The sequence below is a fragment of the Dromiciops gliroides genome, chromosome 3, assembly GCF_019393635.1.
Source record: "Dromiciops gliroides isolate mDroGli1 chromosome 3, mDroGli1.pri, whole genome shotgun sequence".
NCBI lineage: Eukaryota > Metazoa > Chordata > Mammalia > Microbiotheria > Microbiotheriidae > Dromiciops > Dromiciops gliroides.
This window is the reverse complement of record NC_057863.1, coordinates 56,228,281-56,337,880: the sequence shown is the minus strand read 5'-3', so window position 1 is coordinate 56,337,880 and position 109,600 is coordinate 56,228,281. Positions and strand designations below refer to the sequence as shown.

Below are 109,600 nucleotides of genomic sequence, written 5' to 3'. Positions count from 1 at the left end.
TACTTGGCAACACCTTGTTAAATTAATCCATATTATTTAAGGTTTTTTAAAAATTAAGGCTATATTCCTATTTTTTAAAATTATACTATTAATTCTTTTTCAATTCCAGACAATGTCATCTGAATATTTCTATATTGCACCTTTATAGAATGAATGAGTTCAATGTCCCTCTGGAGCCTCTAGCTTCAAATTGACATCATAGACACAAAATCCCAGAGAGGACACCCATGAGCAAGCAATAAGCAAAACATGAATGTGCTGAATAACATATTGACACAATTGATTGCATCATCAAAATGGATTAAATACAATTGTTTAGGTTCTCTAAAAAACAAGTAAAAGGGGAGGGGGGAGACACTAGTGAAGCAGGCAGCAAATGGGAGTTACCAATGGTTTCATGTTCGGATGAGCCAGATATAAAGGAGGTGTAATTTCAGGAGCTTCTTTGTATTACCCCACTAAGCGCCTTGTCCATTACCTTCTTTTGGTCTCCATGGTTAAAGTCAGCCTTAGAGAAAAAAGAAAAAGAAAGCAGGTGTCTTTGGATTAGTAACACTTCTAGACTATTCATTTTCTTTTCCATTTCATGTTGTTCCAGTATCACAAAGTATATCTAATTAAGGAGATCTCCTTATCTGATGAGTGGCCCAAACTACCAAGAGTCTGGGTAATGGGAAAAGTGGATAGAAGAGGTCAAAGAAACAGGATGCTAAAGATGTACATGACTTGAAAGTAGCTCTCTGTCAAAGGCCAAGTTATGTGGGCACGTGAAGAGTAACTGAATCCTACCAAGATTTCTTTGCTTTTTTTTTTTTTTTTTAGGGGGGAAAGCAAATACTGTGGGGTTTTCTGTAGAGTGGAGTATGGAACAATGAAGGGGAGAAATGTACCAGCAACACATGGTTTAGCCTCTGGGGGCCTTGGTTTTCTCATCTATAAAATGAGGGTGATAAAAATACCCGAAGTACTAGTTTCACAGGATTATTATGAGGTTCGACTCAGCTAATATACATAAAGGGCTTTTCAAACCTTGAAGTACTATCCACATTTCACTTATTGTGGCTCCTATCTGTTTTGGAATTTGTTTTGGTTGCTAGGTAAACTATAATATGTTAATATGATGGGGTATTATCTAGTTTTGAAAAACGTCAAGTATGTGGACTCTGTGAGTACCTGGAAAGGTATACAGGAAAATTTCTTAGGTAAAAATAGCAGAACACAAAGTAACAATGATGATTTCTTGTCATTCGGTCATTTCAGTTGTATCTGAGTTTTCATGACCCCATTTGTGTTTTTCTTGGCAAAGATACTAGAGTGGTTTTTCATTTCCTTCTCCAGCTCATTTGACAGGAAACTGAGGCAAACAGGGGTTAAGTGGCTTGCCCAGGGTCACACAACTAGCAGGTGTCTGAGGCTGGATTTGAACTGAGATTTTCCTGACTCCATTGTACCACCTAGGACTGATTTACAGCTCAGTAAAAACTGTGTGACTATAAAATAACAGGAGAAGAAATGGTATTGTAGATAAAGAGCTGGCAGTAGACAGGACTTGGGTCCAAATCTTGCCTGACACTTATTGACTCTGGGCAAGTCACTTAAGTTCTCCATGCCGTAGAGCAGAGTTGTCAAATTCAAATAGAAAGGATCCTCTAAGACTATACTTTGCAGAGAAGGTGTCATTCTGCTTGTCTAGAAGAATTCTAATGAATTCAGAGGTCCAGTTCCTATCTTTAGGGCCATAATGAGCTGGGAAGTGGTTGTAGTGATCAGAAGGGGTTTAATTATCAAAGGGTTGTTTTCTTTAGTAAAATAAATTTGTTTGTAATTAAAGAATAGTCAAGCCCATGAGACAGAGAGAAACAGGGAGAAAGAAGTTCATTTCAACCTACCCTTCTGTCTTTAGAGTCCTGATGACATCAGGGACAATGAAAGCCATTCCTCTGAGTAGCAACTGGCAGAATGCCCGGTGGAAAGGCAAGGTTCCTCCCTCTACTGCCATTGCAGGTGGAAAGATTGACCAATCTGAAGAGAGAGGCCCCAGGGTTCTTGGCTGGCCCCCTCACACAGGTGCAGTTGGAAATAACCTGCAGGTTACTATTCGGAAAATCACCAAAATAGCCCTGACCAAACAAGTCCTCCACTCTTCTGCCTTACAGGGCCTGAGACCATCCCTTTGCATGAGAGAGAGAGAGAGAGAGAGAGAGAGAGAGAGAGAGAGAGAGAGAGAGAGAGAGAGAGAGAGAGAGAGAGAGAGAGAGAGAGAATGAGTGTGTGTGTGTGTGTGTGTGTGTGTGTATGCGCACACAATTTGTAGGTCTATCTCAGTGCATATCTCCACAGAAAGTAAACTCTTTGAAGGCAGAGATTTTCTGTATTGGGGGCCCCCAAATGTCCAATCTGCAGTAAGAGTGACTGAGGCTGGGGGCAGCTAGGTGGCACAGTAGATAAAACCTGTGGCTGAGTAAGTGAATTTATAATCCTCAATTTATAGTCCTGGGGCTTAATCTAAGAATCTGTCTAACCTTATCCCTATATATGTAAAATATGTAGTAATACTTGAATAGAAATGCTCACTCCCCCTGTGGAAGCACACAAAACTGAATAATACTGATTGGAATAAAAGAGGGGTTAAATGAATCATTTAATATAGTATCCCTGGGAGCAGCTAGGTGGTGCAGTGGATAAAGCACTGGCCCTGGATTCAGGAGGACCTGAGTTCAAATCTGACCTCAGACACTTGACATTTACTAGCTGTGTGACCCTGGGCAAGTCACTTAACCCTCATTGCCCTGCCCCTCCCCAAAAAGAAATACAGTATCCCTACCACCTAGCAGAGTGACCAGCACATAATGGGCACATAATAGTCAGTTGGTCAGTAAGCATTTATTAAGTCCCCGTTGTACATCAGGCACTGAGTTACAAAGATAGGCAAAGCCGTCCCTGCTCACAGTCTAATGGGGGACTATATGAAAACAATTGATGTTCTTATCAACAGGATAAGCAGGAGATGATCAATAGAGGGAAAGCTCTGGCATTAAGTGAGATCAGAAAGAGTTTCTCAAGGAAGATGAGACTTTAATTGGACTTCAGGGAAGCCAGAGAAACCAGGAGATGGAGGTGACTATTCCAGGCATGGGGTGGGAGGAGCCTCAATCAGGGGATGGAGTGTCTTCTGTGAGGAATGGACAAGAGGCTAATGTCACCAGAGAGCAGAGTGCAGCCCTGGGAGTAGGGTTTAAGACTAGAAGGGGTGGGAGGGTGGGAGGGAGGGGCGGCTTGTGAAAAACCTTGAATGCCAAAGAGATGATTTTATGTTGGATCCTGGAGGTGACGGGGGCCACTGGAGTTGTTGAATGGGACACGTCTGTGTGAGATGTGGTTAGATCTACACGTCAGAAGGATCAATTCGACAGCTGTGGAGGGTAGATCAGAACTGGGAGCAGTTTGAGACAGGGAAACCAATGGCAGGCTATTGCAGTAGTTCAGGCTATAAGGTAATGAACGTGAGAGCAGTTACTGTTTATTGACTGATTTGATTAGAAAAGTCAGTTCGCTCTTTAGGAAGCCCCATTAAAAATGACTCTGTGACCTAAAAGGAGTAATATATTAATACATAAAACACCTTGCATGGAAGGTTGTCCAAGAGGATCCAACATGGGATGGACATTTTTGATGAGGGTGAGGGGGCTGAAGGTATGGGGTGATATCCCAAAAAGGCAATAACGCATATACCTAACATTTGTATAAGTTTCTTCCAACAACCCCATGAGTTAAACTGGGGATTCACCAAAAGGAGAGAAAGTATGGCGGAAGAGGGCGTGATGACTTTCCAATTGCACTCAGGAAGGCCTTACCAACCACGCTGGTCTTAGGGGCTTCCTCTCACACGCACTGCACTTAGAATGTTAGCATTTACATATAGCAGCACAGATTTATGTCTAGAAAGGATTTTGAAGGTTATTGAGTCCAGCCCCCTCGTTTTATAGATGAAGAAATGGATGTGAAGGTCACCTGATTGGTCCGGGCAGAGGCAGGATTCACACCCAAGGCCTCTGACACCAAACCCAGAAAGTAGTCTTTCCACTTCCCTTGAAGTTCCCTTAGTTCAATCACTTCATTTTACAAATGTGCTTAGCACAGCATAAGTAGGTGCTTAATAAATGTTTGACAAATGAGGAAACTGAGGAAATAGCTCTGGGGCCCAATTGGAGGTCATCTCATTCAATTCCTCCATTTTACAGATGAAGATAGTGAGGCCAGGGGAAGGGATTGACTTTCCCAAGGTCACCCAGCTCGTAACTCCAAGTTGGGATTCCAGTTTAGGTCCCCTGACTGTAAATCTCCAGGCTGAACCGCCCTCTGCCAGGCTGATCAGCACCATCCAGGGCACCCTTTCAGCCGGTGCCAAGGCAGAGGCGGGCCTCAGAGAGCCAGAAGGAATTTTCTCAGGGTATCCCGGCTCCCCACACCCCCAAGAGGACAAGGAACTGGTGGCAAGCCAAGCGTGGGGACTGGGGGGTGGGGGGTTAGGCCCTCAAAGGCCCTTTTCATCCCCTGTCCCTTAGCAGGGCAGCTTTGTAACCAAGGCTGCCGCTGCTGCTGCTGCTGCTGAGTCAGATACTGTGAGCTTCTGCCCCTGACGTCATCCGAGCTTGCTCCGTCCACCAGCCTCTCCCCAGCCGCCAGGAAATTGGACTGGGGGGGATGGGAGTAGCAGCTGCACTAAATCTCAAAGTAAGGTAAACGCCTCTTGTGCCCTCCCCTCCCCTCTGCTCTCCTCCCCTGCCCATCTCCTCCTCCTCCTCCTCTTCCTCCTCCTCCTCCTCCCCTCCCAGCTTTTTTTTAAGCCCCTGCTGGAAGACAGGCTGGGCTGTAGCGCCCCAACTTTACTGAACATGAGCAATGCAGGAAGTCAGAGTGGTGACATCAGCGGGCAAATATCTGGAGCTGGTCCGGGCAGCAGCTGAAGGAGCCCAAGAGACAGAGAGAGACAGAGAGACAGAGAGAGTGAGAGAGGTAAAAGCAGGCAGCGCTCCTGAGCCCTGAGCCTGGGGGAGCGGGCAGCAGAGGAGTCTGCACAGAGAGTAAGTCCGGCGGGGCGACCCCTTGCACCTTCCCCCTCAGCTAGCACAGGGTCCCCTCCCAGAGCCACCGGCCAGCAGCTGCACCAGGGCAAGAGAGAGAGAGAGAGAGAGAGAGAGATCTCAAGGCCTGGGGAGGCTGGGTGCCTGGCACTGACTGCCACTGGAATGCAGGCAGGGGCAGGGAGAGGCAGGAGTGCCAACAGGGCCTGGGCTGGGCACGGCCACAGAGGAAGTCACCCAGCCCACAGTGCCAGCCTAGGCTCCCATCTGGCCTGCAGAAGGGGACCGCAGCCCTCCAGGATCCAAGGTGCCAGGGCCGCAGCCCTGAGGGAGGCTGCCCAGGCTCAGGGCTCTCTTGTCCTCTCCCCTTCTCTGGTCCCCCAGCTTTGGCTCTGGCCGCTGGAGCGTTGCCTGCCTGTCTTCAGGGACTTGGGGAGAGTTTACTTCCTAGGTCATGAACTAAGAGTTCCCACTTCCAAACAAACCTTCTTGCTAGCTGGTGTCCTCAGGCTCTAACATGGCCTTTGCCCACCTGGAGCAGCGGGTAAAGGAAGACCACAGCCCAGGCATGGAACTGTCAGGGCCCAGGCCGGATCGGCAGATTGCGGAAACCTAGACCCGAGTTTGCTAACCTGATTGAGCTGCCACTGTCTAGTGCCCTATTTATAGAAGGATTATTTTTATTCCCGCCTATGCCCTGACATCTGGCATACGGGCAGATGCCAGAATCCCGCATATTGTGTCTTGTCCTTTCCGCATATTGTCGTGTTTTCTACCTAAAACTTTAGTTCCCGCCAACTTTCGGTCTTCACTTTGCCTATCATTTTGGGTTTTTTGGGGGAGCCCTGCTTATGTTGATATAATGATTTCTGGTAATAAATCACTCCCATCATCTTGCTTTAAGAGTCACACGAATGCCTGGAAGTCGGTATTCAAAGGGTTCTAATTCCCATTTTATGGATGAGGTAGATTGAGGCTGAGCTAGGCCATGTGGTATCCCAGTGGAAAAGGCTCTGAATTTGGAATCAAAAGACGAGTTCAATACTGGTTCTGCTATCTAACCACCTGTGGGAAAACTGGGGGCTTCTGTTCACCTCTCTGGGCCTCCATTTCCTCACCCCTAAGGAGGTCGGACCAGATGCCACCTCAGCTTCCCTTTATCAGAACTAAACTCCTACCATATGTTGAGGGTCACACAGCAATTCAGCGGCAGAGCCAGGCCTCAAACCCACGTCATCTGAATACAAGTCCAGAATGCCGATGGTGACAGTTTCCCTAAGCAAGGAAAAACAAAAGGAAAAAACGTGTTAACCTGTATATCCATACAGACACAAAGGGACCATCCTAAAGTCTTCTGATCAGCCTGGCTGAGCATTCTCCTCTCCCCCAAGTCGTTGTTGCCCATAAAGTGTCATTGTCTTATTGGCAGGTTTAGTGGAGGGGGAAAAAAAAAAAAAAATCTCACCGGAGTGCAGGTTTACCTCATTTTACATAACAGAAATAGTACTGAAAACAGGGGACAGGGTGTCAGCTGATTTTTTTTTTTTTGGCCAAACTGAATCCTATTTTAAGTGTAATGGTGGAGCGGACCTTTTACAGGAAATTAGTAGCAGTCCCTTGGCCGTAACCATCTTTTTTTTTTTTTTTGGTGCCCAGGGCAAGCGTCACAAAATCTGTCCTTCTGGCAAGTTGCATGAAATGTGCCCTCAAATTAACTTTGTTTTTAAAAGGTGGGTGAGAGGAAGTGAGCCGTCTGGTAGCTTCCTATGTTAACTAATTATTCGTGCTAACTTATTCTCTAAAGGAATAAGAAGTGTTGTCAGCAGCATCTTGTAAATTTCCGCTTCTCCTCAGAGCAAAGTTCTGGTTGTCTACCCTAGTTATAGTGCCAGGTGAAAATATATATATATATATTGGTAAATATATTGGTATATATATTGGTAAATATATTGGTATATATATATATTGGTAAAATATATATTGGTATATATATATATATATATATTGGTAAAATCAATCCCAAATTTTATCTGATTTGTAAGTCTGAGGCTTCATAGAGAGGAGGGATGTGTAAGGGCTGTCTTCAAATCAGTAAAACTTGCACCTCATGGTTTTTTGTGGCCATCAATGATTGAACAAAGGCCGTTTGGAATTTAAAGTCTGGTTCCAGGACTTTTAATCTTGCAGATAGTAAGATTTCAGGAAATAGACCAGAGCCTTGGAGGCCCTTGGACCCCCAGATGAGAACAGCTGTATTAAAGGACATAGGCAAGAATTCACAGGGGCTTCAGAGAGAAGAAAATGTAGAGTTCCTGGAGACTAGAAAGGCTAAACTATAAGCCCTGGAAAATGTCTACATGTAACAGCGGCCTGGGACCCAGAGACAGTCGAGGAACGTGGATGGGGATAATCTTTCAGACTGGTTCCTGCTTTCTGGATTACCAGAATTTCCTTTTCTAGCTCCTCTAATCCAGGAAAGGTTTGGGTTTTTTTAAATCATGAAACCTTTTCACAGTCTGGAGAAGCCTATAGAACTCTTCCCAGAATTATGCTTTTTTTATTTATTTGTTAATTTGTATTCATTATTTTATTTTAATTTATTTTTTGAGGTACTGGGTGGGGGGGGAGTGACTTGCCCAGGATCACACTAGAATTGTTTTTAAATGAATATAATAAAGTATGTAAGATTACAAAGGAAGCCAATTATACTGAAATACCGTTGTCAAAAATATATTTTAAAAAAAGTTCACAGACCCCAAGTTAAGAAGAACACCTGCTCTGAATTCCATCCTGATGCTACTGGGAAAAAGGGGTCATAGCTTTGGGAGTCAGAAATCCCAGGTCTTGTCATCTTGGGCAGATCATTTTGCTTGTGAACCTCAGTTTCTCCATGTTATAACATGAGATGAGGTAATTTCTGATTTTCTTCAAGCTCTAAGTTTCTTTGAAAGGAAATAAGAATAGAGCCCCATCAGATAGGAACCATAGGGCTAGCTGGTGACCCCAATTAACTTTTAAATCAGCTGCCCTATCATCTGGTAGGTTCCAACAGAAGCAAATAGGGTTACTTACTTACTGCCATTTCATATCAGGTGGCTAGGTGTCATAGAATAATAACACATTAGACATAGAGCTTTTCTCTGCCACCAACCCGTTATTAGATGACCTTATAAAAATCCACTTCACGTGACAACGCCTCCGATTCCCCATTTTACAGATGAAGAATACTTGCACTGCCTGCTTCACAGGGCTGTAAAAATGAAACAAGATAATATAGTTATCAGTTATAGTTCTGCTGAAACCGAACAAGCCTCTGCCTCCTCCCCCTCGTGTCTCCTTGACAATGTGTAAACTCACCTTGCCTGGGGCCCTGGTTGCTCCATTAACGTGGCACTGTGTTCTGGCATTGACCCAAACTCCCAACTTTGGAGTGAATGCAGCAACTAAGATCAATGAGTTGATAAACTGTATTGATAATGACATTCATCGCTAGGGAGTTGGGCACAGTGTTTGCTGGGGTGCTTTCCCCTTGTGGTGGCAGCCCAGGGTTCATCCAAAGGATTACCAATAGTTGGGAGAATTGTAAAGGTCCTGGGAAGGCGGAGGCTGGCAAAAGGGGAAAGGGGAATAGGGGTGACAGTCAATGAACTCTGATTTAAGTCCTTCCTTAGTGGTTTTGGTCTGGTTAAATAAAGCCTGTCCTCTCTTAGATGTCGTTAGCTTAAGTGCTTTCAACAGGAGTTGAGTGCCCTTTTTCCTTTTCCTTTTTTTTTTTTTTTATGGAAGCCTAGTCAAAGTCTGATGTTCCCAGGGGAAACCCTGGGTCAAAATACAACCCAAACAGATTATAGAGAAAGGCCCTAAAGATGAAACTCAGGTCTGCATGAGTCTCTCTCTCTCTCCTTCCTTCCCTCCCTCCTTCCCCTCTCTATCTCTCTCTCTCTCTCTGTCTCTGTCTCTGTCTGTCTCTCTCCCCCTCCTTCCTCCCTCTATCCTTCTCTCCCCTTCATATATATACACACACACATACATATATAACATATATGCAAAATATTTATACATGTGGAATATATATATCCTTATAAAGTACCATATAAATGTAGACAGCTATATGTGCTATCATGTAAGGGGTGGTCTCCAATGTTTTTTTCTGGTCATATACCCATCAATAAAAAATTTCTAAGCTTTCTCTCTATGTATACATATATTTATAAATTATGCGCATATAATATTAGATTAATATATTGCGTGTATTATAAAATATACATAAACCATTAAAATATGAGATAAACAGTATTAATATATTATACATATTGAAATATACATAAACTACTTAAAATATGAGATAAAGAGGAAACGATCTTTTAAAAAATTTTACCAGTACAAAAATCTTTTGCTCTTGCTAAAGTAAGAGTAATTATATTTTTAGTGAGAGTAATGTACTTGAATATCCTTCATTATTTTTGAAAATCTTGATTTATAGCATTTTGTCATACAGAGATTCTAAGGTCTAGTCCTAAGCTGTTAATTCTGATAGTTGGTTTTGATGGCTGTCATAACTGAAAACAATACGTCACAAAGATTCGTGGATTCACATGAAAAATTCATTAAATGATGATATTTCCATCTACCAATTGTGAAAAGGTTTTTGTTGAAATCCAGTCAGTAAATTTCCATCTCTCCCATGTCAATCAGTTGTTCTTACAAATTAATTTGAGGATGTTGCTTTTTTATATTTTTAAGAAATGGGATCAAATCTCACTGAAATTCTTCATTTGAAAAAAAACTTTTAGCAGTTTGGAAAAGTATTTCCAATTAAAAATATATATATATACACAGAAATGTATATATATATATATATATATAATCTAAAATAAATCTAACTGTATCTAAATCTAAATATATCTATAATCTAAAATATATATATATATACATATACATATACATATACATAAATGAATTTTCAAGGGTGACACGTGTTGTTTTCAGCCCCAAGGCTTAGCTTTTAAACATTTCATGAATTGTGATGATTTCTTACTTCCTGTTTAGTCGTTTTCAGTAATGTCCAACTCTTTGTGACCCCATTTGGGGCTTTCTTGGCAAAGATACTGGAATGGTTTGCCATTTCCTTCTCTAGCTCATGTGACAAATGAGGAAACTGAGGCAAACAGGGTTAAGTGACTGACCTAGGGTCACACAGCTAGTAATAGACTGAGGCTGGATTTGAATTCAGGAAGAGACATCTTTCTGACTCCAGGCCCGGCACTCTATCCACTGTGCCACCTAATATTTCATCGCACAAGGTTCCTAGTAAAGGAAATGGATACAAATCCATATTTCAAATAACTCCAATAATTTCTAGTGGGGTGTGGGTTGGGTGGGGAGCTTCTTGCCAGCTCTGATTAGTGTCATTGTTTTTCCTTGCAGTGGTACTGATGAAGAGCCCTTAGTCGGAGTAGCAGAAATGCCCTCCATCATTTTCCTAGCATTGGCTCGTGCTCACAATATTATTAGTGTTATGTTCAGTCTGGAGGGTTATTTTGGCAGCAATCTTTCTAAGCAATTTGTCCATTTTGTGAAGGTTGGTTTACTTAAAAGTAGATAATGTGGTCTGTAAACCTACTTAACTGTGCACACTAAACTGACTACCCTAAAAGTTAGTGGCCAGGGGGAGGTTACTACCTTCATCCCCTTCAGGATGTAGATCTTCCACTCCTCCCACAAGATACTTCCTTGCCTACCATGTGGAACATATGACCATCTGACATAAAGGCCCACTGAGGAGGCCAGTGTCAATCCTTACGTTAAATATTAGTATAGTCTAATTTTTAAAGAGAAAAACAAATGTGAATAGACCAAGAGTTCTGAGGTGTGTGTGTGTGTGTGTGTGTATATGTGAGACAGAGACAGAGACAGAGACAGACAGACAGATGCACCCCTTCAGCAGTCTGGGTAAAACTGGGAACCCTTTCTCGGGATGATGGTTTTAAATAAAGGAAGGAAATACTCAATTTCAGACTGAGGGTAGTGAAAATATTGTTGGTGTAATTGTTCCCCCCCATCAAAGCTCATGGACTTGTGAAATCATTCGGTCCTTCATCCCAGGTTAAGAACCTCTGAGATGTTCTACTATTTTGTACTTTCCCTGGGGGCCTTGCTCCTCCACTTTAGAGACTCCTCCTCTAGCAGGAGCCGCGGGAGCCTCGGATCAGGTTACAATTCACCTAGTCACCCTCCCAAGACAAACAGATTATTGTGTAGGATCAATTGACTGTGCATCTAGAAGGCAGGTATTTGGAACTGAGGTCTAATGGGCAAAAGTCAGGAGGAGTAGAAAGTCAAAAGAAAACAGGCCTTTTGTAACAAAGATTTAGAGGTTGCTAGGAAGCACAGTGGATGGAGAGCTAGGCTTAGAGTTAGATCTGTGTTCAAATTCAGACTTAAGACACTTATTAGCTGTGTGACCCTGGGCAAGTCACCTAACTTGCCTGCCTCAGTTTCTTTACCTGTAAAATGGGAATAACCTACCTTCCTCCTTCCTAGGGTTGTTGTGAGGATCCCATGCGATACTATTTGTACTGTGCTTTTGCAAACCCTAAAACATTCTATAAAATGCTTACATTTATCGTTAGCAGTAAACCTTATGTTAGCAGATATAAAAGAGAGACAGTCCCTGCCCTTATGGACTAATGGAAGAAATCCCACACATAAGAGAGAGTGGCTAGGGAAGAGCGTTTTGGTCTGGAAAATTACTGGAATGGTGAGTGGAAGTGGAGAATGATCAGTTGACACACCCTATTCAGAAGCCATGGCAGAGTTGATTTGATTGTGATTCCCAGAGTAAGAAAGAAATTAAGAGGGGGGGTTGACTTCCTTTGTGGTGCCCCACGGTGGTTCTTTCATATTTCTAAACCTTAACAGCTATTATCGATTATCAGGACCTCCTAGAGCCCTGAAGTCACTTGTCAAGGGAGCCAGGAATGCTAGTCTTTTGAACTTTCTGATGAAGATTCTTTGAAAGAAAGAAAAAAAGGAAAAAAAAGATTTTCCTGGGAGGGGTTGGTTTCCTTTTGTGCCAGAACTATTCCATTTGGAAACAGCTCTATTCATTCTCTCATACTAAAAATAGTTTCAGAGATCAACACACACACACACACACACACACACACACACATTATATTTATTCACAATTTGCATTCCCCCCCCCCCTCCAGATTTACCAGCACTTCTCCCATTCTGTCCTTACCTACGTCATTAACTCAAGTATACTTCTTAAGGGCAGGAACTGTGTCTGCAATTTATTTTTGTGTCTTCCCACAGTGCTCTCTGCACACTGTGGTGCTCAGTAAATGTTGATTTGCTGGCTGACTGACTTCCTCAATCTCTGGGTTAAAGAGTACAAACACCCTCCCAGAAGAAGCACATTCAGAATCTTTTTACCAGGAAAGAAAGCCCACCCCTCCTCTTCCCATATAGAATGAGCAGGGAGCAGGTGGAGAATAATCTACCTCTCCCAAGACTACTCAATGCATTCTGGATAATCATTTGATCTGCCATGATTTCTGTGAATGGTTTTGGCCACGTATGGTGTGGTTTGTTTTCTCTGAGGTTAGATATGATTTGGAGCTTGGCTGATCCGTATGGGTTCTCCAGGTAGTCTGTGATGGTGCCTACATTTCTGGAATGAATGAGAAGCTTAGCGATAAGAGGCTAAAAATAAAAACTAGGCACTACCTAATGGGTACACAAACTTATACCTTTTCCCCACCCATTCCAATGACCAGGGTTTTGATTTTGGTTTTGTTTTTACATGATTGTGTGTGTGTGTGTGTTGTTGTTGTTTTGTTTGGGGATTTGTTATTGTTGTTACTTTTGGCAGTAGTAAGGAGCTTGAAGCTTTCATCTGCCACTGACGTGCAATCTGACCTTGGGCAAATCCCTTAATATGTCGGAGCCTTAGATTTTCTACTTTCAGAGAGGAGGCGCTGAAGACAGATTGGAAATGAGTGAGATCATTTGTCCCCCCAAACCAAGTGGTTCCCAGGTTTTAAAAATAAAAGAAAGGGGATTGAAAAATCCTGAAACAGGACCTCTGTCTAGTTATGTAACAGCACTAAGTGCTATGTTTAACATGCCCTTTTCCTGCTGTGAATGGTCAAGATTATAGGCCAGGCAGTTTAGCCATAAGAAAAAAAGGAAACAGTAAAACTCCCTCTCTCTGGTCACCTCCGTGCAGCTCTGGCTACACAAGGATAGACACGGAATATTCTTGAATTGGCTCCCGATATTTACAGTGAAGCTGGTTCTGATCTGTGGATTTTTCTCCCCTTCTGACTTCAGGCCCGGTGATAAAACTACCCAGGTAGGGATGTTCTCTTCCTTGTTTGTTTTCAGGAGCGATATTGAGGGAAACCCTTTTTACATTTTTCAGGTCAAACAAGCCAGGGGAAGATTGATTTGTTGCTTTTGGAAATGCTAAATAAAAACTATTAATAAATTTATTGATGCACACCAGTATAGCGAAAGGAGGAAGATAAATAGTATCTGGAATTTTTACAGTGTTTAAAATATTTATTGTTTTTATAGAATATTTTATATATTTCATGTTCTACCACTGGTGTCTTTATATCATAAGCCAGGTGGAATGATTGCTTTCGGTTTCTTAGATGGAAAAACTGAGACACGGAGGAGGTGAAGTGAGTGATCTGTCCGTAGCGGATGTTGGATGAGAATCCTAGGCTGCTGTCCTGCCCTCCTAGCTTGATCTTTCTCTATGTCTTTGCACGTATAACTGGACTGTTCCCTAAACACACCCTGGGCTTCTCCTGGTTCAGGTCATTCTCCCCACCTGGCATGCCCTCCCCTTCACTCCCATCTCCACCTGTTGAAATTCTGCACATGTCTCAAAGCCCAAATTGCAGTCCTCATCTTTGCCTTTTCTGAATTCCCATAGCACACCGTAAACACCACTTCTAACAGCCTGCCTTTGGGGTGCACGCCCCACCTCCCCAGAGTGTGCATTCCTAGGGGAGAAGGGAGCACATCTTATTTTTCATATCTCCACCCCCCCCCTCCCCAACCTAGCACAGTGCTTTGCATATGCATCACCCTGGGCAGCTCAGCTCCTTTCTGTAGGCCTCAGGGGCTTAGACTAGAGGCCTTCTGAGGTCTTTTCTAATTCTAATGCTATGATCCTCCCTACAAGGGCCTCAATTTTCTCATTCACTATATTCAATATTCAGAAAACATTGAAGACATTTATGCAAGCCTCTGGGAATATGTACATACACATAAATGCATATACACATGTATATGAATGTGTATATGTGTGTATATATGTGTATTCCTGGAGGCTGGCATAAATGTCTTAAATGTTTGCCAAGTATCATTACTATGCCATTATATATACATATACATACATATATGTGTGTATACATACATGCATATAGAACTTGGTCATTTTAGTCATGTCTGACTCTTTGTGACTCCATTTGTGGGGGGGGGGTTGGCAAAAATACAGGAGTGGTTTACTATTTCCTTCTTCTACTCATTTTATAGACGAAGAAACCAAGGCAAACAGGGTTAAGTGACTTGCCCAGGGTTATAAGTGTTTGAGGCTGGATTTGAACTCAGGTCTGCCTGATTCCACTATACACAACCACATAGTGTATGTGTGTGTGTGTGTATACACACACATGTGTATATATGTATATATTCCCAGAGGCTGGCACAAATGTCTAAAATGTTTTCTGAATGTCATTACTCTGTCATTATACATACAGACATGCATGTGTGTGTAAACACATATATAGTGTTCATTCATTTTAGTTGTGTGTGACTCTTTGTGACCTCATTTGGAGTTTTCTTAGCAAAGATACTAGAGTGATTTACTATTTCCTTCTGCTTGTTTTACAGATGAGGAAACTGAATCAAACACGGTTAAGTGACTTGCCTAGGCTCACATAGCTGGTAAATGTCTGAGGCTGGATTTGAACTCAGGTCTTCCTGACTCCAGGCTAGGCACTCTATCCACTGAGCAACTATATACAAATACACACATATGTACATACAAACATATATACTACATATACACACTATATATATTTACATACACATATAGTAATCTATATTAGTACAGATAGCTATAGCTATAGATAGTCCCTACCTTCAAAGAGCTACTTTATGGGCATAATTAGATTAGCCCCAGATGATCTCAAAGTTCTGTTCCAGCTCTAGCATATTTATTTTCAGATGGTTATCATCTTTGATTGAAGCAATGCTTTATGGCTATATAAGGTGCTTAATCAATACTTGTTAATGAATGAATAAATTCATGACTCCCAGTCAGTCAATAAACATTTATTAAGCACCTACTATAGTCAGTCAGTAAACATTTATTAAGCGCATACTACATGCCAGGTATTGTGCTGACAGCACTGTCCCCAATCTTAAGGTCTAATGGGGGCGAGGGGGTGACATGCAAACAACAAACAGACATGCTCCATGCAGGATAAATTGGAAACAATCACTAGAGGGAAGGCACTAGAATGAAAGGGATTAGGAAAGGCAGCTGCCTTTCTCTCTCCCACTCTAATACAGTGTTTGAACTCCATCTCTACTCAGGACCTTGAGGCTTGACTTGGTGAGTGGTCACCATAACTAACCTGACCCAGATTCAGCACACTGCTTCTTCCCAGTGCTTGCCATGCCATCCCAGAGTGGGAGTACATCATGCCTCTCCTCTCTTGCCAATTTCCACCTTTAGCTCTGGGAACAATAATCAAATCATTGATAGAACACTACCAATCAATTGCCCTATGACCCTAGTCTCCATCCCTGTGTTTTCCATGAATAACTACCACTCACTCATGTGTGTCTTCCCCAATTGGAATGTAAACTCTTTGAACACAGAAACTAACTTGCTGTTTGTATTTAAATTTAACACAGCACTTGGCATATAGTGAGTGCTTAATAAATGCTTTTTCATCCATCCATTTATTCATAAAAGCATTATGTTGTTGTTCAGTTGTTTGGTTGTGTCCTACTCTTTCTGACCCCATTTGGGGATTTTTTGGCAAAGATATCTGAGGGAGTTGTCATTTCCTTCTCCTGTTCATTTTACAGATGAAGAAACTAAGGCAAACAGGGTTAAGTGACTTGCCCAGGGTGATACATCTAGTGAGTATCCGAGGCTAGATTAAGGAATCTCTGAAAAAGCAATCTGAAATTACCATTTAATATCTAAAGTTAAAATTCGTACTATGAAAATAATGAAAAAGGGTTAGCCTCTTTTTTTTTAAGTACAAAGATGAGACATCGGAGCTCAAAAAATGGTCATTGTAAATTCTGAAGCTAGTTAGTTAATCAAGAAAATCATGTGGAAAGAAACTTAAAACTTGGTGTCCATAGATCTCGGACAAGCAAGGCAGACACTGGGATAGTTAGTAAAAGAAACAGAATGCATATGAAAGGAGATAAAAAATGGCAAAGAGTGGGGAGATCAAGATCACCGGAGAGGTTTACTGCCTCATTCTAGACACCCTCTTTTAAGGACAGATTGCATTGGAAATTAAGGGCAGAGGGTTTGTCCCATTTTAGCGGCGCTCTGTATATTGCAGAGAACTTGTTGGCCCTTGGACATTATTTCAGAGGATCACTGGGTAATAGATTTTGTTCCTTTATCACTGGGAGACACTTCCTTAAAGATACACAGTGTACCAGTTTATTTTCAGATGGTTTACAATCTCCAATTCAACAAACAAGTATTAAATGCCTCCTAGGTTTGGGGATTCAAAGACAAAACAATCTCTGTTCTCAAAGAGTATGTTCTACTTGGGGTGGCAGTAAAAAACTACGTTCATAGATGAGCAAATACAAAGTAATTTGAGAAGAGAGTGAGCAGTAGGTCAAAGAAAGCAGAACTACGATTAAGACGAAGTAATTGGGGCTTTGGCTCAGGGTGCTGAAATTTAGAGGGCTCCTAATAGCACTTGAGCTCTTTTACCATGTAGAAACAACTGAATCAAATATTTAACTGGCAGGAACTTTAGAATTTGTTTAAAATGGGGAGCTAATAAACTTCCCCCCCCCCACAATACTCTCAGCTTCTCCTACCCTATGGTTAGAGTTTCCCCATCCCCCACCGACTGAATTTGTTTCAGACAGTTGATTTGAGGAAAGATTTGCTATCAGCCCTGTCTAGATTAGTCGGTCTTATACTGAGCATGAAAAATAAAGATATTAAATACTCTGACAGAAATATTCATACTAAAGTTTAAACCTGAGTTGTCCCTTGTGAGAAAATAATAGGGTTTTGTTAATGCCCAACCCCCCCCCCCCACACACACACACACACTAGAGGGGATTGATTGGATTGACTGAGATTGACTGACTTTGCTGATTAACTCACTTAAAGTTAATTCAACTCAAACCAAACCTTCCTGGCCCTCAAGAAGATATGTTCTCCCGGCAGCTAGATGACGCAGTGGATAGAACACTGACCCTGGAGTCAGGAGTACCTGAGTTCAAATTCAGCCTCAGACACTTAACACTTGCTAGCTGTGTGACCCTGGGCAAGTCACTTAACCCCAATTGCCTCACTAAAAAAAAATAAAATAAAAAAAAAGAAGGTATGTTTTCAGAGGGTGTGAACTCTGACCTCAATACAGGACCACCCTCAAGTCCAGTGAACCAGTGGATTTGGTTGATGCTAGCCAATGAGCTTGAAGCAGTATGTAAGGACCACCTCTCCGCCAGGCCCATAAAAAGCTTCCACATGCAGTTACTCTCAGTTTGGCTCCTGGACAGGCTAGTGGTAGAAGACTTGGAGGAAGAAGCAGGCCAGGCTGGAGCTCTGGGCTAGATAGGCCTTTTCTTAACTTTCTGATCCAGGTGTTCTCTTTTTACTAATACTTGGTATGCTTTAATAAATGCTTAATGCCCCAAACTGGTGCTAAAGTTTCTAATTTCTAAGTAACAAATATACTAGAAATCCCAACTAATTTTCCTCAAACTTGGGACAGAAATAAGGTGACCACACATTTGATTTTGCACATCACAGTTCTGGCAACCACGAAAGGAGGTGCTGAACCCCTCAATCTTCTGATCTTCTCTGCAAAACAAGTTGTGTAAGAAATTTTATGTTTTACATTTCTCCTATTTTCATTGATTTTATGTGTCTGTCCCTTTAAATTTTCAATTGGGTTTCTTCTACCTGCTAAGTACCTAAGTACCTCCTACTAAGTACCCAAGTGCCTCTTAAGTACCCCCCCTTTTTTTTTTCTAACTTTAGTCTGGGTAATCAGACAAACAAGGGATAAGATCATGTTAATGCTTTATTTTTGTGGATTTTATATTTTGATTTTTAATTCTGTTTATCTTTTTGCTTTAGTAATGTGTTGTTTTTATAGATTTCCTATTTCTATTTTTCATTTTATTTATCTTTTTGTTTTAGTGAGGCATATTTTGAATTACAATATGGGGACTAAAAATACTGAACCCTACTATATAATACAGGAGTATCCCCTAGAAAGGATACTCACAGCATGGGATTTGTATAAGCTACTGATTCAGCCAGGTATGGAAAAAAGAAAGCTTATCGAACTGTGTTTTAGGTGGCATAAAGAATTTTAGCTTATTAGAGGACCAGTGGCTGGAGTCCAGATCTTTTGATGCCCAAACAATGATAGATTTGTAATTAATCCTGTACCTTAAGGCCTCCAAAGATTTAACTTATTAGAAACTCTGGAGTAGAGAGATATTACTTTGGTATCCGGGAGGAGGGTGAATTAGAAAGGGCAGAGACTAAAACAGAGGGACTGCTTGGGAAACTGTTATAATAGTCCAAGTGGAAAGGCATGAAGGCTCAAATCAGAGAGAGAGCTTCTAGAGCAGAGACAAGTAGCATTGCTATAGAAGCAAGATCCACCATGCTTGGTTAACTAGTTGGATATGGCAGATTAGAAAGACGTAAGAGTCAAAGATACCTCTTCTTCCTTTGTGCTATAGGTAGAGGGGGTAGTACATCAGATTGAGCAGTGGGCCTCAGACTGTATAGAACTGAATTAAAATTCAATCTACAACACTTATTAGTGATGTGACATTGGGAGAGTGACTTAACCTCTGTTTACCTCAGTTTCCTCAACTGTAAAAGAGTAATAATAATAATAGCACCAACCTCCTAGGGTTGTTGTGACGATCAAAGGAGAGAATAATTGTAAAGTGCTTGGTGCAGTGGTTGTCACATAGTAGGTGCTATAGAAATGTTAGCTATTATTATTATTGTTATTGTTGTTGTTATTATTATTACCTTGATGCTTTATTGTGACATAGAGGAGACCCAGCATTCTTTTTTTTGAAAATTATGTTCCCAAGTTGTTGTTTTTTGCTTGTTTGTTCTGCTTTGTTTTTTCCTTTTTTGTTTGTTTGGTTTTGGTTTTTTGGGGTTTTTTTGCAGGGCAGTGAGGGTTAAGTAACTTGCCCAGGGTCACACAGCTAGTAAGTGTCAAGTGTCTGAGGCTGGATTTGAACTCAGATCCTCCTGACTCCAGGGCTGGTACTCTATTGTGCCACCTAGCTGCCTGAGACCCAGGATTCTTGAAGGCTGGGCTAAAATAATGCATGGGCTTCAAGCCTTAGCAGACCTTGACCAACCTGGAGAACCTTAGTAACAGACTATATTTCTCTTGCCCAAGCACCAGCCTAACTTACTAAGAAAGGCTCATTGCCAGGCTAGCTATAGGCTCACGCATTTTCAGCCATAGCAGCTCCTTCTAAGACCATATACTAAGTTAAAGTTTCTTCTTAAGTTGGAGTCTGTGAATTTTTTAAAAATTATAACCTTATTTCAACATATTTTGTTTTCTTTATAATCCTATATATTTTATTTTATGCATTTAAAAACATTATCTGAGGTGTCCATAGGTTTCAGCGGCCTGCCAATGGGATCCATGACACATAAAGGTTCAAAGCCCTTGGACTGAATCTTTAAGGGATTTTGAGCTGTGCTGCTTGAGGTAGTACCCCCACCCCCCAAGTCACTTATCCCTGATGTGCTGAAGACAAGTCTCTTAAAAAATGTTGATGGTGCAGAAGCTACTGTAGATAAGAATGACTATGGATTACTGTATATCACAGCAATAGATACATCCTGTTTTGTAAGATGAACACCATCTGACTATGATTGGTGCTGAGTGTTACAGAGGGACACCCCAGCCCCACTTCATGAGGGTCTCTCTGGACAGCAATAAACAGAAAAGGGAAGGAGGAAGAAAAAAAGCATTTAAATAGCACCTGCTATGTTCATTGCATTGTCCTAAGTGCTTTTTACAAATAAAACTTCATTTGAACCTCACAACAACCCCGTGACAAAAGTACCATTATTATTCCTATCTTATAGTTGAGGAAACTGAGGCAAACAGCAATTTAACCAGGTCACACAGCTAGTCAGTGTCTGAGGTTTGATTTGAACTCAGGGCTTCCTGACTCGGGCCCAGAGTTCTAACTACTGCAATAATACCAGCTTTCAAACAGAAATGCAAGGCTGTATATACTAGCCACGCGGAGACTAAAATATGGATTCCTTCAGTGGTATTTTCCCTAATAGCCCAAGAGTATCAAATACACTAACCCTCAAGGCCAACATTACTAATATTGTTCCCTTTTCATCACCCCAACTCCCCCAACTCTCCTCTAGAGAGGTCACAAGTTTTACAGATTCACTAGGGCCAACTATAGTGTGGGCTTTTAATTTCTCACACCCAAATTCCCCCATTTCTCCTAAAGAACAGATTTAGAAAACACCCAACTGGAATTTTTTCAAGAACCATAAAGCAGGGCTGCCTTTGGGGGTTTTGTTTTTAACCCCAATGTCTTCTCCATTTCTGTCAGAGCAATGAAGATTCCCTACCCCGACTTCATAGATGACGTTTTTAGGGAAGCTGAGTCACTGGGGAAGTAATATGTGTCTAATATTTTGAGTAATTTAGAATCTAGGCTCAGTGTCACTTCAAAGCATCCATAAAGCTGCTGTGACTATACTTATTGTTAGCAGTGACGTTCAGGCTCTGGGTATAATAGTAATTCTTCCTCTGATTTTGTTCTGTGCCTTTCTACCTGGCCATCTCTCTGAAAGTCACAAATTGTCATTTCCTAAATAATTGAAGAAGATAATGTAATTTTTTAAAAAATTGATGGGAATTTTTAGAAGAATTTTATTCCAGGAAAATAGTATAATTGATATACTTCCCCACCCACTTCTAGGCATGCCTAATTTACACATGCCTGGAATTTACTGACCTTTGTAAAGGAGGATGGATTTGAATGATCTCTGTACCTCAAGAATTGCTTCTGAGCATCCCACAGGGCACCGTGTGCTCTGTCTCTTGAAAAGTCTTCGAAGGCACTGTATGAGAACACTGGCCCTGGACAGCGTGTCCAGCACCAGAATGGAGTCATTCTAGAACAGATGATAGGACGTAGTAAAAAAAAATTGACAGACGTAGATACAGGCTGTCATTGGGAGAAAACAGAATGGTAGAATTTCAGAGTTAGAGAGACCCTTAGTACAATGTCATCCAAGCCATACCTGGACAAGAGTCTTCTTCACAAACACACCCAACAAATAGTCATCTCAGCTGTGCTTGAAGACCTTCAATGAGGGGAAAACCCACCCCCTCCTAGGGAAATTCTTGCTACTTGGGGTTAGCTTTCATTATGCAGTTTCTCCTTTTATCAAGCCTAAACTAGCCTCTTTGCTGTCACTGTCCATAGCAATTAGCTTTGCCTTCTGGGGCCAAACAGAAAAAGTCTAATATGTAGCAGCCAGGTGGTTCTGTGGCTAGAGCACCAGCCTTGGAGTCAGGAGGACCTGAGTTCAGATCTTTTTTTATTCTTTTTTTTTTTGGTTCAAATGGGAAATACAATCTATTTATTTATTTGTTAGTTCATTCATTCATTCATTTAATAATAAATTTTTTTATTTATAGTTTTGGGTTCCAAGTTTTATACCTCCTTCCCTCCCCTCCCCTCTCCCTGAGGCGGCAAACAATCAGATATGAGTTATACATGTATGATTATGTAAAACATTAGCATATTTGTCATTTTGTACAAGCAAACTTGATTAAAAGAAAAAAATGGAAGTAAAAAATAGCATGCTTCAGTCTGTTCCATCAATATCAGTTCTTTCTTTGGAGGTGGATAGTATGTTCATCAATAGTCCTTTGGGATTATCTTGAATCATTGTATTGTTGAGAATAGTTGTCATTCACAGTTCTTCATCAAACAATATTGCTGTCTCTGTGCACAATGTTCTCTTGGTTCTGCTCACTTCACAATCTGAGTTCAAATCTGACCTCAGACACTTACTAGCTGTGTGACCTTGGGCAAGTCACTTAACCCTGATTGCCTCCCCCACCCCCCCAAAAAAAAGAAGTAGAAAAAGTCTAATTCTCTCCCTGCATGGCAGCCCTTCAGATACTTGGAAGACTACTGTCATTCCCCCTAAGTCATGGTCTTGGCATCCTGATTACCTTCCTTTGGATACTCTCCAATGAAGCACTGTCCTTCCTGCCCTGAATGTTTGAAAGCTACACTCCACTTGTGGTTTGACCAGAGGATCTGATACTATGCCTCTCTTGAGGTATATTTTGGAGTTGCCATATCATACTGTTGATTCATTTTGAGTTTGTGATACACTAACCCCACCAGATCTTTTTCAGACCCATTCTAGTCAAGTTTCCTAAGTCTTGTACTTCTACATTAGTCAAATTTTTAAAACCCTACATTACTCTTATATCTTTAAAATTTCATCTTGTTAGCTTCAGCTCAACATCATAGACTACGAAGGGTTTTTTTTGTAATTGAGTTCTGCCATCAAAAATGTTACCTTATCTCTGTTCACCTTTGTGCCATCTGTTTTTCTTCCTGCTTGGTGGGACCTTCCAGACCTTGGACCCTAAAAACTCATATTGACTTCCATTCATGTCAGCTACCTAAGTAGAGTTTTAGTACATTGTTTAGCACATAGTAGGTGCTTAATAAATATTGATAAATTGATTTAATGGAGAAGGCTGCACTCTTAATCTTCCCTTTCAGTCTTGTTTAGTGAAATAACACCTTTTAGGGGTAAAACATCATTTATTTTTTTTTTTTTGCACAAAAGCATCTATTAAACAGTTTTCCCCCTGGGGTTGTCCTCAGAAAGACAGCTTTGTAGTTAAACTTTAACTTAGGTTCCCTTAGTTTCACATGTGACATTGAATAAATGTATTAGCATTGTAAGGTAGGAGAAACCCATTGCAAGGTCCACCCAACCCCCTACATTGACTTGGTAACACAGACTTCCATTTAATGACATGTTTCCCTCTTTCCCATTCATGCTTCCTTCAGAGTAATTCAGGATTTCATTACGTCTCATCTATGTTACTGTAAGAGCCTCCTACATGGTCTTCCTGTGTCCCTTCTTTTCCCTCTCTATTCTATCCTTTATAAAGCGCCAAAGTAATGTTCTTAATGCAGGATTTCATTGGTGTCACTCCCCTCTGCTCAAAAAACCTTCAATGGCTCCCAGTCACCTCAAAGGAAATACCAATCTAAGTCTGGCATTCCATCTCCCCTAAAACTTGGCTCCAGTCTGGTTTCAGACTACTTTTCAATCGATGAATCAGTAAGAATTTATTAAGCACTTATGTGTTAGGCACTACTCCAGGACTCCAGGCATAAGAAAATAAAAAGAAAACAGCCCTTGCCTTTGAAGACCTTGCATTCTGTTGGGGAAAATGACTTGTAAAAGGAAACAAAAAATATAAAAGAAAGTGATTGCAGGGGAGACCCTGACACCCTAGGGGAAATATCTCATGAAGGAAGGAGTCTTTAAGCTAATCTTTGAGGAAAATTAGCAATTCTAAGAGGTAGAGACAAGGAGGGATAGGCATGGGTGATAGCCTATGTAAAGGCATGGATGGAGTTGGGAAATGGAAGGTCATGTGTGATAAACAGCACATTCTGGCTATGTTGTGGAATGTGCAAAGGACAGTTAAGTCCTTTAAGTTGGGAAGGGTAGGCTGGAGTCAGATTGTAAAAGGTTTTAAATATCCAGTAGAGAAATCTGTATTTCATTCTAAAGGCACTAGGGAGCCTCTGGAGATATTTGAGCAGGGGAGTAACATGGTCAGACCTCTGTTTTAGAAACATCAGATTCCACATTCCTGTCCCACCACACTACTTGCTTAAGGGCATGTTTGCCTTTACAATTATGTGTGTTTGTCCATGCAATCCCTCATGCCTAAAGCGAATTCCTTCCACGTCTCTCCATCTACTGAGATCTCCTTGCTGTTTCAAGGCCAAGTTCAAATGCCTCCTCTTTCCTGAAGCCTTTCCTGATTTCCTCTCAGACAAACGTCTTCTGGGGAAGACGTTCACTTAAAAAGACCAAGGAATCCAGATGGCATCTGGGGCCATCTCCAGTCATTCCTGACCTATGACTTTGCACAGCCCTGTCTCACTCAAATCCACTTCCCTTGCAAGTCAAGACATCACCTTCCCGATGTCATTGGTCCTCTTTAAGAGTGAAGAATGAACAGCAATCTTGATTTCTCTAAATCTGCAGATAGAAGTGATTCTTCTCTCCTTTAATATTTGTGGTTATTTTACCTGATTTTTCCTATCCCCCAACCCACTCCTCCACCAGATTTTAAGGTTGGGTTTTTTTTTTTTTTGACAGATTGGGTTAAAAAAAAGTGTGTGTGTGTGTAACTAGCACCCAGTCTTAAATAGTAAATGAATAGTACAAATAGATAAAGCATTCATTAAACATTCAGCATATTCCAGGAACTCTGCTAAATGCTGGGGATACAAAATACAAGCAAATAAGACAGTCCCTGCCCTCAAGAAGTTTACATTCTTCTGAGGGAAAATAGCACCTCCAGGGGAACTGTGAGTGAGGGGGAGAATGCCCTCACAGGTACAAGGCTGTTGGCAAGGAAGTGGGAAGTTCAGACACTGGGGAGAGCTGGGCATGTGGTAGACACTGTGCTAAGCTCTGGAGAGCCCCTGGAAAGTCCAGAACAGCCCTTCCCCTCAAGGAAGTCCCATTCTAATAGGAGAGACCCCATTAAATAACTTGGTTCGTATAAGACAGAGAGAGAGTAACTTAACAGTATGCAACAAATATGATCATTATTAAATGACCTAGGATACTGATTAGTGCCCCTGAAGTGTAAGTAGATGCCACTAAGGAAGTACCAGGTGGTCTGTCGTGTAATATGGAGAGTGTATTAAAGAAAAAACAGAGAAAAGAAAGATTTATACAGAGTAGATGAAAGGTAATTTCAGAAAGGAAGGTGGCAGTAGCTGGGGAAACTGGAAACAGCCTCCTGGAGAAAGCGTTTAAGATAAAGACTGAAGAAAGCCAGAGGAGCTAAGAGGCAGTAATGAGAAGGGAGAGAATTCTAGGCATGGGGGAACCACCAGTGCCAAGTCATGTAGTCAGGAGATTGAAGTGTCATGTGCAAGAGATAATTAGGTCACTGTGGCTATATTATAGAATATCATACATTATATATTGTAGAATTATTATATTATCAATATATTATAAACATATAATTATTCTATATTATAGAATATGAGTGACATTTATTGTTGTTCAGTCGAGTCTAACTCTACATGACCCCATGGACTCTTGTCCATGGGATTTTCTTGCATAGATACTGGAGTGGTTTGCCGTTTCTTTCTCCAGTGTGCCCCCCTTTTACAGATGAGGAACTGAGGCAAATAGGGGTTAAATGACTTGTCCAGGTCACATAGTAAGTATCTGAGTCCAGATTTGAACTCTATCCAATGCTGCCCCATACATGTATAAATATATATATACATTATATATGTGTGTAAGTCATTATATATACATATATACAAACATACACACACGCCAAACCAAGGACTTTATATTGGATACTATAATTAATTAGGAGCTGTTGGAGTTTGAGTAGGGGTATGGCATGGTCAAGTCTGTACTTTAGGAAAATCTCTTTGGGGGCAGCGCTGGGGAAGATGGATTGAAAGCAGCACAGGCCGGAAAACCAACTTGAGGCTCTTGTAATAGTAGAGGCAGAAGGTGACAGAAGCCTGGGCTAAGTTAGTGGATGTATGACTGAAGAGAAGATGACACACACAAGACATGGTGTGAAGGTGGTAACAGCAGGTGGAGGGTGAGTGGGAGGGGGGACCTGAGGATGGTACCCAGGTCGTTAACCTGGGTGACTGCAAGGATGGTGGTGCCCTGCTCAGAAATAGGAAGTTTGGAAAAGGAGAGAGAGATAAAAGGGGAGAAGATAATGAGTTCTGTTTTGGACATCATGATTTTGAGACATCTCTGGGACATCCAAATTGAGATGTCTAAGAGGCAATAGGTGATTAGGGCTTATAGCTCAGGAGAGAGACTCAAGCTGAATATATAGATCTGGAAATATATCTGCTTGGAGATCGCTGAATTCACTGGAGCTGATATCACCAAGTGAAATCGTGTGAATGGAAAAGAGAAGAGGCCCCAGGACAGAGCTTTTGTGGGGTAGAGGAAAATATCCACTGGTTAGTGGTCATGACATAGATGAAGAACCAGGAAGAGATATTGAGAAGGTGTGGTCAGACAGGTAGGATGATGACAAGGAGAGACCAATGTCACAAAGGCCTAAAGAGGAAAAGCTATCCCAGAGGAGGGGGTCAACTGTGTCAGAAGCTGCTGGGAGGTCCAGAAGGAGTGAGCAGATGCTATTAGATTTGGCAACTAAGAGACCACTGGTGATTTTGAAAAGCCAACTGATGAGGTTGAAAACCAAATTGCTGAGGGCCTACCAGCCCCATCTGTGACTATTCTGGGCCTTCTCTGGAGTGGTGTATATGGTGGTGATATATCTGTGGAACGCTCTCAGGACACTGCACACCCTCGGTAATACCCTTCAGGGACTGGTTTCAGCACTGAGGTCCCAGCCCATTTATCTCCTCATTTGAGTAGAGCCTTCCTTTGGGATCAACCAAAGCTTTGGGCCTGGGGGTTCAAAGGCCGTGGCCAATGGGATTAAAGCCTGCCTTTTTAAATAGCCCTTATGACCTGGAGTTGGAGATGTGTGCCCCAAGGGTGAAAATTTGAGCACTCAAGGCTTCCTGCAGGTGTTTATGTGGCCTTTTCAGTTTTGCAATTTTTGGTTTCAAAATCTTACTAAGTATGACAGTGATGGGAAATGAAGCCTGTGATTTTTTTAAAGCTATTCAGACTAACATGATGAGCTGTTTCTTTGCAAATCAGATCGAGAGGTGGGGGGAGGTGAGTATTGTTGCAGCTCACTAAATTTAGCCAGCTCACCTTAACTTAGTAAACTACCACACTGTTGAATTTTCCTAAGGTGTCCTATGGTATCCACCCACTTTTAACCTCCTACCCCAGGGTCAATTTGCTCACAGTTGCACTCCATTCATATTTTACTAACACACTAATCAACAAGTATTTATTATGGGGTATTCAGACTCCTTTGTGAGACTCCAAGAGGTTTATCCTCAAACTTCACTATTGGCAACTTATATCAGTGAATTATAATTCAGTCTGAACTAATAGGATCATAGATGGAGATCTGGAAGGGATGTTAGAAGTCATCTCATTCATCCTTCCTTATTTTATAGTTAAGGAAACTGAGGTTCAGTGAGGTTAAGTGACTGGCCCATGGTATTGGGTATTGAGTTACTTGTATTAGGCATCAGTATTCATGGGTATTGAGTCAAAAGTAGAGTTTGAATACAAGTCCAATGATTTTCCCAAATAATGATAGCTATTATTATCAATAACAACAGAAATATAAAACTTAAATAATAATATAAAATTTTTAAATTGCCAAGTCTTTTCTGTATTTTCTTTCATTTAAACCACACAACAACTCTGCAAGGTTGATATATTATCGTATAAGGACAATTATAAAATGTTATTTATCCTTATTTTGTAAATTAGGAAGCTGAGATTCAGAAAACTTAAGTGACTCACCCACAATCACCCAGCTAGTGAGTATCAGAGTGGAATTCCAACCAAGATCTTGACTTCAAAGTCAGCACTGAAGTCAATATGCCTCATGCCCTAAGGTGTTGTATGTTGATGAACTAATACTGTGTATTGTGGGCAAGGCGCTGTGAGGGATATGAAAAAGCATCCCCAACCAGACTGAAAGATCATAGGAAGCAGGGACCTTGTTTTAAACAAAGCCTAATCCCATTAAAAGTGAGATCACAATAAAGGGTTTAAGAAACTGTTCAAGACAGTAATGGAAGTAATGGGACAAAGAATGATTAAGTACAGAGTGTATGGTACTCCAATTTGGGGACACTTTTGGGTAATGACATTACATCTTCTCCATCTTCTTCCTCACTCCTTTCCCACCATTTTTTGGTAAATGCCATAAAGAGCCAGTGTCATGGCAAACACAGCAACACAATTTACACAAACATTTATTGCCTTCACATGGATCCGGTAAGCAGCTGTAGGGAATGACTTTTCCTTCTAGATATTGGGCTTTATATTCATTAAGCCATATTGTGCTCTCCTCTGATCCCTTGATGCTCGTAGGCATCACCGCTCTCTAAATGTCACTCAATCATCTGTCTCAGATGGCCAGTTTTAGTCATTGTTTACCCTCTTAAACTACCATCAGCATATCCCTTGACCAACTCACGGGAGAAAAATTAGCTACAGCAGAAGGTCTTCATCTTTGGGTTCTCTTGTAGGTCTTCATCTCTTGTTAGCATATTTTATTTTTCCTTCTCCCTTTTCGAATCTTCCAGAGTTCTAAGGTCACCAGCCATCCATAGGAAGAACATGGCCACCTTTCCTACTAAGTGAGGAGTGGGGAGGAAAGAGAACAGAACCTTATGCTATCAGGTGCATTATCGGACTTTTTTGTCCTTAGACCCAAACTTACCTGAAACTCCTTGTTCACTAATTTAACCCCATGGCCATTGTAACAATATAGACAATTTTTTACAATGGGATTTGAAAGGAGAGAGGAGTCGCTTCACACTGATATGACTTTGGGTAAGTCTGTGGACCCTAGTTTCCCTATGAAATAGGTTAGTACATCTGCAAAATGAGGGGGCTGGGGGGCAGCTAGGTGGCTCAGTGGATAAAGCACCAGCCCTGGATTCAGGAGTACCTGAGTTCAAATCCGGCCTCAGACACTTGACACTTAACACTTACTAGCTGTGTGACCCTGGGCAAGTCACTTAACCCAGTTGCCTCACCAAAAAAAAAAGGGGGTTAGAACCATGGCATCTAATGATAATTTTGATCCCCAAATTCCAAGAGTAGGATTATAACTCGATTTTAAACTAGAGGTAGAATTTGGATAGGTAGAAAGCTAGTGGAAGGTATTCTAGGAGAGGGAAGCTATGTGAACAAAAAGTAAGGAGGGGGCAGGGAATAAGAGATAGGAAGAGTGAGTAGAACAATCTGGGGCAGAGGGTCTTCATAGGGGAGTGAAAACAAAGCTTTGTGACACTTCCATAGCAAAAGACTGGATGCTCCTTTCTCTCTTGGTTTTCATGATGCTACTTTGTCCTGGTTCTCCATTTACCTACCTGACCACTCCTCATTCTCCTTTGTTGGACCTTTATCCAAGTCATGCCTAGATGTCCCATAGGGCTCTGTATGGGCCTTCTCTTCTTCTTCAATGCTATTTCACTATATGATCTTATCAGCTCCCATGGATTTAATGGTCATTTCTATGCAGATGATTTTCAGATCTCTTTATCCAGCCTTCAACTCTCTGCCAACCCTCAGGGTCACATCTTCAACTGACTATTGTCCACCCAGAACTGGATTCCTGTAGCTATTTCAACATTTTGAAAACTAAACTCATTATCTTTCTTCCTAAAACTTCCCCCTTTTCCTAACTTCCCCATTACTTTTTAGGATGCCTCCATCTTCCCAGTCACCCAGGTTCAAAACCCTAGGTGTCATCCTTGACTCCTCTCTCTCTCTCTCTCTCTCTCTCTCTCTCTCTCTCACTCACTCACTCACTCACTTACACACACACACACACACACACACACACACACACACACACACACACACACACACACCCCTATATCAATCAGTTGTCACATCCTGTCGATTTTATTTTCATAACATCTGACATCTGTCCCCTTCTCTACTGCCACCAGTCTAGTGCAGGCCCTTATTACCTCAAGCCTGAACTGTTTGCAATAGCCCTGCCACAAATCTCTTCCCACTCTGGTCTATCCTTCATTCAGCTGTCAAAGTGATCTCCCAGAAGTACAACTCTGACCATGATGTCCTGTTACCCCTCATTGCCTAGGGTGACTCCCTATCACTTACAGAATCAAATATAAAATCCTCTGGCATCCAAATCCTTTCCTAAGAAGGTTATGACTGAGTCTTGGTTGCCAGTGTGGGATTAGTGGACCTCAGGTGTACTGATTCTTTAGGAGACAGTGAAAGATGAAAGGGGGCTTATGATCCTACAAAAGGCTGCTCTCTGGACTTGACACAACCAAGGGATACTAAGCTCTCATTATTCTTCTTAGTTCAATGAGTGGGAAGCATGGGTCCTTACTTCACGCATCAGGGCAGCTCAATGACTTAGGCAAAGGTAAGGGGTTTTAATAGTCTAGCAGAAGTTAGATGGGAGCATTTCCCATTGAGCTGGGCATGTGCTCTGGACCCTTCTGGTGTCACGTGTCTTGCTAAAGGACATGCATCTTGTTTGGTCCCTTAATCCTTGTGATGGGAGGAGAGGTGTGTGTGTGTGTGTGTGTGTGTGTGTGTGTGTGTGTGTGTGTGTGTTTTGTACTGGTAACTGAACCCAGAAGAGCAGTCCTCTAAGCAGACTATAAAAACCATAGAGAAACCCTCCTCCCTTTATCTTTAAAAATTAAACACTTTTGAATCCTCTCATAATCTACCCTTCATCCCTTTCCTTTCTTCTTCTTTATTTTTGTTTTGTTTTGGGGTTTTTGTTTTGTTTTTTTGTGGGGCAGTAGGGGTTAAGTGACTTGCCCAAGGTCACACAGCTAGTAAGTGTCAAGTGTCTGAGGTTGGATTTGAACTCAGGTCCTCCTGAATCCAGGGCCGGTGCTCTATCTACTGTGCCACCTAGCCGCCCCCCCTTTCCTTTCTTCTTACACCCTACCCCCCCACTCTGTGATTCAGTGACGCTGGCATCCTGGCTGTTCCTCGGAGAACATACTCCATCCATCTTCAGACTCCGGACGCTTTCACTGGCTGGCTGTACCCCCTGTCTAGAATAAATTCCCTTCTCATCTCCACTCCCTGGCTTCCTTCAAGGCTAAGTTAAAATCCTATAAGAAACCTATCCTGATCCCCCTTATTCCAGTGCCTTCCCTCTGTTGATCATCCTCAATTTATCATGACTAAAGCTTGTTTGTACATAATTGTTTTCATTAGATATCCGTCATTAGACTGTAAGATCCCTGAGGGCAGGGACTATTTTTGATTTTCTTTGTATCCTTAGCACTTAGCACAGTTTCTGGTACATAGTAGGTGCTTAATAAATATTTATTGGCTGACCTCATTTGATCATCAGAGTCAACCAGCTAAAGGAAAAGATGATATTTCTTAGGTTGAGCTATGGAGTAATTGTTACCCAGGGGTTAAAAAAAAAGAGAGAAGGAAGGAGCTTTGCCTAACAAGTCTCAGGGGGAGATTCTTTCAGCAAGGTTTCTCCTCCCTCCACCCCCATTCACCTACCCACTATCCCTTTCCAACATGCCCCTTCCTTGCTCCTTCTCCCATTCCACACCCACAACGAGATATTTTTTGCTCATTCAGGTGCTAGGAAATCCCATTCTTTTAACTCAGCCTGTTGGTTTGCAGGGTCCAGAGCTGGATGACAGCAGACAAAAGTCCAGTTTGGAATACAAGAATGTTCTTCTTCCCCATAAACATTCAGTCATTATGTGCTCTTGGCACTGCTGGCAAACAGAATCCTGACCAATTATAGTCACTGAAAATACTCAGCCATCATTTCACAAGGGGAAAAAGTGATGACGACGAAGGCAACGATCATGCTCTTGCTAATGTTTAAACTGAGGAGGGATGGCCTCTACTGTGTGTGTGTGTGTGTGTGTGTGTGTGTGTGTGTGTGTGTGTGTGTGTGTGTGTGTGTGTTCCAAGTTGCCCTCCTACTTCTCAAACCCTGAAAACCTTACAGGGTAACTTGCCTAGCAAGCCTGCTCCTATTAGTAACACTGTCTACAAAGTTGTCTGGGCTTGAAATCTTGGTGTGATCGTTGTCTCTGCTCTTCTTCTCTCTTTCCATAACCGATCCTGCTGATTCTACCTTCTTCAGTGTTCCTTCTATCTATTTCCTCTTTACCTTTCCTACTACCATCCCTTGTTCAGACCTTTATTACTTCTCACTGGGATTACTATAATAACATCCTTAACTGGTTTCCTTTGCCTTGGGTACCACCTATTCCATGAAGCCTTTCTTGATTCTCTCTCCTCCCAGACCTTCTATTTTTTTTCCTTTTTTCCCCCTCCCAGACATTCTAGTAGAATGTAAGTACCCTGAGAACAGGCAACAGCCTCACTTTCATATTTATATCCTTAGCTCCTAGGCAGCTAGGTGGTGCAGTGGATAGAGGTCCAGGCCTGGGTCAGGAAGACTCATCTTCTTGAGTTGAGATCTGGCTCCAGACACTTTGCAGCTATATGACCCTGGGCAAGTCACTTAACCCAGTTTGCCTCAGTTTTCTCATCTGTCAAATGAGCTGGAGAAGGAAATGGCAAATCACACCAGTATCTTTGTCAAGAAAACCCCAAATGGGGTCATGAAGAGTCAGGACAACAACAAAATTCCTAGCATTGTCATGTGGGAGGCACTTAAACATTTGTTGGCTGATTGACTGATGTCCCCACATATATCACTGTTGTTGTTCTGTCATTTCAATCATGTCCAACTCTTGATGACCCCATTTGGGGTTTTCTTGGCAAAAATACTGGTGTGATTTGCCATTTCCTTCTCCAGTTCATTTGACAGATGAGGAAACTGAGGCAAAAAGGGTTAAGTGACTTGCTCAGGGTCACACAGCTAGTAAGTGCCTGAGGCCAGATTTGAATTCAGGAAGGTGAATCTTCCTGACTCCAGGCCTGTAACTCCACCCACTGTATCACCTAGCTCTCCCCACATACATACATACCATCCCCATCTGGAAATGATCCTGAATTTCTCAAAAACCATTCTATTTTAATGTTTTCTATGCCTATAATCATTTTCTAATATATTTATTTCTAATATAATACTTCTCATCCCTTTGGGTAGCTTTATTCATATTTTACATTTATCTCTGTATATAAATTATTTGCTCCCCTCTCCTCAGGATAATGTGAGCTTCTTGAGTGCAGACTCTTTCATTTTTGTACTTGAATCCGTGGCATCTAGCAGAGTGTTGTGCTCACAGCAGGTGCTTAATAAATGTTGAATTAAATTGAATCTCACCCTCATATATACATGTTAGATTATAAACTCTCTGAGGTCAGGGACAGTGTCACCTTTCATCTTGATATCTTCCCAGCCTAGCTTTGTGTGCTTTCCACATAGCAGACACATAATACTTGTGTTTGCAGCAAAATGAATTCATCCAGGGCCTTCTTTCTGCAGGCCCAGCTTCCTGATAACTTCACCCGTGATATTTCGCCTTCAAATGTTCTGAGTTCCTCATTCCACTGGATGTGCTACGAGGCAGTCTTGATGCACCACTGGTGTCTACTCTTGACAAATAGGTAAGATGATCACCCTGGATGTGTTTATAAACAGAATCTAGCTAGTATTGCCAATTAGGGAGATTTGCAGGGTGTTTGGGGAGCCATCTGGATGATGTATAAAGTTACTCTATATCAAAAGAGATGAAAGATACCCTGACCTCCCCCCCACCCCCATCATATACCAATTTCCAGGATGCCCAGTTAATTTCCTATCGATTCTGTATTACCATGGTCAAGTTTTACAAGATTACCTCTTCTAAGATGGAAGGGAGGGACTGCAGGAGCCATGAGGTCTAACTGCTTCTTTTTACAATTGAAGGAACTGATGGACTTGCCCAAGGTTATTTGCCCTCATGACTCAGTTTCCCTTTCTATAAAATAAAGTTCATAGAATGATAGATTTAGATCTGGAAGGAACCCTAGAGATTACCTAGTCAATCCCTTCATTTTACAGCTAAGAAAAAACTGAGGCCTAGAGATGGTAAATAGCTTTCTCAAGGTTACATGAATAATAAATGGTAGAAACAGGATTTGAACCTGGGCCCTCTGATTCCAAATGAAAGACTCTTCAATTTTCCATATCAGTCCCTATTTTCGTATGGGAACAGCCTATAGAGATGACGGAAATCATCAATCCAATTTTCTCTCTCCCCTTTTAGCTTAATAGGGATCTGGGGTGCAGAGAAGAGAAAATACTCTTTCTACAACTCCTGCAGGGAAGGAATGAATTTTAAATCTGAAGGTCAAGTAACCAGGCTGAATATCTCTGAAATAGGTAATATTTTGAGTTCCTTAGAATAAAGATTCTATTTAAATACAATTGGTAGCTACATAAATACATCATAAAGGTATTATCAAGCATAGACATCTTTTCTAACAAAACTCCCATTATGGTTTGGAGTGGGATAGGTCTGGTAAGGACATCATTAGGAATCTAGCACTTCAACCTTATCTCAGCAAGCCCCTGCTTCTCCTGTTGGGACGAAGCTTTAATTGGCTGACCTGAGACACACAGAATAAAACCTCTCTGATTAAAATGGCCTTCACAGAAGGAAGGGACAGCAACCTGGGGGCTCGAGCACTAATGGGATTGTATTATCTGTTGCCGCTGTTGCTGATTGCTTCAGACACAGTTAATGCACAGATTGTGTGCTTTTTACTTGAGCCATGCAGTTTGGCTTGGGTTCACAGGCCTGAAGGCAATCCATTGAGGGCCTAAAGCAATAAGGCTGTGAGCACGTAAGGAGTTTAATACAAAAGGAAAATGGGACCTCTCATACTGAAACTTTCATGGGCACCTGGGCCTCACCACCATGATGTTAAAAACTGTCCAAGATTCTTCTGACTTGAGAACAGCAGTGCAGTATAAATAGAGGGCATGCTGCATTTGAAGTCAAGAGTAAGTATCTGGGTTTAACCCATGTCACTATTTGTTGTATTTATGACCTTCATCAAGTCACTCTGACTGAATCTTTGTTTTTTCTTCATTTGTAAAATGAGGTTGTTGAATTGATTTCCAAGGTTTTTTCCAGTTGTGGATCTATGAAACCTTATAGGATCGGTGTCTTGGGTTCCAATTCTGGCTCTCCTATTGACTAATTGTCCATGCTTCTGTTTGTCACTCCTAGAAAAAGTGTTGACTCTGGGATTAGAGAAGCCAGGTTCAAATCTTGCCTCCAATGCTTACAACCCGTGTGACTTTGGACGACTCATTTAACCCCCTCATCTCTAAAATCAGGGGGTCAGACTGAATGTCCTCTGAGGTTCCTTCCAATGGACGATCCTATGGTTCTTGGACCTTGTTTTTCTGACTATTTCTATTCTAAAAAAGCCAGGGAAGAAAGGGATTTTTGAGCTGTCACTTTTTTAAGAGGAGAAAAAAAGATACTCTGAGAAGACTGGTAGAAAGGGCTCACAAATAAAAAACTCATAAATGAAGATGAATCTTTGCCATTTGTCATCATTAGAAAGCTTAAGGAAGATGACCTTGTATGACCTTGTGTTTTATTTATTTTGATAGCTGCATTTTAATATAATTGGTTTCCTATGTAATTCTATGAATTTTATGATATCCATTTTAAAATATTATTCTGAGAAGGGTTCAATAGGTTTCATAGGACTACTCAAGGGATCCTCGATTCAAAAAAGATTAAGAATCTCTGGCATAAGGGATAAGCATATTTCTTTTCTTTTTTAAAAAGTATGCATGGTTAGATATTTCACAAAAGCCCAACTAAACTTTCCTGGTAATAATCTGAATTTGTTTAACATGACTAGGAAATGTCTTTGAGAAATGTTCCATGTTTTCAAAAAGAGAGTTTTGGAGTATTGCAAAATAAACCAATGGATGTTTTTTAGACCCTGTTTGAAAAGGGCATGATGATGAATTCCATAGGGAGATGTGGAAGCAGCTTGGCCTAGCAAACTGACTGTACATCTTGGCATCTGGCATGCTGAGTAGTAATAGAAGATCTGACCACACTCAGGCAAACTCTGTCTCTTTAAAGTGGAAATAATGGTATTCACTTACCTCAAGGGAGCCTGGTATGGATTACTCTATTGGCTATTGTTATTGTACTAGGGAAGGGGATGCAGGATTCTCTACTGTTAGTTGTATGAATTTAGCTACCATAGCAGTTATCAAAAACAGAAGGCTAAACTGGGGAAGTGGCCAAACATGCTTTGCTTATCACCAGATTTTTTACCATTAATTTGGTATCCGAAGTATTTTCCCTTATATCCTATCCAGTTCACAGCCTCTCAAGACAATGGAAGAATTGAGTGCCCTGAGAGGTTTCATTCTGATATTAACTAGCTTTTTCTTACTTACTTACTTTCTTTTTTTTTAAGGTTAAGGATGGGGGGAGGAGGGAAGAGAGAACAGGGTTCTACCAGTGGACATGAAGCCAGTACCTAATGGTTTTTGTCAGAGCTTCATTTGTTGCGGAACTAGTTAAATGTGAGAGATGTGCTCCACTGGGCAAGAAAATCTACATGGTTAAGGTATGCCTATTTGGATGACCTAATTCCTGGCTTTTTAAAGTATTAAAAAATACTCAGTGAGTATTGGTTACTTCTATATATTAAAATCATTGAAGCTTCAGGGAAGAAAAGAAGGAAGGAAGGAAGGAAAGAAAGAAAGAAGGAAAGAAGGAAGGAAGGAATCTAGTTGTGAAATCTGGCACATGAGTGTTTAATAGGTTTCTTTGAAAGATTTTTCCAATGAACTTGACTGTTTAGATAACATGATTGTTGTTATCTAGTCCTTTGAGAAGACAGAGGTTTTAAAGAAAAATGACTCTCAATTCAAGAAATTACCCATTCCTTTTCATACTTGGGCAGAATCCTATCCAATAGTGCAGTGGACAAATAAAGTCTTCTTTGGGGTGGAGTGGGGTGGGGGGAGGGAAGAGGAGCAAACAGACAAAAACAAAATAAATAGTACGTATTCAAAATCAGCTTCATAGCATTTTTTTAAATGTCCTGGCTTTTTTCCAGGTTCTAAGGATGGGGGAGGGTATTGTTTCTTTGTGGCTTAGCAAAGAGGAGGAAGAGGAGTCTGTTCTATTTCCTTAAAAATAAGACTCCTTTCTTTTTACAACATAGTAAATTAAGCGCTTTCAGTTCTTTATCTGACCATGCATAGTCTTGAGGGAGCATCTCCAGTAAGCTGGAGCTATTTCGCTCTCTTTGGGGACATGGTGACAGTGAAGATGTAGAAAACTACTATTTGATTATTAGATATGTCTTCAAAATCCTGAATAAGCAGTCCTTTCTATCTGGTAATTTTTAAGCATTTTATTGCCGTTTGAACTTGGAGGGTGTATGTGTGTATGTGTGTGCGTGTGCTTGTGTTTCTTGAAGGGAAGAAGAGATAAATAGTGGGATGTGGAAAGATCCTTGAAAATTTTATTTTATTTACAAAATTTAATTTCCTACTATTTACTTTTTTTCAATCTTCATAGAAGACAGTCCCAGTTTATTATACCTAGTCTAACCAGATCCCATTAATCTTGAAGACCAGGGGGTGTGGTAGGGTGCGGTGGGGAGGAGAGATGTCGAGAAAGATGGTGGTATGAAATTGGGTATTTGGACAGATGAGACGTAATGTTCCAAAAACATGTCAGCCCTAAAAACTCTAGCACCTTGGTGCCTGCATTGACTTCCATGATGTCACTGTCTAATCTTAGCTAAGAAAAGCCTCGGAGAAAAACAAAGAAAGATTGCATCCCAGCTTAACGTGGTTTCTTCATGTACAGTGTGTACCCTAGCCTTCTGGAATTCACAGTTGTGAGTTGGGGCTTTCAATTTAATTTTTTTTTCTGGGTGGGGGGTGGGGAGGAGAGAAAAATAATCGTTGTTGCCTTTCCTTGCTCTGACAGTCTATGGCATGCTTGTAAGTCTGTGTGTTATATGTAGGTCAATATCCTTTAGGTTAGCTTTTATAATAGCCTGCCGTAAATTGAAAGGAACCCAGCACAAAATACATTTTCCTTTACTGTGTTTTATTGGGCTCCTAAATGAAGCCAAGCCATTCATATTTCAACAAAATTCTGTCCAAGAGAGTACCTGCTTCCTCTGCATATTTAGCTGATATATTTAGCAGATACAGTTACACTGCTTGTGGTTAGCAGCATATCGCTCAGACAGAGACAGCTGATCATGCACCGAGACCCCCTCTTTCTACGGTCCTATCAGTACCATTAAGGATTCTGCAATATGATATCGAGATGCTCCACCATCCATTAAAATGAATATTTATCTAATGCCTATGCTAGCTTTAACATTTAAAAAAGAATCTAAGGTTTAACATTCACAATCTATGAAATACATCCAGGAGCAGATACATACTGTCTGAATTCTTTCTTCATGAAGAGGATATTACAGGGTGCTTGCCAGTCTTTCTTCATTAGCAAAAGGATTGTTTTATTCTCAGAAGCAGGAGGATCCAGCCGCTTGGAAAAGGGTTTGAAATGCCTACCACTGTGTGGTTGCAGAATTTCGAGTTTACCAAGCAGTGTTTAGTGATTGGACTCATCTTACATCACCAGTTGATGACATTTTTCTTTGTTCCCTCCTACCCAGTTAAACCAAGACTCTGTAGCTGATATGCAATGTCACTTACAACATTAATCAGATACTGCATTTAAGGTGAGCGGTCTCTTGCCTCCTCCTTTCCTAGAGCTATGCTGCAGTATGTATCTTCCCCCTGACAGCCGAAAAGGGCAGGCAGGATTAACATTGCTTGTGCTGTGTGCATGCTGTGTATAGAATTCATTATACGTTGCCTAGTATTTCAAATGTGAGTATGTAAATGCTCTGTGTGCCATATCATCTGGTAGGGAAGACTTGTTTTTGCTTCTGTAAGGGCTGAGATATTTAAGCATCACCTTTCAGTTCTGTTTTCATTTGCTCCTGGCTGTTTGCTTGTCATCACATTCAAAATAGAGTTTTGTCCTCCCCCCCCCTCCTCCTCCTTTAAAGCAAAATCCCCCCCAAAAAAAAAACAAAAACAAAAAAACCCAACAACCAAAAAAACTGCTTCCAGATGGTGTCACCCTTTTCTTCCTGCATTTGCTGTCATTTAAATAATGAATGTTGTATTGTTAATTAATGTGAATATCAAATTAGAGCATTTGAAACTTACATCTTTATTATGCAGGTAGGAGGCACGTCCAATCTATTTTTAACTCTTGTGCAGTGCACATCATGTGTGTGTGTGTGTGTGTGTGTCAATGGGGCTCTCGTTCTCAAATTTAGATTTTCAGCCCTGGTAGCCATAGGTTGATTTTCAGCAAATGTGACAAGTGGCCTTTGCAGTGGTCAGCTCCAGGCTTTCCAACTCTCAGAGGAACGAGGGGAAAAAAATCCAACAAACCCACCTCCTTGGTTGCAGCTTCGGAGAAATCTTGGATGAAGACATCCCCCCACCCATCCTGTTTCCCTATTGATAAATTCAGTTCTCGTGATCACAGTACATTCAAGCTGTTCTCCGTATGATTTTTGACAACTGCATCTAAAAATTGGGAGCCAGAAGACGAGGACTTCAGTTGGTCTCCATCGCTTTAGATAAAGATGGCAGAGTGTGCTGCCATGCTGGCACGGCATTGAGGGAGGTTGGAATTGCAGGTAGGTTGAAATTTGCATGTTTTATAGATTTCTGGAGCCGATATAGCAAGCATAGGAATGGGTTAGAGTATTGGCTTTTAGAACAAAAGTGAACCGGAACAATTGTGGCTTTTGTTCCCCCTAGCAACTTAAATTGGGCAGCCTTTCCTTTTGACATAGTTGTTGTTATTTTTTTAAAAAACTTATAAACAGATTCTGCTGTAAAAGTAGAAATATTCCATCCTTGAAAATAATCGCGTAGGAAAGGTGTGGCGCTATTTAGGTAACAAAGGAATTTTTGAAAAAGGTTTTTCATTCAATCCCATTTTAAACTGAATCTGAAAATTATTGGGTTTCTGGTGAAAATGTCAAAATACGCAAACAAGTTAAATAAGGGAAATGAAAAATATTTAAATTTTCCAAAACGGACTTTAAACGTACTATGTAAAAGAGGACAATAAAGGTAGTTTTGTTAAATGTGCAGAAATAAACACATTATGTGTGGGGGGGGGGGATTTCTTTAATTTGTTAGGCTATGGAGGGTAGGTTTTTCAATGGAGGAAAGAGGAAAGATATAGATGCCCTTGTCAGCTGAAACCAAGTCTCAGTGACCCCACTGTAATGGATTATTTCACAAAAAAAGTAGCTAAGGACTAGAGAATGAACAGCTATGGTTACGTAAAACCTAAATTCTAGTCCCTTCTCAGATGAATTATTACAGGCTCTTTCCTTTGAGCACAACTTCTCAAATATATTTTAGTTTCAAATTAATACTGGGCCAGAACCTGTTTCCTTGGCAACCAAACTCTGTTTAAAAATGCAATAATAAATATGCAAAAGGAGCCCATTAAATTTTTTTGATGCAAATATGAAATAGGAATTTTACAGTTCTTTTCATTCCTTTTCCAAAAGAAGGATGATGTAGTTTTGAGATTTCCACGCGGTTTCTTGACCCTAAAAACCCATGCCCTTTGCTTCAGAAACTGCATGTATGCCAAAAGCTTGAAGGCTGAAGGGTTTTTTTCCATCTCTGTACTCATTACTGTCAAAAGTGGGGTTTTCTTTATAACCTGCTTGGAGCTACTGGCCAACGTTTGTGTACAAAGGTGTAGTTTCATTATCACTGGTGCACCAGTATCTCTAGCATGAAAGGCATTTCAGAAATCCTGAGAATCAAAATATGCTTCTGCCTGAGATTCTTCCCCCTACAACCACTTTATTTACTACAAAGGGAACCTCGGAGCTCTCAGTAGATAAGACCCCAAATCAGAGCCCTAGTCCCCAAGTAAACACAGCACATGTCTTTGTTGGGAGACTTGGGAAGAGAAAGGTGAAGATGAACCTTACACCTCCCTATGAGGTGGATGGAGACCACGGAGATTCAGAGCTATCTTAGTCAAGAATGGCTTTATTCATATAGCCCAATTAACATGTCTTGGCAGTATCTGTAAAAATCAGACCTGTGTAGGCAAAATGTCCTTTTGGAAATGGGTTTCAATATTTTGTGAGGAATCTTTCAGGTTGATTGCAATTAGAACATGATTCATTTCCACATGGTTCCATTCTCCGAGCTTGAGCTTGAAATCTTTCCTGCAAAGCTTTAAAAAAAAAAAAAAAGATCTGTTCTGCTCGGTAGCCATTTTCTTTTCTTACCCTTGACTTTAAAATGACTAAGTACATTTTGTGCATTGCCGACTCAAGCAGAGGACCACAAACTGAAAGGAACTAGCAGCAGCACAATTGCAGCGACTGCCCCATTTGTTTTAGCACGAGTCACAGGACCGATTTCCCTAGTATATAGAGCATTGTAGCTTACTCTGGAACAAATAATGAGCCCTGCATTTGTAATTAAAACATCATTGCTATTCAACTAGATAACAACTACCACGTTTGCTATTTTGATAGATTAGCACTAATTAACCCTTTTGAACCTGTTTGAATCTTAATTACAGGATTAGATAAATATTTTTAAAAATGTTTCACCATTAAAAGAAAACCTGCTCAATTCCACAGTAGATTTCTCAGGGTCCATAAGGAAGGTGAACTTTTTTATTTTTAACGTGAATCCAGTGTCATAGGTTTGCCTCCTTCAAGATGTTTCTAGACTGATTACGAAGTCAATGTTCTATTGGGTTTCTGCCCAGGATGACGTTTACAAAAATTAAAAGAGATAGAAAGCCAGATGTGTGTGATGGAGAATAAACAGTACCATGACAATTCCCATAAAACAAATACTGGATGGGAAAAAAAAGGTAATTGAGTAATCACGAATGACTCTTCTTGATTTCTTTGTTGTGTTTTGGCCTTTGTGCTTGCCCCTTCTGTTTCAGATGGCTACCTACAACAAAGCCTAGAGCTTTTCTTAACCTCTCTGCTCATAATAATTGCAGCCTTTTCAGGGTGCTAGAAAAGCTTCCTGTCAATTGTAATGGGTGATAATTATCCCCAAGATGAAGATTATTTCTCTTAGAAAGTAAGCTTTTATTATTTAGAAGGTTAGACCTTACCTCTCTGCCTTCCTTCCCCGCCCTTTTTATGGCTAAGGTGTTTTGAAGGTCAAGACAGAGTAGCTATAGCTGAGAGAATATAATAAAAATAATAATTCATCCCAAATGGATGCATTTCTGATTTTCTATGAGGATAATGTATATAGTACTTTCCCCCTTTTTTTGGAGGAGGAAAAAAATTATCTTTCTAAGTTTCCTGCCTTGTAGAAAATCTGAGGCATCTGTTCTGGGGAGGGGGGGTACCTATGTGGATGCCCTTAATTGTAAGTGGAGCATTGTCTGTATGCCAAGACCACTTTAAGATCATTTCTATTGATTAGTTTTGCAGGTTGATAGTACAGTGGTGTTATCAAACAAGAGTTCACCTCCATTGCTTGGCTTGGAGAAAAGGAGCTAAGAGAGAGAGTCTAATACCTTTCTCTTAGACAGGCTTACTCCATTTCTGAAACGGTCTCCTTCCTCACCTCTATCTCATATAGTGCCTGGGTTCCTTCAAAGCACAACTCAGGTACCCTTCTTCCATGAAGCCTTCCTTGATTGGTTAGTGTTGTTCCCCTCCACCAGAAATTACTTTGTATGTACTTTTATCTATTTTCATACTTTTCTGTGCTACATGTTGTTTCCTCCCAATAGATTGTTAAACTCGTTGAGAGCAAGGACTATTGTTATATCCTCAGCACCTAGAACTGTGCCTGACTCATACTAAGCAGAAAAGAAATATTTATTGGATTGAATTTAACATTAAACCTTGCTTAGAATGGGGCATACACATTTGTGGAGGTGTCAGATTCATGATTTCCCTTTCCCCTGGGGGAAAAAAAAGCATTCTTAACAACTGTTTTTCCATATTAAAATGTGTAAAAGTGGTTTGTTTTGATGGATGCCCAAATAGGAAAGCTTTTTTTGTTTGTTTATTTGCTTAATCTTCAATATACCAAGTATAGGCCTTGGGGGCTGGGGAGGGAGGTGGGCCAAGGCTTCAGAAGGCAATTTTCTAAAGTGACTTTTTATGCAGTATGGGTTCCATTGTCCCCTGTAATCACCATCACAAGCTGAAGTAAGCACAGGTTCCACTGTAGCTGAAGACACTGCAGCCCTCATCCAGGGTGCATGTAATTCTACCTCTTTAAGAAGCCCTTCCTCTTGTTGGGGGCCAGAGAAGCAGGGGCTTTTGTGGGGGGAGCGGCGGATCACAGGAAATATCTGGGGTATTACTTTAAAATATTGTGCAAGGGAATTTAAACCTAGATTTAGAGCTGATTAGGAAATGAGACCTCATCCACTTCAGATCAGGAAACTGGTCTTGCCCTGCCCCACTCTGGTGGTAAAATGTCATGGGCGTGGCACAGTGGAAGGGGAGCTAGACTTGGGAATCACAGGCTCTCTCCAGATCCTTTGCTTTACCTTTCTGGATCTCAGTTTCCTTGCCTGTAAAATGAGGGACTTGGACAAGGTGGTTTTGAAGATCTCTTTTAGCTCTAAAATTCTATGGTTTTTTTTTTAAATGTTACTTTTCTGGTTCACCTAGAGGGAAGGTTTTTCTGAAGTGACTGTCTTTTGCCTTTCTTTGCATCCCTGGTGCCTTACGTGGATGGAGGTTAAATAAATGCCTCTCAACTGACTGACTGATTGACTAGGTTCTCTTGTTGGGTATCATTGAGGCCTCTGTGCTTTGAGACAAATACTCTTTTCTGTGAGTGGTTTTCTGGATATATTACTAATTCCTCCTAGCCTGGCTGACAGCAATGCCCTTCTTGTTTTGAGCCTTTATGCTCTCTCTTATTAATAATTGGGTCCTTTTACACACATCCAAGTTGTTCGTTCAGAATGCTTTACTGATGATGGTTGGGAGGTCAAGCGAAATTGGTTTTCTTGGGTGGTCTAAACATATAGTATCTGATTTGAGAAAAGTTAATAACTTTCAACTTCACCCAAAGTGAAATTCTCAAAGCTGGAATTCTTCAAGTACTTTATCTTTTAATTAAAAGGAAAAAAAACAACAACATTGCTATCTTTTGTTTTTGTAACACCTTAATTTCCAAATATAACTTTTCCCCTCCCCCATATTCATCAAGCCATCTCTTGTAAGAAAAAAATCTTTTTAAAGGAAAAAAATCAGATAAGTAAATCTAATCACCACATTGACTAAGTTTTACCATCTATACAAGCCTCCATACCCACAGTCCCCCCCACCTCTCCAAAGGGAAAGAAGTATATATAAATTTTTTTTTTTCATTTCTTCTTCAGGGACAAGCTTGCTCATTATAATTATACAGCTTTCAGTTTTGTTTTTCACTTCAAAGTTGGATTTATTCTTTTTCTCATTTGTCAGAGGTAAGCTGACAGTTACATTATGAGGCATCTTCTTTCAAAGTATATTGACAAAACATAGTGCTAGAATATAAATTCCCTAAGAGTAAAGACTTTCATTTTTGTCTTTGTACCCAGGGTACCTAGCGCAGTGTCTGGTCCATTAGGAGTACTTAGTAAATACTTATTGATTGATCATTTTCATGTTGAATGGTCTGAAATGGTTCTCCACATTTGGCCAAGATTGAGCTGAATATTTGAGGGAAAGTAAGCCCTATTTGTAAATAGGCATGCTTCTGCATATGGGCATAAGGATATGTATATATCCTTGTATACATAACAGTAGCTCACAATTATGTGGTGTTTTATCATTTACAAAGCATTTTCTTTACAGCAGCCTTGTGAGGTTGAGAGATATCCCCATTTTATGTCTTAGGAAACTGAGACTTAGATTACATCTAACTACCCCAATCAAACAGCTAGCAAGAAAGAGGAGCCACCATATCATAGACCTAAGTCTTCTGACTATGAAAGACTTTCCATTCTAACCGACATGTGCCCATTTTATAGGTATTTCAGGTTAGTTTTCATGATTTTTGCTAGGTCATTGGCCTCTTTGTTGAAAACTGTCCTTGGTTTTGGGGTTTTGGTTTTGTTTGTTTTTAAATTGTGTGCTTCTGAAGTCACTACCTACAGCTCTACCTCTTCCACTCCTGAGCTTCCTGAGACAGTGTGGTTCCCAACTAACCAATAGCCCCTAGTGTCATCACTGCACTCCATGCCAGTAGACCTAGCATGATGATGACCTTTATAAAATTGCTGCCATCTTGAGCAGACGGGAGCTTGAGAAGCTCAGGGTTAGAATTCATGATGCACGCAAAGGGGTTTTGCTTTTGAAACGTCAGAGGGGTGACTATGGGTCATCTCCCTTTGCTGCTGGCTGTCCCCAGAAAGTTCTGAGAGCATCAGTTAAATCAAAGCCTGTTCCCAGGGATTTGTACTTCTTGGGTTACCTTTGTACATCATTGCCTTAGCACAAGTACCTCTCAGACAAGAAGAATTGTTCTTTTGATCCCAAACTCATACATCTTTTCCCTTTGTGATCTGTTCCTTTTATGTGTCTTCTTGTTGTTAAGAGGCTTTGACACCCCAAATATCAGCTGATGTTGTCGGCCTATACAGAGCTCCCGGTAAGGCCCTGGATTCTCCCACTCCTGGCTACAAATTCAAATATAGAAAAAAAAACCCAGACTTTTCATTATTGTCTAAAATAATAAAATAAAAATGGCTCCACAGTCAGCCTGTGGATACCAAAGAAATCCTCTGTAAAGAAAAGGGTTGGACTAGATGGTCTCTGACCTTCCTGTGAGCTCCAGTATTCCAAGATTCTTAGTATTCGTCGACCTGCCCCCAAATCATGCCAGATTGAAACTCCTGCCCTATTTGAGGCCTAACGATCATGTTCACTTTTGCCAGCTCGAGAGGATGATACAGAATCCCTGCAGGAAGGCCTTCTAGGCTCATTGAGAGGGAGAAACAAAACAAAAAGCACCAGCTCAGAATATGGTGAAATCCCAGAAGGGCAATGGCTTTCCCCCCCCTTTTCTCTTCTTGGGGAGGTGAGGTGTTGTTTGGGAGGTGTGAAGAGGGTGTGTGTGTGTGTGTGTGTGTGTGTGTGTGTGTGTGTGTATTGGGGAGGGGGCAGAACCTTTATTAGGGCAAATTCGTCAACCGATTGAAAGACTTTCTGCAAGAAACTATCAGGGAAAGAATTTGAAAAAGGGAAAGGTGATCTCTTGGCAGGGAGATAAAGGGGGAAGATTGCTATTTAGGCCAAGAGAGCAGAGCAGTGTGGGGGGAAAAAGCAGAGACTGAACAATACCAACAGTCAGGGGACAGGCCTGGACGGAACAAAAGGAGATGGAGAATAGTCAGCTAGGGAGGGGGGGGGGGTAAGGGATTGTGGAGGAGGATGAGTCTTAACTTGACTCTGCAGGCTCAGGGGAGCCTTCCATAAACACAGACTGTGGGCCTGCTGGGTAGGGATGGTGTAAAACTATGTTCTTGACAGCTGCAGCCACTGTGTTGGCCTGGCTGATTCACTGTCACGTGGGGGTTATTAGCAGGGCCTGACTTATTGATTGCAGTACAGCCTTCAGCTTCTCTCCCCCCCACCCCCACCCCAGCCATGGTCTCCATAAGGAATCCCAGGAGTATCTTTCGACATGCTGGGATCCTGTCTTTTTTGTGGCATGGTCCCCTTGGGTGGTCTGGTAAATCCTTTTGCAGAATAATGTTCTTTAACACATGAAATAAAGTATGTAGAATTACCCCAAAAGACTAATAATGTTAAATACAGACACATGCTCTTGGACCTGAGGTTCAGAACCCCTGGTTGAGACAATTATTAATGAAAGGATAAAAAGATTCCTTTTTATCTTTTGGGGATCTTAGGGTCTTTCTTCAGTATAGAGATAATTCAATTTAACAAATTAATTATATTCAATTAATGTTTATCAAGTGTCCACTGTATGCAAGACACTATGCTTGCTGTTGGAAATAGGAAGAAAAGTCAAACAGTCCCTGCCCTCAGGGAGGGACTCTGTGTGAGGAAGATACCTACTGTGATAGGTTTTGGTCTGGTCTTCTGATTTCAGTCATTTCAATAGGAGAGGATATTAACAAATGGGAGACAAGTGACAATCAAAATAGGCATTCATGTCTTCCTGTTGGGAGCTTTCGTGGAAATTCAGAACCCCTTTCCCCAGGTGTATCCTACCCACTCCAAGATAAGGTTGGGGCTGGCTTTTGGAAAAGAGGAGCTGGAATGAAGCCAATGACTAAAGAGCTACAAGGGATGGAGGTGGCCCTGGGATGGATTGATGGTTCCCAGGTATGGTATAAAAGGAAGGCATTGGAAGGGACAAGCAATATTTATAGCAGCAATGGACTTTTAAATAAGGAAAAATACAGAAGCATCATGGGGTTAAAAATAACCAAAAATCTGGAGGCAGAAACTGAGAGACAGTAGCATAATCAGTGCCATAGAGAGGTAAAGAGAGATGGGAGGTAAGTGCTTTCAGTGAAATCCACTGGAAGATGACCAGATTCTATTTGATTCACTTTGAGAAAGAAAGGAAAAAAGAAAAAAAAAGAATGGAATGATTTATAGTTGTGAAGAGGTTGAAGGAAGGCTAGGAAAAAGGGGAAAAAAAATAAGAAATCATTGGCTTTAGAAGGATAGTTAAGAGGGGGAATGCTATTGGTTATGGAAAAGGAGGAAATTTTAGGAAATTGGCAAACCAAATCTGACTGTGTATATTTGAGTATTATCAGAGGCCCTGGTATCTATGTTGCTAGAATATCTGAATTATTAATAACAATGTCAGTAAACCCAGAAGTTCCTGAAGGACAAATAAATCTAAATTGGAAAAAGATGCCAACTTTTTTTAAGCTTTTCTTTTTTTCCCCCCAAAAAAATTTACATGTGAAAGTGGGAAATGTTAATTTGCTAATCATGGAAAATAGGCCTGGGGCCTATTCAGTTTAACAAGGTGTTAATAGGACTTAATGAGGCTGGTACCAGAATCAGAGGATCATAGATTTTAGAGTTTGAACGGACATCAGAGGTCGTCTAAGTCTCATTTTACAGATGAGAAAATTAGTGTCCAGAGAAGTTATGACTTGAAAGCAGCATTATAGTAAATCTTCAGGCTTTCTTGGCAGTTAGCTCTGATTAGAATAATGGTAGATAGGTTTTTTCCCCCCTTCTCATCCCCCATTTCCTGAGATTATATATTTAGAATTCCGTTTCTTTTTCCAATACTATTTTCTTCAGGCTGTAAGATCTCAGAGAGCCCAAGTAAGCAAGGGCTAGAGGACCATGAACGTCTGGGTGTACGTGCTATTTATTATAAAAACCACAGCTGCAAACATCTGAGAATCCTGCTGTTTTTTTCGCTATATTGCTGCAATCTTTTATTTTATTAGTGTGTTTTTAATTGGCTTAGATTTTATTTTACTTTCTTGACCCTCCAAAAAAAACCCCTAAAACAAAACCTTTGGTTAGTTATTTAATGTTGAATATTATTCCTTTGCTCTCTGCTTTATTATTGGAAGATTCTCCGAAGGCCTCGAATGAGACACTTGGGGCTTTTGACTGAGACTCTGGGTGGTGCAAGCTCAAAAATCCTGTTTTTGAATCTTTGGACTTTGGATTGCTGACACAACTGACTAGAACTTGGGGCCCTTGGTACACTGTGGGCCTGCCTCCTCCAGTCCTGGGAATTGTTCTCGGGGAGTTCCCGTGTCAACCAGTTTCTGTGCTGAAACCCAACCAGGATTCCTCTGCTCATTTATCATTAATTGCCTTCCTTTGTTGGCTCTTCATTCCTCAGGCCTTTGGTCACTGCAATGAAGCTGTCTGCTGCTTGTATTAGGTTTTGTGTTAGGAGTTGGTTTTGTTTTAAAAATCATTGCTTTATTACATCCAGGCACACAAATCAGAAGCTGCCTGTTTCTACTTTAAACAGAGGCCCTCATGAGGCCTTATTCTTCAGAGTCAGCAATTCTCTCTGAGCATTTGTGGACTTACAGGCCTAAGGCTGACCGGTCAGACATTTCCCTCAGTGTCTGCAAAAGTCTATACGATAACTGGGTTTGACACAGATCTGTTGCTTGCTACCTCTGTGACCCTGGCCAAGTCACTCCTCTTCGGGCCTCAGTTTTCTCATTTGTAAAAGAGGAGGTGGGAAGGGGGGAGTCAGACTAGATGACCTCTAAAGTCCCTTCAAGGTCAAGAACCATGAGGGCATCTATACCTGCCTATAAAATCAGAATGTAAGGTTTCTATTTTCTCGCTGACACGGCTGGCCTGTCTCACTTGACTTGCTCAAGCTCTATGGGATCCCATGGAAATCGATGTTCAAAGCTTAAATCTTGCAGATTTCCAGCTCTACCATCAATTTTTTTTTGACAGACCTGAAAGTGACAGATGCATCATCGGGTAACTTCATATCATTGGGAAAAAAGCCATTTTAAAAAAAGCTTTGTAAATGGATGAAATGATCTCTTTAAAACATCTATTGTACAAATTCACCAATCATAGGTGTTTGAGGCAGTTTTGTCTAGCATGGGTGGGGAATTGTTTGTTTAGCCCAAGACTTTTAGAAACAAGGGTGGATTATATTGCATTAATGAAACAATTGGACTTTTATTTGAAAAAGCAAATAAAAAATGAAAGTTTTAGCTGTTTTTACATTTTAAGGAGATGAAAAATTTAGAGAATTGGATTTGAGGGAGCTCTGAAAATGTAATTGACCATGAAAGAGAATTATGAAAACACTCTCAGTGCCCTTTCCTCCTCCACCCCCCAAGAAAAAAATCTCAACCCTACCAGTACCTTCTTATTTCTTTGGTTGGGCACCAAAAACATACTCAGTGCTATATCCTACTTGCAAGAACATGGTCTTTGCCCCAGGGGTTTACAATCTCAATTACATAGCTTATAAACAAAACTTTCTGGCCCAAACTCTTGACTAGCTAGGTTTGCTCTGTTGATAGAAAACAACTGCACAGAGGTAGCATTATTTTTTTCTAGAGCATAATAAATCATCCGACTTGTGATTTCCTGTACATGATTCCACTTTATGACTATTTCCTGGCTATAGGTAAGTGAATAATTTCTTTCTGGACTATGGCCCTAACAGAATATCCACTTTAAATATCTATTATACATGATGTCTATATGGGGTCTTATACATATTTTAAGTACTAAAGATTTCTTTCCCAGTAATGAGCAACGACTTTAATGTGATGTTATCTTAGTCAAAAACCATAGGAGAGACTTTTTCATATTTTCAAATAAACTTTTTAGCAAAAAAAATCTAAGACCCAAGAGTTTTTCCTTGTCACAGTAAGTCACGAGTTTCGTCATGGGAAGTAATTCAGAATCTAAATATAGCATTTGGGATGAAGTATTTTCCAGATCCTAATTTGGAAGAGGTAGGGAACTCAGGACCAGAAACTTCTAAGTAATTTTTCCCCATCAGAAACATTAACCCTATCAGGGCCAATGTCTTTCTAACTCTACCAAATATATTCAAATCCCTCCCCATTTTCCATAAGGTTGTGTAAGGAGTTATTTTTTCTTCTTCATACTTCATGGCTTCTTAAAAGGGTGATATCAGGAGAAAGCAGAGAAAGTCTCTATCTTGGGGTTATCCCCTGTGGCAAATTTTGAGGGGGAAGACTTGGATAAAAGTCACACAAGATGAGCAGGCATATAGATAGGCCGTGATCTGCATTGATGGAGGGAATGATCACAGCATAGTCCTATTTGAATATGTAAATAATACTTTGCTTTAAGTAGAGTTGAGCAAGTGTCTTTGTTTTAGTATATGTTTTATAAAAATGATCTGGGGTCATTATAATTGATGAATGACCTTGAAATATTAGATGAAGTATTTCTCCTATGAGGCAAATCATGGGAAAAAGTATAGGACTTTGAATCTAGATGGAGCAGTGTGATGAACAGAGCACTGGGACAAATTACTTAATATCTATGTCACAACTATACTGCACCCCCATTTCCTCAAATGTAAAACAAATGGGTTGGACAAGATTATCACTGAGGTTCCTTCTAGCTTTAAATCTGTGATCTTGTTTGAATTCCTGTCCTCCTGCCACAAATTGCCCTGGGGAAGGCAGGGTGGTGTAATGTATTTAGAGTCTGAGAACCTGAGTTCATATCATGACTCTGTGACCTTACTATTTATGGATCCTATAAATCATTTAATTTACATGAATCTCTATTTCTTCATCTATAGGATGAGGTGGGGTTTATGGGTCCTTTCCTTTGCTAAAATTCCATAAGCCAATATCTTTGACCTTGAATAGATCATTTACTGACCTTGTATTGGCCTTTATTTTGTTGGCCTTTAATGGCCTTGAATTCAATATATAAATAGTCCAGGTGGGAGTTAATGAGAGCCTGATCTAGGATTGTGCCAGACTTTGAAAGGGATCATGAAGGAAGAACTGTTATGACTTGAAGACGTGAGAGAAGAGTTGAAAATGAATCTGAAGTTTAAAGTGTTGATTACTGGAAGAACTGGGATATGACATACGGAAATAGAGAGATCAGAAGGAGAATGTGAAAGCAATTGGACCTATAGGTTAAGCTGTCCAACATGCAGTTAAAAATGTGAGACCGGGGGTCAGCTAGGTGGCTCAGTGGATAACACACCGGCCCTGGAGTCAGGAGTACCTGAGTTCAAATCCGGCCTCAGACACTTAACACTTACTAGCTGTGTGACCCTGGGCAAGTCACTTAACCCCAATTGCCTCACTGAAAAAAAAAAATGTAAGACCAGAGCTTGGAAAGAGGCCAGAGCTATTACTATGGATCAGGGTTCATTCACATGTGGCTCATTCAGATGAGAGTTGAAATTGAAGAATTAAGTGATCTTTTCTAGGGCTGAAAGTATTGAGAGAAAAGACAGTAAAGAACGGGACTTTGGGGACCATTTACATTTAGGGAGCAGAAGGACAAGAAACTTTCAGATGAAATGGAGAATCTAACTGTTCATCAGAGAAGGAGAATGGGCATAAATCAGGATCATGGAAGCCAAGGGAAGTAAGATGCTCAAAAGAGAAATGGTGGCTAGGAGTGTCCAAAGGAGGCTGGAGACTTGGAATAAGGCAATTGAGTTAATAGGGATGGAATGATACTTCTGTTGTAATTGATCTTGCTTCAGAACTGGTTTGTTCCCTTGGCAACAGAATACTAATAAAAGATATAAAAACAAAGAGGTGCACCTGAACTAGTGAAGGAATATTAATAGGAGAATTGTTAGAATAAACTCCTAACTAGAACATAATCTAAATCATGCTATTAAAAAATTAGCCTATGGGGGCAGGTAGGTGGTACAGTGGATAGAGCACCGACCCCAGAAGTCAGGAGGACCTGAGTTCAAATCCTGCCTCAGACACTTGCCACTTCCTAGTTATGTGACCCTGGGCAAGTCATTTAACCCCAATTGCCTCACTAAAAAAAAAAAAAAAGCAAATAAATAGACAAACAGATAAATAAATAATTAGCCTAGCATGCAACAAGACTGATTTATTTTTAATTACTTCATGCTTCAATATGACCCAAACTTTTAATTTCTCCAGTTGATGGCAAGGTATGTGAAAGTAGGGACTATGCTTGAAAACCATCTCTTTGGGCTTCAATTAAAAGCTGGATAATATCTACAATTTCTTCCAGTCTTAAAAGTTAATGCTTTCAGGGCACCTAGGTGCCGCAGTGGATAGAGCACCGGCCCTGGAGTCAGGAGGACCTGAGTTCAAATGCGGCCTCAGACACTTAACACTTACTAGCTGTGTGACCATGGGCAAGTCACTTAACCCCAATTGCCTTGAAAAAAAAAGTTAATGCTTTCTCCTCACATGCCTACCACCCCAATTGAGGCCTCCATTACCTCTCATCTAGATTATTATAATAGTAACCTAATTGGGCTCCCTCCCTCAAATCTGTCCTTTTCCACATAGCTGCTAAAAGTGATTTTTCCAGGACACAGTTATGACCAAATCACCCTGCTTTTCATTAAACGCCAACAGCTCTCTATGGTCTCTAGAATCAAATTTAAACTTTTCTGTTTGGCCTTTATTAAAGCCCTTCACAACATGCCCCCAGTTTACCTTTTCAGTCTTGTTATAGACCACTCCCCTTTATGTATTCTGGAGTCCATCCAGAATGTACTCGATTTTCCTCAAACACAACATCTCCACTACCCATCTCTGTGTCTTTGTATTGGCTCTCCCCCTACACCTGGAATGCACTTGCTCCTCACCTATGCCTCCCCAGACCCCTTGTTTCCTTCAAAACTCAGTTTAAGAGTCACTTTCTATATGAAGCTTTCTAGGTTCCCGCTTCACAACCCAGCTGTTAATGAATTTCTTTCAAAAATTGAGGGGGCAGCTAGGTGGCACAGTGGATAAAGCACTGGCCCCGGATTCAGGAAGACCTGAGTTCAAATCTAGCCTCAGACACTTGACACTTACTAGCTGTGTGACCCTGGGCAAGTCACTTAACCCTCATTGCCCTGCAAAAATAAAATGTGCTGCGTTTATGTTGTCAATATTTTACTTATATTTTCCTATCATAGTTCATAAACATTTATTAATTGCCTACTATGTACCAAGCACCATATTAAGCACTGGGAATGCAAAGAAAAGTAAAAGGCTGTCTCTGTCCTTGAAGGGTTCCCAACCTAATAAAAATATTTTTTATAATTATGTAGGCTATCTCCCCTGATAGAATTAAGTTCTCTGAATGCAGAGACTAATTCAATTTTGACTATCTATCTATCTATCTATCTATCTATCTATCTATCTATCTATCTATCTATCTATCTATCTATCTATCTATCTATCTATATGATTTCCAGTGCCTAGCACACAGTAGGGTCTTGACAAATGCTTGTCAATCAACAGATTCTTCATCTTTGTCTCCCCCAAAGCCTCAAACACAACAGATTCTCAGTAAGTATTGAATAGAAAAGGAACTTGATGGAATGACAAAAAAGTTAAAGGAGAGACCCTTTCTTCCTCCCCCAGTTTAAAAGATACATTGCTTGGAAGGAAAAGAGGAGTATCTTGAGAAAATTGGGGCAGGGGCCACAGATCACCTGAAACATAACAAAATGAGGAACCACCAAATTTTAGAGATCATTCTAGCTCTGCCCCCACATTTTCTAACTGAGGAAAATGAGGCTCAGTGACCTGTCCAAGGTCCCACAGTTAGAGGCAGAATCAGGCCGCATCTCACTCAGGCCTCACCACTCCTGCTTGGACAGGCTAAGATAGTTTATGAACAGGACTGGAGTATACCAGAGTCAGCAAGGCAAGCTTGAAGTGATATTGATCCCCTTCCAAGTGAGACCATCATCTATTTTCTCTGCTATATTTCTAGAAACTACACGGCAGGATAACGTGGTGTGTTGTGTTTTTTTTTGGGGGGGGTGTTGGTTTATTTTTATTTTTTGTCTTTTTGCAGGGCACTGAGGGTTAAGTGACTTGCCCAGGGTCACACAGCTAGTAAGTGTCAAGTGTCTGAGGCTGGATTTGAACTCAGGTCCTCCTGAATCCAGGGCTGGTGCTTTATCCACTGTGCCACCTACCTGCCCCAACAATGTGGTTTTTAATTTTTCATCTTGTGGAAGATTTGGATTCATGCCAATTAATGGCATTGGTAGAATTTCTTTTTTTTCCTAACTTCAATAGGAGTTACCAAGGTATATATTAATTAAGTTGTGAAAAGCATTAAGTATCTGTTGGACAATCTGAAGGATACAATAATAATACATTTCTTAATAATATAATGCAATAGTAACCGATACAACAATAATTGATGACATTTATAAGCCCTCTCTTCACAGCAGTCCTGTGGAGTAGACTAGAGCACAGTTATTCCCATTTTATAGCTTGCACTCCGAGGGGAAGTGCCTTGTTCTACTGAGACCACAATGGGCAGTGAGTGTCAGAGCTGGAACTTGAACTCGGGCCTCCAAGGCTCCAGGCCAAGGGCTCTCTCTCCCCCTTAATCCGCCTTCTGGGCCGGCTCAGGGCACACGATGCCAAATTTCAGGCTTGGCCTCTTCCTGGGCTGCGTGTACCTTGCCTAGGGAACCTCCCGGTGGCCCAAGTCCGGGGATACAACCGGCCCCACCCTTTGCCCTACACAAACAGGAGGCGCCCAGGGATTCGTCCGTATGACTCCCCTCCGTCACTTCCTTCTCTTTGAACTTGACCCTGGCCCCATTTTATGATTGTTGTTTTTCCTGTGTGCGTTAGATGGGTATCTGACCATTTGTAACCAAAGGCATTTCTAAATTCCTCTGCGAACGTTGTGCAAACGCATTCCATAGTCAGCCTAGGCCTTTCCCTCTTGGCTCCCTGAAGCCTGCTCCGGCTTTCATCTCCTGCTGGGGAGGAGCCTCTCCAGGGTGAGCCGAGCTCAGCGACTCGTGCAACGATGCCTGCCTGAAAGGAAAAAAATGGAGGGGAGAGAGCACCGTGGAGAGACAGCGAGGAGGGGCCTTTCTCTTTGGAAAAGGAAAGCGATCTGTGACAAGTCACTGCACTCTTGAACATCATGGCTCCTGACACGTTTGGGGTGCAACCACTTTTCGTTCCTGGCAAGCAACAATCCGGGAGCTGACTTAGAAAAACAATGTGTTCTATAGGGCAACTTGAATGGTGTGCAAAGGCCTGAAGCACTGGACGGTTTGCCCAACTGGACAGAAATACAGGAGGCAGCTTGGTACAGTGGGAGAAGCGCCGGAATTGGAGTCCTAGGACCTGGGTTCGAATCTCAGATCTGTCACTCACTGTGTGACCTTGGGCAAGTCATTTAACTACTATGGGACTCAGCTTCCTATCTATATAGCACGAGGTGGGGGTTGAACTAGTCGATGCTAAAGTGCCTTACAGTTTCAAATCAATGGTCCTGGAGTTGCAAACATATTAAATCACTAAATATTAGAGCTTCGGGGAAACTTTTTAAAGCCATCTAGTCCAACATTTTACAGATGAACTTTTGACAGGACTATTTTTTTCCTTCTTGATATGTTCTCCTCACAGACATGACCCTCTCTTAAAGGCTGCTTCTCACCATCTCTGACCAACCGTTCACTGTCTCCTTCTACGGATCCCTTTTCTCCTCCTGTTTCCTTGCTGTAAGGTTCCCCTGTCTATATGCTCAGTAAGCTTCTTGGTGTGCATCTGTGGTATACTTAATGCAGTTTTCTGTTTCCTTTTAAATGTTTCCAAGAAATGTATCAAGAGCTTTAATCGCATCTGACTAATCTATTTTGAGTTTTTCTGTTCTTTTGTGGGGCTGGAGAGTTTCTGATAAGGTGCTTCTAGTTTCTTCCTAGTTTGTTGTTATTGTCTTTTTAAAAAATAAAACAAAATTCTATTGAGGTTTCCCCTGAAAATTGGCTCTGAAACAAATTCTTCAATATTTTTTCCTCAGTTTTCTCAAAATTCTCACATTTTCTCTCAAATTCTTGCTGCCACCTGCATTGTTTCTGTGATTCGTTTTCACGAGGCTTTGCCTGCTCACGGAGAAAAACCAAACTTGCAGCACTTAGTCATCCTTTGTGGTATTCAGCAAACACATATTTTGGCCCTGGTGTGAGATCAGCCTGGTCCCTAGACTCTTGGCCTTCTGAATGTTAAATGCCTGTGATTCCCCAGTGGCTCCTCTGGGTACCCCCACTGGCTGTGCTGATGTTTCCAACATGTTGTGGCCATTTTTTGTGCGGCTGGATTCTTGTGCAATCAAACACCATGGGCCTTTGTTCTGAAATTAAAACAGACAGAAACTAGACGTTGTCCTGTGGAAAAGTGTGTACCCCAGTTTTAAAAGTTAGTGTATCGGGACAGCTAGATGGCGCAGTGGATAGAGCACTGGCCCTGGATTCAAGAGGACCTGAGTTCAAATCTGACCTCAGACACTTAACACTTATTAGCTGTGTGACCCTGGGCAAGTCGCTTAACCCTAATTGCCACACACACACACACACACACACACACACAAGTTAGTGTATCAGAAACGGGGTATATACAAGGGTAGGGGAGTAGGGTGGTTTCCGAATAATGATATTCTGTAGACTTTTTTGGTGAGTATTCACTAACTTTCACCTCTAGGTAACTTAATTTTCATTCTAAAAGAATGGAGAATTGGGGGGAGTGATTTGGCTACTACTGATATTCCATTTTAATCTTTATCAAATGTCTAGTTCAAAAATAGAAAACTAAATGATTGGAACAAATTAAACCCAAACCATCAGGTTATAGTCAATAGGTCACTCAACTTGGAAGTATGAAAGACCTGAGTTCAAAGCTCACCCCGGACAGTGACAAGCTATGCCTTAGTTCCCTTGTCTGTAAAATGAGGTATGGGGGGTGTGGGGGGGTGGACTTTACAGCCTCTAAGGTCCCTCCCAGTTCTAAATCTGTAATCTTAATAAAAGCAAGTAACAATCCAACTGCATGTCTATTTGATAAACCCAAGAAAGTAAACCATGTGGAGAAGGCCTCTCTGTTCAGTGTGGATTTGGGGGAATATGGGAAACAGGGTTTGAGTGAATAAGTTGTTCTGTTGAAAATAGTTACTGGGGCAGCTAGGTGGTGCAATAGATAAAGCACCGGCCCTGGATTCAGGAGGACCTGAATTCAAATCCAACCCCAGACACTTGACATTTACTAGCTGTTTGACCCTGGGCATGTCACTTAACCCTCATTGCCCTGCAAAAAAAAAAGAAAGAAAATGGTTACCATTATTCTAAAAGAAAAACAAAAACTTGTAGCAAATGGATTTTAGGTCTTTCAATGCCTTTTTTCTCTTTCTTTCCTTTTCTTTTTTGCTTTCTTTTCTTCCTCTTTAGATCACTATATCCCCAGCTGTGACACTGAGATGTTTTTATAAGATTTCTTTGTGAGACGCCATTGCAAAGTGAAAAGAGAGCTGGCCTCAGACTCAGAAAGACCTCGGTTCAAGTGCTGCCTCTAACACAACGTTGGCTGTATCACCCTAAGCAAGTCATTTAACTTCTCAGTACCCCAGGTAACTCTTTAAAATACAAGGTGCAGAACAATTGTCCATCTCCCTCATCAGAAGGAGTTTCCATTCAACAGTAGGGGGAAAAAAGGGATTTCTGTAGAACACATAAAAAAGATATTTGGCCTTTTCATCGCGACCGTCTTTTAGAAATTGGTTTTCTGAGAATGAGGCATGCGTGGTGCTTCCTTTGAATCCTAGGAAGAGATGGTTTTTGTTTTCACAGTGACATCTGGGGGGCTTGCTCTGTGACCCTTTATTTCTGGGTGGCTCAGTTTCCTCGTATGTACAGATGGGAGGGTGGCACCAAAGGGTCTCTAAAACTCTTGACTGATGATGTTTGGATCCTGTGATTCACTGCTGGTGACACTATGATCTTTCTGAAGGTTGCGGGGCTTTGGAAGTTAACACTTTCAAAGCAGCAAAAACTGGAGATTAAATGGGGAATTATGGGGGGGGGCGCCAGAATGTTTCATGATATTCTTCAAGATGAAGTGGTGAGTGAAAGTGAGCAGAGGTGGGGGCAGCTAGGTAGCACAGTGGATAAAGCACCGACTTTGGATTCAGGAGAACCTGAGTTCAAATTTGGCCTCAGACACTTGACACTAGCTGTGTGACTCTGGGCAAGTCACTTAACCCTCATTGCGCCCCCCCCCCAAAGTGAGCAGAGTAAAAAATAATAACATAGCAACTCATGTTTATATTAGTGTTTGGAGGTTTGTAACTTGCTTTTCCCACAATTCAGCAAGATAGAGAGTGAACTTTTTATTATCTTCATTTTACAGATGAGGATACTGAGGCTCAAAGAGATTAAGTTGACTAAAGTTCCATGGCTAGAAAATTTCAGAGCTGAGATTTAAATCCAAGCCCCCTGATTCTAAATCCGGTGTTATTTCTATTAAATTAGGCTATGTCTTATCAGAAGCCACCAGGCACATTACATGTGAAAATATTTTTTTTATTATTTTTTTCTGTCTGGGAGAATAAAGAAATGGGAAACACTGAGAAATATAAGTGATATAAAACCAAATTATATCAGTACAAATTTCTTTTTTTAAATTTAAAAAAATGATCTCTTCATAGGGATACATTCTGTCACCAAAAAATATGCCACCCCCTGGCAAAAGTATATTCAGTGAAAACATAAATGGAAAAATTTCCTCTTATACTGATTGCAATTGACAGTATCTGTAACATTCTACTTCTGTAGCCTTGTTGAAAAAAAAAAAGTATGTAACGATTTGATGACATCATTTATTGTATTGACCCTAATATAATTACCTTTCAACCTCTTCTTCATTTATACTATAGTAGTTGTTGAGTTTGTTGGGTTTTTGGCTCTCCTTTCTTCACTCTGTATCATTTCATATGCTTTCTCATGTTTCTTCAGAATACTTACAGCACAAGTCTAATCTGTTACATCCACAAGCCATAATTTGTTCAGCCATGCCATCATCTTTGGACATTAAGTTAGTTTATAGATTTTTGTTGCCAGCACTGGCATTGTTATATTCTTTTACGGTTGCATCTTTCCTTATCATTAAACCCACTGGGGTAGATGCAGAGCAGTGGAATTTCCATCTCAAGTAGCACAAACAATTTAGCCACTTGTTTTGCAGGATTTGAGGCTGTTTTTCAGAGCAGTTGGATTAATTCACAGTTTCTGGAACAATGACTTAGCCTGGTTATCTTCCCACAGTCCTTCCTATATTTCATCCCTCTTCAATTTAGGGATGAGGTGGTACCTCAAAGTTGATTTTATTTAAATTTCCCTGTTAGTGATTTTTGAACAATTTATCATATGGTTGTTGATAGTTATTATTTGATTTGAAAAGTATTGATCAACATCCTTCAATCCTTGTATATCAATTGGGGAATACCTCTTAATCTTAAAGACTTGAGCTAATTCCCTATGAATTTTGGATGTCAGACTTTCATTAAAGATGTATAAAGAAAGAATTTTTTCCCCAGGTTTGTATTTTTTTTTCTTTTACCTATGTAGATTTTGTTTGTACAAAAGCTTTAAATTTTTATATAATCAAAATGGTCTGCTTTTGTAATTTTGTTATTTTGTAATTCCTTTTTCTATTCCATCTCAGGTTATGAATTTTTCCCCTATCTGTAGGAGAGAAAGAGGGAAGGGAAGGCAGAGGAAAACTGGGAGAGAGGGGGAAAAGAGGCACAGGGGGAGAGAGGATATAAGTCCTTTATTCTCCTTTAACTTTTTAATGATATGATTTTTAAAGTTCAAGTTTTTTATCCATTTAGTTTTTGTTTTGTTTTGTTTTGTTTTGCAGGGCAATGAGGGTTAAGTGACTTACACACAGCTAGTAAGTGTCAAGTGTCTGAGGCCAAATTTGAACTCAGGTCCTCCTGAATCCAGGGCCGGTGCTCTATCCACTGTGCCATATCCATTTAGTTTTTATTCTAGTGTATGACACAAGATGGTGGTCTAAATCTACATTCAACAAAACTGCTACCTAGTTTTTCCAACAGCTCTTACTGAATATGGGGCCCTTCCTGGCTAGTTTTTGGAAGTCTAGATTCCTGGTTATGTTTGCTTATCATGTCTTGCCCACTCATGTATTTTCTATTTTTTTAAAATCTAGAACCAGATACTTTTATAAGTGTGATATTATAATATTCTTTAAGATCTAGTAGAGTCAAGCATCCTTCATTTCTTCTGTGTAAGAAAAGATATTTTTACTTCTGGGCCCGTTATTATTTTTTAACATAAATATACTATCTCATTGGTCTTTTTCTTCATCCATTGATGCAGTGATACTTCTTTTGGTTATAAAATGTCTTATATTATAATAAAATGTATTGTAGAACATAGACTGGTTCTAGAGTCAGAGGATCTGGGTTCAAATCTTGTCTCTTATGCTTGCTACCCGTATAATCCTGGGCAAGTTACTTAAACCTTATGGTTTTCAGTTTCATGTATAAAATCTAGGTACTGGATTAAGTGACCTCTGAGTTCCCTTCTAACCCTGAGATGTATAGTTAATTATGCTTAGTTTCCCAAATGGTGAATTATTCTGGCATTAAAAAATGGATAGTTTTTGGATGTATTGATATTGTTTCTTTACCAATATTTTATTTTAAAATTTTGTATCAATATTTGCTAGTGAGATTAGTCTGTGTGTGTTTTTTTTCTTTATCTCATCTTGGTGTGGATATCAAGATAATATTTGTCTAGTAGAAGTGGTCAGATAAAGTACTTTATTTCTCTGGTTTTTAGATTTATATAGCATCAGGAATATTTTTTTTGTTTTCTATTGAGTTATATACCCCATTCACTTATGTAGTGAATTCTTCTTATAGAAAAGAGAGAAGCAAATTCTGTCAATCTCGACAAGGAAGGTGTTTGTTTATTTTTTATTTCCTACTAGTTAATTTATGGTTTATTCCATATTTCTCTCTGAGAATGGGTTGTTTAGATTTGTTAATTTGCTCATTTTATATTTTTGTAGCTATTCATCCATTTCATTTAAGTTCTCAGTTTTGTTGGTGTCTATTTTGGTATAATAATATCTGGGTCTATTTTTTATGCTTCATTGTGAATCTCTTATTTTTCATTTATGATAAGAGAAAACAATTTACCTCTTCTGGAGACAGATAAAATTGGCATATTCATTTTGTTGGTCTTTAAAAAAATCTGTGTTTTGTTTATCATTTTCTTTCTTCTCAGTTTTATTATTTCTTTTGAGAATTTACTCTATGTAGCATGTTATAGGATAATCAATTTCTTGGTTTTCTAGCTTTTTAAGTCACATGCTTAATCACCTCTCATTTTGTTTTTTGGGGTTTTTTGGTTTTGTTCTCATTTTTCTTTTAAAGAAAAAAGAGAGGGCAGCTAGATGGAGCAGTGGATAGAGTACCGGCCCTGGAGTCAGGAGTACTTGAGTTCAAATCTGGCCTCAGACACTTAATACTTACTAGCTATGTGACCCTGGGCAAGTCATTTAACCCCAACTGCCTCACTAAAAGAAAGAAAGAAAGAAAGAAAGAAAGAAAGAAAGAAAGAAAGAAAGAAAGAAAGAAAGAAAGAAAGAAAGAAAGAAAGAAAGAAAGAAAGAAAGAAAGAAAGAAAGAAAGGGAGGGAGGGAGGGAGGGAGGGAGGGAGGAGGAAGGAAGGAAGGAAGGAAGGAAGGAAGGAAGGAAGGAAGGAAGGAAGAAAGAAAGAAAGAAAGAAAGAAAGAAAGAAAGAAAGAAAGAAAGAAAGAAAGAAAAAAGAGGGGGCAGCTAGGTGGCGCAGTGGATAAAGCACTAGCCCTGGATTCAGGAGTACCTGAGTTCAAATCCGAGCTCAGACACTTGACACTTACTAGCTGTGTGACCCTGGGCAAGTCACTTAACCAGCATTGCCCCGCAAAAAAGAAAGAAAGAAGGAAAGAAAGGAAGGAAGAAAGAAAGAAAGAGAAAGAAAAAAGAAAAGAAAAAGAAGCCATGTTTCCTTTATCTTGACATGAAAGTGTTCATGGGTTCTCACTGGTTATACTAGTTGAGTACAAACTCTGGTTCTAGGCTGCTGAAAAGGCTTCAAATATGGTCTTAGCAATAGATTGTTTTCTTTTCTGGAGACCATCTTGCTAAATGTGGAGAGATTCATCACCAGCAGGCTGGTCACTTACAAGGCACTGGGTTATATACTGGGCATAGAATGACAAAAACAAGAGTCTCTGCTCCCAAAGAGCTTACATTTCACTGGTGGGATATGACATGCACACAAAGCTGTGCTTGGAAGGTAGCTAAGAACTCTCTTGTCTTTCTTATGCCATGAATTTATGTGATATCAAGCTAAACAGTAGGTTCTGTGCTATTCCATTTTTCCAAGAAAATGAGATTGGCAAATCATATTGCTCAGGCATCTCAGAACTTATGAGGGAAGGTACTTCAAAGCTTACCCATCAATCAACAACAAAACAATTAAACCCCTCCTGTGTGTCAGGTACTTGGCTAAGTCTTGGAAATACAAATACAAAGATGAAGCAATCTCCACCCTCAGTGAACCTCAGGGAGGATAATATGTGTGTATGTCTGTATATATGTATAGAATATACAAAACAGATATAAAGTACAAGTAGCTGGTGGCAGGGAAGAGCAGGGAAGATTTTAAGCTCTTTTGGTCTCTTAGCTATGGCAACCAGGGATTCCAAGTGGCAGAAAGGTCAGGAGAGAGAACCTTTAAGGCCTGGTAGACAAAGGCATGGAGAGAGGAAATGGTCAGTGCACTATATTGGGTGTGAGTGGAAATAATGCATAGCAAGGCTAGAAAAGTTAAGTTGGGACCAGGTAGTAAAGAACTTTAAATGGAACAATTCACTTACTACAATTCATTGGTTTTGTTTTTTGTGTTTTTTGGTTTTTTTACAGGGCAGTGAGGGTTAAGTGACTTGCCCAGGGTCACACAGCTAGTAAGTGTCAAGTGTCTGAATCCGGATTTGAACTCAGGTCTTCCTGAATCCAGGGCCAGTGCTCTATCCACTGTGCCACCTAGCTGCCCCCTACAATTCATTGTTAACAGTAAATGGGACATCTACATTTTGACAGCCAAAATCATTCAGAAATAGACTAAGCCCAAGTCAAGATGCTTAAAAAGTTATGGGTGGGGGGCGGCTAGGTGGCGCAGTGGATAAAGCACCGGCCCTGGATTCAGGAGTTCCTGAGTTCAAATCTGGCCTCAGACACTTGACACTTACTGGCTGTGTGACCCTGGGCAAGTCACTTAACCCCATTGCCCCATAAAAAAAAAAAAAGAAAAGAAAAAGTTATGGGTGTTTCTTCCCAAAGAAGACATTAGTTTACTAAGTCTGTATTTCTTTAAACATGTAAGAAAATTAAACTGGTTCAAACCTACCCACTGTTTCCTTTTACTTTTTAACTGATAAAAATGTTTTTAAAAGGCAACCTAGAAATAGAAGAAAAATACTTGAATGCACTAAATAATGTCACCAAAAATGAAATTTATTCTACTTTAACAGATAAGAAAAAAACTCGCAGTTCATGTTGGCATTAGCCCCAAATAAACCCAGTAATTTGTTAGAACAAAGATAAAAATTAATCACGAATTTTAAAATGAGAAAACTATTACATCCAATTTTTAAAATTATTATCTGACCTATTTGAACATGTAATTGGGGGCAGCTAGGTGGCACAGTGGATAGAGCACCGGCCTTGGATTCAGGAGGACCTGAGTTCAAATGCGGCCTCAGACACTTAACACTTACTAGCTGTGTGACCTTGGGCAAGTCACTTAACCCCGATTTCCTCACCAAAAAACAAAAACAAAGAAACAAAAACAAGAACATGTAATTGATGATAAAGATAGAAATGGATTGAAGAAAGAATATTAGCACTTAAAAAAAAAGTTTGGGTTAAACAGAAGATTAATCTATGTGAAATACCTGCCTTATCAAGGAGACCAAAAGAATCTAGAAACTGCCTCAGTCCACAAGCACTTGATCTATTTGTCAAGTGGAAAGCTATGCCAACCAGGATAATGCTAGTTTACGATATAAACTTGCTCATTAAATATTATAGAGAAGGATGGTCAACTATTATAAGCGGTAAAATATCACAATGCAGAGAGAAACAAGGAAATGAAAATCCAGTTTAACAGAAAATTTGGTGGAAGATCCAACAAAGACAGATAATTCTGAGAGTGTTTAAGGATGAAACAAGGAAGATAACACCCAGAAGAAGGATGTAGATGTATGTGTGTATGTATGTATATGTGTGTAGATATGTACGTATATATAAGTTGAACTCTTTTTACTGTTGAGTACAGCAGAACCACCACATTTGAACTCTACCATCCCAGTCCCAGATATGTTTCTTGAGGACTTGGAAGGTATTAAAGAGAACAAAAATGGGAGGAGCAACTGAATCAGACCAATAGAGTGAGGCTCGATGCTGAAGGTGAAACAATTTAAAAGTCATTGAGGATTGCATTTTGAGGGTATCTGAAGGAATGGAATAGGCCAGAAGTCTAGAGATTATCTCTCCCCGCATTGTAACTGAGACAATATCAATAACCTTACTTTATCATCCTGATGACAAGTCCTTTCTACCTCTAAATCTCTACTTCAGTGATCTACAATGTTTTGATGCATCATTTATGAGAAATTAGGTAGTGATAGGCAACCCTTCACAAATGATGTGGTGCAGCAGATCCCATCTTTACCATCACACAGTTGACTTGACACATAAAGAGAATGCACGATGCTGAAATTGTTGTTTTACTATTTTAAAAAGCTTCTGATTAAGTAAAGCAAAATACTGCCTTAACCCCCCAAAATGTCACCTGTGGACATATCTAACTATGCAAGATTTCTTCTAAGGTATAACGAAGATAATCTTGCTCTCAGCCCTCTTTGCTCAGGCATTTAAGTTGTGTCCAACTCTTCATGACCCCATTTTGGTTTTCTTGGCAGAGATACTGGAGGGGTTTTCCATTTGCTTTTCCAACTCATTTGACATATGAAGAAACTGAGGCAAACAGGGTTAAGTGACTTGCTCAAGGTCACACAGCTAGTAAGTGTTTGAGGCCAGATTTAAACTTAGGAAGATGAGTCTTCCTGACTCCATTCCTGGCACTCTATCCACTGTGCCACCTACCTGCCCAATCCTTTAATCTTTCATTAATATTAGAAAAAGTAGAAAAGAACTCTTTGCCAAAGATATTTGTATTTCCATAGATGATATCCAGTGCCAAGTCCAAGTTAAGCAGGGGAATTTGTGGTAAATGTACCTATTTACAGATGACATTAGGCTGAGTGCATTTTCTTGGGGCTAGATGACATCTATAAACAAATTAGTCTTACTGGAATATCCAAGCTTATGAAAAATATCTGTTGTCCATCCTAATCACACGTCATAGTCTGGACAACACATAGACCTCTCCTATCAAGGCAGCTAGGTGGTACAGTGGACAGAGCGTTAGACCTGAAGTCAGGAAGATCTGAGTTCAAATCTAGAATTTACTAACTGTGTGACCCTGGGCAAATTATTTAACCCCTGGATATCTCAGTTTCCTCATCTATAAAATGGAGATAATAATAGCACCTACTTTCCAGGGTTGTCAGGAAGATACAATGAGATAATTGCAAAGAGCTTTGCAAACCTTGAGGCACTCTTTAAATACTAATTATTATCATTATTATGAATTTATAAGTATGTGTGTATATATGCATACAAACCAAAAAAATCATTTCTTGAACATATAAAATAATGTCTTAAAATATGGGCTATGAGGGGCAGCTGCTGGCACAGTGGATAGAGCACTGGTCCTGGATTCTGGAGGACCTGAGTTCAAATCCAGCTTCAGACACTTGATACTTACTAGCTGTGTGACCCTGGGCAAGTCACTTAACCCCCAACTGCCTCACACACAAAAAAAAAAAAACCAAAAATATGGGCTATGATCTATGCTTAGAACTGAACAAGAGGAGAAAAGATAGATTGCCTTCAAAAAATTTACAAAATTCTTTTTAATAACTTCAAGTTTATCTTTGGCACTAAGGCCTATATATTTAAAACTAGTGTTCTTCTGCTAATGTTTTATGACTTCAAATCATTGAACATTTCAGTGTCTCAAGATCAAAATCAAAAATCACCTAAAATGCAATGAAAGGGTGCATGTGAGGAGGCTGTCATACATACACAGAATGAATTAAAAGGTGCAAGTGTGTAAAAGACATCACCAGACATGAATGATTGAAAATAAATAGGCTTCATCAATTGGGGAATGGCTACACAAATTCTGGTACAAGAATGTAATGGAATACAATAGTACCATGAGAAAATATGAATATAAAGAATTCAGAAAAGCACAGGAAGGTTTATATGAACTAAGGCAGAATAAACAGAACCAGGGAAAAAGCATACACAGTGACTATAATGATATAAATTCAGTGGCTACAAAACCACAGCTAAACACTGGGTCATTATAATGTCCCAACTTGTCCACAAAAAAATAAAAGGGTCATGGATCCAGCACTAAAAGGTACCATAGGGGTCATCTTAAGAGATGATAAGATGTACCTTCCTCTTTAAATTTTTGGTTTTGTCAGAGGCTTGGGACTACAGGTTTAGAATACTGCATAAACTATCAGACTCATCTAATGTGTTAGTTTTTATTAACTGCTTTATAATAACTCTGAACTGCTTTTAAATGTCTTTTTTAAATTCTTTGTTTACAAGGATTGACTTACTGGGTAAGGAAGGAGGAACAGGTATCCAGAAATGAAGGTGAGGTAAAAATGAAATTTCAATAAAAAATATAAATTTTAAAATGTGGACAGGGTATATAGTGAGAATGATGGATAGTTACAATATGAACAGAATGAAATCAGGGCTCCCAGCATGTTGGGTGAGCATGTTGTGACAAACTTATATAAGGACACACACAAGAGTTAGTTAGAACAGGCAGGTTCTCTGAGAGCTTGAGTAATGGCTTAGAGGTAGAGAGACTGGAGCTAGAACAATGAGCCATCTTATTAGTGAATTTATACCATTGACATTCAAGGTTATAACTGTTAAGTATATATAATTTTTGTTGTTTGGCCCTAGAAGGACATAACTTGGAACAATGGGTAGGAATTGCAAAGAGGTTAATTTAGTCCTGATGTAAGGATGAAATGTCTAACAATTAGACTTATATAAAAGTAGAATAGGCTACCTTGGGATACCACTGGTTTCCTTTCATTTGAAGTCTTTAAGCAAAGACTGGATAATCACTTGTCAAGTATGTTGTATAGGTATGTTTTACAGCCATGAATAGAATTAGATGGCTTCCGATTCAGTGATTCTGTATTCCTTATCAGGGCTTGGCAAGGGAAGTATTTAGAAAGATCACTTTAGTAAAAATAAAATGTAGGAATCTGGGTCTACTAGGAAGAGAGGTATATATTTATATGTGAAGGCATAGTTTCTTTTAAGCAAGATGAACCATATGGTACCTTGTGGTGATTAAAAAAAAAAGAAAAGAAACCAGTGGTATCCCAAGGTAGCCTATTCTACTTTTATATAAGTCTAATTGTTAGACATTTCATCCTTACATCAAGACTAAATTAACCTCTTTGCAATTCCTACCCATTGTTCCAAGTTATGTCCTTCTAGGGCCAAATAACAAAAATTATATATATTTTTTCTCATAGTGTAGTACATTCAGTTTTATAGGCTGTGTAATTGTGGATGATTTGTATGTATGTGTGTGTGTATGTGTGTTTTGGTATATAATTTCTATCCTTTTTTCATTATTTGGTGGGTAATCCTGCGTAATTTGAGCCAATGGTTTTTAATATGTGAAATGCTTCCTCCTGGTGGCTTTTAAGATATTATCTTTGATGTTTAGTCTCTAGAACTGGGTAGCAACACTTCTTAATGAGTTAAACTTAGGTTCCTCTCTGATAATATCCTATGGATTTTAGCTATCTGTATTTTGCCATTTACAATATAGGACCTTTTGCAAGGGGTAGGGAAGAGGGTATGATTTCCTAGAATATTACACTTTCAATCTTTGTTATAATATTTTGTGAAAAGCCCAAAATTCTTAGATTATTATCTTAAGTGCTATATGGAAGTTCAGTTGCTCTGTGTTATAGAGAACTCAGGTACCAGGAAGACTTCAATTTGAAACCTGCTTCAAATACTGTATATGTGACCCTAGGTAAGTCATTTAAACTCTAATATAATTTATAAAATGGGGATCATAACAGTACTTAGCACATGTCATTGTTAAGATTGAATGAGATAACATATATAAAGTGTTTTGCAAACCTTAGAATGCTATATAAATGCTGTTATATTATTATTTTTCTCTTTTTCATCTCTTTTTCTGTCTTTTAATATGCTTTAGTATTTTCTCTTGGTTCATTTTTCTGTTCTCTCTGTCTTTTTAAGAGCATTGACAAGTTTATTAAAATCTTACAACATATGTTCTAAGCAGATAATTCCCTTATTTATCTTCTTGCATTCTCCTTTAAGGGTTCTAATTTTCCTTATTATCTCTTCCAGTGTGGTTAATGAGCTCACTAAAAGAATTTAAAGGGGGTACTTTTCCATTTGGGGGAGTTGAGTTGAGTTATTCCTGTATTATAATAGTTGTCCTTGGGGCAGCTAGATGGAGCAGTTGATAGAGCACCGGCCCTGGAGTCAGGAGTACCTGAGTTCAAATCCGACCTCAGACACTTAACACACACTTACTAGCTGTGTGACCCTGGGCAAGTCACTTAACCCCAATTGCCTCACTAAAAAAAAAAAAACAAAAAAAACCAAATGCATAATAGTTGTCCTTCTTTCTGAAGATTTCTTCTCATTTTTAATTTCTCCATTGTATTTATTTATCAAGTTGGAGTTTTCCTGTGCCATTTGTATACATATACACATATACATACAAACAACACATACATAAACATATATATGTATACGTATACATGTATATTCTCTCTTTTGCTCTTTTGTGGAGATGATGAAGAGGAACTGGCTTAGACACAATTACTCACTCAGCTGTCTTGCTGAGAGACCTCCAGTACAATAAACCTTTATTAACTGCTTCTTATGAATAAGGTACTGTTTTGGGCACTGGGAATATAAGCAAATATAGGAATGATATGCAAAAGATCTGCGACAATCAGCATGGGAAGCTTTTACCAAGGCAAATAGCAACATATCTATAACTTAGTAAATAAATCTTAGGGAATTATCTGATGCATTTACAGGTCAAATGACTTGCCCAGTATTACACAGCTAATGCCAGGGGTAGGATTTAAATCAAAGTATTTCTGAATCCAAATCCAGGACTTTATTATGTATACCTCATGGTCTCTCTTCTGGTAATAGAAAGATTTTTTAAAATTCGTTCACCCCTGCCTCAAGGAAGGTATAGTCTACAGGGCAGTATAGGACATGTACAAAGATAAATACAATTAAAGGAAAGAAGTGTAACGATTGGAATGACGCCACCTGCTGGAGACTTACTGTAGAAGAGTTCCGCCCATGAAGCGAAGGTCTTTGAGGGCAAGACCAGGAGTCTTTTCTTTGGCATCAGGAAGTGATGCGGACTAGTGGGAGGAGGAAGGAAGAGACCGGCGCTCGCGCTCGCAGTCTTTCCTTTGGACTCTGGTGGAGAGCGGAGCTAGAAATGTGCTCTCCCTTTAATAGATAGGAATCTAGGCCTTTCTCTCTCTTTACCAAATTCTTATTCTCCTTAATAAATGCTTAAAAGTCTAACTCTTGCTAAAGCTTATAATTTATTGGCGACCACTCATTAGATATTTTAGACAGTTTAGCTAGAATTTTAGCCCTTAACAGAAGTTATAATATAGCATGACACAGATCTAGACAATGTGCCTTGGGAAAATATTAGGATGGAAAGACCCTTTTAGATGAGTAATCTAGGAAGACTTCATGGATAAAGCAGAACCTCAGATAAACCTTGAAGAAAGAGAAGAATACTGAGACACATTAAATTGTCAGAGATGATATCTCAAGTTTGGAAAATAACCAGCAGTACAACTTGACTGGCACATAGGCCACATAGAAAAGATTGATGTTAATTAAGGCCAGATAACAGCCTGAGTCTAGATTGTGCAGGGTCTTAAAGGCCTGCTTAGTAAGTTTTTATTTTAGCCTGAAGAGAAGTAGCTACTAAAACTTTTTGAACAGAGAAGTGTCAGACCAGAGCCATCATCATCATCATTCATTTACATAGTTCTTTAAGCTCGGTAAAGTACTTTACACATGCTACCTCATTTAATCCTCACAACAACTCTGTAAAGTAGGTACTATTATCATCCTCAGAGGAAACTGAGACTGAGAGATTGTGACCTGCCTAAGGTAGCATAGTTAAGTAAATATGTACATGAAGATTTGAACTCAGATCTTCATGACTCCAAGTATTATACTCTATCCACTATGCCACCTTAGAAGATTGCTTTGGAATCTGTGTGAAGGATAGATTAAAGAGAAGGGAGACTAATTAGAAGAATATTACAGTAATCCAGGTAAAAAGTGATGAGAGTATCTTTCCACCAGGGTAGAAAGAAGGGGAGAGCTGTGAGAGATATTGTGAAGATAGAATTGACAGGGCTTGACAGTAGAATAGATATTAGGGTGGGGGGGTCAGAGTGAAAGAGAAGGAAGAGTCAAAGACTACTTCGAGGTTTCTAGCAGAGATAGAGAGAATGGCAGGATTGGTGATGTCATCTACATAAATAGGAAAATTAGGAAACCGCAAATTTATAAGGAAAGAGGATGGATTGAGTTTGAGGTACTGGTGGGATATCTAGCAGGCATCTGGAGATGTGGGATTGAAGTTCATAGAAGAGATGAGTGCTGGATATATAAAACGTGTACAATCACATGCCCAGAGGTGACAACTGGTTTGTGGCAGCTAAGCATCCCTAGTGACATTGTTCTTCCATGGGACCAGATGTGGTCACCTAGGAGGAGAGCGATGAGATGAAGAGAGGGCTCATGAAGACGATACTCATAGGATACCCTCCTTTAGAAAGTGGGAGGAGGACAATAAACCATGGAAGAAAACCAAGAAGGATCTTTCAGACTGGTAGAAGAAATAAAAGACCTAGTTTTACAAACTTATAAAGCTAGTATAAGAGCCAATATCTAGGAAGAATGGGTATTCAAGGACCAAATGCTGCAGGAAGACAAGTAAAGATGGAGAGTGAGAAAAAGAAACTAAGTGTAGCAATTTAAATGGTCATTGAATGTTGCTAGATGGCATGGAGATGGAGTGCTGGACCTAGAGTCAGAAAGACTTGAGTTCCAATCTAGCTTCTGACACTTGGTAGCGGTGTAACCCTTTTAAGAGGTTTCTCTGTTTCTGTTCTTGTGTTGGTGAGAATGGCTGAAGACAGTCACAAAATCTAGCTGTTGCACTTCACATGACACTTTGTTATTATATAATTCTCTGATATGTTGTCATGTAACATGAGAACAGGTGCTGACTCTTCTATCTGATGATGTAGCTAGGACCCTGCATGGTGAAATGCAAAGAGTCCTGGATATGGAACCAGAGGATCTGAGTTCAAATTTTGGTTCTTTAATTTACTATCTGTGTAACCTTAAGAAATTCATTTCATTTCTCCAAGTTTTCATTCCCTCACCTGTAGGGGGCAGGGCTTGGATTGGGCCCACTAAGATTTCCTTCTACCTCTGAATCTGTGTTCCCATGTTATTGTATGTTTTTGCTGCCTGTAATTCTTATCCCCCTACTGGACTGGCCATAAATTGTGTGAAAGCAGACAGACCTGATTATTAAATTTTCAGTGTGAAAATTTACACCTTGGAAATTGGCAAATACTATGAATCAAAGCATGATTTATTGTTTGGTTTATTGTCTAGACTTAGTAAAGTGATGAAAAAATATAACTATAAAGAATATCATCCCTACTTTTTTTTTTCTGGAGAGCCAGTTGTTAAACATTTACCAGAACATTACTAGTAAAAGCTGTCTTATCACAAATTCATATCTATCACTCCTAGGTTATTCTAAAATGCAAATGAGATTCTGTTATCACTTATTTCTGAGCATTCCTGTTCTACATGATGTAATTTATGATTTAAAGATAATACAGATTATCTCTAGAACACAATATGTAAAACTTTTAAATGGTGGTCTATTTTTAACACTGCTAGCATCAACAAATATTAGGTGACTATTGTGTGTAGAGCAGAGAAGAGGGGATGCTAAGATATGTCTCTGCTCAAGAAGTTTTCAATCTAAGGGGCAGCTAGGTGAAGCAGTGAATAGAGCACGGGCTCTGGATTCAGGAGGACCTGAGTTCAAATCTGTTCTCAGACACTTAACACTTACTAGCTGTGTGAACCTGGGCAAGTCACTTAACCCCACTTGCTTCACACACACGCAAAAAAGTTTTCAACCTAACAGGGAACATCTGTCATCTCTACTACCATCTCCTTTATGATGGAGTTCTTAGTGTTTGTGTTACAGGTTTACCTCAGAGATGAGACTACAGGTTTGCTATATTAAGGTTCCTTTGATACATTTGGCAACCATATCCTCCTTGAAAAGAGTTAAAGTGAACGTGTCTATCACAAACCTGTATATCATCGCTACACCTGAGACAGGATAACTTTCCAACTCCTTCTGACCAAAGATTTGGTTTTCAATGAGGTGGAGAAGAAGGCATTCACATACCATCTTTGCTAGAACTCTTTGGGAAAAGGGTACAGAGACTTTTTGTAAGGAGCAGCAAGTAAGCCAGTATGGCTGAATCATAAATATGTTGCAGGGAGTCTAGAAGGGCAGAAAGGTAGCTAGAAAGAGACCTGGTTGTAAAGAGTCTTAAATGCCAAACAAAGAACTGTATATATGATCCTGGAAGTAATAGGGAGCCATTGGATATCACTGGTGAGACCTAAGCATTAGGAAAATCATTTAAGCAGCTTTTTAGAGTCTAGAACAGAGTGAAGAGACACAAGGTAGGAAAACCAATTAGGTTATTGCAAGAATTTAGGCAGGAAATGATGAGGATGTGAGCTAAGAGAGGCAACTCTTATGAGTATGAGTAGAGAGAAGGGGATATATACATGAGATGGTGAAATAGTAGAAATAAGAAAATTTGGCAACAGATTAGATATGTAGAGTTAGTGAAAGTTGAGAATGATGCCAAGGTTGAGAACCTAGGTTAATGGAAGGATGGTGATGCCATCAACTATAACAGGAACATTTGAAAGAGGAGAGAAAGAGGGGGAAAGATAACAAGATCTGCTTTGGACATGTTGAGATTGAGATGCCCACAGGAAATCTGGCTAGACATGTCCACTAGACAGTTGGGAATGTGGGATTGGTGCTCTGGACAGACTAGGGTCGGATATGTAGACTTGAGAATCATGTGCTGAGAGATTATAAGGGAATCTATGGGAGTTGATGAAATCACTTAGCAAATATATACCGTAGATGACCTCTAAGGTCACTATCCACCTCTAAATCTATAATCCCATGGTTTTTGAGAATTCAGCACCACCTTGTGGACATTAGAGGTACCCAAAGAATAGCCACTATTTTTTCACAGTGTCATCATAAATTAAGGTATTTGGAAAGTACTTTGTTAACCTTTAAGGTCTATATGGGGATTAAACTTGTTCAACAGAGACTGAGGCAGAGCTCTGAGCCAATGGCACTTCATTAAAGGGTTTGCGGTCTCCTCTAATGTAGTAGACTTCAGATCTTCCTCAAAATTTGAAATGCCCCCTTATTCCAGAGCCTTATATTTATAAGGTTTGATACCAGATCTGTTACCTGGACATTCTAAAGCAGCCATACAAAGGACAGAATCCCATTGGTCGGCATATGACGCATAAGCTAAAGTAAGCAAAAATGGTATGTCAGTAATATCTCCACTGACTAAACAGCGATGAGATGAACATGTGCTCATGATGGACAAGAAAGAGTAGTCTGGAGGTACAGACATAAGTTGGAGGACTTTCCACATAATTCAGTCGCCTCCACCAAACTGGGTTGGTCACCGCGGCAAGAAGAACAAAAGTGGAGGGCTTCTAGTTAGTTTCCTATGATTAAGCAAGTGAACTTACAACCTGTGGTTTACAGCTCTGGGGCCTAATATACAGAACCTATAATCACTACCCCTATGGAAGCATATCAAACTGATTAATACTGATTAGAATAGATCAGGGGTCCAAATGAATTATTTCTCCCCAATAAGTAAAGGTGAGCTGTTATCCTTCTTAAAAACAACCAAAACTAACATGAGTTAAAGAAGAGCTAATTTTTTCATGTTGGGAGGTTTTCGGTTTCTTTTTTTGATCCATCAAAGTACCATATTTTCACATCACTCTTGTGAAGCAGGCCAGCAAATATCATTCCTGTTTTCACACAAGAAAACCAGAGTTTTTGTGGACTTTGTGTCTAACAGGATTTTGAGAACATCAGGGTGGTCTTTTGTTTTTTCTTTTTTATATGAAAACAGAAAGAGTGGTCTATGAATTTGTAATAATCAGGGTGACTGAGGTCAGTGTTTAGATGCCATTCATAAGGTTGAAAGTACCATTTGGTCTCCCTCCGTCCCATTCTTCTTTTCCAAGAATAACAGTACATTCTTTCCCAATTCAGCTAGCGTAGGGACTGTCACAAGGTTAATCTTTAAGGTATAAGGTTCCCCCTTTGAAAAAAGAAGACTCACATTTTTATACTCATAAACTACCAACTTTGCATATACTGTGTATGCTTATTGGTTATTTTATCTTTCTGTTTCCATGAATTTATAAAGTGCACAATAATGGGTAGTTCTAATCAAAGACAACCAGTTATAACTTTGCCTGGGACACACTGAATTTGGAGGGGGGTGCCTGAGCAGCAGGTGACACAATGAATAGGCCTATAGTCAGGAAGATTAAGTTCAAATTTGGCCTCAGACACTTATTAGCAGTTGTAAGAAAATAATGGGTTTTGGAACACCCAAAGGCCCCAGCTCAAGGAAATTGATTGGATTGACTGAGATTGACTGACTTTGCTGATTAACTCACTTAAAGTTAATTCAATTAAAACCACACCTGCCTGGTCCTCAAGAGGGTATGTTTTCAGAGGCTGTGGACTCTGACTCTAACATGGGACCACCCTCAAGTCCAGTGACGCAATGGATTTGGGTGACTTTAGCTAATTAGCTTGAAGCAGTGTGTAAGGACTACCTCTCCTCCAGATGTAGAGTAAGCTTCCACTCTCATTTTGGTGCTGAAACAGGCTCATGGTGGAGGGCTTGAAAGAAGAAACAGGCCAGGCTGCAGTTCTAGGCTAGATAGGCCTTTTCTTAACTTTCTGACCCAGGTGTTCTCTTTTTACTAATACTTGGTATAGTTTAATAAATGCTTAATGCCCCAAAACTGGTGTTAAAGCTTCTAATTTTGGGGCAGGTAGGTGGCGCAGTGGATAGAGCACTGGCCCTGGAGTCAGGAGGACCTGAGTTCAAATCCGACCTCAGACACTTAACACTTACTAGCTGTGTGACCCTAGGCAACTACTTAACCCCAATTGCCTCACTAAAAAAAAAAAAGCTTCTAATTTTTAAGTAACAAATATATTAGAAACCCCAGCCAATTTTCCCTAAACTTGGGACAGAAATAGGGCGACCACATATAGTTTTACATGCCACAGTTTTGGCTCACCACAAAGGGTGTGTTGAACCCTTCAGTCTTCTGATCTTCTCTGCAAAACAAGTTGGGAAAGAAATTTTCACTGATTTTATGTGTGTGTCCCCTTTAAATTTTCAAAGTACCTAAGTACCTCTTAAGTACCCTTTTTTTTCTAACTTTAGTCTGGTTAATCAGACAAAAGGGGGGATAAGATCATGTTAATGCTTTATTTTTATGGATTTTCTATTTTGATTTTTAATTCTATTTATATTTTCATTTTAGTAAGACATATTTTGAATTATAATATGGGTACTAGAAATACCAAACCCTACTATATAATACAGGGGTGTCCCCTAGAAAGGATACTCACAGCATGGGATTAGTATAAGCTACTGATTCAACCAGGCTTAGAAAAAAGAAAGCTTATTGAACTGTGTTTTAGGTGGCATAAAGAATATTTTAGCTTATTAGAGGACAAATGGCCAGAGTCCAGATCTTTTGATCCCGAACATTGAGAGATTTGCAATTAATCCTGTACCTTAAGTCCCTCAAAGATTTAACTTATTGGGAACTCTAGATTGGAGTAAGCAAGGAACTGACACAAGGGTATACAAGAGAAGGGGGATCCACAGCCTCTGAGAACATACATTTTTGAGGGTCAGTTGGGTGTGGTTTTAATTGAATTAACTTTAAGTGAGTTAATCAGCAAAATCAGTCAATCCAATAAATCCCCTCAGCTAGGGCCTTTGGGTGTTACAAAACCCATTATTTTCTCACAAACCCCACTGTGCTTCTTAAGAAACATAGTTTCCTTAAATGAAGCAGTAACATTACAGATACTTATAAAGGGTTCTATGATGACTAACAATGTAAAGGGAATGAAAAGAGAGAAAAGAAATTGAGGGCATTGACAAAAACTAAAGGGGGCAGTCCCCTTTAGGAGGTGGATATTTCAAATAGTGTAGTAGTAGTAGTAGGCCTCCACCAGTCGAAGACGACCATGGATCAGCGCCCCGAAGAGCCACAGGCCACAGTGTGGCTGTGCAGTCTGACATGGGAGCCTCAGCTGCTGAGTGACTTATAACTGGTAACTGCCACATCCCGTGCTGTATCTACTCCATGAGGAGTAGCTGGAGTATCCTCTCCAGGGCGCTGACCAGGGCAGATCAGTATGGAAAACAAGCTGTTGCCCATGCAGCAGGTTTTCCCTCTCTGCAACATTGGTGGATCCAAAGGAGAGGCAGAGCCAATACAGTTTGGCACCAGTGCCACTGCAGGAGTTGCCAGAGGGACGCAATGTCCAACATCCAACTGCCTAAGGGACTCCGACTCCTGATTTTTCCTCAGGTTAACTCAGGAAGCCTTTCTCACATATGGATATAGCCACAAGGCAGCAGAGGTTTAAAATCAGGATTCCTTCCCCTAGGCGGGTTGCCTGCCAAGGCTAATGAGCCCCAGCGACTGGTTTTAAGGCACCAGTGACTTGACTTTGCCTCTTCTCCTGTTAGTGGAAACAGTTCCTCCATGAGAAGGCCAGGAGTTGGGCTTCGGTTGTCAGAGGCTATTTGAGACGCACACCATTGGAGCATTTTATAGAGAGTGGGAGCTTATCCCCACTCCCACCCTGGTATGACAAACCTTTTGGAACCTACAAATAGTGTATATAATGGGAAAAGGAAAATGTCCATTTAAGGCTTTGGAAGTCTTTTCTCAGACGATTCTTGGGATATCATCTGGGTGTAGCTCTGGATTCTGGCTCTAGATTCTGGGCATGGTCTCAGGTGTGGTTGTAGAGTTGAAGTCTCTCAGGTGTGGTTGTAGAGTTGAAGTCTCTCAGGTGTGGATGCTGATGATCACTTAGAAAGTCTCAGCGGGAGAGTTTTGGGTGTGGGTGTAGAGAAGTCCTTCAGGTGTTTCAGATGCTGATGATTAGCTAGAAAGTCTCCTCAGCTGGAAAATTTCCTACAAAATTGATCTTAACACAACTTTAAATAGCTTTGCCAATAACCAAATCAAACAATGAGAATTCTCAAAAACATATGTCTAAGGAAATTCAGAATCTTTTATGTATTGTCCAGTTGTTACATATGAAACATATAATAAAGACAAAAATTGAAACTTTTTAAAAAAACTTAATATTACTGCAAATGGCAAGAAGAAGCAGGCCAGGCTGCAGCTCTGGGCTAGATAGGCCTTTTTTAACTTTCTGACCCAGGTGTTCTCTTTTTACTAATACTTGGTATGCTTTAATAAATGCTTAATGCCCCAAAACTGGTGCTAAAGCTTCTAATTTATAGGTAACAAATATATTAGAAGCTCCAGCTAATTATTCCTAAACTGGGGACAGAAATAGGACAACCACATATAGTTTTACATGCCACACATTGTGACCCCGGGCAAGTCACTTCACCCTGTTTGCCTCAGTCTCCTCATTTGTAAAAATGAGCTGGAGAAGGAGATGGCAAAACACTCCAGTATCTTTGCCAAGAAAATTTTAAATAAGATCATGAAGATTTAACCCAAGTGAACAACTGAACCTGAGCACAGGTACAGATAGATACTCAGGGATAACGTATGTCTCCTCCCTCATGAGAGTTAGGAGAAAGTCACCATTGCAATGGGATCTTGGTGCTTGCAGCCCAGTGCAATTGTGTCATGCATAGGGATGGTAGCTACTATGAGAAAGAAGACTGCCCTCTCCCACAGGGAAAAACTATCCCTTCCCCAAAATAGTCTTGCTTATAAACATTTACTCTGAGTCATCACTTGCTTTCTTACCCACAATTCCTCATTTATCTGATATTTTGCATTGACTTGTATATACATATTTTCTTGCTGATTTCCCCTCTTAAAAGGTCAGAATGAACAGAATTTAGCTTCTCTGAACATATTCTGTTTAGTTCTAATTTAATCTGGCCTCACTAGATGTCCAAAAGTATCCTCCAATCAATCTTAACCCTGGATTTTCTGTTTCTACTGCTGGGAAATCTCCAATTTCTTACTCAATCCTGCCATATTTCTAACATTTACTTATGCACCAGATTACTGATAATGATATTTGGAGGGGGAGGAAAACAGAAGGTTGGAAGAATTTGGATGGGACTTTTTGATGAACTTTTTTTTTTGGTGAGGCAATTAGGGTTAAGTGACTTGCCCAAGGTCACACAGCTAGTAAGTGTCAAGTGTCTGAGGCTGGATTTGAACTCAGGTCCTCCTGAATCCAGAGCCAGTGCTTTATCCACTGTGCCACCTAGCCGCCCCAAGATGGGACTTTTTAAGAGTTTTTATTTGTTACTAACATTCATACAACATTATCACCATGGAAAGGAACAAAACCAAATCAAAAGAACAAGGATGCCTTGAATTCAAAGATAAAAGAATTACAGTTAAATGATATAGCGACTGTAACAATTTTAGGACAAGGACAAAAAAAACTTCAGAGTAAATAGGACAAATTTGCAGGACCCAAATTTCATTTTATTGAACCTTGACCTAAATAACATTTAACAACAAGAAAAAGCTACTGAACCAATTCAAACAGGAACAAGGTTTGTGTTCTAAAACTTCTCAACCAAAACACCCAGATATCCTCTAAAACAAATTAAATCAAATTAACATTTCATTTGGTTCTTGATTTAGAAGCTATTATACATTGAAATTTTTTTTTCACTTTTGCACCACTGAAACTTGAGAAAAGTATAGTGTGAAGGGGGAGGGGAAGTAATATGGTGGAAAGAACATTGGATTCAGTGTCAGTAAATGGGTTTAAGACCCAAGTTTGCCACTAAATAGTTATATGACCTTGGCCAAGTCACTCATCTTCTCTAAGTCTCAGTTTCCTTGTCTTTAAAATGGACTAGATTATCTTTAAAGTTCCTTCCAGCTCTAATTATCTATGCTTCTATGAAGAGATGCCTCAGCAAAAAATCAAACATACCCAAAAACGAACAAAAAAACCCCACCCTTCCTATTCATTCATCCAAGTGTTTATTGAGTGCCCACTGTATAAAAGATTTTATGCAAGGCTGCTATGAGTGGGAAGGGAAGAGAAGGAAAGACACTTGTCTTCTTTCATTGTTATATATGAAGAAGTAACAAGGCAAAAAATATATTTTTATTAGATTAGAATAAATGATTATGTGAAAGGGGCCATAGACAACCAGTGAGTAGTTGGGTTTTTTTTGTTTGGGTTTTTTTTTAATTTTTTTGGTGAGGCAATTGGGGGTTAAGTGACTTGCCCAGGGTCATACAGCTAGTAATTGTTAAGTTTCTGAGGCCGGATTTGAACTCTGGTCCTTCTGAATCCACTGCACCACCTAGCTGCCCCGAGTAGTTGTTTTTTAAACAAAGATAAATTGAGGGAGGAGGTATACATCCATTGTAAAGCATACTTTCATTTCTTTGTTTATCCATCCCATATGTAGGTTGGGCCCTGTAGAGAATCTGGTGTTTGTTTTTAATGAATGATGGAAATTCATAGATAATCTAAAAATGCTGCCTTGGGAAATCATTTTCACCTCCTTCCCTATCAAACTAAATTTTGACTGGAGGTGCTAAAAATGAAAAATTGAATAGTTTGAGTTGAATCCCATTATTTTTGTCCACTTGCTAGTAAAAATGTTAACAGAGTAAAATAAGAGGCAAGAAGAGAGAAAGGAAGATGGTTAGAATTATCTTGATGAATAAATATGCATGAGAGTATTATTTCAAAAGACTGAGTAAATAGTACATAAAGAAAGAACAGTTAGCAAATCATGGAATGTGTTTCGTTCACACTTGTATTCTCCATAGGTCATTTCTTTCTGTCGTTATTATTCAATGAAAGTGTTTAGTTGAGCCTTATTCCCTGTGTAAGCAGCTAAAATTAGCCTTGGGTGCCCCAAAGAGGAGGCCCCTCTCTGCCACCCCCCAGGACTGCTCTCCCTGAAACTACCCCAGGCACATAAGCCTTGTGAGCCCACACCCAGCTCAGTGGGGATGCTCACGAAGGGCCTCAGAAACACCCCAGCTTCCTCTGCCCAGCTTTGTGGCATGGGCTGAGCCCAGCCCTGCAGGCACCAACAAATTAGTTTGGCGTGAATGGGTGGAACAGCCCGAGGCTTCTGAGAGGAAGAGGGGTTATATAGCCTGGGGGTAGAGACACTAGGGGGGTCAGTTGATAGGAGAAGAAGTTCAGGGGAGCAGAGAAGGAAAGAGGCTGCTAATGAGAAAAGAAGAAGGGGTTTCCAGTGAGTTAGAAAGGGACATAGTGAAAACATAGGAAAAGGAGGTCAGTCGGGAGGAAGAGTGAAGGAGCAGAGCAGTGAAAAGTGAGGACTGAGAAAGGGAGTGGAGAAGGAAAGGCAGCAGCTACAGGGCGAGAGACAGCTCGAGACAGGAGGGAGGTGAACTGGAGTGAGGTGTGGCTGCAGTGGTGGCAGCAGCCAGACATACCCAGAGGCGAGGGAGTCATGGCAGCAGGGAGAAAGTTAAAATGCACTTCAGATCGTATTGTCCTATTTTCCTTTGTCTTTATCCCTAAGTTTATTCCCCTCAATAAACCCTGGTATTTGCTTAAATGGAAAGGAGGGTGTTTAATCTTTTGCTTATCAGTCTGGGAGAAGCAGTTGGGGGAATTTTTAAACAGCCCTTACAGACAGACTGGCTTCGGAAGCTAATAGCCCGCTATAGCTTTACCAGCTAATAGCCTATAGATTAGCCAGCCAGCCAGGAGTTTTCAGAATAGGATCAGTTAAAATAATTTTTACATGAATGGTGACTGTGGCAGAACTTACGGGCCAGTTATAATTTTTCAGATAGCTTACAGTTATAAATTCACAGATTAGAGCAAGTCTGCTAAAATTTTTTTTCACCTGAAATATAAGACTTAGGAAATTAAGCATGCTTGTGCAAATATAAACCGTTTTAAAAGCTAGTTTTACTTAAGGCATAGGAATTAAATTACTTTTGGAAATAGAAAGTGTATCAATCAACTAATTAACCAGTATTTATTAAGTGTCTACTATATACAAGGACAGCAGGGTGGTACACTGGATAGAGCACTGGGCTTGGAAACAGGAAGACTCATCTTCCTAAATTCAAATCTGGCTTCAGACCTTACTAGCTGTGTGACCCTGGGCAAGTCACTTAACCCTGTTTGCCTCAGTTTCCTCATCAGTAAAATAAGCTGGAGAAGGATGTGGCAAACCACTCTGGTATATTTGCCAAGAAAACCCCAAATGGGGTCACAAAGAGTTAGACATGACTGAAAAATGACTCAACCACAAAAAGCTATGTACAAGACTCAGTGCTAGGGATTCAGGTACAAAGAATAAAACAATCACTATTAACAACAAGCAGTCTTCTAATGGGGAGGATAATGAGTACATGTAAAAATATATGCATCATAAATATAAAGTTAATAGATATAAATATATGCGTATACAGTGTAGTTGGGGGAATCAGGAAAAAAATTTTAAGTAGTAAACATTTTTATTTATAGTTTTGGGTTCTAATTTTTATCCCTCCTTCCTTCCCTCCCCTCCCCCCTCTCTGAGGCAGTAAGGAATCAGATACAGGTTATACATGTGCAATTATGTAAAACGTTACCATATTAGTCATTTTGTATAAGAAAACTTGAATAAAAGAAAAAATAGAGGAAAACAAAAAACCAAATGCTTCAGTCTGTGTTCCATCAATATCAGTTCTTTCTTTGTAGATGGATAGTATATTTCATTGTGTGAGAAAATAGTGGGATTTGGCAGATACACAGAGGCTTACCTGGAGATTAAACTGATTGAATTAAGTGAGAGTGATCATAGTTTGTTACACAGGTTTTCACCCAGGACTGTACTCCTGTTAAAAATCACACAATTACTTTTTATCCTATTAAAATGATTGTAGCTGATGAGTGATTACAAAGCAAAGCATTCAAGGCATTGATTATTGATCTTTCCCATTACTACATATATATACAAAGTGTGAGTAGCAACAAGATCCTGTCACCAAGGAGGCATATTTGACCTTATAGGTGTCACTAGAGTCTGATAGGATGAAATGTATGATTGAAATATGGCCCTAGAAGGATATATTTGCCCTTACTCAAAAAGTAACCTTAAAGAGTGTGGGAATAATATTGAATACTAAAAAAAAAAAGATTTCCTTTTGTGAGGAAATCCAAGAACCAAAAGGAGGAAAGAAGCATAGTAGAAAACATTTACGTGACAATCAATGGAAGAAGTAACCATATTATCATCAGAGCATACCCCAAACCTAAAGAGAAAATAAATGAGGATGGAGAAGAGATAATAAGTATATCAAGGCATGATATGATATTGATAGAAGACTTTGATTATCTGGATATCTGACAGAACCCCAATCCTTTGCCCAAAGCAGAACAGCTAATACTGTTTGATCTTTTTACTTTGTGATAATTTCATCCTTCAAAAGATAAAGGGACTCACAAAGGAAACTTTTATTTTGGATCTGATTCTCAGCATTAAAAAACTGGCTTCTAGTATGGAAAGGATGGAAACATTGGAGGAAAATGAATATCACCTTGAAATTTTTGATAGAAAAGAAGAAAGCTGGGCATAGTCTGGGATGCACCCCAGATTTTGAGAGCATTGAAAGGGCTGAATGAGAAGATGGGCAGCCTACCAAGAGGGGAAGATCCTATAGTCTCTTATTCCACAGGAGAAGTTAGCCCAGTTAGCCCAAATGCAAAGAACAATTCTGATTAGGAAGAAGAGAGGAGCTGTATTAAAAAATCAGTATGGATACAGGAAAACTTATAAACTAAGATTTTTTTAAGGCATACAGAAGATGGCAGCAAAGACAGGCATCAGAGGGCACATATAGTAGCATTGCAAGCTTCTATGAAAAAGAACATCAGGAGTTTGATAACTTAAAATGAGCCCAGGCAGGGAAATCTGAGGATGATGAAAAGATGCCAGTTTGGCGTTGTTGTTGTTGTTAGGGTTTTTTAAAGCAATATTGAGGAAAAGAAGAGAATCAGAGAAAAGATAGGAACACTGCTTGGAATAGAAGGAATGATGATGATGGATGATGGAAGAGCTGCTCAAATCTTATTTTGATTATCTTGGCCCTTGGACTGGAAAAGACAGCACAAAAAATGGCTAGACTTTCCAGTAGCTGAATGCCAAGATAAGAAAGAAAAGCCTTTCGCTATCTGTCATTGAGGAATTCAAGTCATGCAGCCCAGACCAGGGAGATTCCAAGGTCCTGAAAAAATTGGTGAATATGGCAAACTACCTCCCATTGGGGATGTCTGAAAGACCGTAGGAAATTAGAGTACTATTGAAGGACTGGGCTAGGGTAGACATACCTATTTAAAGAAAAGGGGGGACAAGGTAAATGGAGCCTGAGCTCATCAGAACTGAAACTAGGCTATCATTGGAGCTTGAGAGACTATTCCCCACTTTTGAGACAGAACAGGCGAGCCAAAATTCAGGTTTTGGTTGTTCTGACTTGTTTGATGAATTCTTAAACAAATGCTAGCCAAATACCGTTCAGCTTCGTTTCAGACCAATGGCATTGATTGTTTTTGTCTTTCCTGTCAGAACACTTCTCCTCCCCTCCTTCCTCCTCTCCCCTCCTTTCCTACAGTTGACCCTTAATGTTCTAGTCTGAGGAGCCAAAGGCTTCTTGCAAAGACCTAGAGGACCATGGACCTTAATAGGAGGGAGGGAGGGCATTGAATACAAATGACATTAAAGGATAATGAGCATACTATGGAAACAGGGCCAAAAATACAATCGTATTTCTGCTAGCAGCTGCACAGTGAGCAAATACAGCATAGGAGCACCAAGTCACATCTATGCAGGCACCAGGATAGAAATTGCATGCTTTATTTGCAGCTGATGTGCATTTTCACTTTCACGAAGAGATTTTGTATTTCTGAGTATGTTTTAAAAATCAGCAAATGTGTCATTTTCTTTCTTTTTCCCACAAATTGAAATAATATCATGCAATTATGTATGTGTGTTTATATATGCATAAAATGTATATGTTTCTCATATTTAGACCCACTCCCTGCTCTAGGCTCTAGTCTTCCTCCTTGTTCTTTTGTGCCTTTGTCCAGTACCATTTAAAGTTGGTTTCAATATTGAAATTGCATTCTGGTAGTTCAAATGTCCTTTGAAGAGTGGACATAATTAAGTCTCCAGACTAATGAGGGACAAAAAAAGTATTGTTGGCCTACACACGCCACACATGACTACACACACACACACACACACACACCTGCTTAACCTAACTTAGCAATTCTGCATTACAGGCCAGCTCTAATAATATCAATGTCTGTGCCCTTTATCGGTTATAGTGAAAGGCATGCCAGTCAGAAAAACTGGAATTAGGAAGATTCAAATTCTGCTTAAGTTGTGTGACCAAAGACAAGTCACAACCTTTTTTGCCTGAAGCAACTCTCTGAGACCAAGTCACAGAGGGGTTGGAGTTGCTGATCTTCAGTTATGGAAGCACTTTCCACATCATAAATCTAGACCCATCCCAACCTACACACACACACACACACACACACACACACACACACACACACACACACACACACACACGCTCTCTCTCTCTCCCTCTCCCTCTCCCATCTCCATTTCTCCCCTTCCATTCTTTCCTTTTTCTTTCCCTTTCTTTCCCTTTCTTTCTCATTCTCCCCCCCTCTCCCTCTCTCCCCCTCTCCCTCTCCCTCTCTTCCTCTCCCCCTCTCCTTCTCCCTCTCTCCCTCTCCCTCTCCCATCTCCATTTTTCCACTTCTTTCTCTCCTTCCATTCTTTCCTTTTTCTTTCCCTTTCTTTCCCTTTCTTTCTCATTCTCCCCCCCTCTCCCTCTCTCCCCCTCTCCTTCTCCCTCTCTCCCCCTCTCCTTCTCCCTCTCTCCCTCTCCCTCTCTTCCTCTCCCCCTCTCCTTCTCCCTCTCTCCCTCTCCCTCTCCCATCTCCATTTTTCCACTTCTTTCTCTCCTTCCATTCTTTCCTTTTTCTTTCCCTTTCTTTCTCATTCTCCTCTCTCTTCTCTCCCCTCTCTCTCTTCTTCCTTCCCTCACCCCCCTCTCTCCCTCTCTCTCTCTCCTACCTCTCTCCATACTATTCTCTATTCTCTATGGTGTGAACAACCAGATGAGCACAATCCTTAAACCCCCTACTTTGCCCTTGCTCCTGACACTCTCCATAATGCTAGGCTAGCACTGATTGTCCTTCCCCTTCTTATCTTGCTGAAGGCCATGTTTAGGACCAGCATGAGGCACCAGCCTCCGTACTTCTATAAATAGCCTTTTGCTATTTCTCTCCCAGCCCAGCCTCTCTGTAGGGGTTAGAATTAGTGAGCAGGCAGAAAGCAAGTGGCGGAATCACAAAATGTCTCCACAGCACCTGCTCGAGTGTGGAGCTCTGGACAAAAAAATCCCACAAGTGGTAGAAAGGGCATTCCCCACCCCCACCCCCACCCCCACCCCCTCTGTCAGAAGGCCAATTTAACGATTTAAACCCAGGTCTTCCTGGTTCCAGTTGCTTTTAGCTGAAAGAGAAGACTCAAAAAGGCAGGTGTCTTGAGTCTGTAGGAAAACAGGGAAGGGACAGCAAACTCCTTAAGAGCAATTAAACCATAACAGTGTTTATGAAATGCCACTATGTCTGTGTAAGGCACTAAGTGCTGAGGATATAAAAGAAACGGAATAGTTCCTGCCCTCAGGGAGTTTATGTTCTGCTGCAGCATACAACATGTATACATGTAAAGAATGCAAAGTATATAGAAGTAAAATACAAAGTAACAGGGGGAGGAGAGGGGATAATAACTGTGTGAGGATCCAGAGATGTGTAGGAGGTAGGAGCTGAGTCTTGGAAGGAGAATTTCTTCTACTTTTAAACCACTGAGTTTTTTGTTTGTTTGTTTGTTTTGTGGGGCAATGGGGGTTAAGTGACTTGCCCAGGGTCACACAGCTAGTAAGTGTCAAGTGTCTGAGGCTGGATTTGAACTCAGCTTCTCCTGAATCCAGGGCTGGTGCTTTATCCACTGCGCCACCTAGCCGCCCAAACCATTGAATTTTCATTAAGGTAAGTGTTAAAGCCCTGCTGACTCAGCTTTCTGCTTTACCATATACCCATTTTGCCTGCATTCTCCATGTCTCTAGGAGACACCAAGCCCCGGAGTAGTACACCTGCTCCCGCTTGATTTGAAGTGAGCTAACAGAGCTCATGCTTGCGTGGCTTGTGGTGGTTTGCACAGATGTACAGTAGCAGCAGCTGCTGGAAGCCACATCCCCTTCGTGAAGCAACGCTGTCCACGAAGGTGACCACATATCTGAGGTGAGGCAAGTCTTTCCCATGGGGCTCATGCTCAGCCCAACAGCACCCATCAACGCCTCCTGTAATCTACCTCCCCTAATGCCTGGGATTCCATGTTTGTGTCTGAGGTATAATTCCCTAACAGGTATGTCTGTGTGAGTATACACCCATCCACTTATCTGCCTACACATATACACACATGTACATATGCATACACATGTGTATATACATGCATACAATGTAGCTGTATGTATTATATTTTAATTTCTATAGACACATGTATAATATATACTTATATGATATGTATTATCTATGCATTGTATAAACATATACTATATAACAATGTGTAATATGTATATGCACATGCATATTGCTGCGTATGTCTATATATTTTATTTCTATAGCATGTGTATTGATAAACACATACACAAATACACATACTACATAAATATGTTTACCCATGCACCACATGTATCTAGCATGTTTATATCATGCACGCATACAACATGTATGTACGTGCACTTGTATATCGACATAGAGTGCATGTTTTCTGTTTTATATGTGCACATATATGTGTGTACACGTGTACATATACATATGTGTATCTTGTGAAACCTAGAAATTGTAGGCTATCCCATCCTGAGGGACAACTAGAACTTAGTTCGGGCAAAGTAAAAGTTGAGTAGAGAGTAGGGCATGTATATAGACTAGGCAAAAAATTATATTGGACCAAATACAAGCCAGCCCTGAGTATGAGAATTCTTTGAAGGAAAAACATATACACATAAACTAACAGAGATTATCAGTCCACCAAAAACCATTTATTAAATGCTTGCTGTATGCCAGCACTGTCAAAGAGTTTACATTCTGATGCAGGAGATAACGTGAAAGTATCTAAGTATATCAAAGACATAGACAAGTTTCACACAAAGTCACCCCAGAGAAGAAGGTACTAGCAGCCGGGGTCTGATCAAACGATGGAGCTTGTGTTGAGTATTGAAGGAAAACAAAGGATTCTGGGAGACATGAGTATGGCCCCAGAACACAGTTCTGGCATACAGTAAGTGCTTAATAAATGCTTCCCTACTGATGTGTTGTAGGTTTGGGTGATCACTATAATTAATAGAGCCCCTCTAAAAAGAACGAGTCTGGACAAAAGTTGCTGGTGGGGAATAGAGGGTCTCCAAACCCATGCTAACTTCATACTATCCATTTGAGATAAGAAAGATGCCAGGATGGCCCTTTGCTCTGTGCTTTGGTGGGTTGCTACAGCTAGCTCTTGACACCAGCCCCACCCCCCCAAACCAGGCACAGCCCTGAAACACAAGATGACCATACCACTTCTCTGTGCTCCTTGGGCTAGGCCTGCATTGGGTGGACTTGGGAAACCAGGAGACTAAACATAAACCCAGCACCCATCCCCCAGTACCCACATCTTCATGCACTCCAACTGATGCTTTATGCCTTAGGCTTCACATCATTTGGTCCTCATATTTACATGAGGGCAGGTCGACCTGAGGAACCTTCATGTCGTGCACAGAGAGTTCTAACCACACTGGCCAGGAAACTCTGTTAGCAATTAAGTTCGTTGTGGTTGTTCGATGGGCTTCCGGGTTGGTTCAGCTAGAGCCAGTGGGGAAGCATGGTACAGTGGAGAGGGGGGTCCCTCAGAAGGAGGGGACATTCATTTGGTTTAAGCCTTCCACCTGGCTTTAGGATGTCACATTCTTGCTGATGGTCAGAACCCCCTTCTCCTTGGGAAAGCTATAAACATGAAAGACAGATTTGTCCAGTGGTAGATAATACTGCCCTGTCCAGATTAAAACCTAAATAAGGAAATGTTTTAAAACTTGGGAATGGGCTAGGCCATCAGAAAATCAGCTGATCATTTTAATAAGCTCCCCCAGAAAATGGCATTTGAAAGGGCTTTTGAGGCAGTTTCTTTATTGTGAGAGAGTAATAGATACCCTACCAAGGGGCTTGATGTTCAGATTACCTTAAAACCAGTTTGCTGGTGTCCATGCAAGCTGCTTCACATAAAGGTGGACTCCCAGTGATATGGAACACTCTGAAAGGGAGGGAGGGAGGGAGGGAGGGAGGGGGAGAGAGAGAGAGAGAGAGAGAGAGAGAGAGAGAGAGAGAGAGAGAGAGAGAGAGAGAGAGAGAGAGAACGAGAACCCACCTTTTAAAAATCTAAAACCAGAAAAGTCTTAAAACCAAGCCTGTTGTAACATTGAAGGACATGAACCCTACTCATTCTTGTCTTTGGTGTACAGGCAAGCACAAGTCTAGCGACCTAATGTTTACCTCTATAAGATAATATATTCAAAGAGAGCGTGCCCCAAGAGTCAATCCCCTTTGTAGCCTAAGAACAATTTAACTTATTTTGGCACTAAGTCTGCATGAATCTTCATCCATTGCCGCTCAGCTATGCCTTTGGAACCCAGATAATTTGGATCCCCCAAAGTCGAGTAAATAAAGCACTTCTCGGGCCCCCTTTTTTGTTGTGTTTGGTCGGCAAAAGGGAGAGGATTTTCCTTTTCCTAGACTCAGCTCAATGCTATAAAGGGCTTCTGTTTTGAAATCTGTTTTGGAGATCTGATGCCTGTGTTTCTAATACCCTGTCACATGAGCAAGTCTGACGTAATCTCCCAACACTGTCTATAAGAAAACTTACTGTGAGGATGTGTGTGGGATGGTGAGGCCTGATAGCCTGAAGCAAAGTGTTCTCCTTTGTCAGTGAACTTTCCACAGAGAGTGGTTTCCAGTCCAGCAGATTCTATTTTGATATGGAACCTGGCCTGGGCCAAAATGGACAGTGATCTCGACTTTTGCAAAACTTCAGGTCGGTATCCGGATACAGGCCCTCCTTATTTCCATGGGGTTTAGAGTCACGGGTGGGTGTGTGCGTGTGCGTGTGCATGTGTGTGTGTGTGTGTGTGGGGGAAATCTACCTTTCTTTATGCAAGGAAATCTGAAGCAAAAGAGAGAGTAACCATGTTAATGCAGTTCTGCAGTTGTGTCTGGTGGATGAGGAATCGTGAAAACATGATTTTCTATGTCATCATTGCCGTTGATTTGCTGTGTGGCCTTGGGAAAAATGACCTAACTTCTCCTTGCCTCCATCCATTGGAATGGAAAAAAGTCATGCTGACCTGATCCTTAGGAAGGTCTTAGAGATATTTTTTCATATGTATTAAACATGGGAAAATGTTCTCCAGGAAATATCCATAACTAAGCTCATGTTGCCTTTAAACGATTAAGATAATTTATCTCATTAGGTCGCTTTAAATCGTCACTGTTGACAATATTAATGAAAATGATAAGATGTTTTATTTGCTTCTCCAGCTTTAGAATTCTAACAGAAAACATAATTTGAATTAAAAAAAAATTCTATATGTATTTCAGTAGAGAGGCTGTGTGGTACCGTGCATAGAGTGTCAGATTTGGAGTCGGGAAGGACCCAGGAAGGACCCGGGTTTGAATTCTGACTCTGATACTTTTTTGTTAGTTGCCTAAATGAAGGATGAGACCCACTTTACCCCTCTATGCCTCAGTTTCCTCCTCTGTAGAAATAAGAATGGTATTGTCTGCACTACCATATTCATAGGGTTGTTGTGATGGGTATGTGAAGTACTTTGCAAACTTTGGAGTGGCATATAAATAAATGTTGTTTTAAGTTATAGAAATAGGAACTGGCCCTGTGATTACATTGATACAGAGCACTCCCAAGTGGGAAAACTCCCTCTACCAATTTATTTCAGCACTTTATCTTCAATGTATAGTACTGCCTAAAAGCCCCAAGAGATTAAAGCTCTTGCCCTCGGAACACAGCCCTGTTTGTTTTGGGCAGGGAGGAGTGGTCTTGAACCCAGATTTTCCTGGTTCTGAGGCTAGCTCTATTCACTACTCTATACCATTTCTCATATGTTTTATAGTATTGCATTAAATCAAACCCCTAACCAAAGCAAAATACCAGGAGTTTCTTCATAAATTTGAATTCAATCCCAGAATGGAACAACGACAATGTTGGGAAATGGGGTGGAGGCGGGGAGGTAAGAAAGGAAAGAAGGTCAGGGAAGCTTACTTTCACAGCATCAGTCCAAATTGGGCATGGGGAGTAAAGAGTGACCCAGAAGCATGGGATGGCGGCTTGGAGGGGCCAGTAGGAATGAGGGAAGGGGGCTGGGGTGGGGGTGGGGTTCAGTGATGTAAGCAGAGAACGGTCAATGGAGGCTGGAGCTAGAAACCAAAGAGCAGTTTCCCTCACGGGCACACGGTGGAAAGAGCCATTGGTCACGCATTGTTCTTTTCAGTCGTGCCCACACACCCAGATAGCCATCGATGTCTCCTTTGAATATGAAGGTCAACAAGATAAAATGAACCTTCACGTCTCTTGGGGGTTTGCCCACTTTGTATCTTAGGCCAGTTTCACGGATGTCTGAATCATTAGGGTCCCCATCATTGTTTTGGCTTGGCGGAGTTTTGTTTAGTTTTGCTTTAGCTTTGGCAAGTAAAATAAGTCTTTTTTTTATTCTTTATTTTACAGGCAAGTCTGAACCTTTTGATAGGTTAGAGAAGGCAAAATATTAGTCAGGCTGTTAACCTGGAAATATCTAGTACTTTCTGAAGGAGAGCTTGTTTGAATAGGCCTAATTTTTTTTAGCTCTGGCTCAAATGGCTTTTCCGATTCAAGCTGTTGACTCTTCTCGGTGGCTTGGGATCCTAGACCAGCGGGCCTGTGAGTCAGAACCTCTTCCTCCTCCTCTTGAAACAATTTAATTAAATGTCCCCTGACATGCTATTGATAGTAACAAGGCAAGTCATTTTACCCGGCGCTTAAGAGGTTACAGATTACAGACACGGACAGAAGGCAGGAAACCACAGAGGCAGCTAAGGACCCTGTGCGTAGATCACTGGACCTGGAGTTAGGAAGAGCTGAATTCACATTTGACCCCAGTTCCCTCATCTAAAAAATGGGCATGATAATGACACCTGCTTTCCAGGGGGGTGCTAATGAGATAATACTTAATAAAGCACTTTGCAAACCTTGAAGTGCAATATAAATGATGGTTGTTTTTATCATTAGCTATTGCTAATATAGCTATTGTAGAGCTTCAGTTGATATTGGTATAGCATTTGATAGATTCAGAAGAGCCTGGATCAGATCATAATAAGAGTTGCCCATTTCATGATTCTGTGAAATGAGGGGGATGGGGAGGAAGAATAAGCTTTCAAAGGAATCCACACTTCATGTCTACTCAGTTGGGACAAGGTCAAATGGTATTTGTAGGGTTCTGGATTGTCTTTTAAGAGGGGAAGTAGGGGCCAGATTTGAACTCAGGTCCTCCTGAATCCAGGGCCGGTGCTTTATCCAGTGGGCCACCTAGCTGCCCCCAAGGGCTCTTTATAAGGGGAGAGATTTTATGGGTTGTGAAGACACACTGGAGCTGCGATTGGGTACTAGATAATAATGGTGGCAGTAATAAGACTATGTGGAGGCTAGAAATGAGGCCAAAGGCCCCAAACTTCCTAATGTGATTTCTAACAGGTCTGTTCATCTGATGATGTTGTTGTTCTGTCATTTAAATTGTTCCCCACTCTTTGTCACCCCATTGGGGATTTTCTTGGCAGAGATACTGGAATGGTTTGCCATCTACTTCTTTAGTTCATTTTACAGAGGAGGGAAATGAGGCCAACAGGGTTAAGTGACTTGCCCAGGGTCACACAGCTAATAAGTGTCTGAGGCTGTCATTAAAACTCAGGCCTTCCGGACTCCAGGCCCTGTGATCTGTGCACTATGGCGCCACCTAGCTGCCCTATTGATATATAGCAAGATCATAGAGTAAAGGCATCTGACATAGTGGATTAGAGTGGACTTTGGGTTCAAGATCAGCCTCTGACACATATATGGCTGTGTGTTCCCAGACAAGTCAGTTAACCTCTCAGTGCCCTCAGCCAACTCTCTAAGACTTGAAGCTACAGAGCAAATATGTATTTGATAGAGATTCTCATAAGGAGTCTCTAGTTCCAGTGAAATTATGTTGTCTGGGCAGGTAGGTGGCACCAAAATGCATAGAATGCTGGCCTGAGTTCAAATCTAATGTTCTTTTTTTAAAATGTCCATTTTTATTTTGAGTTCCAAATTCTCTCCCTCCCTTCATGCCCCCCTCACCTATTATGCATCTGAAGTCATGCAAAACACAATTTAAAAAAAAAGAAATGTTCTCTCAGTAACGCCAATAGATATGTTCCTAAAAAGTTGGGTGAAAATGACATTTGTGTAAGTCACATCTGATTTTCCCATGGAGTTGCCTTATTATTTTGGAGATGCTTCATTCTTTTTTTTTTTTTTTTTTTTGCAGGGCAGTGAGGGTTAAGTGACTTGCCCAGGGTCACACAGCTAGTGTCAAGTGTCTGAGGCTGGATTTGAACTCAGGTCCTCCTGAATCCAAGGCCAGTGCTTTATCCACTGCGCCACCTAGCTGCCCCAAGATGCTTCATTCTTTCGAGTTGATCATGGCTACTCCAGCTTTCAGCTTTAAGTCATGCAGATCCAAAATCCAAGTTTTTCTGTCCTTTAGTTAATATGGAGTGAGGTTTTAGTCCCAGCTCAGTCACTTACTCACTATGGGGCTTTGTTCCAGTCACAGAGCTCTTGGAGCCTCCCAATGAAGGAATGCAAAAGCCTTTATTAAGTGCTTACTGTGTAAAAAGCACTGTCCCTATGAATCAGGATGCAGCAAAATCCCCTTGGTCTCCTGAAGCTCACTTTCATTTATTGATTGATTGATTGATTTGTGGTGCAATGGGGGTGACTTGCCTAGGGTCACACAGCTAGTAAGTGTCAAGTGTCTGAGGCCAGATTTGAACTCAGGTCCTCCTGAATCCAGGGCTGGTGCTTTATCCATTGCGCCACCTAGCTGCCCCCTGAAACTCATTTTTAAATAGGAGAAGAAGACAAGAAGTGAAGAAGGTTTCAGGTCCAAGTCAAATGGAAAGGCCCAGTGGTCCTTACAGTGAGAAGGTATTTTTTAAAATCTCCATTGATAAAAACATATCTGTTCCTGCCGTCAAACTGTTTGCCAAGGACTTGAGTGAAGACTTTCTTTTCTGGGTCTTCAACAGCTGTGACCGTGGAATAGGTGGGGGCTGTGGCACCTGAAAAGGTACTGGACAGATTGAATTTCCACAAGGGTTGCTCCCCTAGATGATGATTAGTGGGTCTGTGATAAAAAGCAATACCTGGGAGGACCTGGAAGGGCACTGATATTTCTGGGGTTCTTGAGTGTAGGGCCCTAGGATATTTAGAACTAGAGTCTGGGGGAAGGTGGTGGTCAAGATGGTAGTAATGGTTTCTCCTACCTGGCATATGCCACCCCTGGCTCTTTAGATTCTTTGCAACCCTATCCAGAGAGCACTGGCTGTGCAGGATCTTACTTGCCAATGGATAATTGGTGGCACTTGGTGCTAATGATGGTAGGGATGCTATGCTCCTTCTCTTCAAGGGTTGCTCTACTAGATGATGACAGGTGGGAAGAAGGGCTGGTTGGTGGTCTGGGGAAGTACTACTGTTCCTGAGGTTCTTGGGTTTATACATTCATTGGTGGCAGTTGGTGTTAGTTGTTGGTAGGGCGGCAGAACCTTTCTCCGCAAACGTTGTTCCTGTCAATATGGAGAGGAAGGAGGTAGGTGCTGGTGGTCAGGGGGTGGGAGTGAGTTCTATTTTTAGGGCTCTTTAACTTAACCTGTGCCAGAAATTCTATATTATGCACAATTCTGAAAATGCTGTAGAGTCTAAGAAAACCCCCTTCACTCACAATTCCCTTCTGGAGAAAGGGATGGGGACAGATGATCTCTAAGATTCTTTACATCTCTAATATGTATCTGTAAACACTTGTATGTACTAGGAGATAACATGTCTAAAGAAACCTGGGATCAAATACTCATAAAGGTAAAAAAAAATCTTTTTTTAATTAAGAAAAATTGAGTGTGGTGATGAATTTCTGTTTGTTTTGTTATATTTTGATTTTCCTTAAAGCAAATCCTTTGGGTTGTTTTGTTGGGTTTTTTAATGTTTTTCTTTGTTTAACTCACAAATGCTTGGGTTTTAGTCCTAGTATTTTCTAATTTCATCTGGCTTTTTAAAAGAGAGTGCTGGAATTATTATTACTAGCAAATATTAGTAGGCTGGCACCTTGGAGAAAGACACTGATAAGAATGGATTTTGGAATTTTTTCAACAACTTCCACTTCTTTTTCACATTTTTGTTTGTAGGATGGTCATTAGATTGTAATCTCCTTGAAGGCAGGAACTATCTTTTGCTTCTTTTTGTAAACTCAGTGTTTTAGTACAGTGCCTGGCACATAGTAGGTAATTAATATTTATTGAATGAAAGAATGGGCTCCAACAATGGGATTGACTAACTTCAAGTAATCTGAAGGCAAAGACTATTTATATCATCCTTCATAATGCTACCCCCACAATATTTAACACTGTTTCTTAGACATAGCAGGTACTCACTGAATGAATGAATGAATGAATGAATGAATGAATGAATGAATGAATGAATGAATGAATGAATGAATGAATGAAATATAAAATCTAAATTCCAGTAACTGAAATTTGACCAAGACATCCTGTCTTTTATCGACTTATGCAAAGTTATAGCAAAAAAAGTTAGTTTCTCAATCTTTCTTTTTATAACTAGCATAAAACATTTGTTCAGAATTAACTACAATTTATTACTCCTGTGTTTTCAACTCTTTTCTGCCAGCTCTGTAAATGAAAGCTACCCCTTGGTGATCAAAGTAACTAGAGTTTTTAAAAGATTACTAATTGCCGCATAAAGGTGGAAGGAGTCCAAAGAAAGAGGGATTTTACTTTTATTTTTCCTAAGGACTAGTTAGTTTCCTGGGAAAGATTCCCTTCTGAACTATTTCCTGTTCTTTTATGGACTGTGGACATGACAGAGAAATTCAGTTTTGGAAAAATACAGGCAGGTGATGATGAGAGAGTTTAGTCACAACAGGTTAAGCTGACCTTTTAGGTCAGACTATCCTCCCTCCTTCCCACATAAATCAAAACCGACCTACTAAAAAAACTTCCCCTAAATGGATACCTAATTCAGTTACACCCACAGAGTGAGTCTCCTGATCCTGACTTGGTAATTACACTTTCTCATGGGAAGGAGAAATTGGGAGGGAGAGAGTCTAATATCGAACCATTGACAGTTGTTTTAAGAAATACCATGGCGAGGAGGCTAGGTGGCACAGTGGATTAAGCACTGGCCCTGGATTCAGGAAGACCTGAGTTCAAATCCGACCTCAGACACTTGACACTTACTAGCTGTATGACCCTGGGCAAGTCACTTAACCCTCATTGCCCCCCCCCCAAAAAAAAGTAGCAATATATTAGAAACCCCAGCTAATTTTCCCTAAACTTGGGACAGAAATACGGTGACCACATATAATTTTTGTTTTGTTTTTTGACCACATATAATTTTTTTTTTTAGTGAGGCAATTGGGGTTAAGTGACTTGCCCAGGGTCACACAGGTTGTAAGTGTTAAGTGTTTGTGGTCAGATTTGAACTCAGGTACTCCTGAATCCAGGGCCAGTGCTCTATCCACTGCACCATCTAGCTGCCCCCACATATAATTTTTAATGCCACAGTTTGTCTGACCATAAAGGGCGTGTTAGACCCTAAAATCTTCTGATCTTCTCTTCAAGCAAGTTGGGTAAGAAATAGTACCTGTTTTCTTTCTCACTTTAATCCAATTAACAGACAAATGGGAAGATAAGAGGAAAAGTTTTTTGAGATAATTTTAGGCTGTAATTTCATAAGATCATGTTAATGTTTTGTTTTTGTGCATTTTCTATTTGTATTCTTATTTTTGTCTTAGTAAGGCAAATTTGGAATTACAGGATGGAGATTAGACATAGCATAATACCCCATGATATTCCCCAGGACTCTCCATTAGGAAAGCTATTCATGGATTGGGATGAGGGTAAATTAACAGTGAGATCAGACATGACCAAGAGAAAGCTTATGGGACTGTGTTTTAGGTGGAATAGCTTATTAGAGGAACAATGGTCACAATTTGGGTTACTTGATCTTCAAACACTGAGGAATTTGCAAATAATCTTGTGCCATGCTTTCCCCAAATATTTAATTTATTGGGACCTCTGGAGTAGGGTGAGTCAGGAGCTCACACAAGGGGATACACCAACTTCTATCCCCTCTCCCTCTATTTCCTCTATGTCAACCTCAGAAGAAAACTCACTTTTAAAGGAGACAGAAAATCCCAAAATTCTTTCCCTTCAAGAGATCCTCACCCATGATTGAAAGGGTGCTAAAGTGAGGCTTGGACAATACACACCCTTTGGTACCAAAGATTTGAGTTCATGAAAATGAGATATTCCTAAATTTGATGAAGATCCCACAATAGTTATAAACTAGTTTAGGGCAATTTTTAGAGGATACCAGCCCACTTGGGGTGATGTTACTGATCTCATGGAAACAATATTATCTCCAGGTGAAAGAGCTGATAAAATAGCTGCAGCGAATTCCTTAGCCACATCAGAGAAAGGTGCTACACAAGGGCCTTTAGAAGATCCTGGCTGGGACCCCAATATCCCTGAGCATTTTGATAATTTGCAGGAGGCAAGGGAAACATTGTTAAAGGCAATGGATTAAAGGCAATGGAATCCTGTGCTAGCAAAACTGATAACTGGCAAAAATTTGTAGATACCGTTCAGGAATCTAATGAAAGACCTAATAGATTCTATGATAGATTATGCAAAAGTGCCAGACAGTATGCTGAACTAGATCCATTTAAATTCTAGAGATGCACATTTCATTTTTAATCACTTTGTTCACCAATCCTTGCCGGAAATACGGAAATATTTTGAAAGGCAATGTCCAGGTTGGAATGCTCTGAATACAGACAGAATTAAAGAAATAGCAACATATATTTATGAAGGAAAAGAGAGGGAAGAAAGGGACAGACAGAAAGAGAAGGGATTACAAGGCAAGGCTGAGGAAACAACCATAGCCAAGAGCATTTTGGCTCCATTAAAGGAAACCACAAGGCAGTGAGGTCAGGCAGTTGAGAATTGCATCAACCCCCTAGATTTTTCTATTACTGCAATAGACGGGGACACACGATGCAGTACTATAGGATTAGGCAAAGGGAACTTAGACAGGTGATGACTGGTGAATTTAGAAACCCCTTCAGAGGGCAGAATCAAAACAGTTATAGATCCTCTCAGAGAGGTACAGAGGACTGATGGTGCAGGGGAGAGGAAAGGACAATGGAATCTAAAGACTTTACCTTTCCAGACTCCGGGATCTTTAGCCCTCTTGTGCCAGTCCATTCACCTCTCCAGAATAATGAACCCCATGTAATCCTTAGCATTGGGGACACTTATTATGATTGTTTATTAGATACAGAAGCCTCAAGATCAGTCCTAGTGAGCAAACCTGACCCTGAATGTACATCTATTAGATCTCTAAATGTTGTCAGGGTCTCAGAGAAAACTCAGTTTCAAAATTAACCCCTAGCATGGCATCTATGGGCCCATTAACAGTAGAACATTCATTTCTACTTATGCCCGACTCTCCTGCAAATCTATTAGTTCATGACCTCTTTTGTAAACTTAGAGCAACCATTTCTTGTTCTCCAGGTGGTGGCATCTCCCTGAAATTGCCAGAGGACACTGTCCATTTGCTGCCAATTTTGATCACAGACTCTCAGGAAATAGTAAGGGATACGTTTGAAATCCCTTCTGATATTCCTGAGTCCCTGTGGGCTTCTTCCTCTTCTGATATAGGTCTCCTTAAATCTGCTGTGCCTATTACCATTAAGACCAAAGGTGGCCTACCACCATGCATTCCACAATATCCCTTATTTAGGGAAGCCACTGAGGGAATTGCACCTATGACTGAGGCTTTGAAAAACCAAGGTATTATTGTCCCATGCCATCATTCCCCTGTAATTCTCCCATTTTGCCTGTTAAGAATCCTAAGCCTGGGGCAGATGGCGAACTTGTTTATTGTTTTGTACAAGATCTGTGAGCAATTAACTCTTATGTCGAGACGTCTGATAGTGCCCAACCCTGCTACTATCATTTCCTCCATCCCATGTGAGGCAGCATGCTTCACAGTGATAGATCTCTGTTCCTGCTTTCTTTTCAATACCAGTACACCGAGACTCCCAATACTTGCTTGTCTTCATCTGGAAAAATATACAATGGATTTGGACCAGACTCCCACAGGGGTTTGTTGACAGTCCCAAACTACTCTCTCAAACTTTGCAGCAGGATCTAGCCGCCAATATTTTCAAAGGTTCCACCTTAGTTCAATATGTAGGTGACTTACTCCTGGCTGTGCCCAATGCTGAGATTTGCCAGGAAGACAGCTGCCATTTGTTGCTAGAGCTGCACCAGAGAGGCCACAAGATCTCTAAGTCAAAGGTACAATGGCGCCTACCTCAGGTGGAATATTTGGGTTTTGTTTTGGCCACTGGCACTCGATCCATCTCTCCTAAGCATGTCCAAGCTATTCAAAAGCTTTCTGCTCCCTCTACTAAGAAGCAGCTAAGGGCTATTCTGGCAGCAGCTGTCTATTGCACACAATGGATACCTTCTTTTGGTGAAATTACTAAGCCTCTTATATCTCTAACCAAAAATTCTGTCCCAGAACCGTTACAGCTGGCTCCCCAGCATCTTTCAGCTATATCAGAATTAAAACAGGCTTTGTTATCAGCACCTGCTCATCCACTGTTGTTAGAAGTTATGATAACTGAAATTAATCTGATAACTTTTATATTACATCTTCTCAATTTATTGTCCACAGGGGGGTCTGCAGTAATATTAACTTTTAAAAATGTTTCAGTTTTTGTTTTTATTATATCTGTTTTATATGTAACAACTGGACAATACGTAATTGTAAAATCTCTAAAAGATTCTGAATTTCCTTAGACATATGTTTTTGAGAACTCTCATTGTTTGATTTGGTTATTGGCAAAGCTATTTAAAGTTGTGTTAAGATCAATTTTGTAGGAAACTTTTCAGCTGAGACTTTCTAGCTGATCATCAGCACCTGAAACACCTGAGAAACTTCTCTACAACCATACCCGAGACCATGCCCAGAATCCAGAGCTACGCCCAGAATCCAGAGCTACACCCAGATGACATCCCAAAAACCATCTGAGAAAATACTTCCAAACACTTAAATGGACATTTTCTTGTTTTCCTTTTCCTATTGCATACACTATTTGTAATATCCACCTCCTAAAGGGGACTGCCCCCTTTAGGTTTTTTTTGTCAATGCGTCACTCAAATTCTCTTCTCTCTTTTCATTCCCCCTTACATTGTTAGTCATCATAGAACCCTTTATAAGTATTTGTAATATTATTGCTTCATTTAAGGAAACCATGTTTGTGAGAAAAGAATGGGTTTGGGGATGCCCAGAGGCCCTGCTCAAAGGGATACTATTAAGATTGATTGGATTGACTTTTCTGATTAACTCACTTAAAAGTTAACTTAATTAAAACCACACCTACCTGAAAGGCTAGCCCTCAGAGGGTGTGTTCTCTGAACTCTGACCTCAGCACTTTCTGCTCATGAACCACCCTTGAGTCTAGTAGACCAATAGATTTGAAGGACTCTAGCCAATTAGCTGGGAGCTATGTCTCCTTCAGAGGGGGAAATAGAGAGAGGCTCTCAGATGCCCTTGTGGTGGAGGACTTGGAGAAAGAAGGAAGCCAGGCCGAGCTCTCTCTCTCCTCTAGGCTAAATAGGCCTTCTTAACTTTCTGAGCCACATGTTCTCTGTTTACTAATATTTGGTATAAATGCTTAATGCCCCAAACTGGTACTAAACCTTCTCATTTATAAGTAGCAAAATATTAGAAACCCCCGCTAATTTTCCCTAAACTTGGGACAGAAATAAGGCAACCACATATAATTTTAAATGCCACACCTGACATTCTATCCACTATGGGGCCACCTACCTGCCATTTTTTTTTTTGGTGAGGCAATTGGGGTTAAGTGACTTACCCAGGGTCACACAGCTAGAAAGTGTCAAGTATCTGATGCCAGATCTGAACTCAGGTCCTCCTGACTCCAGGGCTGGTGCTCTATCTACTGCGCCACCTAGCTGCCCCGCTACCTGCCATTTTTAACCTAACATTTATATAGCACTTACTATATACCTGGCAATATGCTAAGCACTTTACAATTATTACCTCATTTCATCCTCACCTACCTTTTAGGTCGTTGCTATTATTATCCCATTTTACAGATGAGGAAACTGAGGCAAAGGTTAAGTGACTTGTCCAGGGTCACACAGCTAAGAAGTACCTAAAGCTGGATTTGAATTCAGGTCTTCCTGACTCCAGGTCGGGCATTGTATCCACTGAACCATCTAGCTACTTCTGAACCATGTGTCAATAATACTCTTTCTTACAAATTACTGATGGGGAAAAAAACCCAACCTAAATTTTCTCTGATCTCCTCTGCAATAAATGCTAAGTATTTTTATTGTAAATGGCTCAAGAAAAAAATTCACTCTCTCAACATGCTAGTGACCATTTTCCTTTTGTCATTCCAGATGACAGTCATGTCCCACTCAAAGGACCTCAAAGATGACTTTCACAGCGACACAGTGCTCTCCATCTTAAACGAACAGCGAATTCGGGGAATTTTATGTGATGTCACTATCATTGTAGAGGATACCAAATTTAAAGCCCACAGCAACGTCCTGGCAGCTTCCAGCCTTTATTTCAAAAATATATTTTGGAGTCGTACGATCTGCATTTCCAGTCATGTTCTGGAGTTAGATGACCTCAAGGCTGAAGTGTTTACAGAGATACTTAATTATATCTACAGTTCCACGGTTGTTGTGAAGAGACAAGAAACAGTGACTGATCTTGCAGCTGCAGGAAAAAAGCTGGGGATATCATTTCTGGAAGATCTTACAGATAGCAATTTCTCAAACTCTCCAGGTCCCTATGTATTTTGTATAACGGAGAAGGGCGTGGTTAAAGAAGAAAAAAATGAAAAACGATCTGAAGAACCGGCTATTGCCAATGGACCAAGGATCACAAATGCATTTTCCATTTTTGAAACTGAAAATAATAACAGCATGTTTTCTCCCCTGGACTTGAGGGCAAGTTTCAAAAAGGTCTCAGATTCAATGAGAACATCCAGCTTTGGCCTAGAAAGGAATGATGTCTGCAATGAGGCTGAACCGGTCAGGACACTAGCTGAACATTCCTACGCTGTTCCATCAGCGGCTGATGCTTTTCAAGGACGTCCTTCGTATGAGTCTGCTGCCAGCCCACCTTATGTAACGAGGGAAGAAAATTGTGATGAGGGGCCAGCAAAGACACAAACATGCAGGACCCCAAAGACACCCCCGAGACCCCAAGGTTCCAGTTCAGTGGTGGCAAAAATACCACCCCCTAAAGGAACCAGCACAGAGGTTCATCAAGAAAAAACCCCGGATCCAGCCATTACTTCTGTTTCAGAATCTCACAAGAGTCAAGAAGACAACCATTTTCCCAAGGAAGATGCAAACCTACCTGCTAACATTCCTGAATCCACACCCCCAGCCCTTCTTCCACCTCCTCCTCCTCCTCTCCCTCCTCCTCCTTCTCTCCCTCCTCCTCCTTCTCCTCTTTACGACTGCACTTTTTGCTCCAAATCATTTGAAAATCGAGCTTTGCTGGAGTCTCATCTGCAGCTCCACACAAAGCCTCAGGAAGCTTTTGTGTGCAAATACTGCGACAAGCAATTTACCACCTCCAACCGGCTGGACAAGCACGAGAGGGCCTGCATGAACTCAGACCGTCCCCCTCTTCCTGGTGGAAACCAACCAAGCTTTTCCTCTCCAGATGGAAAAACTGAAAGTTCCTACAAAAGCCCTGAAATGCATTCATCTGAGAATAAGGTGGGTGAACATTCCGGTACAGGCCGGACCTTGCCAGAAGTGGAACATACGGTGAAGGTGGTGGACGGGCAGATACTCTATACGTGTGTCGTGTGCAAGCGTAGTTATGTCACTCTGTCTAGTCTCCGGAGACATGCCAATGTCCACTCGTGGAGGAGAACCTACCCTTGTCACTACTGCAGCAAAGTGTTTGCTTTGGCAGAATATAGGACCAGGCATGAAATTTGGCACACTGGAGAGAGGCGGTATCAGTGCATCTTCTGCCTGGAGACTTTCATGACGTACTATATCCTTAAAAACCACCAGAAATCCTTCCATGCAATTGACCATCGGCTTCCCGTGAATAAGAAGACAGCCAACGGAGGCCTGAAGCCCAGTATTTATCCTTACAAGCTTTATAGACTGCTACCTATGAAATGCAAAAGGGCTCCCTATAAGAGCTACAAAAATTCTTCCTATGAAAATTCACAAGAAAGCAGCCAACCTCCTGAGGCTGCTCCTAGTTCCTGCATTATTAAGAATCCAAGAAGCTCTGAATTGCCTACTATAACTTTCCAAAACAATGTGAATCTGCTGTCAAATAGCCCGGCCACTTCACCCAATGTCCCTTCCGGTAAAGAAGCCCACCAAGCCACAGATCCTCAAAATGGGGCTTTATGGGGAGGAGGAACAGGAGGAGCAGGAGAGCTGCTGAGCCCTGTTAAAAATAACTTCAGTCCTGCCGAGAAGCCAGTTCCCTCAGGGGGAAAAAGTCTCACTTCTGGCTCACAGGGAGGAGGTGACGTGACAGTTCCATCCTACAGTAACGTCAGTGAAAATGCCACATCGGTCATCAGCTACAGCAGCTCAGCCCCATCTGTCATCGTTCACAGCAGCCGGGTTTCCTCAGTGATAATGCACAGTAATGCAGTCACTGGCATGACAAGCAGTAACGCCATCTCTTCCAACACTGCTATTGACCTGTCCCCAAGAGATGACAGTAAGCATGCTGAGAACCTTGGCAAAATCCCCAGCAAAGTCAAAAGCATTAAGGAGAAGAAAAAAGTCGTGCCCTACACCAGGGCAGAAACATTTGAGGAGGCTAAGTACCCCACCAGTTCTGGAGGCTCTTTGAGCAAAACCACTAGCGTTATGGAGGAAACCAGCAAAACTGAAACATATATTGCAAAACCCGCCTTGCCTGGAACATCGACCAACAGTAATGTTGCACCTCTCTGCCAGATAACAGTAAAAATTGGGAATGAAGCTATTGTGAAAAGACACATTCTAGGGTCCAAACTATTTTACAAAAGGGGGAGAAGATCCAAACATGAGGCTCAGGAAGACAGTTTGCTTCAAGAAAGCGATACAGAACAAAAAGAGAGCAGCCCATCCAGGCTGAGCCGATCTGAATGCGTGGAAATGAGTGAGATGTTTGATGAAGGGAGCGACCAGGATTCCACAGACAAGCCATGGCGCCCATACTACAATTACAAACCCAAGAAGAAATCCAAACAGTTAAAGAAAATGAAGAAAGTCAAGTGGAAGAAAAGGCATGGCAGGAGGAGCCCAAGCAGTGAACACACCAACTTAAGTGACATAGACTCTGCTGTGAAAAAGAGCCCTAAGGAAAAGGTCATTGACGGTGAAGAAAACAAAGAGATGCCCAGCCTTCACTGTGAGCTTTGTATTGGGGATAAAGCATCTGCCGGACACCAAGGGCAGACCCACTGGCATCACACCACTTCCAAGTCTCATGCTTGTGAACTATGCCAAAAGCAATTTCAGAGCCCCTCCAACCTCAAAATGCACATGAGATGTCACACTGGAGAGAAGCCTTACTCTTGTAAAACATGCGGAAGGTGTTTTTCGGTTCAAGGGAACTTACAGAAACACGAACGCATTCATCTTGGGGTCAAAGAATTCGTCTGTCAGTATTGTAACAAGGCATTCACTTTAAACGAAACCCTCAAAATCCACGAAAGAATTCACACAGGTGAAAAACGTTATCGTTGTCAGTTCTGTTTGCAGAGCTTTCTGTATCTGTCCACCAAAAGGAATCATGAGCAGAAGCACATCCATGAGCATAATGGAAAGGGTTATGCTTGTTTTCAGTGCCCCAAAATTTGCAAAACAGCAGCTGCCCTGGGGATGCACCAAAAGAAACATTTATTCAAAAGCCCCAGTCAGCCAGAGAAAAAAGAAGGTGGGGACGAAATCCCTAAACCCTTTGAGAATCAGCACTTCACTGACTCAGGTGGAAACAAGATGAAGGAATCCCTACATACTATGTCTGAAGATGGTCTCCTTTGATTGACAGTGGTGGGACCCCCGCTAGGACAATGATTTCTTTTCTTTTTAGATAACAGACAGAAATGGGTGAAGTATGGAGGAAATTCAAATTTGTGTAAGTTCCTGAAACATGGTACTTTTTCTTCCTATTCATAGGTTTCAGCATTAACTTTAAAAGTGAAATGCACCAGAACATAAAAACTGAGGCTTCATTATTCCCCAAGCATCATGGGAGGGTAAATGAGATTCCTAGCTACAATATTTCTGCCAGTGGGTACTTAGTAATTTAAAGAGGAAAAAAATCAGCCCAACGCTCTTTCTGTTGAGTGTTGTTAGGGAATGACAAACTGGCCATGAAATACTGAACTTGAATCACTTGGAAGAAAATAAGAGTTCACATGCCATGAGAAAGGCAACTTTACCAGTGTGTTTAAAAAGGTGAATGAAATATGTCATCAATGCTTTCCTTCCCGCCCCCCGGTTGGGGGAAAATTAAGAAATGAGTAACCTAAAGGAAAGCATTTGTATGTCTTCTTTTCTTGTAAAACAAACCTTGTAAAAAAAAAAAAAAGAAAACATGAACCCCATAGTTTTACACTGTTGATGTTCAGTTAGAAAATGAAAGTGATGGAGGGAAAAGTCTACAAATGAGAATTTGGGGGAAATTGATAAAGGGTATTTTCATTATGGCCAAACACCTAACTTAAGAACACAGTGTGTGCTACTGGATGACATTGTTCTCTTGAAGTTATGGCTGATGAACTATGGGGATCTTGACATCAGTGGTCTACTTGGTATCCCCCAAAACATGTTTTACCACACTACTAAATATACCAGCAATTACTTAAACTGTATATTGCTTCAAAATAGCATCAAAACATCTCATCTCACCTCTGAGATGAAGAAAGGTCAAATTTGGCTGAAAATATCCACAGTCTTCCAGGCACCATTCAAATCTCAGAAGGCTACCATTTCAAGGCAGACCCATCCAATCTCAAGTGCAAATGAAATGTAACTTTCCCAGCTCTACTGGGCAGGTAACTGAAATGCTTAAAGAAAGGTGAGCTTATGGTGGTAAACCACCAAGCATTTGATTGTGCCACAATGCCCAATCCCTTCCGCCATGGGCCTTCTTGTGGAAAAACAGGATAATCCACATGAGTTACCTTGCAAGAGTGAGATACTTAGGGAAACTTTGGAATTCCCGTCTCCACTGATCACCTGGGTTGGCCAGAGGATGTGAGGCCCTTAGTCTTCTTAATCCAAACATTAGCACCATTGACTCCTGGACTGTGTGTATGTGTAAAGGTGGAATGTTGAATGATTAAAGAGGCTTACAGCTCCCCTACTTATCTGACTCCTGTGAAATTGAACCACCGAGCTAGATGTCTCTTAGGTAACAGACACCTTGCCAGAGATCTCTACATGCCCCCTACTATCATTTCCAGTTGACAAGCAAACACCCTTAACGTTTCACCCCAAAGACTGACTAGTTGCTGCACGTGGTTGTCAGATTAAAGAGATTTGTGTTTTCTTCCTATGATTCTGACTTTCTGCACTTGCCATCAGCCAAGAGCTCAAGGGATGCGCGGAAATCCCTGAAATGGATTGGGCCCTCCGATATGTTATCTAGCGCTGTCATCTGAAGGAGGATCTATAGCAATTCCCTTCATGCTACTCTGGTCTTTATGAAGAGGACTTCTGTTTCATTAGGTGGGCAAGAATGCATCTTAAAAATCCAGAAAAGGATGGGATGGAAGCTGACCTTTCATTTTGTAGTGCTTTGCTATTAAATAACCACAATACTGCAGCCTCATTAACCTCCTATTTCCACTCTCACTTTCATGCAGTATTATAAAGGGCAAAATACAAGTGAATTTACATGTTCTTTTATACATAATATACATGCACTAGTCATTTACTTTGGGTTTTGTTTTTAAAGTTTCGTAAGAGTCAGACAAGGCTAAAACGTTGTTGAAATAATACCTACAGTATTGAATAGTTAATCCTGTGGTCCACTGATTCACACTCCCCTAGATGAGGGCTATGTATCCAGGAGAAGTATTTTATTTCAGTAGTTCCTTTGGCTTCAGACAATGCAAGTTGTGAAGTCACTATTATCAGTAGTGAATTCTTCCAGTCTGCACACGTGGGATATTTTCTAAGTGGACTTGTACGCTGATAATTCTAGACCAAAGTAAATATGGCAGAATATTTATACATGAAAAGATAATTTTACAGATATTTTCTATAATTGTATCATTCGTAAAAAAAATAAAATAAAAATGCTGATAGCTTGTGTTCGTTTTGGGGGAGGGTTGTATATTTTGATTAAAAAAGAAAAACCAAAAAAAAAACAAAACCCCTTGACTTTGTAATTCTGTATATTCTATACAGTTTCTAGCAGAGCAGTTTTAAGACAGCATCTTAATGTTTATAGTCAATTGTGGAAAATTTCTTCTAAGTCCTATGTTTAAGTAATGAGTTGAGTACCAATGACCAAATTAGAACTGACATAAATGTAAACAATGAACATATCGTATGCTGTACATGATAGACCGTCACTTGCTATGTTATAGCATCTGTATTTTGTTTAGAAAATATTATTAAATGCAGATGTAAAGGGTTGGAAAAAGTCTAATTTTATTTTTAGAAAGAATGAATATAAATTGGGTTTTGCTTGATTAAAAGCTGGCTTATTCTGATTTCTATTCTCTTTTCAAATATCTCAAATGGTATTTCTTTTGCATCAACAGGCACTGTACTTTTACAGACTGATGTTGAACATTTGACTTGCCTGCTGTATTTCTGTTTCCTCATTTGTTCATGCACAGTAAAATGGTAACATGGCAGTGACCTTCTAGTTTAGGACTAAGAAAGAACATTTATAGAAGGTGGCAACATGAAAGACAAAATACTCTGGTATTTTGGTTAATCTTGAAGTGTGGTCCATTGCACAGAGGTGTTTGATACATGTTGGAATGAATGAATAAATGAAGATGCTAATACATGATTATTATTAAGTTAGTGTTTATGTTGATGGGTATGGGAAGGGTAGGGTTCACAGTACTTTGGGATTCTGCTTTGCCTGAGTCATCAGTGACTTAAACAGTTCACCGGATAACAATATGTGATTTCTTATTTGCACTCCTCATCCATATTTGGATCGGGCTTATCAAATTAGTTATGATGTTTTTCCAAACTTCATATTCATACATGAACTTTTTTATAAATGATGTAAACAAGTGCATCATTTATTTTTTAAAAAATGAACTTTGAGGGGCAGCTACTAGGTGGCGCAGTGGATAGAGCACCGCCGGCCTTGGATTCAGGAGTACCTGAGTTCAAATCTGGCCTCAGACACTTAACACTTACTAGCTATGTGACCCTGGGCAAGTCACTTAACCCCAATTGCCTCACTAAAAAAAAAAAAATGAACTTTGTCAATACTTCCTTAGTCATTCTGGGAGGTTGTTTATTTTTTTTAATCCTGAGGTTTTTATTTTTCTTGCCAGTTTTCTTTTTCTA

General features: G+C 40.5%; 1 protein-coding gene across 10 annotated transcripts; it reads left to right on the top strand.

Annotated features, from left to right (window-relative positions):
- The first annotated feature begins 4,085 nt into the window (after positions 1-4,085).
- Positions 4,086-109,083, top strand: ZBTB38 (zinc finger and BTB domain containing 38). 10 transcript variants are annotated; one of them, XM_043991831.1, is made up of 6 exons: positions 4,086-4,739; positions 33,758-33,879; positions 38,947-39,012; positions 39,622-39,990; positions 58,244-58,422; positions 102,461-109,083. In XM_043991831.1, exon 6 carries the CDS (start codon positions 102,461-102,463, stop codon positions 106,091-106,093), a length of 3,633 nt encoding a protein of 1,210 aa, XP_043847766.1. In that variant the 5' UTR covers positions 4,086-4,739; positions 33,758-33,879; positions 38,947-39,012; positions 39,622-39,990; positions 58,244-58,422; the 3' UTR covers positions 106,094-109,083. The 10 variants fall into 10 exon arrangements, with proteins under 10 accessions (XP_043847766.1, XP_043847768.1, XP_043847769.1 ...); XM_043991833.1 differs by lacking the exons at positions 4,086-4,739; positions 39,622-39,990 and adding exons at positions 4,938-5,084; positions 56,433-56,527; XM_043991834.1 differs by lacking the exons at positions 4,086-4,739; positions 38,947-39,012; positions 39,622-39,990 and adding exons at positions 4,938-5,084; positions 56,433-56,527.
- The last annotated feature ends 517 nt before the right edge of the window (positions 109,084-109,600 follow it).

Excerpts from the sequence above, each read along its gene's own strand:
- ZBTB38 (XM_043991831.1), top strand. The coding sequence starts at position 102,461 with ATGACAGTCATGTCCCACTCAAAGGACCTCAAAGATGACTTTCACAGC.